Genomic DNA, 139,921 nt, shown 5'->3' on the forward strand with positions numbered 1-139,921 from the left:
ATAAAATATCTGTTAAGATTGAAAATATTCCTAGAACTCTAGCACTCCTGTTCAGGTTCAAAAATGGATTACATGTCATGACCAGTGAATGAATCTGTTGTCTAAAAACAATTTAAAAGGTGTGCAAAACAGTCTGTGTGAGAAACAATTTAAAATATAATTTAGAATATTAGTGCAAAACAAGTTTGTGTGAAAAATATTAATGGTTATGGAATCTATCACTGTTAATGTCTGCAGGAGTTGCAGAGATTTCAAAGAAATACTCTATAATTCAATATCTCGTTTTTCATGTATCATTTATATGTAAGCCAATGACCTGGAATACAGAAGTCAATAACCGAGCCACAGAATTCAGATTTTATTAAATTATTTGATTTCATGTGTTCAGCAGGGATTTACAGAGCAAATGTCTATGCTCCATGAAGGTGATGTTAACATCTCAGTTTGCATATAATTTCCAGAAAACGTGCTTTAAAACGCATTTATTTTTTAATCCTAGATATGTTGTGAAACACTCCTATGTGCAAATAAGACACAGTTTTTTTTCTAGGATAGCATCCACGACAGCCCTGCATATATATGTTTTCTGGTCTAGTTACATCCCTACAGACGGTGTATGTTTTACCTCAAGCATTTGAGCCGTGCCATGATGAAACCAACATAGTGGCTTTGCGACCAGCATGGATCCAGACCAGCCTGCGCATCCGCGCAGTCTGGTCAGGATCCATGCTGTTCGCTGACAGTCTCTCCAATTCCAATAGGCTTTAAAAGCGAACAGCATGGACTGTGCGAACTGTGCGGATGCGCAGGCTGGTCTGGATCCATGCTGGTCGCAAAGTCACTATGTTTGTTTTTCTCATGGTACGGCTCATTTCATGTTACATAACCCTTCTAAGACTTCTGTTTCATGTGTTCCTGGAACTGGGATCATACATTCATTATGTTTCTCATTCCCTAAATCATATGATTGTTAAAATTTTAGATGGAAAGGAAATAAAGCATTCTTGACGACTCTAGCAATTTTAAATCATCACAAAATCTAACAGGCAACAATCTAAGGATATTAATGATTATTCCAGTTTAGTTCTGATGATCCCACATATTTTTACAGAAACCAGAGGCAAAAGGGATCAAAAGGGATGACAACACTGTGTTTAAACTTATTTCTTTCCATATCGATCTCTTACACATTTACAGAGAATTACTGGAAAGCACTTAGAATTTCTCACCAGCTACTTGGCTGATGTAGAGAAGTCTAAAATACAGGTTCAGCGTATGTGTGTGTATGTGTGTGTGTGTGAATTCAGGTTTAGCATCCTTTTGAACAATTTCTCAGTCATATAAACAAACAACGATTTCTACTTGTCGCAGTGAGCACAATGCCCATCTTTATAGTGCTGTCTCAATGGAATTACAGAAGGCACACTAGATCAAGGTTTTTAGCCCACTACACCGCATTGGAATTTTTCTTATTAAGCAGAAGGTGAATTTGTCCGAGGCAAATGTAAAAAGAAAGTGGTTCCATGTTATTTGAGTAGTATTGTGCCAACATGGGTAAGTGTGAAAGAGGGTGTCTCTCTCCCGCAGTCCAGGATTCAGAAAAAGATAAAATAGCTCATGAAAAAGCAAATTCTAATGTGTTGTTTCTGTTTTAAAGTACTGTTAAAATCACGGTGGGGAAACCAAGAATGCAACGTCATCAAAAAGCAGCGCAAATGAGCTGGCCACACACAAATTTACGTCGATTCAGGTAAGAAAAGTCTTGTAACTTTTTTATTACTGCAGCTTTCGACTCGAGATAAAGAGCACCGTGCCCGGCCTGGAGTATACTATTCTGCGGTAGTGTTCCATGTTGTACGTATAGCTTGGTTTTTGCTCGAAAACGCGAACAGTTGTCAAAGAGGGTATGAGCTGTACCACACTTTTGTCTAAGAAAGTGAGTTTTGATCTTATTTTCGTGAAATGAGGACAGATTTGACGCTCATTTAATATCAGTGACGAGCATAATAGTCAATCATTGTTTTATTTTGCTATTTACAAGGATATCTAACGATATTTTATTCAAAACAAACAACATTATTAAAATGAGAACATCCACACTGACGACTTTGTTGGATAACATCCACACTCTTAATTACCATTATTGCAGTTATGCTTCCTAAAAGCTATGTCTTAGGCAGTCAAGCTACGTTGTTCAACAACCAGTGTTGTCTATACATACAATCAGCAGTTCTAACCATTTACCTCGAGTCTAGACCAGTTAAAATAGATCTGCCTAATCATATAGCAATGGCTGAGCACATGTTAGGCTAACATTAATCTCTGTGTATAGTGTGGCATAAGGACACGGTGTTCAGATTGGTTGCATCTTAGGAAAAAGAAACATTTTAAGATAACAAGACTAATTTGCATAAAAGTCCTGCAAACAAAGTTTAAAAGCAAATAGAGGATTGGAATAGTTATTGTATTGTTATTTTGTTTATAACTATATCCACCCCAAAGTGCATAAAACACGGATAGTTAGTACTTTAACTAAATATTATAACTAAGATATTTTAAATCTTATTTCAGCAAATGGAAGTCTCTTTCAAATATCAAATACAATCCAACCTTATACATAAAAAGGGCATTATCACTTAAGGTGATTATGCACATTTGATAAACCGGCAGAAAGACATACAATGTATTATCATTGCGAAGACTAAAGCCTGGGTTCTGCATACGGAACCGAAATTCATTTATTGAATGGCAATCCCATGACAACAATATTATATTTCTAAAGATAAAACGTGATTTTAAAATTGTTCGAACATTAAATAGTTCTAAATAGTGTCTTTAAATCAGCTTGAAATGCGCTGATCTCTTAAAATAAAGGCAACGTCTATAGCCTAGTGGTAGAGCGTCCGCTTCGCGCGCGCGAGGTCGTGGGTTCGATCCCCGGCCGCGTCATACCAAAGACGTGAAAAATGGTATCAGTAGCTTCCTTACTTGGCGCTCTGCATTAAAAGGGAAACTGGCCTCTTCTCTCATACCCTCGTGGAGATTGATCCTATCAGGAATGAGAGGTCGAGAGTGAATAATATAAGTTGTAGAACTTCCTTCACAATCGACCTAAAATGAATTCTGTATAAACCAAAATAAAGGCACACGTAAGACCGTAGCTTATATTTTCGACTGAGAAGATTCATTAAAAGCTTCATTGGGGACAATTTACTTTTGAAAAAATGGTTTCCTATAGGCACATATTACAAAAAGTTACTTAAGGTCAAAACATTTTGTTAAGCAGAAAAAATCACATGACACTATCAATTTACATTTGCCAAAAGTTGCAAGTTTATTCTATAATTTGGAAAAAATCGGAGTTTAATCGAATTTTAAATCAGTGAAGAAAAAGCAAATGGATCAGAACTTGTAGAACTACCTTAGGCAACATACGGGAAAGATTTTCATGTGACGCCTTCAACTTTCGTCAGTATTTATACATCTTTCCACACTCCTCACATCCTTGGTTTTCTCTCTCCGCAGTGACTGTCTTAAGTGATCCCACAGAGCAGGTTTTCTGGCTGAAGCTTAGCCCCTAATATCGCACTTCAATCAAATGCTGATTTATTAAAATAAATTTCCCATAATTTGAAATGTACTGCAATGCTATTGGACAAAAAATAATTTCAAACATTAAATACTGTTACAACTGTATTAATAAATTTACTAGTTGCGGACACCTTTTGATATTAGCAGATCTTAATAAGTTGAAACTACTTTATAGAGCTTGAGCCGTATTGTTCATTAATAATAGTTCAGCCAGGAAAATTGTAAGGGTGTTTAAGTATAGGTTTGTGGTTTGGCAAAAGAAATTTACATATACTTTGTTATCTCGCATATGTAATTGGTGCCAACATTATTTAAATGAAATGAGAAGATTTATTTTTTCTAATTATTGGCTACCTGTTTAGTATTTAAAATTATTTTGTGAACAAATTTATGCTCCGCATACAGTGTGTGACTTACCGGGTTGATAAACGACTGGAAGTAAATGTTGATTTACCAAAATTAATTTCCCAACGACATTTGTTGTTGAACAACGTAGCTTGACTGCCTAAGACATAGCTTTTAGGAAGCATAACTGCAATAATGGTAATTAAGAGTGTGGATGTTCTCCAACAAAGTCGTCAGTGTGGATGTTCTCATTTTAATAATGTTGTTTGTTTTGAATAAAGTATCGTCAGATATCCTTGAAAATAGCAGAATAAAACAATGATTGACTATTATGCTCGTCACTGATATTAAATGAGCGTCAAATCTGTCCTCAATTTACGAAAATACGATCAAAACTCACTTTCTTAGACAAAAGTGTGGTACAGCTCATACCCTCTTTGCCAACTGTTCGCGTTTTCGAGCAATAACCAAGCTATACGTACAACATGGAACACTACCGCAGAATAGTATAATCCAGGCCGGGCACGGTGCTCTTTATCTCGAGTCGAAAACTGCGGTAATAAAAAAGTTACAAGACTTTTCTTACCTGAATCGACGTAAATTTGTGTGTGGTCAGCTCATTTGCGCTGGGTTTTGATGACGTTGCATTCTTGGTTTCCCCACCGTGAAAATTGTTTCTGAGAAAATTAAGCAGATGCAACTGAGGAATAAGATCAACCAACTCAAATATGGCACCAAAGTTGACCGAGGCGAGTGCCTCAGTTGTCTCAATGGACATTACATCCATGCCTAACTAAAGATATCAAAGGAAAACATTTTTCTATTTTAAGTAACAGTGTCCTCGGCCTCAGTGACACCAAGTTTGGTGACAGTAAGAACCATGTTCGTTACTATCACAGTGGAAAAAAAACATTCCATTTTTATTTAATGTAAAATTGATTTTTAATCCTATGATATCTATATGGCTCCTTTTTATTAAAAAAAGAAAATGTAAAGCACAGACTAGGATTTGAACTGCTAACTATCCCTTTAACTTCATAAACAGATGCAATAAACCAACGCTTCAGCCCACAGACCAAGGTGGAATTTATTAAGCATGCATATCAATTAAGTTATGCTGACCTTGAACTTGATCCCACTGACCACATAAATTATACCAACCAGTTTGATTTAAATGCATCAGTTCAAACTTAACTTATTATGCGGAATTTTTTCCTGTTCTAGTAACAGTGACATTGACCTAGATTCCAGTGATGAAGCATGGGTCTTACAATAAGCAACTTAGACCAAGTTTCATTTAAATATCTCAACCCAAACTAAAGTTACTGAGCACAAACGCTACCTGCCTGCCCGCAACAATAATGTAGCCCATTCTAATAAACATGTTTTTAAACCTGGTTAAAAAGAAGCGTGAAACTGCTTTCTGTGTTTTATTGTTTGGTAAAAATGTATTACATTGTTTTAACATTATTGTTAATACTCTTGACCCATATTCTATTATCGAACACAAAATCTATAAGCCTCTTTACCTGAATTAAGCTTCACATAGGACATGAAAGTCTACAATTTGGTTTGTCATGTCAAAAACATGTGCATTATGCTGCTGAACTGGGAAAAGCAGTACCTGGCTTAGTTTCGATGTAAAGTAAAGTGAAATTTCTTATTGACATACATATGTTTACATTAGTAACATATTTTAATGCTTAAAACAGACTTGGAATTATTCAGTTATTTTTGAAATCTCAGTGCTACATGACTTAAAAAAACATACAAAGAAAGACAATGTCTAATTATGAATGTTAACATTTTACTGTCTTTAGAAATATACGGAATAAAATTCAGAATTCCATACAGTTTTCTTCTTTTTTTTTTTCATAAATATTTCTGACATTAAACTGTAATAAAAATTTATTGACCTTGATCAATCTATTCAAAATAAGCAATAACCAGATCTTTTCCACATCTACAGGTGCCCCCCCCCCCCCCCCCCACCCCCCGACTTCCTGTCACTGGATAACCATGTTTTACTAGTCTTGTTGGTAATTTTTACCTGCTATTTGGAATTAGGGTAGTTCTGCATGTTCAATAAAGCGGAAGTAATCGTGTGATGTCACTTATCCGGATAACGTAGAATAAAGCCTTGACTCAGCATACGGAAACAAAAAAAAAATCATTTTATGAAATAATGGCAACCTTTGAGTAATTTTATCAAAACAGCAATTATGCTATCTTTCTAGAGATAAAATATGATACCATATTAAAAAATTTGACACACGAAATGATTCCAGATAAAGTTTTAAAATCAGCTTGAAATGTGCGTATCTCTTTGATCAAGGGCAATATCTTATTAACAAGCACACAAATCTATACATTTTATTTCACCATATTAGCAAGAACTGTCCGTAAGACAGCCAATGCTCGACTATTCAAATTGTGAATATTACCCTAAATGTTAAAATATCTATCACTTCAGTATCTGCATTAGTTTTAGAGATAGTAACCTGCATGAAAAACTTTAAAACAGAAGTTTATAAGTTCAAAAATGGACATAATTTTGCAAAATACATGTCAGAGTTATGGGACTTAATGCTATCACCTAGTTTTTTTTATCTCCGGAGACACATTGTGAAGTTTCAATTCAACATCTGCATTAGTTTTGGTGATAATAACTGGCATGCAAAACTTTAACTGGGATTTTCTAAGTCAAAAGGGGGTGGGGGCATAATTTGCCCAAAATACATGCCAGAGTTATGGGATTTGATCCTGTGAGGTTGGTTGACCTAGAAAAAGAAAACATAAGTTTCAAAGCTATATACCTTTAAATAATAGCTACATTGTAGATGTACTTGCATGGAAAACTTTAACCAGGACATTATAAAGTCCAAAAGGGGACATAATTTGGCCAAAATATATGTCAGAGTTATGGGACTTGACCCAGTGAGGTTGGTAGTTGGCCTAGAAAAGGAAAAACAGTTTCAAAGTTATGTGCCTTTAAATGATAGCTATTCGTACTTGCATGCAAAACTTTAACCACGGTGTGACGCCGACGCCAGGGTGAGTAGAATGGCTCGGACTATTCGTCGAATAGTCCAGCTTAAAATCGTATGTTTATGGGAGTAATATTGCTTTGATCATTGATGTAACCGAAATTATATATGTAATTTTCACCAGGTAAATAAAACGAATTTTGACTGGCTGTCTTGGTCGAGAGGTCTAATTATTTGTTAAAAAGTGTTAATAAGTTAATAATGTTCAAACTGTCGACCTATTAATATATGGAATGGAAAATGAAGTAGTCTGATTCGTTGGCAGTTATATTTAATGTTTTCCAATACTATCACAGGAAAATAAAATTAAAATACATGTCACACATACTACATAATTATAACTGTAGCGCAAAAAAAAAAAAAAACGTTGATTTCGGGAACGTATAGGCTGCAGCTGTTAACATGCTAAACCTAACTTGGGCTAAATGTATTGTCATGTGATGATTAGCATCTGCCAGTATATTTGAGCCGTGTCATGAGAAAACCAACATAGTGGGTTTGCGACCAGCATGGATCCAGACCAGCCTGCGCATCCGCGCAGTCTGGTCAGGATCCATGCTGTTCGCTTTTAAAGCCTATTGGAATTGGAGAAACTATTAGCGAACAGCATGGATCCTGACCAGACTGCGCGGAAGCGCAGGCTGGTCTGGATCCATGCTGGTCGCAAACCCACTATGTTGGTTTTCCCATGGCACGGCTCATTACATTTTCTGTTACATCAACGTCACGTTTGTGTTTGTTGGAATTCATATTTATAAATAATCCAAGTAAATGTTTCTGATTCATTTATTTTATAATACATATACAGATATACAGCTAAACATCAAAACACAAGTATTTGCTCATTCAACTGTAGAAGTATAAGAGACATATAAAACAGTAAAAAACTATACATAATTATAAAAACAAAAATTGACTTAAAACTACAAAAATCAGTAGCGAGTGAGTTAGTGTGTGATGTGCGAGTGAATGAGTGAATATGCGTGCGTGCGTGCGTGCATGTGTGAATAAGTGAATCTGGTGAAGGTGCGTTACCAAAGAGTTTACGTGATATATAAATGTGTAAGTACTATAGTTAAGTAAGCGAGTGATTGAAGTGTCCAAATCAGTCAAATATCCTATTTATATTAATTTTACAATAATGAAACACATTACAACAGAGTATAGGTATGCATCTGCATGAAAGATTCAACGATGTATAACTTTATGTTTTCTTTTAAATCTATATGGTATCTATTGACCGAAGTATATCTTGAAGTTTTGAAAAATATATGATTTTAATCAAGTTCTACATTGTAGAAAGAAAATTTATCTGAACATACAGAACTTCGATAAGGCCATAAAACCCTCCTCTGAAAATGTCACACTTCGTCCTGTCTGTGTTCTACAAATGTCATGATATCACTACATTGTGTCACTGTGTACAAGAAAACTGACTTACAGATAACTAACAACATAATGCATTTTGTACATATGAGCCGCGCCATTAGAAAACCAACATAGTGGCTTTGCGACCAGCATGGATTCAGACCAACCTGCGCATCCGCGCAGTCTGGTCAGGATCCATGCTGTTCGCTTTCAAAGAATATTGTTATTAGAGAAACCATTCGCGAACAGCATGGATCCTGACCAGACTGCGCGGATGCGCAGGCTGGTCTGAATCCTTGCTGGTCGCAAACCCATTATGTTGGTTTTCTCATGGCACGGCTCATATATCACACTGCTTTGTACATACTTGCAGACGGATCAACAACACTTACTGCTAATTAGTCTGATCAGATGAATCACTAAGTTGCAGTAAAGGGAAACTTGAAACTATTTAAAATAAAAGGAGATATTTTGTCTCGCTTATCAGAAACCGACATACATATCAACAAGATACGAGTGTCCTAAAGTAACCAGGTAATTACAATATCTTTCTAAAAAAAAATGCTTTATAAAAGAACTTCATGTACACATCGCATACATAGTGTTCAAAAGAAACCATGTAAATGCGTCTATGTAATCAGAACTTTACTAGATATGTCCGTTAAATGAATAAGTGTTTCAACGGTAATCAACTTATCTCACTCTCCACGTCAAAACTGGTTACACTTTGTTAAATATGTCCCTTGCCTTTTGCCTAAATTCGGAGCTCAAAAGCATGTACAATATCGGTTTGATCATGCAGTTGATCATATACAATTTTTCAATCAGAAGCAAGAGTCCGTGCGATGGTGAATCTGTTGATGCCCAGTAAGCAGGTGTAGACCAGGTGATACTCCATGTACTGATGTTCACCAAAGAAATAAGAAACATCATCAAAGAGGTACAATTCATCAATTTCCGTTTCCGGTCTATGGCTATGTTTGTTGGTAACATCTTGATACAATTGATCTTCACTGACGGCATCGTTTCACGTCTTCTGAAAGTTTCCTTTCTCGACCCGGAAGGCTGAGTTATATCATGATTTTCAGTTCTGATACAGACTGCCTGGTCTTCTCTCAGTTTTTTGCCTTTACTTTCTTTTTTGATTTCAACTTGCTCAGCTGTGACATTGTTTTGTCTATTAAACCGTTGAAGCATGTTTGTGTGTGTGGCATCTGTGGTGAATTGTCTTCCAATAGTCGGAATTTCTGTCAAATTTCGTCGCCTATGTTTGTTTTCTCTAAGTGGTTGATTTCCTAGCCTTAAAGGCCATGTTGGTCGTCTTGTATTCATGGGCCTGGTATTCATTCGTATTTCATGCACTCTTCTAAGATGTCGCCGTTGCATCATCGCGATTCGTGCGTAGCAGACGATAATAACAACAAACGTAAGTACACAAAATAGTACCAAAACTGACCTGAAAATTTGTATCATTGCGTCATACTCCTCCATACGACAGTTGAGCGTGGTCGAATCCAGCGTTGTGGTTAGAAGAAAGAACAGGCTGTAGACAAAACTGGAAATCCCAACAAGTGCGAAAACTCGTTTTGCTTTTGTTGTCTCAGGTAGACGTTTGGTCAAAGTATTCCCGGTACTGGTTCTCATGTGCCGATCAAAAGCAGTTGCCGCCAAGAGAGAAGTTGCAGAGATATTTGTTAAGTATTTTGTGAAACTATGCAGACGACAGAACGTGCTGGAAGCCAAAGCTTTCCAGGCTGTTGGCTCGTAACGTAGAATATGAAATGAAGTACTTATTGACGAAGCTATCAAATCCATAGAGGCCATTGCAAGTATGTAGATATCCGTGCTAATTTTGTCATGAAGCTTTGATAAAACTGTAATAACAGCGGCATTTCCCGGGATTCCAGTAAATGCTACCAGAGCAATGAAACCTATCAATGTATATCTACTCCATTCTGGTATAATTCCTTTTTCATTCATTATCTGTTGCACAATGTTGTTTGCAAGTGTATCGTTTTCCATTTTTAAATGTTTTGTCTGCAATAACCGAAATTCAGATAGAAAATATACATCTGCTTGAAAAACTGCGGTTAAATACCTTCGCTGTGTTAAAGCTTGCTTCGCTCACCTGGATTTTTAACACACAATTATGGTACATGTATATGGCAACAGAAATTATCATTTATAAATACCGGTATATTACCATAACAGAAAGAATACATTAATTTGATGCTTTTAAAATTTCTAACATATTTTGATAGTGATAGACACGCGTACGCGTATTATTTTCAAATAGTCATTTCATATCAATTTTTGAGTGTTACAGACACGGCGTTCAGATCTCTAACGGAATAAATGAAGATTGATTCCGCTACGCACAATATAAAAATGACATTAAACAAACGAGGTGTTTGATTTAATCTCTCCATTTTTGATGATACACGTGAAAAGTTCACCTCACATCAAATAGTATGATCAGTTGACTAATATACAATTATTTTCTGGCCTAATACTAAAACGCACTTGCTGGGGTATTGGCATTGATTTCTTTCCATACCTTTTTGAGAAACATAAAATATGAAAATCGAAAGATATATATATATATATATATATATATATATATATATTGGAGGGGTGGGGGGTGGGGTGGTGTTGAACGTCGCACCGAAACTTATTTAATTGTCAGCATTACACCTACATAAAACATATGACTACCTGTAAACATCTCTAGAAACCATTACTTGATACTGGAATTCGGGATCTCCGTAATATTATATGTTTTGTTGGGTTTTTTTTTTTTTGTTTTTGTTTTGTTTTTTTTATTGGGGGAGGGGGCTGTATTTGATATCCATTCATATGACAATTAGATGATTAGGTGAGCTTGCAGGCCTCAATTTCGGACTAATACAGTCGTAGGGATTGGTTAAACTGTTAAACTGTAGGGGTTCTTGTAATGAATAAAGAAATATTCACAAAAAGATACATTTTAATTAATTTACTGTAGCAAGTAAATGTATCACATTTGGAAGTTAAGAAAGAGCAATACATAATGACTGCAAACGTGCTATGATGCTGACTTTAAAGGAGTGTATATCAAACTGCGTGTACATTAGTTCTGATACGATGCACAGGTAAAATAGACAAAATACACGCTGAGACTGTTATGCACGTTGTGGATATCATAATTATACTACTGGTCAATGTATTGGAATGTTGGTCATGGTATGAAATCAAGCTGACATATAGGTGTATACCGTTGTTCTGCTTCTCACGTTGTAGAATATTATTGAAAATGAAACTGAGTAATATTCTTCAAATACAGGCGCAAAACATCCATACAAGTAAAAACAAAAACAACATGTAACAACAATTTCCACTTACAATGGGTGTTTTCTAGTAGTCTACAAACATATTGGTAAATTGTGGCCACTTACATATGACATTCTCTGTTAATGCCTGTATTATGTAAAGTAATTCTTAGCTTACAGACCACCATGTTTTCTTATAAACTTTCATTAAATTATGGCGTGTACGGCCTTCCATAAATCAAAGCATGTAAATCTAATTGACTTAGTTCCACCAAAACAACGCACGAAAACCATATGCATTCTCTATTCGTGTATTTTTCGCTTGAAAGATAGGACAACCTGTTTGCGATAATGGCATATGGTCGAAGAAACCCGTTTCGTAAAACTTTCTTTCAATATACAAGAGATGTAGGAAATATTGTCAAAATGTATAATAAAATACAATTTATTTATCAAAACATCAATTTGATGAAAAGCACTTCTTGGGTTTGTTTACTTAACTGCCCAAACTGCATGAACAGACTATGTAGCATGGCCACCGTATAAACACGACAACACCCTGTCTATTTTTCTGCAATTTTATTTTGTAAACTTCTGTAAGGCCTAAAAATTGTTTGTTTCCGGTAACATGCTAAAAAAAGGGTAAGTAGGTCGGAATTGTTTTTCTTTTTTGATTTTTTTTATTAAAGTGGGACTTTTTGGAAATAATTTTTGTGTCAAAAAATGAATACAAATAAGGGGGTTATGGTTTAAGAGCACCAGTAAATTGATTTCTAACATCACTGACTATGCTTAAAGCATAAACTGTGCAGTTTTGCAAAAAAATTCTCCATGGCCATATAAACATTTATGGCCGGGCCAAAAATTTAGGGTGGGTCGGGATACCGGAAACAAACAATTTTTTAGGCTTAACACATATTTATCTAGTTTTCAATACGGACCACTCGAACGAAAACTAATCATCTGCCTTGTAAAGCATTTAGCCGGACCCTCATTAAAAACATTAACATTTTGATAAATGAGCCATGATTAAAGTATGCTAGATATTCTGCGTAAATGTCTATAAATAGAAACATCTGTATATAAAAGCATTCTCGAGCATAAAACACACCTGCAACTAAATATCTGCTGCGGATTTATACTTCTGCTTCATGATATGCCCCCTACTATCAGACGTGATTGGTAAACGTGACTGATGACAACTGCTTTTTCCTGTGATACATAACTGTCCAGTATTTGTGACATACGACAGAATTTCCTCTAGTAAGAACATGCCCTTCAACAAGAACAATTAAAACCATCAGAACTATAGATAAATCAACTAAACCATAAGTTATTCCACTGTATACGTTTTTTTATTCCCATGAAGTTCCCTTGTATCATTATGAATTCGTGGTCAAGAGTGCTGTCGCATCATAGCGCTTTTTCTGAAGGGCATAATAAGGTCAAAAGTCAAATCAGTAGTTTCAAGAATGAAGCAACCCCTGTTATGATCTCATTTCATTTTCGTTCAGTCCCCTAAACATTATGTCTTAATATTTAAAAGGTAATTCTTTAAAAAAAAAAAAAAAAAAAAAAAAACATTTACAAAAATGGTTTCTTTTCCTTATCGACCAATTTATTGAGGGATAATCTGTAAATGTAGCTGACATCTTTCAAACGAATCATGCAATATAATAATTTTATTATATTATAATTGAAGATTTGCCAAATTTTATTAAATATCCCTTCAAAACAATGGAATTATTGATTGTCATCGTCCCTATCAGCATTTCCCATGTTCTCCACCTCAGTTCCACTTTGTGTTACAACATTTATTTCCGGAACCGCAAGATTTGTCTCAGCATCAGTCTCTGCCTGACTATCAACTGCTTTTGCGACTTCAGTAGCTTCATCTGCCGTAGCTGTGTCGTCTACGTTAACAACAGAAGTTGCGTCAGCTGAATTTTCCGTGTCTGGATGTGGTAGGTCTTCAACTTCACCTTCACTGTCACTGTCTGTAAATCAAGAAATTTGTATAAAGATGTCCAGGACTAAGGCAAATGTACTTTAGTTTGGTACCTTAATGAATTAAACTCACAACAATGTTCCCATATACTTGTACGTTTTCAAAACATGTATTAAACGGTCATACATCAGATCCCCAGAAAATTCTTACGCGTCCCATTTGATATGTTAATAGTCAACATAAATCTTAAATTGCATATTTTCTTTAAAGTAGTATAGGCTTTCACTATTTTCGTAAGTATCTGATATAACCTTGATGAAATCTAGGCCAAGTTCGAAAATGGGTCATCTTGGGTCAAATCAAAGAAAAAGCTTGTGTATGCGATAGAGGCTGTATTTTTCAATTAATCTTCATGAATTTTGGTTAGATTGATTACCTTGATAAAATCTAGGTTATTTACATTTTTTTGCATAACTCTTCCCTAGGGAAAAATTCATACAGAAAACATTTTCTATTGGAATGCATTCCCATGGAAATCGGCCATTTCCCATGGGAAACAGAATATTATAATAGCAATATTTCTTAAAATAATAAGATTAGAATGATGAAAGTTGTTGGCTGCCAAAAGGTAGATATGGGCTATCATTCAGTACGATTTTTAAGTTCATAGCCTTTGTAGAAGTACTTGACGTTTTTGCCAATTATTGTCCGTGGCAAATTAAAATTGGCGGCCATTTTAAGTTCGAAAATGGGTCATCTGGGGTCAAAAACTAGGTCAATAGGTCAAATCAAAGAAAAACCTTGTGTATGCGATAGATGCTGTATTTTACAACTGATCTTCATGAAATTTTGTCAGAATGATAACCTTGATGAAATCTAGGCCAAGTTTGAAAATGAGTTGCCTGGGATCAAAAACTAGGTCACTAGGTCAAATCAAAGAAAAACCTTGTATATGCAAAAGAGGCTGTATTTTCAATTAATCTTCATGAATTTGGGTCAGAATGATTGCCTTGATAAAATCTAGGAAAAGTTCGAAAATGGGTCATCTGGGGTCAAAAACTTGGTCACTAGGTCAAATTAAAGAAAAAACATTGTGTATGCAATAGGCGCTGCATTTTATACCGGATCTTCATGAAATGTGACCAGAATGTTTGTCTTTATGAAATCTAGGTTTAGTTTGAATATGGGTCATCTAGATCTGTGGTCTAAAACTAGGTCACTAATCAAATCAAAGAAAAACCTTGTGTATGCGATAGAGACTGTACTTTTCAATTGATTTTCATGAAATTTGGTCAGAATGATAGCCTTGATGAAATCAAGGTCAAGTTTGAATATGGGTCATCTGGCCTCAAAACTAGGTCGCTAGGACAAATCAAAGAAAAATGTTTTGTATGTGATAGAGGCTGTATTTTTCAATTGAGGTTCATGAAATTTGATCAGAATGATTGCCTTGATCAAATCTAGGTCAAGTTCGAATGTAGGTCATCTTAGCTCAAAAACTAGGTCACTAGGTCAAATTGAAGAAAATACTTGTTTACACTTAAGAGACCACATTTTTGGTCCAATCTTAATGAAAACAGGTCAGAATATTTGTTTCCATGAAATCACTAGGTCAACAGGTTTCAATGTTATCGTGTATTTCTCAGATGAGCGACCTAGGGCTATCTTGGCCCTCTTGTTTCCTATTTCTCTTTGATATGTGACTTAAATGAAATTGCATTGGTTCGGAAATAGAAGTTTTATTCCATTCGGTTTTCATAAGGTAAAATATGTTTCCATTGCGTTCAACAGATCTCATAGCTCAAATGCATTTTTCTGAATATATACATTTTTAATGTTTTCGGGTATGAATGGTTTTTAATCCTTTCAATTTTCAATAGCAGCTTCTCGTCCCTTGCGTAAAATATCTAAAAGAAATATTTTGATGCAAAAGCCGGCGCATTGTTTGATGGTATGAGAATAATTGATACAGTTTGGGTATTTTGTTATTTTCTAAAATACTTAAGTTTTGCTCATGAATTCATAAAACGGGAGTTGTGGAATGCATTATGTAAGCAGACGAGAATAATTCTCTGGCACAGAAATTTGATACAATGCTCAAGATTTTACAGTGTCTGGATAAAAGCCAACAATATCCAAATACTACCAGCAAAAATGTTGTTTACTGAAATTCTGCTCATCAATTCAAAAAACAGTGTTACCTCCAGGGGCGGCGTATAATAATCGCCGTGGGGTATCGGCTGTTTTAGTCACATGAAATTTAAAACCTCACGAAGAGGTATTTGGTCACACAGATTATGATTTTCTTTGGTCTTATTATTTACCGTCTAACAATGATCATCAGGTTAGCCTTATGAATTTTCTGAAGTTGAAACTTTGAAAATAAGAACTTAGAGCGCATTCATTTGAAGTAGTAACTACGTTTAAAAAACTAAGAAAAAGTCATAAAACCCTTAAACTTGTGTATTCTTTACCGTCGTGGTGCATGTGACTTAGTGTTGATGGATGTCGTTTCAAACCGTGCTCTTCTTCTTTAGCACGAAGTAGTGTCATACTGTGCACGAGTTTCGCGTGCTCTATCGCCTCCATCATTTCCTGTATCATCTTTGCCTTCTCCTCACTCGGCTGTAAAACATAAAAATATCAGGTCTGATATTCTTAAAACTTTACCGTCAATTCTATAGGTTTAAAACGCCTTGCATTTTTAAAATCAGCATTCAAACATTATAACATACAGGTCGCAAATCAAATATAACATATTGAAACATCAGTATTGGCTGATAAACACTGAAACATCATTATTGGCTGTGAAACATTGTAACATCAATATTTAGTGTAAAGCATTGCGCCATCAATATCGTGTTTGAAGATTAAGATCTGCTGCACCAATATCGAATGTGAAACACTGTGACATAAATTCTGGCTGTGAAACATTGCAACTTCAATATCGGGAATGAAACCTATCAAATATTAATATTTATTATTAAATCTATATTTATAGTCCTTTCCATTGGTCTTGATGTAGTCACATGATCATTGATAAAAAGTCGTATTGACTACAAGGCGGAGCCAAAAACACATATTGACCGCCAGCTGTGACGTCATTACGGTTTGACGTCAAAACAATGCGACGTCGTACACCATTTACCGCGAAATATGACAAAAATTGTATTTAATGTTTATACTTATGAGTAGGCTGGATTTAATAATAAAGCAATTGTTGCCTTTTAAGTTTGGTCGATATGTGGATTTATCGACCTGATAAAAGCGATACCAATCTCGGGCTGCGCCCTCGGTCGATATCACTTTTATAAGGTCGATAAATCCACTTATTGCATGTGTTACTAAATATAGTAACACATTTGCACAGAATTTAAACATATATGAACAGCGTGAGGCCGATATTGGCGTTTGTGTGCGCTGGTGTGCCTGATATCGATATCAGGCACCCTTCCGGGTGTGCCAAAAATCCATATCAGGCTTACTTCCGGCTGTAAAACATCAATATTTTATACTTTCACTGGCATAATGTCAAGTATTTACAAACTAACATTTATTTTACAAAAGAACACATGGCATGAATACATAACTTCGCTAGCTTCTTCTTCTACCGTAGTTGAATAAGGCTGACACAAGAAACGTCGACACTAAGATGCATGAATTGAAAACAAAAGTTTGAAAGGAAATGACGTCAGCGCCGTCAGAAAACGTCAACGTTCCCGCGCATTACATAAACATTCAAAGACGCTGTGCAACATGATTTTTTTTCATGTCTTCTCTACTTTAACAATATAGTGGAACATATGCAATAAAAAGGTTATAAAACAGGGGTGGTATGCCTTAAGGCGATATTGGCATACTAGACCAGTATTTGCCCTCGGGCTAAAGCCCGCGGGCAAATACCTCACCTATTATGCCAATATCGCCTTAAGGCACACCAGCCCTGTATAATAACCTCTAAATATCGACCTCACCAAAAGGCAATAATTGTATAATACATCAATATCGATATTGAAACTGCATGATTTCAATATCAAATGTGAAACATTGTAACAACTATTACATAAAAAATATCAATTTTGAAATATTGTGACATCAATATTTGCGGTGAAACATTTCGGCATCAGTTTCGTCTGTGAATCTTTTTCAACATTAATAATTATCGGTTGTGAAACATTATAACACCAAAACCGCTCGGCAACCATTGTTTAATCACTATCGGCTGTGAAACACTGTGACATCAATATCAGCTGTGACATATTGTATTATAACATCGGCTGTGAAACACAGTAACATCAAAATCGGCTGTGCAATCTTTTCAACATTAATATATACAGCATCAAAATTGGTTGTGAAATATTGTGGCATCAACACCAATATCGGTTGTGAAACTTTGTAACATCAATATCGAATGTGAAACGTTTTGACACCATCACCAATATTGGCTGCAAAACATTGTAACATCAATATCGAATGTGAAACATTTTGACACCATCACCAATATCGGCTGCGAAACATTGTAACATCAATATCGAATGTGAAACATTTTGACACCATCACCTATATCGGCTGCGAAACATTGTAACATCAATATCGAATGTGAAACATTTTGACACCATCACCAATATCGGCTGCGAAACATTGTAACATCAATATCGAATGTGAAACATTTTGACACCATCACCAATATCGGCTGCGAAACATTGTAACATCAATATCGAATGTGAAACATTTTGACACCATCACCAATATCGGCTGCGAAACATTGTAACATCAATATCGAATGTGAAACAGTTTGGACATCAACAGCAATATCGGCTGTGAAACTTTGCAACATTTATATAGGCTGTGAAACATTGTAACATCAATATTGGCTATGAAACATTGCAACATCAATATTGGCTGTGAAACATTTTATATGTAGAATATCGATTTTGAAATTATCTAATTTTAATATTGGTTGTGAAACGTCTTGATATCAATATCGACTGTGAAAATTTGTTGTGAATCGTTGAAACATCAATATTTGTTGCGAGTTAAAACTTTATCATATCAATAACATCTGTTCTGTGTCTTTAAATATTATTTTAGTGTTTATGTTACAAGGCATATAATTACAATAAAAAAAATGTATAGTAACATTTACAAATGGATTGGGTTACGAGTTATACCAGCATCAGCGAACTAAGAAAGCATCTGTGGAGCAGTATCAACATCGTCTATGAAACTTGATAAAATCAGTATTGTAACAGAGGACTTTGTAATATCGACTACAAAACGTTACACGTTGGACATTATAAAATCGACTTTAAAATGTGTCATGAACATTGATATTGAATCAAAAACACTTTAACAATGAAAGCTGGGTAAATATGTTTACTGATTTTCATTATTCTAATTTTGATACTGATACCGAGCTAGTTCGTGGAATTTCAAAAGTCAGCAGTTTAACAAAATGATAAAATATTTTCATGCTTTCAGTTTGGTTTGTCCGTTTGTATAAACAACAAACCTCTGTTCCTTTCACCCTGTCTTTATAAATCTCGTGTAGCTGTCCACTGTCTTCCTCAGTACTACACTGTATAGGTTTCCTCGCCTCCATTTTCTCCTCATATTCTTTGGTAGCCTTCTCTTCCTAAAATTATGCATAGAAAATTAATTTCGCTAGATTTGTGCGCGGAAATGTGGTACATTTTAAATCATCAAGACTTCTATGCACACTTTCTTGAGGACAATTCAAATAAATGTATACGGCTAGCTAGATGGAAAAAAAATTTACGGCTAGCTAGATGGAAAAAACGATTTTGAAATATGAAACAGACAAAATACACACTATAAAGTTTAAAATTTCTTTTCCTGAAAAATGGCATAACAGAGTTTTTTATGTCTAGAAATGTACATTCTACAACTTAATGCCCAAGACATAGTGTCACGTTTCGGCCGCGCCGTTGTACCCCGTTTCTGACAACCACGTTTTGGAAATTTCAGCCGGTGCCACGATGTGCCAAGTTGCCGCCACGCGCTAGTCACGTGAACGCCACGCTGTTGCCTCGTTGTAGTCCCGTTGTGACACGACTGAGAATATCAAAGTCGTGTTATGCCACACTGCCGCCACTCTGTCGCTTCCTTGTCGCCACGTTGTTCTACGCTGTGCTTCGTTATGCATCGCTGCCGCCACGTTGCAACCACGTGCAGCTAAAACTCATCACGCACTGGCTGGCTGACTGACCTAAATTACCAACGTAGTTATTCGTGGCGGCAAAAACATGACACTATGACTGGAGCAATATCAACCGGCCGGATGCGCAATGTTAATGTTCTATTACGTTTTTGCTATCGTGTTATACTACGTTGTACTACGTTCTTGCAACGTTGTTGCCACGTTGTAGTGCGTTTTTGGAAAACGGCAGCGAATTTTTATCATGTCCGAAATTAAAAGTTCAAGTTCACGATTTGTCATGATTGATCATGTTTCAGCCACTTTGTTCTACGTTGGCTCACGTTGTAGTCACGTTTACCAACGTAGCTATTCGTGGCGGTCTAAACACTATGACTGGGGCATTAGATATAGTTTCACTACCTTGAGAAACAAGGATAGGAATAAGTTTTCTATTTGCTTGAACGTGACTCACAGACAAGTAAGAAAACATTAAATGTACATGTACCTACATTTCAAATTAAACAAATAAAAAGAATGCCAAATATCCGTATTCTATTGAAAACATCATTGCCTAAATTTGTCATCATATGTAAATAAAATCGTTGAAACTTACATTCCTTGCAACAATATTTCTGCGAATGTTATTGAAATCATTGCTTTAATATGTCCAAGTTTTTTTTTAGAAAATTAATCATAAAATTCAAATTGTTGCTTCAATATAACTACATATTTCACTGAAATCTTAAATTTACCATGCCTCCACATGTCTACGCACCCTGACTTACCGCCGTTGTCCCCATAATTCCGCGTATTTTACTTAGTACCTAGAGGATATTTGTTTGATTATCGTGAATATGGAATATATCTCACTGAGAAGTGAGAAAATTTCAAATATTTTCATGAGCGCGTAGCGCGCGTAAAAATGTGAACATTTCCTCACTTGGAGGTGATATATATTTCATATTCACGAACAACAAACAAATTTTCTTTTTATTTTATGCTCATTTACGTTGAGATTTGCATTTTGCAACAACTTTTAATCTTAGCGCGGGAAACAGGCGCGTAAACTGACATGGCGTCAGACGTGTTGTGATGTTAGAAAGACGCACACAACATGAAGTTCCATTTTATTTTATTTTTTGCTGCATAACGTTATGAAATTCTCATTTCGTAAAAAATTTTGAATCGAGAAATAAACTATAAAGAACAAAGTGCGGCTACAATTTTCATCCTGTTTTAAGCAAATAATTTAAAATTCATACACAATGTATGAGGGGGGCGAGCTATATCTCTCACAGTGTGAAAATATAGATTTCATTTTTTCACAGTGTGAGTGATGATATATGAAAATATTTAACTGATAGAATACAGTATTTCATTAGTTAGCATAAAATAAATTGTATTATACCATGATTACCTCAAAATGCTCTCGTTTCTTATTGCCTATATATACCCCCATATCTTAATGAAACCATTACTTCAATATATCCGCGTATCTTAATGTATTAAATTACCACCATTCCCTTAATATGCCCACGTATCATATTGAAATCATAAAGTAACCATTATTATAATTGTTTCAATATGTCCACGTATATTATTGATATCATGCACTTATCATCACTGACCCGCTATGTCCGAGAAAGTCCTTAATATTGATTTAGACCTAAGACTGCTTTAATATGCCCAGGTATCTAATTGAAATCATAAACTTGCCGTCATTAACCCGATATGTCCACGAAACCACTTACCAGCATTGCCTCAATGTGTCCACACACGTGAAGACAATGAATTTTCTCCTTCTCTTCGGCCATTATAAGATAAGGCAACTTCAAAACACTGAATCTGAAAACACAAAGTCTAGTTTCAAAATAATATTTATCACACCATTTCATATATACGCATACTTCAAAATTAATGAACCATCTACGTAATAAAAAACTGACAAGATTTGTGTTTTTGAAGGCAGGTCCCAGTATTCGAATTCATCGTGAGTGGAAACACAATACAGAACAGTTTATTTACATGTATAGACTTGAGCAGTTCGTCGTTAATAACAATATACATCCATGCACATAAATTTAGATTAATATAAATAAGAAAGATTCCTGGTAGATTTTGATCGTTGCGCTGTATCACTTTAGAATAAAAACTTCTGCCACACATCAAATAACTGTTACATTTGGATAATAACGACTAATTGTCAATTAACACAAAAGAAATTGTTTCATATATTTCACATTTTAAGGAAAAATTATCAATCAATGACTAAAGATATTACAACAAAGCCTATATTAAACCATTGTCTCCTTTTTGTTTATTTATGTTTTGTCTTTAACATTTGTCAATACTTTTATTCTAATACTGCGAACGTCGTATTTATAATTTCAGGTTCAAACTTAGAATAGTAATACTATGTATACTTAACAAATTGTTTCAATGTCTATCACAAAGAAATATTGAAACAAGATTTGCCACCATAGTATACCTAATCAGTCACAATTTAAAATCTTCTACAGAAAAATAATGTCTTGTGCAACAAGGGAAACTCGTGCAACAAACGCACAAGAGCAAGTAACACAGCGTGATAAAGAAGTGCGAAAACCTTGAAATGCTTCATTCAGTGCCTTTATGTTGTTAAGGTAATATATTAAAATTAAAAAAAATTCTGCATTCATGTATAATTATATCAGTGACTATTGCTTGTTTGTTTGTTTGTTTTAGGTTTAATGCCGTTTTTTAACAGTATTTCAGTTATGTAACGGCGGGCAATTAACCTAACCGGTGTTCCTGGATTCCCTGTTCTCCCATATGATTCAGAGGTGGAGGACGAATGATTTCAGACACAATTTCTCTTATCAAATCGTCATGGAGAACATACGCCCCGCCCGGGATCGAACTCGCGACCCCAAGATCCGTAGATCTGCGCTCTCACTCTTGAGCTAAGCGGACGGGCAGTTAATATTGCATTTCATTATTTCTAGGTCTTACCAACTTTTATATTCCTGTAAAGTTTCAGTAACCTTGATAAACGTCTAGCAAGCAGCACAACTGTTCAACTGTAATCCGGTATCTGTGTAACGTTGCGTTTCTAACGTCATGACGTCAGGAAAACAATAAAAGTGACGTCAGTGACGTCTTGATTTCAATCTTACTGTGTAGACGCTTGATTAAAGCACACTGGACTTAACTGGGCTAAAACTCTTCATTAAAATAGTTCATAATGGGTAAAAAAACGGATTATAGTCTAAGTAATCCAAGTTTCTTTTTTAATATTAATAAAACCTGCTGTTTACATCGTAGAATTAGAAAAAGGGATTGTTTGCAAAAAAATTGTAGTATAGTATAAGGCGATCGGAATAAAATCGCAGTAGAAAAGTAACAGAAAATGATATTCGAAAATTTCAAACATTAAAGTATTATACTTGTAAAATCAAACAGCCAACATATTCTTCAAAATTTAGATAAACTTCTACCTCCTCTCGCGGAACATGCTATTAACAACGAAGGACTTGTACAATGCTAAGATGGCAAAATATATTACGAAACGAGTTAAAGGTCTTTGATAATAACAAATATGCTGGCATTTAAAAACACTAATTTTGCCACCATATTTGCAAATAAAAAAAAAACTCTGTTTTTTTTTTAGTGTCATATAAAGATAGTCAAAGTATTTTACTATCGATGTTTCTCATTACAGAGCTGGTGCAGCCGTTCTGCGCATGCCCGGAATGATTACCCATTGGAGCGCACGGCAAAATTACGCATTTTTTGCATACCCGCACGCATTTAATGTATAATATGCACAATATATGCGCAGGCTGGTCTGGACCCATACTGGTCGCAAATGCACTATGTTGGTTTTCTCGTGGCCCGGCTCATATGTGGGCTACATGTTAAAAAGATTCATATTATTATCTACAATTATAAAAATCTCTCTTTAAGTGGTGAATGTATTTAAATGTGAGTTTTCTTCACAGTAGTGTCTTGAAATTAATATAGGTTTGTTTAATGGTTATCGTTTATTACTTTTCACTATGGTGCCATTTCATTATGACGTTCTGTCGCAGAGACACGTTTACAAACGTTGTTATAGCAACCCGCCGAATGTCGCCATGGCGCTCCGACAAATGTCGCCTGGCCGAACGTACGCGGGTCCGTCTGATTTTTTTTCTGGATTATAACTGTGCCATACATTGAGCAATCTTTTTTTATATATCAAAAATGTTTGCGTGCGTTCGCCTGATTTTTTTCCGGATTATTAGATCTACTGTGCCGTGAATCGAGCAATCATTTTATATATAGCAGAAATCCTTGCCTCAGAAAGATGGAGTGTCGTGCGAAAACCCCAATCCCTATCTCAAAGCGTGGGGAGGGTGGAGAGGGTGCTCATGGGACACTCCAGATCTAGTTCAGGCAGAAGCTTTGACATGCATGGAGAAATCTGTGATTATCTGGAGAAAATGTTTGGCTTAATAGGTCGGCTAGTGTTACGCAATGCCGATGCCCTTATCTCATAGGCACTATCATATACTGGCGGACTGACCGACGAACTGACGAACGAGGGGAAATTCATTTCCCATACCTTTGAAGAAGCTATATACGAGAATGTACACCAATACTTTGGTACCAACATTTGGCAAGGGGCTCAAACACATGGAGTTGTACGTCGACTCATTTCTAAATCGTTCAAAACGTGACGAAATTCAAAATGAGAAAGACTTATTGTGTTCATGCCCATTACAACTTGTGTCCTAAATAACATTTTAAAGAAAAAAATTATAGTTGCAAACATATCGATATCACATTAAATGAAAATAAAAGGTATTTCAAGTGCATATTTTGAAATAGATACCTGCATGTTTTATAAAAGAAATGTATTGTTTACTTGCCATGACGTAGTAAACAATTTTTCAGTCTTCCAAGGTAAGCCAATCTTAGTGATCTTTTTCTACTTCGAAGGTTTAGGGTGAATGGGAGAGATTTGGACGGATGCCCAACCTCCTTTCCTCCCATATCGACATCTATTGGTAAATGTTTAGACCAGCTGTAACATTGGATAATGGGATCGGTAAATCCCCACCCCTTAAAGACGCGCCACAAAATAACTGTATTCTTTTGTATTTCCATGATGGTAATTATACATGCTTTGCATGAAAAAAGAATGAAAGTATCTAGTGATATATACAAGTTAAAGCATAGCAAAAGTTCCTTCTAGGGCATATCTATATAAATATAAAATGATCATCTTGTAAAATTTTGGTTGCAATGTCTGTTTTATACTGCAAAAAAATTCCAAGTAGATCTAAGTATTTACGCTAGTTATTTAACATAAACTGTTAAATCCAACAACAAATTAAATCTGTTACCACTTTCAGTAGAGTAAATACGGCAATAAGACATTGACCCGGTTAACCATTTACGATTCGATGCGTTAATTTGTTGCGCATAATTAGAGGGTCGCAATGGGGTTTGTTTTCATATATTAACTATGCATTTCAAGGTAACGATAATATCTAAAGTCTATAGTTGTTTACATTTAAATTTGCTGATATATATCTATCTGGTCGACTAAATGTATGTTATGTTCCTCAAGAATGGAGGAAATAACATCCTCGGGTTTAGTAATATGTAATCCACGGAACGCGTTCAGTCAGAGAGTGTTCTCAATTAGGAAAGAATAGTCTAACGTCAGAGGTTATTTCTAAGGTCACGGAGTTTTATTGGCCAGCTTGTAATGCCAACAGCTTTCGGTATCAGTAGCTCAGTCAAGTGTGACTTATTGAACTATAATATTCCTTCTCAAGAGAAGGAATAATAAGGCAAAGACAATGTGTTTAATATCTAAATATATTATTGAATTAATGTAGTAGTATGCACAGTCTAAGATGAGTTTAGACAGTGTTTTTACAGTATAAGATAGTCATTATTCTATGTTTTTTAAATTATACTGAAAAGAGATTGACTGAATATTTTTGAAGATGAAGTTGTGAAAACACATTAATTCAGGGAGGGCCTAAATTGTCCACCTGTCATCTTGTAGAACAACTGTATTATACCAGTCTTATCAGAATTATTTGCACGATATTCGTGTGAGAGGAAAAGGTATGTCACTAGGTTGTGGTGGGTCTTTAAAAAACATAATTTAGCTATTAAAATTATTATTGTTAGCATGAATATCCAAGAGCGCGGTCGTGCAATCGGCATGATGCAAGCCGACTATTCACTCAGACACGTAAGTAAATCGGATTTTATTTATATAAAAGATATTTTGACTGCAAATATTTACAGAATGAATCTATTCAAAATAAATCATAATACGAATTACATTGATCAGTGAAATTGATATTTAGTTATTTTCTTTACAGGTTGCCCGAATCTTTGGCAGATATAAGTCCACCATAGCTAGCCTTCGGCAGAAGTTTCTGCGCACAGGCCGAGTTGATGATGAGCCTTGGAAGCCTCGCAGAAGGATGGCAATGCTTGCACAGGATGTGCTAATCGTGACAGATCATCTTCGAGATCGTTTCAAGACCGCAACATGCACTGAGAGGGCGACCAATGGAACGCGTGCTAAACCCGTAAGTCGAAAAACAGTTCCCGGGTGGCTCTGCGAACAGTGAATAAGAGCTAGTCGGCCATTCATGGGACTTATTCTGACACCATATCACCGACAACAGCAGGAGCGGTGGGCCCGCCGGTACGGGCTGAGTAGTCAAATGTCCTATTCACGGACGAGAGTCGGTTTAACTTGTACCAACGTAAGGATGCGAGTGTACAGACGTCGAGATGAAAGACTGAACGAGCCCAGCATGTCGATGGATCCGTGATGGTATGGGCCGGAGTGTCGTTACACACCAAGACAGACTTGATAGTTGTTCGCGAGAACCTTAATGCAGCTAGGTACCAGCAGGACATCTTGGTCCCTGTCGCAGGCCGGTGGACGTGGCATACAATTGCTGCGCCATACCGCTCGTACGACACAGATATTGCTGCAACAACAGATTGTGCGGCAGCTGCTTTTCCCGCAAAAGTCACCGGATCTCAATGCTATTGAGCACCTGTGGGATGAGCTGAACAGGCGAGTACGGAGTCGACCCGGAGCCCCTCGCAATCTCCGTGAACTGGAAGAGGCCCATGTGCAGGAATGGAGGAATATGTCCCCAATGGGTCATCCGGAACTGCATGCTGTCGATGAGGCAGAGGTGTGTGCATGTTGTGAGAGCCGTGGGAGGACACACGAAGTATTAATACCCGGACGTACAAACTGTTATGTGATTCAGTTACCTTTCACATTGTTAGAATTCTGCGTTATGCCATTTTGTGAATTCGGATTTTAAAGTGATATTTTTTTTTGTTAAATTTTATACCTATATGTTTATCAGTTGGGATTAAATTACGGGGAAGTAAGTCTAATGTGTTTAATTGTTTATATTCACAATTTGAACAAAATCCGTTCACAAATAATCAAACTTCATGGCATTATATAGGTGTCGAGTTAGAAATGGCCCTAAATGTACATGTCTTAAAGATCAGTGGCTCTTCCTCATCAGGATATAATATTACAGTGGTAATGATTAATACAATAATAAGACTACCTCAATTAACTAAGTAATGATTCTTTTTACAAAAACAGCTTACCTTTTCAGATTGATATTCAAATTTGACGCAAGTAAAGTTCTATAATTTTACTCATTTCTAGATTTGTTTTGCTGGGTTTAGCGTCGCACCGACACAATTATAAATAATAGGTCATATGGCGGCATTCTAGCTTTGATGGTGGAGGAAGACCCCATGTGTCCTTCCGTGTATTACATCATCACGGGCGGGCACCTGTCGCAGAGACACGTTTACAAACGTTGTTATAGCGACCCACCGAATGTCGCCATGGCGCTCCGACAAATGTCGCCTGGCCGAACGTACGCGGGTCCGTCTGATTTTTTTTCTGGATTATAACTGTGCCATACATTGAGCAATCTTTTTTCATATATCAAAAATGTTTGCGCGCGTTCGTCTGATTTTTTTCCGGATTATTAGATCTACTGTGCCATCTGGATGGCTTTCTTGCATGAAGAATTCAACGCCCCGAATGAGGATCGGACATACATCGGTGAGAGGCAAGTGATTCAAAGTCAGCGATCTTAACCACTCGGCCACGGAGGCCCCTACCCATTTATAGGCGAACATGATAGTTGTATGTGCATTTTTTCTAATCAGAGTAAACATGACATGACTATAGGATTTAATCTATCTATGTAGATCTATAACATTAGAATAATAACGTGGATAGAAGCCCTGTATGATTCTGCGCAGTAGTATGCAACATAAACTCAGATGACATAATCTCGTTCAACCACGTAATAGCTTAATAACAAATTATGTGATACTCGCCTTCTATGTTGTCCTATTTACACAAAATACATTTTCTTCTAGATCTCAATATTTCCACTTGTCTTTCAGCTTTAATATTTGAATACTGGCATATCATTCGTAAATCAGCAATAACATTTTTCAATTTAACACACTGCTTTTTATTTAGATATTCTGTCAAACAAACAAAGTGATGATCTGTTGAATATTGATAATGAAAAATGACAGAAATATAAGAACGTTTTTGGCATTTGTCGAATATTTGCATTGCCGATTTTACGTTTAGCAGTAATTCATTAGAAATGCAAGCGTGTTATTTTATTTTACCTCCATTTTATTTGTTTTGGTTGTGCAAACATAATTTATTGAAGAACCTTCAGTAATTTTGAATGTCGTTGTTCTATTCAGGTCTTTAAAATATCCCACTAGATCTATCTATCAAATAAATGTATCAAAGTGACACTTCTATTAAAATTAAGTTTATACACAACTTTTAAAATACTTCCTGTTGAAATGTGGGTTATTATTTAATATAAGACATTTAAGCAGAAACAGGTATGTTATTGAATGAACTTAAAATAAATCTCTACCAGAATGTAGGAAAAATGGAAAATGTCATAACATGTTGCTTAAATGAGATTTAACATAATTTTGTATAACATTTTGCGAGGATTCAATTGAAATAATACTTATATGGGGGGAAAAACAATAAATAATCGAAAATACGATAAAAAATGTTAAATTCTAATTTTGTATCTCTAATAACTCATGGACATGATCATGCTTTTTTTTAATGTTATGTTCCATTCATTGTCTTTCCTCTTTTAATCGTCAAACCAGGGTTCAATAATGTAAATGTAATTAGATATATCAGGAAAGAAATATCGTTCACCCCTTCTGAATAATGAGGCCTTCAAATGTTACTTGATGCATAACTAACTACCTCGCGTTTTAAATCTGCTAGGTTAAAAACAAGCCCATTAGTTCTATCCGAGTATAGCTGTGTAATAAATCATTGAGCGTTTATCACTTAGTATTTGGGTTATGTTTTCTTCAATCGTCTTTTCTTATTCCAAGGACCCTAGTGTTGTAACTAGTTTATGAGAAATCATTGGGAAAACGACAACATTGCCTTCGGATGCTTTACCATACAAGGATGTACACCAGTACTTCGGTATTCCTTTTGCTGAACCGCCAGTGGGTGGTTTTTAGAAGGAGCTGGGAGTCAGTATGACGGTAGTTACATTGCCGCGGCTGGAAACGTTATTGTTGTAACTATCAACTACAGACACGGTGTGTTCGGGTTCCTCAGCACTGGTGATTACAATGCTCCTGGAAACGTCGGCCTTTGGGATCAGCGTATGGCTTTGCAATGGGTCCGTGACCATATAAGTAGATTTGGCGGGGATAAAGATAGAGTAACTATAGCTGGTGAATCCGCTGGTGCAATGAGTGCTATTCAACATGGGCTAACAGACAAAAATCATTGACTTTTCAAGAGGATCATAGCGCAAAGTGGTAGCATGTCAATGCCGGTTCAAGAGTTAGAAAGAGACGCTTTGAATGACGCTAAAATTACGGCAAACAGTTTAGGGTGCGATACTGATGTCACTATTACTACATTGATGTACTGCTTAAGGAGCAAGTCAGTTAATGACTATTTATCAGCGATTAAAGAGTTTGGTTATATTGTATATTTCAGTCCGATCGTAGATGGTGATTTTGTTGAAATCAATCCAAAACATATCGCAAGAATGTCAGAACGTCAAAGCTTGGAAGAAGTAGAATTTTTTCGATCGATCGATATCCTGAGTGGTTTTAACGCCTATGAAGGGGTACTGTTTTTGCCTTTTGTGATACCACCGGACAAGTTAGAAGCCTTGAAGCCAACGCGTGAGAATATGACTCTAAATTATATTCCGTCTATGCTGAATTATTTATATAAAATGGATTTCAAAACTGAAGTAACAAATCTCGTCGCGGCTCAGTACACGAACTGGAAAGATCCAAGTGACAGCAACTCAATTCGCCTTCAGATAACCAAACTTTTAGGCGATGTCAGCTACGGTACACCTGCAATTGAAATGGCCCGTCTGCATAAGAAATCAAACGTTTCTCGAAATTTTATGTATCACTTCACACCAACTCCTTCGCGCCGTTGGATACCAACACCAAGTTGGATCCCAGGAGCAACCCATTCGGATGAGCTTCTGTTCATGTTTGGTGGAATTGGATATATCGGTGTAGGTGAACAAAACGCATGGGAAATAGATCTTGTCAACAAAATGGTGACATACTGGACAAATTTCATCAAGTCCGGGTGAGTCGTTTATTGCTTTAATAAAGTGTCAGACTGTCAGTATTCATGGGATAGAAGTACTGAAATGCATCCCAACAGTAGCCTGATTAAAAACAAGATACGTGATTCAAATAAAAAGTGCAAAGTACAATGTTCAACTGCTGCAGTAGATTTGTAGCGTACCGTATGCCTCTGTATAAACGCCGCCCTGTATTAAACGTCCTATTATTATAATATTATTATTCCCAGCTGTCCCCAAAACAAATATTTATTAAAATATTGGCAGGATATATATGTTCCATCACATACCTGCATATGTTGCAAAAGAAAAGACTGGACTACTTCCTGAAGAATGATATATTCGGAGAGTATACATCAGATATTTTTGTTATTCCATTTTTTTATACGCAAAACTACTCCCATAAGACGATAATACGTTGCACACAAGGCACATAAGACTCTGATCCCAAGCTTCAGGGTTATATTTAGGGGTCAAAAAAGCGTCATTTGGTACAGTATATATAAGTCTAAAGGGAAGTTATCCAAGTACTGTAACGTTGACGAAAACATAAAATATGTGGAATACCTTTGTGATAAGAATAATTTAGACAAAGTGACTGGTACACGATGGACCATAGATAAACAGTTTGTCCAGTATGCATATACTATTTCCAGAGTTGCTCGTTAGGTGAGAAATGCACGATTTAAATGGGTTAGAATATTTTTCCCTTTCATGACCATGGTTCTCTTAGTATACCTAGGGATAGGGTACAACATTTACAATGCCATTTTCGATCTGGTCTAGTTCCAGTGTTCTATGTAAAGTGTAATTAGTCTGTGAGATTTTATTGCACCGATTTTTTTTATTAATTTCACACTATGTCTATCGCTTACACACGCATACATACATACATACATTCATACATACATACACACATACACTAGTCTTAGGTTGTTTAAGAGATGGAGATGCTGCGGTCTTTTTCAGACACTTAGTTCAGATGCCAAGGTCACACTTTGGGTTCTGTCAAGATACCAATCACCATTGTGTCACTGTTACGAGGATACACAATTCTATGTCCTGATACACACAACGAAACATTCCTACAATAAGAACAGCTCTCTGGTTTGTTTACACACTTCTTTGTCCTGACATCACACAACGAAATATTCCTACAATAAGAACAGCTCTCTGGTTTGTTTACACACTTTAAAAAGCATTACGTTTTAAATTAGTAGAATAATCCTGATATTCTTATTATAATTGAGCCGCACCATGAGAAAACCAACATAGTGCATTTGCGACCAGCATGAATCCAGACCAGACTGCGCAGCCTGCGCGCAGCCTGCGCAGTCTGGTCAGGATCCATGCTGTTCGCTTTCAAAGTCTATTGCAATTAGAGAAACCATTAGCGAACATCATGGATCCTGATTAGAGAAACCATTAGCGAATATCATGGATCTTGACCAGACTGCGCGGATGCGCAGGCTGGTCTCGATCAGTGCTGGTCGCAAACGCACTGTGTTGGTTTTCACATGGTGCGGCTCAATTAATTTGCACTTATAGTGTAAAAAAGCAAAGTTCATTATGATAATTGTATTCTATTTTATTTACACAGCGATCCAAACATTCCGGTCTCTATTACTCCACGTTGGCTGGAGTACAACTTAAAATCAGGAGATTATTTGGAACTCGAGAAATTTATGTCAAACTCATCTGCTGGTCGGCTATTCTACGCTGAAGAGGCTAACTTCTGGTTGGATGTGTTTCCGGCTCTTATAGAAGCTGTACACAAGGACGGCTCGGATTGTGATGATCCTGTATATACCAGCGCCGCTGCTGAAGATCCGGTTTATTGGATGAAGTCACTGATCATGGCAATGCTTTTGCTTCAATTAATTCGTCCTTAATGATAAATATTTGCAAAAAAATATGATTATATAAACGTTTTGAATAATATTAGTATGGAATCCTGTTTTCTGAGTAATACACCTAATTCTGTGCAAGATATCCAGAGGTTAATTTTAAGTGTCATTTCGCATTCCGATAAGACTGAAGACTCGTGATAGTGATATCCTTTTGGGTTTTGGGTTTTGCGTAATAAAAGAACAGCATTAAAAATGCATTACATATAGATCAATACTAAAACGACATGTCCTCAAAATATATTCGGGAATAGTTTTTCTACTTACATCTTGTAAATATCAAGTAATTCATCCCATATACATGAAGTTGGCATGCCCCAAACTCGCTTACCAACAACTTTCCCCTTCCCCTCCCACTAAACAACCCCCAAGCAGTTCCCTTTACAAGGGTAGCTGACCTTCCAACGCATTGCTTTTTGTTTCGTCTTTTTCGTACCGTTTTATATGTAATTATGCAATGTACATTGTCTGTAAAGGGTGTATTTGTTTTGTTTGTCATTGTATTTTTGTAATTAATGAGGTTATTATGACAATTATAGATTAAAACACTGAGACGCAATTTTATTGATAGTAAAAACAGTTTGTTTCATGCGTGTGTTGTATTAAGTGTGAACAATTCATACATCTGCCTGCATTTTCTGTTTGTTTGTTTGTTTGTTTGTTTTTGGGTTTAACGCCTTTTATAACATTATTTCAGTTATGTAACGACGAGCTTTTAACTTAACCAGTGTTTCTGGATTCTGTACCAGTATAAACCTGTAACTCCGCAAGTAACTGCAAACTTCCCCACATGAATCAGAGGTAGAAGGCGAATGATTTCAGACACAATGTGTCTGTATTTGTATATATGAGCCATGAGAAAACCAACATAGTGGGTTTGCGACCAGCATGAACCAAGACCAGCCTGCGCATCCGCGCAGTCTGGTCAGGATCCATGTTGTTCGCTTTTAAAGCCTACTGCAATCAGAGAAACCGTTAGCGAACAGCATGGATCCTGACCAGACTGCGCGGATGCGCAAGCTGGTCTGGATCCATGCTGGTCGCAAAGCCACTATGTTGGGTTTCCCATGGCACGGCTCATTAATTATACATTCTACTTTTAAGTGTTCAGTGTATAGAATATATGTTGCAGATTTGAGCAAAATATTTTTGTTATTTTACTACTATCATTATCATGAGAAATTGTCAAATATCTTTAGCATATATACTTCTGATACATGTAGTCGTATTACATAGCATACACAATGTAGTTCATAGTTTATTTTCAATACCAATGACCCATAAGAATATACAATACAAGAATATGACAAGACAGTATACAATATATACATAGAAAATCTAAATTGAAGTGCGCAGAAGGTTTAAAATGCATTGCATGTTAACTGATATCCTAATGCACGATAGTACCAATTGACATCAAAGTAAACAGTATTGAATAACAAAGTCGTGCATTATATTGTAAGGCAAACTTTTACGAAAAGTGTGCCGTTGAAAATACTTTGGCTCTAAACCAAATTTATGTAATAAGAGTAATAAACGATTACCATATTTAATTTGACTTTATCAGCAACGTAATTCATATATTGTTTGCATTGTCGCGTGTGTGTCAGACCTTCCTCAGCCATCCTCACTTTTACCCCTCATAATTATATAATTGTAATATATCCCGTTTTACTCGCATCCTTTCCCCTAAATATTTCATATCGTTTTAATACATCTAAAATGAATATTGTGGATGGATATTAGAAGAACTATGTCTAGATAAACTATGTTCTGTTGTTTTATGTTTGTGGGTGGAAGGTTTTGTGGTGTGTGGCTCTGGTTGTGTTTCCCGTTCCGTTACTTCCGGGGCTCCGGTTGTGTTTTCCGTTCCGTTTACTTCCAGGGCTCTGGTTGTGTTTCCCGTTCCGTTTATTTCCGCGGCTCTGGTTGTGTTTCCCGTGCCGTTTTCCGGTGCTCTGGTTGTGTTTCCCGTTCCGTTTACTTCCTGGGCTCTGGTTGTGTTGCCCGTTCCGTTTACTTCCGGGACTCTGGTTGTGTTTCCCGTTCCGTTTACTTCCAGGACTCTGGTTTTGTTTTCCGTTCCGTTTACTTCCAGTGCTCTGGTTGTGATGCCCGTTCCGTTACTTCCAGGGCTCCGGTTGTGTTTTCCGTTCCGTTTACTTCCAGGGCTCTGGTTGTGTTTCCCGTTCCGTTTATTTCCGCAACTCTAGTTGTGTTTCCCGTGCCGTTTTTACTTCCGTTGCTCTGGTTGTGTTTTCGTTCCGTTTACTTCCGGTGCTCTGGTTGTGATGCTCGTTCCGTTATTTCCGGGGCTCCGGTTGTGTTTTCCGTTCCGTTTACTTCCAGGGCTCTGGTTGTGTTTCCCGTTCCGTTTATTTTCGCGGCTCTGGTTGTGTTTCCCGTGCCGTTTACTTCCGGGGCTCTGGATGTGTTTTCCGTTCCGTTTACTTCCAGTGCTCTGGTTGTGATGCCCGTTCCGTTACTTCCGGGACTCCGGTTGTGTTTTCCGTTCCGTTTACTTCCAGGGCTCTTGTTGTGTTTCCCGTTCCGTTTATTTTCGCGGCTCTGGTTGTGTTTCCCGTGCCGTTTTCCGCTGCTCTGGTTGTGTTTCCCGTTCCGTTTACTTCCTGGGCTCTGGTTGTGTTGCCCGTTCCGTTTACTTTCTGGGCTCTGGTTGTGTTTCCCGTGCCGTTTACTTCCGGGGCTCTGGTTGTGTTGCCCGTTCCGTTTACTTCCAGGGCTCTGGTTGTGTTTCCCGTTCCGTTAACTTTTTTGGGCTCTGGTTGTGTTGCCCGTTCCGTTTACTTCTGGGGCTCTGGTTGTGTTTCCCGTTCCGTTTACTTCCGGGGCTCTGGTTGTGTTTCCCGTTCCGTTAACTTCCAGGGCTCTGGTTGTGTTTCTCGTTCCGTTTACTTCCGCGGCTCTGGTAATGTTCCCGTTCCGTTGACTTCCGGGGCTCTGGTTGTGTTTCCCGTTCCGTTGACTTCCGGGGCTCTGGTTGTGTTTCCCGTTCCGTTTACTTCCGGTGCTCTGGTTGTGTTTCCCGTTCCGTTAACTTCCGGGGCTCTGGTTGTGCTTTCCGTTCCGTTTACTTCCAGGGCTCTGGTTGTGTTTTCCGTTCCGTTTACTTCCACGGCTCTGGTTGTGTTTCCCGTTCCGTTGAATTCCGGGGCTCTGGTTGTGTTCCCCGTTCCGTTTACTTCCGGGGCTCTGGTTGTGTTGCCCGTTCCGTTTACTTCCGGGGTTTTTAACCTTGCTCTTAACTTTGGATAGTAATACTGACTGTTACCTAACAGCAATGCCATATTGCTTCAATATTATTATGTCGGAGAGCTCTTTTTAAGAAATTCTAAACGGAAAGTAGAAATTAGAAGCTTTTTAAACAAGAGGATCAAAATGTACCTAGATTGCTCAACGAGTTGACCAGCTCAAAGAGGTGTAAAACGCATGTAGAAATTGGCCTCGACCACCAGTAGCCATTTTGTAGACTGGAACATTTTTTGTAATGGATTACCCGTGGAAACGATACCTTATTAATGCCTTAGATGTTTTTGAAATTAAACCAGCTGATCTAGAGAAGATTTTCAAATTTTCCGTAATACACATATTTGAAACAATGCGGCATGTTTATGGCGACAGTATTTTATGACGTTATTTTCCCAAGGAATGAAATGAAATCTGCTTGCCGATTTTCATATTTTGACCAGTCGTGAAAAAAGGTTTACAGTACCTCTAAAAGAAATATCTAGTTCTTGTTTCTAAATGGGCATGAAAAATATTGGAATATTTTCGTTAAATGACTTCTGTTCAGAATAATTTAAATTTCCCACTAACAGGAATAATGACTATGTCCTTGTTGCCTTGGTGGCCAAGTGGAAAAAACTTAAAAAAATTGTAGAGGTTCACCAGAGGATAATTTTCTTGTGTACTCATCTCTTCCAACAGTTTCTTTCTTACTGAAATGAAACTTGGTATACATCATTAACATGAAGTGAACTTGTTCATAGTTTTGAGAGTAATGTCCGTTTTTTTTTCTCTCTTTTGAGTTATGGCCTCTTTGAACTTTAAAATATTCGGTAAAACTTCATCAGAACATTGTGTACTCAACTCCTCTACAATTTCCATCTAACTTGATGTACATAACCAGTATGAAGCGGGTATGCGCATATTATCGGGCCTTACATGTCGAATTATTTTTTCTAGAGTTACCGCCCTTTTCTACTTTGAAATATTACTGCAACAGAACATTTTGTACTCATAACATCCTACAGTTTTCATTGAAATGAAGCATCGTATAAATTATAAACAAGTGGACGCGCATGTCCGATCATAGTTTGTTTTTTTAAGTTAAACCCCGCCTTGAATATTGAAATATATAGCAGCTACTTCAGAATCCTACAGTTTCCTTCCAGAAGAAGTGAAACTTGATTATCTCTGATGAACAGACTCAATCAAACCGACTGCACGGATGTGCAGGCTGATCAAGATCTACACTGGTCGCAAAGGCAGAATCAATCCAAGGGTTAAGCAATTAAGCGGAAATGAAACGGTACGAAGCACGAGATTAGGTCTATCGTCAATTAAGGTCTAATAGCATTCAACACAATAGCATAATCACATGAATAAAGGTGTTTCGTTTTTATATTGTTATATGTAAGTGGTTTTTTCCGTCATATGCATCGACTGATTTCAAAGGAATAATTAATGTATCATGTTGTGTATCTAATTGTGAACATCTGCATCACAAGGACTGAAACAATGTCATATTTCCTAATGTAAGTATCTAAGTCGGCGAAGAGATATTGAAAGTAGATACACATATTGTTGTTATTATAACTAAATTCAACAGTTAAAGCTACTCGTCCACAGTCTGGGTGAAATTTTTCAACATGTTCATTTCCACAAAGTTTGGCATAGAATGTATATATGACACTGAAAAATGATAAAGTGGGTGAAAATATAAGTTAGATATTGGTAAAAATGCAAGAAGAATGTAAATTTTCTGCATTATTTCAAAAGCGTTGCAACGGTTTACTACCTTCTGCACAATATTTTTGGTTATTTATAAGAATATTTTGCAAAAATCTTATGACAATACGTTTGTACCACTAATAACTTTCAGAGTACTTGGTTTTTATGGACTTTTGAGAGAAATTATTTTTCGCCTAAAATATGTGGGTTACTAATAATAATAGTCCCTTTAATATCAGCTTAATTAGTTTGAAACGCCTACATCCTTATAGTATATACTACATACACTTACGTGGTTTTGATTGATTTCATAGGTCCAACAGTATGTTGAAATTTGTTTCACAGGACTTAATCATAGTAGTTACAAAATAATCCACGGGTGAATGTAAAATTCAGAAAGCTTAATTAATTAAGTTTGCAATTTTCTTTACACAGATTCGCCCTGTACCAACGATTTCAGTAGCCTATATATGCATAACAGATATTTTGTGCGGTACTGAATCAACAGCTTTATCTTTCTTGGTCTTATGTGAACTAATATAGTACCTACCAACTTCTTTAATGACAATGACTTTCCGGAAGTTGAGAATGTGTCACTTATCTCGTTGCGCGTTTATTTTCATGACAATAAAATTTCCAGTAAAATGTAAAATAAAAGACATGCTCTAACAGATGGTAACCATTAATTCTTGTGATGTTAAATTCTTTACGCTCCATTTTTTTTGTAAATAAAGAAATATATTAATTTCAAAACGATTATGTCAACAAACAAGAGCGACGTTTATTCAGACAGCGCCTTGAACGAGAGCCTGAAGAACACCGGATGGAAAGCACGTGGAGGAGCAGACGACACCGCAGCCGACACAAAGAAGACAACAGAACATGCTAACTCGGTGTCGGTTGTTCAGATGGACGATACTCCGGATGAAGCCGATGGAGACGGTGCTTTAAAGGTACTAAGTCGCTCTGTATTAATTACATATTTTCTACATTTATTTTTTCGTTGAAGTTGAAGTTGGTCGCATATGATACCCTGGGATCCCGAAAATAAGCCAATATTTCACTACAGGCAAAAAGGGCTCATAGAATTAGCCGCACTCAAAAATAAGCCGGCCGATATTTTTTGTATTAATAAAAGTATCAATGACTTTGTTAGGACACCATATAAGATAGCAAAAGTTACCAACGTGTATAGCAGATTTATTTCCAAATGTAATAGCAATAAAACATACTTTGGAATAAAAACACTTAAAACAATGCGAGTTGTGCTGATTTTTAAAACCCTGGACAAATTAAAACTTTAAAAGCAATCAAATTCCTGTCTCAAACACTTCTTGTCACGTCAGTTCTATTAATTAAAATGACCGGTCTTTATAACACAATGCAGTGTTTATCACGTATTGTGTAAGTTATTCATATTTGTTGGGCGATTAAATCCTTTGTTTGTTAGAACTGACAAAACATTTTAATGGGTAATTATCTGTTAGCATCGGAAATTGTAACAAATTGTAACAAAACAATATGTCAGAAGTATAAGTATTTACCGACGTCGATGTTTTTACTAAAAAGCAAAAATATGGCATCCGTATCTTTAGTATTTCGGTACTCGAAAATACGCTGGTTACTGAATATATGTATTCAAAAGTTCGCGGGACTAAAAAATAAGCCGACCTCGATAATAAGTCACCAAATCCTTACGAAAATTTAAAATAAGCCGCGGCTTATTTTCGGGATTTCAGAGTATTACCTGATATACATAATTTCATAAATGCCAAAATTTACATGAAATACTTTTTCAAAAATTTTATTTCTGAGAAAATTTCTCATGTAATATATTAAAACTGTTACAAAATTTGCACATAACCCGCCCCCCCCCCCCACCCCCTACACACACACACACATACACACACACACACTACGGACAATGTTTTGTTTCTTTTGTTATTATTTCGTTTATATAATACACAACAGAATAAAAACATGAAATTAATGGTTATCCGTCAGTTATTTAGATAAAATACTCGGATTTAACTGATTTCTTAAAAAAATAACCTATTTCTAGATATAAATATTTCAACTATATTTTTTATTTTGCTTATTTCTGATAGCAGGAGCCTATATCGTTAAATTTGATTTCTAATACACATATTAACAATACAGATATAGACTGTAACTCTAACAACTCTTGCAAAAAACTAAACGCTAACAACTAAATACTGCATTTCCATTACTTTTCAGTCTTCTAACTTGTAAAAAGACATATCTGTTTTCAAGGCATTTGTTTTTCCATTATATACAAACCGACAGTTTACAGTTTTTATCTGCTGAAACATTTTCATTCAATTAACTAGAATTGTCCAATACCGTTCGCAATTATTCTACTTCTTATTTAACCCAAAATGAGAAAGCCCGCCCGCTTAGCTCAATAGGGAGAGCGTTGGTCTACGGATCTCGGGGTCGTGAGTTTGATCCTCGGGCGGGGCGTATGTTCTCCGTGACGATTTGAGAAAAGACATTGTGTCTGAAATCATTCGTCCTCCATCTCTGATTCATGTAGAGAAGTTGGCAGTTACTTGCGAAGAACAGGTTTGTACTGGTATAAAATCCAGGAACACTGGTTTGGTTAACTGCCCGTCGTTACATGACTGAAATACTGTTGAACCCAAAAACCAAAACCAAAAGGAGAATCAGTAAGTAGCAGATCAGCAACTGCGCAAAAGTTTTAGAACAATGTACTTCTTCCACGCATAATGTAAATGCTTAAAATCAATGCATTTTTGTATAAAACGTCATTGCTTTAAGAATTAGTCATTTGTCTATTTATTTAGTCGAAACAATGAAGTTTATTACAATTATGTTTACAGTTTTTATATACTAAGGACAATATTCAATTCCATTAATTTACTTTTTTTTATTTTCAGGTACAACACACAGACAAGGTACCTAACGCTTACGTCGGCAAACGTAACTTCATTCACAAGCTGATGGACGTCGCTCTCATAATGGCTAACGTGTCTCAACTTAAAGCTCTTCTTGCCTCGGAGAATGAATATTTCTACCTTCTTCTAACATTCATCTGTATGTCTATTGGTTTACAGGTTGTGTTTACAATTTGTATGGTGGTAATTAACTCTATAGAAAATACTCTTGAAGAACACAACAAGCAAGATTCGTTACCGCAAGAACATTGTCCAAAGATTAAAAGAATGACGGGACTTGCCACTTGGCTGGACAGAGCCGGGAGCATTATTGTTCTCTTTGTAATTGTGTCTAATGTTTTAATAGCAGGGTTCGGTGTAGAGGGTAATATGAAACACACTGGTAGCCAATCGTAAATGGAATCATTTACGTCGATCATTTACATTTATCAGGAAACGTCTTTATTTAAGGATTAAGTTTAAGGATTGCGTAAATGAAAAGATCTTTTATCACTTGTTTAACCTTTAGCCTGCTGCCAGCAAGTGATTCTGCCTTTGCGACCAGTGCAGACCAAGATCAGCCTGCACATCCGTGAAGGCTGATCATGGTCTGCACTGTTCGCTATTCAGTCAGTAAATTTTCAGTGAACACCCCTTCGAATAATAAATGGCATTGCCCAAATGGAATGATGGACCAGTTCATTTTAGAGATTTAGCAGGGTAAGGGTTAATTTACTCCATTTGACTGTTAAGGTAATGGGATTACATTAAGATGGAGGAACTCCGTAAGTGACAATCGAAGCGTAATTTCAGGAATAAGATTGGAACAATTGACTGCCATCAGGCTAATTGGACGACTTTCTCACGTGAAAATTCAGCACATACGAGACTCAAAGCGATGTTCATCGTCCGAATATGGGGTACTGTTAATAGACAATGACGCTAGGTGCACATGCACCTGAATATATGTATTTGTATTTTGTATGTATAGAGTATACATCATGATTGTATATTTTCATATTTGCTGTGATATTATAGACTTTAAATTATTTATCAAGAAAAAACGAACTATTTGCATCCCTTTGTTTGCGGATTGTTTTTCTTATATTTCCAGCATTTGTTCAAAATAAAATACTAGTTAAAAATTACTCCAAATTTTGAGTTTGTCTATATTAATTTTCATAGATAATATCTTTTCTTCAGTCTACGTCCCGATAACGTTTTCGGATTTAACGAGACCACACACTTTTAGCCCGAATTTAGCGCTGGAACGCACTGTTTGACGTTCTGGTACCTCGTAGGAAGATTAACGGGGGGAGATATGAATATTTGGACTCAGAAAAGAACGCCAGAAACCAATATACGAAATTGTACGTGTATGACGTATTTACTTTTTCCAAAAAGATATTTCAATATAATTCGAAGTATAAACCTTCTACCCTACCCTCTTGTGTATTTGATTACTTGAAAAAGGCCTATTTCTATACTGGCGTTGTACATTTAATTTAACAAACCTTAAAAATATGAATGATGAAATGTAAAATCTCACAAAAAAAAAAAACAAACTAACACCTGTTGTCATTGCATATAAAACATTTTTTTTAAAATTAACAATACCATGAAGTCTCTAAAATACAGCGTCTTAAGATTTTTTTAATGTATCGAGTGGTTTAAGTTTGTGTTATTCTAAAGGCAGTTCATTCCACAGTTTTGGACCAATAGCACAGAAACTTCTATCGTTAAATGTTTTGCACTTGTTGTATGGAACAACATAACGACTTTCAGAATTTTCTGACGATATCAAACCTTGTCTACTAGGAACATATACTCTGTAAGCAATTCTGTTAAATACATAGGTGCTCTGACAATGTGACAGCTGTACATGAAAGAAAGTATCAATACAACAAATTAAGTCAAATTTCCTCCTGTTAAGGACATGTTTTGCACACATGTTTTGAATACGATGCATCTTACGCACCCTACCGTTAGCTTGGTTGCAGTAATCCAGATGTGAAATAACTAGAGACAAAATTAAAATTTCAGTGGCTGATTTTGTTAAATATTTTCGGATTTCTTAATTCGTAGGCAATTCAACATGGCTGTACGACATTTGCGATTTATATTATCTTTAAAGTTCAAGGTTTCGTCAAGAAATGCCTCAAAATATCTAATTGAAATCATCACCAGCAATGTTAAACGAATTTGTAAAACGTTTGTTCAATTGAGGTCTGCTACCACCAAACATTTTGAAGTGTTCATTTTCAGTTTGTTTCTATTAATACAGTCATTGATTATAACTGCGCACCGTTCGAGGTCTCCGACCGCTTGTGATTCTACGGAAGCAGATGTGGGACGAAAGCTTTTATTTGCTATATGGTCATCAGCAAAACCGTAGACTGATATGGATTTGGGAATGACATCAAAAAGAGTTCCAACATAGGTGAGTTCCAGCATAGGTGAGATACAGCCGCGGACCAAGGCAACTGCCTTAGGGCACACTACATTCAAGATGGCGGTCTGATGAATATGCATTATTGATATTAACCTTACAAGTACGAGGCCTTAAGTAGGAGTCTACCCATGGAAGAACTGTTTCACAGACACCATACTGTGCTTTTAGGACATCTAGCAGAATGTCGTGGTCAACAGTGTCAAATGCCGCACTTAGAAGATCATTAACCAACCGAAGTAGCGCAGATTCACAGGAGTGATATTTCCTATATGCAGACTGGTTCTTATGCAAAAGACTGTTTTGATTTACATGTTTGTTTAATCTGTAAAGAACAGCTTTCTCAAAAACTTTGACAGAAACGATAAATTACTCACAGGACGATAATTGGAAAGTTCTAGTTCAAGACCTGCTTTTTTAGCAAAGGTCTAACAACTGCTTGTTTGTATTTCTCAGGAAAACACCTTGTTGTAATGAGAGATTCGCCAATTTAGTGATACTAGGGAGAAGGTGTTGGTAAAATATCTAGCTCTGAAGACGTAGTGTTCAATTCACTGGAGTGTTTTTCACTTCATCTTGAGTCAGTTCAGTAAATTTGTCTAAATTTTGTACATCCCTTACCTGAGGTTCAAAGTTTTGGTATTCACGGAAGGATTGACGTATTTTTGAGATTTTTGCCATGAGAAAGTCAGCAAATTTTTCGGCCAATCAATTATTAGACTCTCCTTGAAGCAGTGGGTTTTCACCCATGGTTTGGGTGCTCTCTGAATTATAGTTTTCTCTTTTAGAGGAGCGTGCTTATTCAGGACATCCTCTATTTCCGAGTCAAACTCATTCACAAAGTTGTTGATATTCTGTGAATCAACCTTTATTGCACTTACATCACCGGAAAATTCTGATTCGTTTAAATTTTTTAAGTTTCCAAATGATATAATAAATAAACGTTATATATCGCCTGAAAGAACAAAAACGTATTTAAGTTTTACATACAGACAACAGCTGCAGAGTAATAATAGTATTAATACTTGTCTGTAGTCTTATTGCTCCTGTGAATCAACAGTCGTAGAGTTCCTTGCCAAACACTTGTCACAGAGAAACGCAAACCATGGTTAGTTATATACTGTACGAAGTTGTGTAATACATATATCTTTTAACCCCTACTTCGACCAGGGACTTAATTTCGGGAAAAAAAATAACCCCAAAAAATGCAAAATATCTTTCATTTCTAAATTGTATTGGAAATACTAGAAAATAACAATCGCTGTTCATACATATATTAAAATGCAAAATAATTATAATCTTGATTACAGTCATTTCTTCCACATACCGTGAAGATTTTTCTGGTCACGTTTCTACTGTAGGAGTTATTATTCTTGAAAAATATCTTGAGGTCTTCTATTGACAAACGCTTTTTAGGTAACATTCATCTATGACCTTGTCCACAAAATTTCTTAATCTGAACCAGTAGTTCTCATTGTCGGTATAATACGTAAACAGCGGCATTGTCCACGATTTATTGGCCATGTTCCGGTTCAAGGTAATTATTCCTTATTTGTTGGTAGATCTTTCGGGCGGGGGTCCATAATGAACAATTTCTTGAATCATTCTGAATTCATTCACAGCAGCTGTTTTCTTCGAAAAGGTTTTTGTCTTTATATACAATGATTTTATCACATTTTCCATAAGAATCTGTATCAGCAAGAAGTATCTTCGTAATTGTTCATAACAGGTCATGCCGGGCACCAAACATGAAATATTTGGTCCGGAAGCGATCGCAATGCCGAGATGATTCCTCGCAGTTTCTAGTTGAAGTAAGCAGGGTTTTCATGCAACAAAGTTTGACTAAATTGTTGTTACATTCATTTCGGAAATAATTTATAGATTACAGTTCAATGTACGTTTTAACGCTTCAAACATTTAGATGGTTAACAAATCTGTATCTGTCATACATAACGTTTGTGAATATTACAATATCATTTTAAATAAATAGTTAAGTATAACATTAAATATTTATAAATAAAGCCAGTTGTCACACATGCTAGGGCGTTTCCTTGGCCCTTTAGCAGCACGTGGTCTAACTCTTCTGTCACGTGTATCCAGTGTAGAAGTAACCATGCCGCAATATCCGCTTGATCGCATTGAAACGTGTTCTGCATTGACAGGCCTTCCTTCTATAACATCAGCTATGTCCCTGTCTAGCACTTTCAGTTGTCCGACATTTGAATCCGACTGGAAGACTCTTAGCCTCGACTTGTTGAAGATATTAACTGGAACGTTGTCATCGCTCTCGGGAGCAGTATGTCGGCTCCATGTGTTTATAACTCCCCAATTGTAGGTAGATTTAAAAGGCGGCGGTCCAGGATGAACCACACAGGGAATCATTCTGGTTTCACTCTTGAGCTCAAATTCAGAACCAGACTGACCAGCTTGTCTTGACACCCCAGCAGAGTCTTTTGGTGTGGCATTCTTCATTTTCTCTTTAACATATACAGATTTTGTATCATTGGCTACAAGTAATTGTATCTTCTTGTTAAAATTAACAAGAGATTTTCTTTCAGGAATCTGCTCATCACAGGACATGGTTGGTACCCATCCCTTCACTAGGAACATAGAAGATTTGTCCCGAAAGAAATAGTATACACGCTCATAATACAGACCTGGCTGCTCGCAGTTTTGACCGGATGTGATGTATTTGTATAGAAACATATACTGGCTTACCGTGAGAAAAGCGCCATCTTCCGGCTTGATTTCTTTGAATCTATCGAAGTCTTTACGTGGAACAACGAACTGGAATTCATCCTGGTAAAGTTTGCCAAGTTGTCTGTTTGCTTCCGCGTTCTTATTCAGTCTTGGGAAACAGTTCCGTAACAAATTCATAAGAAATTCAGGCATTTTTGTCCCTTTTAAAAAAAACAAAAAACAAAAACAACTTCTTTGCGAAATACAGAACGATCTGGTTACACGTTCTGTTTACAGTTTGCTAATTAGCAACGACGTCAGTTTTTACGACGTTGACAACGTTGCGTCATGTCATTAGTAAACTCGGAATTTTTTTTGACGGAATGATTTTAAGTTGGAATTTATTGTTTACTCGTCCTAATATTCATTAACTTGATAACCTCATAAATAGTAAAGATAATAGTTTTCTTGTTAAATTAGCACTGTTTTGTAAAATTTTAATGTCAAATTTTAAATAGCTCATTCTCCAGATTCAATATTGTTTTCTAGTATTTATGATTCGAGCAACTACTTTACTTGTAAACACGTACGGATGGTATTAACATGCTTCAGTTTTGGGTATAAAGTTGTATGTTACGATTATGTAGAAATTAATTATAACATATCGTTGTTTTTTCTATCTCTGGTGTAACATGTAAATATTTTGGACCCCCCATTATTGAGGTTTATATGCAGTATAAGGGAGAACATTAAGTATTCAGGTCAATTAATAGACAATATTTGGGGAAATATACTCTGTCATTATTTCTGCATAAGTAGTTTTTGAGTTGTCTCCCTTTCATCTTTGGTTTTTTAGTGTGGTTGGTCCAATTAATTTTTTCTTAGTCAAGACATTGTACCGCATTTTGTACAACAATTTGCACAATATTTTGTACAGTATGGATTTATGACTGTTTCATTATTTCACTTTGTTTTATCCACATGCATATTATATGCCATGGATTATAAACAAATCTGAAATCTGAGACATTTAATCTTTTTGTAGTAGTTAGAACGTTTCCTTAATAATATTAATCATTTTTCTCTGTTATTATATTGTTTTTACAGTTTGTTTCAACCTTTTAGACAAATGAGCCACGCCATGAGAAAAGCAACATAGTGGCTTTGCGACCAGCATGGATCCAGACCAGCCTGCGCATCCGCGCAGTCTGGTCAGGATCCATGATGTTCGCTTTCAAAGACTATTGCAATTAGAGAAACCGTTAGCAAACAGCATGGACTCTGACCAGACTGCGCAGATGCGCAGGCTGGTCTGGATCCATGCTGGTCGTAAAGCTACTATGTTGCTTTTCTCATGGCGCAGCTCAAATGGATTTTATAAGAGTGTTATCTGAATGTTTGCCTTGTCATTGTCGGTAAAAAACAGTATCTTTTTGTATTCCTGCGATATTTAATAGAGCGCTTATCTTACTTTGAATGTCCACTGATAATTTTTCATAACTATTATAAGATAAATATATTGTTAATTTTGTGTGATATATGGATATTTTGTTTGTTTGTTTGTTTTGGGTTTAACGCCGTTTTTCAACAGTATTTCAGTCATGTAAAGGCGGGCAGTTAACCTAACCAGTGTTCCTGGATTCTGTACCAGTACAAACCTGTTCTCCGCAAGTAACTGCCAACTTCCCCACATGAACCAAGATGGAGGACTAATGATTTCAGACACAATGTCGTTTATCAAATAATCATGGAGAACATACGCCCCACCCGAGGATCGAACTCGCGACCCCGCGATCCGTAGACCAACGCTCTTACCTACTGAGCTAAGCGGGCGGGCTCATGGATATTTTGAGAATTATTTTACAGCCGCTTAATTAAGATACAAGTTACGTGTAAAGACGACACTACTGGACACTAATAGGTGACACAACCAATAGTGTCGTCTTTACACGTAACTTGTATCTTAAGCGGCTGTAAGGCTATACTGACAGTAAACAGGGTCAAAGATTGATAACCGCGATTCGTCACGCATGGGTGGCGCGCAACAATTTTTGATGGCGCCCGAACTGCAAAAAAATAAATTTACATTGTCTTATTCACTGTGACTATCCTCTCCTGTAGTTCTGCAATGCACTTCCCTTAGCTACATGTTGACAGTATATAACCGGTCCGTGCCTTTCTGTCACTTTTTGGCGGTTGAATAACATTATTGTCTGCTCTGTGGATTTCTTCAAAACAGGAAACATTTTTGAATATAAATTTAAAAAAAAAAATATCAAACCAAATCGAAAGTTTTTCACTAAGTTCTGTAACATTTTATTTATTTTTATAACGGAAAATAAATAGCCTACCCATGCAGTCATTAATAGCCTCGCAAGTTCCTTAGACAAAACTTACTTTTGAACAACCTTTGTATCTATAGGTATGTAACCATCAAAAAGGCTGAACAAGGTATTTAGAGTGAAACTATGGCGACGAGTAAAGTATCGGTTTGAAGACGACATATGAGCCGCGCCATGAGAAAACCAACATAGTACGTTTGCGACCAGCATGGATCCAGACTAGCCTGTGCAGATCTGGATCCATGCTGTTCGCTAACAGTTTCTCTAATTCCAATAGGCCTTCGGAAAACGAAAAGCATGGATCTTGCCCAGACTGCGTGTATGCACTGGTTGCTCTGGATCCATGCTGGTCGCAAACGCACTATGTTGGTTTTCTCATGGCGCGCCTCAATTATGCATCGGTTTGTACATTTATAACGGTTAAAGATAAATTTTCAGCTTTTACAAATTGTTGAGAAGGAAGAAAATGATGGTCATAAGCTACATTTAATTATGCATTTCACAAATAATTTTGGAATAGCTAAATCGGCAACTTATTAACATTGCTTAAAAGGAGTAAATGACGGTCATAGACTACGTGTAGTTCTAAACCTTTAAATCATTTTTGTTAAACAGTCAACAAAACCATCTAACTCAAGCTGTCCTTCCAAAGTATATTTTATATTCCACATATTACGCCATCAATGAATTTAAAAATCCTTAAAGGGATTTAGGAGATACAGTGGACAGAGAATGTAAGGCTCAAACCTTTGACCTCGAGCTGTGACCTTGACCTTGAGCCAACATGACTGACTCATGAGTTCTGCACATAGTCTTGATGAGGTGATCATTTGACCAAAGTTTCATGAAAATCCTTCCAGGTGTTTACGAGATACAGAGCTCAAACTTTTGACCTTAAGCCGACATGGCTGACTCACGAGTTCTGCACATTGCCTTGGCGAGATGATCATTTGACCAAAGTTTCATGAAAATCCTTCAAGGGGTTAAGGAGATACAGAGCGGACACAAAATGGAAGGCTCAAACCTTTGACATTGAGTTGTGACCTTGATCTTGAGCCGATATATGAATTCTGCACATTGTCTTGACGAGGTGATTAATTGACCAAAGTTTCATGAAAATCCTTCAAGGGGTTTAGTAGATACAGAGCGGACACAAAATGGAAGGCTCAAACCTTTGACCTAGAGTTGTGACTTTGACCTTCAAAAACAGAAAGGTCAGTAGGTCAAGATTAAGACTATCCAAGATGAGTATTGAAATCTGTATCAAAAATTATACAGGTGGTCCAAATTTCTATGCTGTATCTTCAAAATCAAGAAAGGTCAGTAGGTCACAATTATGACTATACAAGTATTGAAATCTGTACCAAACATTCTACATGTGGTCTAAATCTCTTTGCTGTAACTTCAAAAACAAGGAAGTAGGTCATGATTAAGACTGTTAATGATAAGTATTGAAGTATTGAAATCTGAATCAAAAATTATACATGTGGTCCAAATTTCTATGCTGTAACTTCAAAAACGAAAACATATCAGTAGGTCATGATTAAGACTATTCAAGACGAGTATTGAAATCTGTATCAAACATCATATTTGTGGTCCAAATTTCTTTGCCATTGCTTCAAAAACATATGTCTATGTAAAACAAGGGCCCACACCGACACAATTTAGGTCATGTGGTAACTTTCCCAGCTTTATATGGTGAAGGAAGATCCCAGGTGCCCCTCTGGGCATTAATTAATCATAGGCAAGCACTTGGGTAGAACCACTGACCTTCCATAAGCCAGCTGGATAGCTTCCTCACATGAATAATTTTACACCCCAAGCGAGATCTCAAACCCACAACAGTGAGGGCCGATACAAAGTCAGTAAACTTAACCACTCTGCCACATAAGAATAAAGGAAGAAAAAAACGTGTGTGTATTCAAATTTAATACTTCAAGATTGACAATAGCTCTTATACCATTCTTAAACGTTTGCATTACTCCATAACAATACACAGACACTCCTATGTTGCAAGTCCTACATGATATGGTGAACAAAGATACCATTCCCTATCAATATCTAAACTTGACATAACGTACATGTTAACATTCATAAAATGCGATTTTCCATCAGTTCTGTCAGCTGTTTTCCCTTAAATGTAACTTCTACACTTGTTACTGTTCGAATCCAAGTTACCAAGAACTGATGCTTGGTGGCAAAATCCCATCTGAGACTCGGTGCATTTGACATACATTTACATGTATGTACCTTCTTGTACAACATTTAATACAATTATCGAATCATTTCAAGACTTCACGCGTGTTTCACTTTGTTACAAAGTTCACATTTGTGTTAGCCTCACTTAGGGATAGACAGGGGGTAGAATTTTTTGTTTGTTTTTGTTTTACAACATGTTAGATACAAAATGAACGTCTGAAATGGAAAACAATACTACTGAAAAACCAACATAAAACATTTGCAAAAACAAATGCAGGATGCTTAGTTTGTACATAATTTCATCAATGTCTCACATAATTTATTTCTTATGAACTATTGTTTTCACACAGATTCATTTTCAATTTTCACGTCAGTATGTTTAAAGCAAAGTCCGCTTTTGAAGTTTTTTAATAAGACTTAATCTTTACCCATAAAACATGAATGGCCCCTATAAAGCACAAGTCATGACAAATAATGAAAATATGAACACATCTGAATCCTGATCATCACGTCCCCTCGTCTGTTTGTTTGTCTGACTCATCATCTTTGTCTCGCTTCGATCGTTTAGATTTCTTGTGTTTGGACGAGGATGAGGACTTATAATAATCTGAATCATCGGGTTCATCTTTAACTTTTCTGAAATAACAGATAATCATTGCATTGACTTTCAAAATTTAACTTTTCTAATATCACAGAAAATTATTGCACTCAAAATGTTGGACAGCATAAGAATAAGGCCTAAAAAAATGATTGTTTGTTTCCGGTAACATGCTAAAAAAAATTAGGGTTGGTAGATTAATGTATTTTTTTTGGGGGGGGGGGGGGGGGGATTTTCTTTTTATTAAGTGAGACTTTTCAGAAATTATTTTTTGTCAAAAAATGGACAAAAATAAGGGAGTTATGCCTTTAGAGCATCAGTAGGTTGATTTCTAGCATCTCTGACCATGTTTAAAGCATAAAAACTGCAGTTTTGCAAAAAGTTGAAAAATAAATTTCTCCGAGGCCATAAAAACATTAAGGGTCGGGCCAAAAATTTAGGGTAGGTCGGGATACCAGAAACAATTATGTTTAGGCCTAACTCAATCAATTTTGTAAATATTCTACAGAACCTCCCATTATCAATCCTGTCTGGCAAGAAACTACATTATTTCTACTTATTTGCTTTACTTTATAACTTTATCATTATTGTAACTGAATTATATACATATTTTCTACAGTTTAAAATAAGGATGGAAGATCTGCAATTTCTATTCTTAAGAAAAGTATATATCTGTTAGTTCTGAAAGGAGATGATTTTTTTTTTAATTATGAAACCTTTTAGACTTTTTATCATCCCTGTCTCTATCTCTGTCTCTATGTCTCCTGCTGTCCCGTTCACGTGACCTTGACCTGTCTCTATCTGACCTTGACCTTTCTGAATCACGACTCCTGTAGTAATCCCTACAATACAACATTAAGATACAAATAAAGATTTTAAACATGAACCCTGTATGAAAATAGTTTCAAACAAACAAGCTGTATATAGGTCTTAAAAAAAACAAGTTAAAAATAGTTTAAAACAAGCAGGTTCCTACTATCACAAACAACATGAGATGCGATTCTAGGAAAGCCGTGTTTATCAGTGTTATTTGCTCACCCTTTTCAGCAGTTATGATAGTGACATGATCGGACCTGTTGCTGCTAGGCACAGTTTCCATGTTGATATACATGTAGGTTCAAATCCTGACTCTTTTTTAAGAAATTTATCTCAAAACTTTTAACACTTTTTGCAAAAATATTCATATGCCTAAACAAAATCTTAAGATGAAACTTGCAAACTAAACATAGTCAATTTAACGATACTAGATGAGGAAAATATTCTTCAACCTGCATGAGCACAATGTCAAGTTTTCACCAATTACTTCTTATCAACCTTTAGCTTGCTGGCGGTGACTTATTCTCCCTTTGCGATCTTTGCAGACCAAGATTAGCCTGCACATGCAGACTAATCTTGGTCTGCACTGTTCGCTATTCAGTCAATAAATTTTCAGTGAACACCCCTTTGAATAATAAGTGGTATTGCCAAAACTGATTGATGGAACAGGCCATTTTAAAAATTCAACAGGGTGAAGGTTAATAATTACTTACCTATCATAGTCTCTACCGTAATCCTTTGAAGATCTTGAATATCTGTAATCATCACTTCCATCACTGAAAATATTAATTTTCTACTTAAATGGCAGGAAACTGGTGATTAGAAATTAGTTTTATAAACATTTGGTAAGCTTGAACTATAAATGAATGTGATTAATAGGAAATGAAATGAGCCGCGCCATGAGAAAACCAACATAGTGGGTATGCGACCAGCATGGATCCAGACCAGCCTGCGCATCCGCGCAGTCTGGTCAGGCTCCATGCTGTTCGCTTTTAAAGCCTATTGGAATTGGAGAAACTATTAGCGAACAGCATGGATCCTGACCAGACTGCGCGGATGCGCAGGCTGGTCTGGATCCATGCTGGTCGCATACCCACTATGTTGGTTTTCCCATGGCACGGCTCAAATTACTAACAGAAACACCTACAAACACAGAAATATGACCTATACCTCCCTCTGGGCTTATAGAAATCAAGTGGCAGGTTAGGGAGACTACCTTTTCCTTTATCATCAGTAAAGCTCTCCCTCTGGAGTAATCTTTTGATGAATTTCTACAAAATGTATTTAGTTAATTGGTACACAGTAAATTTAGGCCTGATATATTTCATGTAAGAGGGTTTTTAATCCATTTCTTTTTCAAATCTTCAATGTATAGTGAAAGCTAGAAAATACATTCTGCATGCCCACGGGCTGAATGTCGAGCCCGCCAGCTGTCTATAAAGTCACATTTATTTTACTATTTGGCGGTGTTAGAACTGATTTACACTAGCACCTGTATATCCTTACAAGGTAGAGATAGGTCAAAATACACCGAAAAATTGGATGCAACATGAATGTTGTACCACAGAAAAGTGGTTTTAATTTTTCCCCACGTCCAGTAATAAAAAAAGTTACAATATAAGCTATAGTAAAAACAAAGGGAAGTAATTCTAAAAATAAGACTGCCTCATGGTGTTGAACATATGTGCCAAGTTACATCAAAACCCCCTTCTGCATTAATACGACATGCTCCAGACTATGTAATTCTTGTATCTGACCTTTGGTCTCTGAGGGTGACCTTGACCTTTGACCCAGGAACCTGGTTCTTGCACATGACACTCCGTCTCATAAAGGTGAACATTCATGCCAATTACATCAAAAATCCCACCATGTATGAAGAAGAAATGCTCCAGACAAGCATCAATTTGACCTTTGACCTCCAACTGTGACCTTGACCTTGTCATAGGAACATGGGGTTTGCACATGACACTCCTTCTCATTGAGGTAAATATTCATGCCCAATATAAACAAATTTGGTCCATGCATGTCAAAGTTATGGTCCAGACAAACTGTAATTTGACCTTTGACCTCCAACTGTGACCTTGACCTTTGAGATAGGAACATGAAGTTTGTGCATGACAAACCATCTCATTGAGGTAAACATTCATGCCAAATATAAACAAGATTGGTCCATGCATGTCAGTTATGGTCCGAACAAAATCAGACGGACGCAAGGACGAACGCACACACACACACATACACTGACCCGCCAAAAGTGACCACTATATCGAGCTCACTGCAAGCGAGCTCGATAAACAAGAGCTGTCAGTGGACAGTGCGCTCAACTATTCTCAGTGCTTGATAGTATAATATAAGCAATGAGCAAAACTTTAACATTACAATAAGCATATTCTAAGTCGAAAAGGGGCCATAATTCAGTCAAAATGCTTGATAGAGTTGCCTCCTCCTTTTTACAGACTGGGGTCATGATGGTAAACAAGTATGCAAAATATGAAAGCAATATCTCAATGGACTTTGAAAATATTTGGGGTGGTAAGCAAACTTTAACATTTATTCTAAGTCGAAAAGGGGCCATAATTCAGTCAAAATGCTTGATAGAGTTGCCTCCTCCATTTTACAGACTGGGCTCATGATGGTAAACAAGTATGCAAAATATGAAAGCAATATCTCAATGGACTTTGAAAATATTTGGGGTGGTACACAAACTTTAACATTTATTCTAAGTCGAAAAGGGGCTATAATTCAGTCAAAATGCTTGATAGAGTTGCCGTCTCCTTTTTACAGACTGGGGTCATGATGGTAAACAAGTATGCAAAGTATGAAAGCAATATTTCAATGGACTTTGAAAATATTTGGGGTGGTAAGCAAACTTTTAACATTTATTCTAAGTCGAAAAGGGGCCATAATTCAGTCAAAATGCTTGATAGAGTTGCCTCCTCCTTTTTACAGACTGGGGTCATGATGGTAAACAAGTATGCAAAATATGAAAGCAATATCTTAATGGACTTTGAAAATATTTGGGGTGGTACGCAAACTTTAACATTTGTGTGACGCTCATGCTCACGCTAACGCTCACGCCGACGCGAGTAGGATAGCTCCCCTTTTCTTCGAATAGTCGAGCTAAAAACACTTCATGATAATATTAAATTTATACATCAATCTAAAACAGTTAAAAGAGTGGTAACAGGAGAAAATTGATTTCAAATATCTTAATTTGTGATCTAAGTTTTTGTAAGATGTAATTCCCAGTGTAAATTTCGACAATTTTTCAATTAAAAACTGACAGTATTTAAATTTTGAAAGTAAAACTACAGGCAAATAAATCAGGAGAGCAGTGACAAGTACCTGCTGTAGCCTGATCTTGGACCCTTATCACGTTTATAATCATACCTGTCTCTATCTCTATCACGATCACGGTCCCTGTAGGAATCACGGTCTCTGTCTCTATCCCTGTAAACAATCACGAAACAAATAAAAGTCCTAGCTTAAACAATAGAATAATCCTTTCATGTTCTTAAAAGTCAGTGAGTTATGACATTTTCTGTTCAGCCAGTGACATAGAAGTATTGATAAGTAATAGTAGACAAAACATGTATCTACAGACAAATTGCTTTCACTCATGAAACAGACTGCAGAGGAAACACTTGACTTTTCTGCACGTTTGGATCGAAATTTTTTCTACTATGTAGAATTTGATTAAAACTCTTGATTTTTCAAAACTTTAGAATATACTTAAACAAGAGCTGTCCGTAAGACAGCCAAGCTCGACTATTCGAAATATTGTCACATAAGCAGGAAATTATTACCCAAAATGTTAAATATCATAAGAGTTTTAAGTTCGAAACGGGACATAATTTGACCAAAATGCATATCAGAGTTATGGGACTTGATGCTATCAACTAGTTTTATAACCCCATAGAAACATGTTAAGTTTCAATTCCATATCTGCATTAGTTTTGGAGACAGTAACTTGCATGAAAAACTTTAACCAGAATTTTCTAAGTCCAAAAGGGGGCATAATTTGCTCAAAATACATGTTAAGAGTTATGGAACTTGACCCAGTGAGGTTGGTAACTGACCTAGAAAAAGAACAAAGAAGTTTCAAAGCTATATGCCTTTTAGTAATAGCTGTATGTACTTGCACGCAAAACTTTAACCAGGATTTTCTAAGTCCAAAAGGGGGCATAATTTGCCCGAAATACATGTCATAGTTATGGGACTTGATTCTATCAACTAGTTTTACAACCCCGAAGACACATGTGAAGTTTCAATTTAATATCTGCATTAGTTTTGGAGATAGTAACTTGCATGTAAAACTTTAACCAGGATTTTCTAAGTCCAAAAGGGGGCATAATTTGCTCAAAATACATGTCAGAGTTATGGGACTTCACCCAGTGAGGTAGGTAATTGATCTAGAAAAAGAACTTCGAATAGTCGAGCTAAAAATTCAGCCAATAAAAAAGATAGGGTCGTGTGCTTGATTTTTTGCTAGACTGATTTGAAAAACTTGGACCTCATGCATTTTTTCATAATGGGAGTTTATGGGAAAATCACAACTTTCATAACATTTTCACCAATAGAAATTTTTCTATAATGTAGATTTTAATGAAACTTCTCAAAGTCGTAAAAAAACACATGGCCTATAATATTGTGAAATAAAATGTATAGGTCCATGTGCTTATTTCTGAGATATTTGACCATGATTAAAGTGAACAGCACATTTCAAGCTATTTTGAAGACATTATTTTGAATTGATTTTTTCTTGTTGGTTGGGTTTAACGTCGCACCGACACAATTATAGGTCATATGGCGACTTTCCAGCTTTGATGGTGGAGGAAGACCCCAGGTGCCCCTCCGTGCATTATTTCATCAAGAGCGGGCACCTGGGTAGAACCACCGACCTTCCGTAAGCCAGCTGGATGGCTTCCTCACATGAAAAATTCAACGCCCTGAGTGGGCTCGAACCCACATCGATGAGGGGCAAGTGATTTGAAGTCAGCGACCTTAACCACTCGGCCACGGAGGCCCCATTTTGAATTATTTAACGTGTCAGATGTTTTAATATAATATTTTAACTTTACAAACATTGTTACAGTGCCATTTTAATAAATTTACTCATAGGTTGCCATTAATTCATAAAATGATTTTCAAACGTGCAGAACTACCTTAATACCAAAATGTGTCCACAATGATAATGTTTTTGCGAGATTATACAATCAAACAAGAGCACCGCCTTGCGGGTGCTGACGCTCATCTGATTTTTTTTTTGTGTAATAGAACTATTGTCCTACCCATGATTTTCTAAGTCTAAAAAGGGGCATCATTCTTGCAAAAAGCAGGATAGAGTTATGTTTCTTGATGTTCAGTGTCCACTTATGATGGTGAAAAACTGTTGCAAGTTTTAAAGCAATAGCTTTGATAGTTTATGAGAAAAGTTGACTTAAACATAATACTCAACCAAGAAAATGATTTTCTAAGTCCAAAAGGGGCAATAATTATTGCAAAAAGCAGGATGGAGTTATGTTGCTTGTTGTACAGGGTCAGCTTATGATGGTGAACAAGTGTTGCAAGTTTCAAAGCAATAGCTTTGATAGTTTAAGAGAAAAAGTTGACCTAAACATAAAACTTAACCAAGAAATCTGATATTTTCTAAGTCCAAAAGGGGCCATAAATCTTGCAAAAAGCAGGATGGAGTTATGTTTCTTGCTGTACAGGGTCAACTTATGATGGTGAACAAATGTTGCAAGTTTTAAAGCAATAGCTTTGACAGTTTAGGAAAAAAGCTGACCTAAACATAAAACTTAACCAAGAAAACTGATTTTCTAAGTCCAAAAGGGGCAATAATTCTTGCAAAAAGCAAGATGGAGTTATGTTTCTTGATGTACAGGGTCTGCTTATGATGGTGAACAAGTATTCCAAGTTTCAAAGCAATAGCTTTGATAGTTTAGGAGAAAAGTTGACCTAAACATAAAACTTAACCAAGAAATCTGATATTTTCTAAGTACAAAAGGGGCCATAAATCTTGCAAAAATCAAGATGGAGTTATGTTTCTTGCTATACAGAGTCAGCTTATGATGGTGAACAAGTATTCCAAGTTTCAAAGCAATAGCTTTGATAGTTTAGGAGAAAAGCTGACCTAAACATAAAACTTAACCAGGCAACGCCGTCGCAGACGCCGACGCCGACAACCGCTCAAGTGATGACAATAACTCATCATTTTTTTTCAAAAAATCAGATGAGGTAAAAAGAAAAACAAAGATAAATCTTGTTTGTAATTTTAACTGCATAATATATGTTGCCTTTTTTATTTTTAAGATGGTTGCCAAGCACAGATTTTTTTTATTCTTATTACACACAGAAACAGGAGTGCAGATCTGATGATATTCTTAAAAAGTTTATTTTCACTTTATTGTTTGTTCTTTATCAAATGGTGAAATTAAAGTGATATGAAAAACTGCAAAGTCTACAGCATTTTTCTCATATTGCAGCATACCTATCCCAGCTGGATTTAGAATCTGAATAGCCTGATGCTGGTGGTGTAGCGTCGTAGCTGTATGTCGGCCGATCTGGGTTTGGGTATTGTGTAGAACTTGGGGGCGGTACATGATGGGGAGGGAAAAATGCTGAAATATACGGTACGTACGAAATGAAAAACTGATAACAAGAGGACCATGATGGTCCTGAATCGCTCACCTATCCCCACATGACCCAGTGTTCAACTGAGTATGACGTCGTTATTTCTATTATTTGACATAGTGACCTAGTTTTTGAGCACATGTGACCTAGATATCATCAAGATAAAAACTCTGACCAATTTTCATGAAGATCCATTGAAAAATATGGCCTCTAGAGAGGTCACAAGGTTTTTCTATTATTTGACCTAATGACCTAGTTTTTGAAGGCACGTGACCCACTTTTAAACTTGACCTAGATATCATCAAGGTGAACATTCTCACCAATTTTCATGAAGATCTCGTGAAAAATATGCCCTCTAGAGAGGTCACAAGGTTTTTCTATTTTTCGACCTACTGACCTAGTTTTTGACCGCACATGACCCAGTTACGAACCTGACCTAGATATCATCAAGTTGAACATTCTCACTAATTTTCATGAAGATCCATTTAGAAATATGGCCTCTAGAGAGGTCACAAGGTTTTTTCTATTTTTAGACCTACTGACCTAGTTTTTGACCCCACATGACCCAGTTTCGAATTTGACTTAGATATCATCAAGATGAACATTCTGACCAATATTCATGAAGATCTCATGAAAAATTTGGCCTCTAGAGAGGTCACAAGGTTTTTCTATTTTTAGATCTACTGACCTAGTTTTTAACCCCACGTGACCCAGTTTCGAACTTGACCTAGATATCTTCAAGGTAAACATACTGACTAATTTTCATGAAGATCCATTGAAAAATATCGCCTCTAGAGAGGTCACAAGGTTTTCCTATTTTTAGACCTACTGACCTAGTTTTTGACTGCACGTGACCCAGTTTCGAACTTGACCTAGATATCATCAAGGTGAACATTCTCACCAATTTTCATGAAGATCCATTGAGAAATATGGCCTCTAGAGAGGTCACAAGGTTTTTCTATTTTTAGATCTAATGACCTAGATTTTGACCCCACATGACCCAGTTTCGAACTTGACCTAGATAACATCAAGGTGAACATTCTGACCAATATTCATGAAGATCTCATGAAAAATATGGCCTCTAGAGAGGTCACAAGGTTTTTCTATTTTTAGATCTACTGACCTAGTTTTTAACCCCATGTGACCCAGTTTCAAACCTGACCTAGATATCATCAAGATAAACATTCTGACCAATTTTCATGAAGATCCATTGAGAAATATGGCCTCTAGAGAGGTCACAAGGTTTTTCTATTTTTAGACCTAATGACCTAGTTTTTGACCCCATGTGACCCAATTTCAAACTTGACCTAGATATCATCAAGATAAACATTCTGACCAATATTCATGAAGATCTCATGAAAAATATGGCCTCTAGAGAGGTCACAAGGTTTTTCTATTTTAGATCTACTGACCTAGTTTTTAACCCCACGTGACCCAGTTTCGAACTTGACCTAGATATCATCAAGATGAACATTCTGACCAATTTTCATGAAAATCCATTGAGAAATATGGTCTCTAGAGAGGTCACAAGGTTTTTCTATTTTTAGACCTACTGACCTAGTTTTTGACCCCATGTGACCCAGTTTCGAACTTGACCTAGATATCATCAAGGTGAACATTCTAACCAATTTTCATGAAGATCTTATGAAAAATATGGCCTCTAGAGAGGTCACAAGGTTTTTCTATTTTTAGACCTACTGACCTAGATTTTGACGGCACGTGACCCAGTTTCGAACTTGACCTAGATATCATCAAGATGAACATTCTGACCAACTTTCATAAAAATCCCATGAAAAATGTGACCTCTAGAGTGGTCACAAGCAAAAGTTTACGGACGGACGCACGCACGCACGGACGACGGACACCGCGCGATCACAAAAGCTCACCTTGTCACTTTGTGACAGGTGAGCTAAAAAAGAGCAGGGTTAGAATTTATCAGTTTTTTGCACTTGCGAGTACAAAAAATTTTAACTTGCAAGTTATCAACTTTGGTTGCATTTTCGTTCAACTGTTCTTGGAAGAAACAAGGCTCTATCTGCCATAACACTACTGGCAAGCGTGTGTAGTACAAAACATGATACTAGTAGTTACTGTGTTGTGTAATCAAAATCTACTAAAAGTCTACACACTATGTGAAAACGTCATCAATCGGTTCGTACTCTGTGAAACATCATAATTAAATGCGTATTTACAGCAGATTGAAACTTAAGAGTTAAGAAATAAAAACCTTTGTCATTTCTACTCGAGATATTGCACTCACAAAATTTTGCAAGTTTCGGCAAAAGTCACTCGCATTTTGCAAGTATGCGAGCTTAAATTTGAACCCTGAATAGTGTGTGGATACTGGAAACGCTACACAGGAAGCCGTGTTGAATGCAACTACTTTCTGTTAAAATTAATATGAATATAAAATAATTAAACAAAAAACGCGGCAATGCCACGAAACCAGGTTTTCAACACTTTTCATAAGAATAAACAAGAGTGCCAGAATGTCACAATATACGCCCGTCACAGCAAATTTCTTTACTCTAGCACCTGTATTTGCAGATGTAATTTTAATTTTGTGGTTGTTTAGTAATCATTATAATTCTTTTGTTTTTCTAAGTCCACAAAAAAACTCCTTACCAGGTAGAGATACCTTAAAATACACCTAAAATTAGAAAGTAACAACTATGTTGTACCACAGAAAAGTGGTCTTGGTTTTTCCCTACGGTCAGTTATAAAAAAAGTTACAATATAAGTTATTTATAGTAACAACTAAGAGAAGTTAATCTTAAAAAAAAAAAAAAAAAAAAAAAAAAAATACAATTTTTTTTTTTAAGTCCACACAGAAATCCTTACCAGGTAGAGATTGGTCAAAATACACCTCAAAATTGGATGTAACATGCATGTTGTACTACAGAAAAGTGGTCTCGATTTTTCCCTACGTCTAGTAATGAAAAAGTTACAATATAAGCTATTTATAGTAACAACAAAGGGAAGTAATTCTAAAGAAGGGAACTGCGCAAGACACTTCGTCTCATGATGGTGTATAATTGTGCCAAGTTACATCAAAATCCCTCTATGCATGAAGAAGATATGCTCCGGACAAAGTTTTCATTCTTGTATCCTTTGACCTCTAAGTGTGACCTTGACCTTAGACCTAGGGACCTGGTTTTTGCGCATGACACTCCGTCTCATGATGGTGAACAATTGTGCCAACTTTCATCAAAATCCCTCCATGCATGTAGAAGATATGTTAACCCTAACCCTAACCTAACCCTAACCGTATTTTTAGTAACAATGACCTTGACCTTGATCCCAGAAACCCCAAAATTAATCCCAAGCTACAACTTTATATAAGTTTTCTATACACCAAGTTTCATCATGATAGCTCATTCCTAAGTTAAGTTATTGACCAGAAACCCTTTTTCTATTTTAAGTAACAGTGACCTTGACCTTGACCCCAGAAACCCCAAAATCAATCCCAGCCTTTGTCTTGATATAAGCTACATACATACCAAGTTTTATTCAAATATCTTTACCGAAACAAAATTTATTGACCGGAAACACGAGTTTGACGCCGACGCCGCCGCCGCCCGCCCGCCCGACCGACATCTACCCCAATCTAATAACTCAGGTTTTCGTTGAAAACCTGGTTAAATATTTAGTCAATTATGCAATCATTCCTTGTTTAAGCACAGCTGAACAAGTTCACTGAAAATTGCTTTTTAGTAGTAAGAACTGTCTTCAAAAGGACAATATATATTTTGTACTGGCATATTCTTTTAAGTAGAAGATACAAAATTAAGACAGTTTTGCCTATAAAAAATCCTAGGTGGTAGGTGATCAAATTCAAGTCATGCTAGATTATATATAGCTGAAATGTCAGTGTCCATCTTACTTCTGATCAATGATGTTCTACAGTTTTCAGCTATATTTTTAGTATTTTGATATTATCAGCAACATACATGTAATTTATACCCAGATAAAATTAGCAAAAGATAGCTGTAACATAAACTTACGAGGTGGTACTGGTGGAGGATGGCCATACATGTTTGGAGGAGGTACATTCATCCCTGGGGGCGGTACAGCTGAAACATCATACAGAAAACTTCATATATATAAACAAAAGTTTATCTTGTTGTAACATTATATTATATATTACACTTTTAAAGAGATATATCTTAATAAGATAATTTAAAAGACTACCAAAACAAACCTCTTTCAACATAATAGAGGGCACATCCATTCGGCAAACTCCTTTTATACTGTAATTTTATGGTATTTTCTGAACCGTTCCCCACTCCCCCTCCCACCACCCCAAAGCCAGATGAAACTACTTTAGAAATGTAAATCCAATGAAGAGTTTATGAATGTTGTGTGGTTCTCTCCACAAATAAACGACAACTTTTCTAATTGAAACAAAGCTGGGAAAATCACTTTAATAAGATAATATACCGGTATCTTCAGACAAACTTATCATGGAGAAAATATGCCTGTTCTGGTATAAAATACTTTAAATGGTGATCTGAAGCTAAACTTTACATCTATTCATTTGGCGCAATCATACGTCATAATCCTGTTTATAGACCTTGTTATTGTAACAAAACTAAGCCTGTACAATAATTGGTTATTGGTATGCCACATACCATTCCAATAACCAACAGACAGCAAAATTACAGTCCTTTGTGTGTATATGATCATCATTTTAACTTGATCAGTGTTATCTTGATTTTATTATTTACTTTGATCTTACCTTGGTAACAAAAATTGGTGTCATTTTAGTATTTCACATTAATAATTTAGTGACATACCTGGAGAGAATCCTGGGGGCATGGGTGGCATGCCTGGGGGAGGTACACTATAGTCTGGGGGTGGCAGTCCTACAGGCGGTAATGTGGGAGGTACACTCGATTTGTTTCTGAAAGATTTTAACAGATAGTTTTAACTTAATGCAAACACATTCATTAAACAAAGTACCTGAGTGTATCTTACTTAATGGAAAATATCTGTGAATGCTTGAAATTGGGCAAGCAGTCCCAGACAGGAACAAGTTTTGACTTTTTACTTACCAGAACCACAATACACATATACCAAATTATGTAACAAATTAATAAGAACAAACTTGGTATATGGTCACCAGAAGAACATTCTATTGATTTGTCTGGCGGCCTTGTTTTCTGACAAATCAAACAAATTTGAACAGTCTTGGAAGAGTATCTCTCAAGGAACATTTCTGTAAAATTAATTAACAAGAGCACTGCCTTGCGGGTGCTGACGCTCATCTGATTTTTTTTGTATAATAGAAATATTGTCCTACCCATGATTTTCTAAGTCTAAAAAGGGCCATCACTCTTGCAAAAAGCAGGATTGAGTTATGTTTCTTGATGTACAGTGTCCACTTATGATGGTGAAAAACTGTTGCAAGTTTTAAAGCAATAGCTTTGATAGTTTATGAGAAAAGTTGACTTAAACATAATATTCAACCAAGAAAATGATTTTTCTAAGTCCAAAAGGGGCAATAATTATTGCAAAAAGCAGGATGGAGTTATGTTGCTTGCTGTACAGGGTCAGCTTATGATGGTGAAAAAGAGTTGCAAGTTTTAAAGCAATAGCTTTGATAGTTTAAGAGAAAAAGTTGACCTAAACATAAAACTTAACCAAGAAATCTGATATTTTCTAAGTCCAAAAGGGGCCATAAATCTTGCAAAAAGCAGGATGGAGTTATGTTTCTTGCTGTACAGGGTCAGCTTATGATGGTGAACAAGTGTTGCAAGTTTTAAAGGAATAGCTTTGATAGTTTAGGATAAAAGCTGACCTAAACATAAAACTTAACCAAGAAAACTGATTTTCTAAGTCCAAAAGGGGCAATAATTCTTGCAAAAAGCAAGATGGAGTTATGTTTCTTGATGTACAGGGTCTGCTTATGATGGTGAACAAGTATTCCAAGTTTCAAAGCAAAAGCTTTGATAGTTTAGGAGAAAAGTTGACCTAAACATAAAACTTAACCAAGAAATCTGATATTTTCTAAGTACAAAAGGGGCCATAAATCTTGCAAAAAGCAAGATGGAGTTATGTTTCTTGCTATACAGGGTCAGCGTATGATGGTGAACAAGTATTCCAAGTTTCAAAGCAATAGCTTTGATAGTTTAGGAGAAAAGCTGACCTAAACATAAAACTTAACCAGGCAACGCCGACGCAGACGCCGACGCCGACAACCGCTCAAGTGATGACAATAACTCATCATTTTTTTTTCAAAAAATCAGATGAGCTAAAAATTGATCCAGTGCTTCAGAAGAACAGGTCACTTGAAGATATTTCTATTCATAAGTTTTAATTATGGTCATGCTTTTTGGGAAATCAGAAAAGTTCAAATTCTATTGGTATGGGATTCTCCAAGGAACATTGTCTGTGGATTTATTTATTTATTTTCTTTTGATGGGTTTAACATCATACCAACACAGCTTTTCATGGGGGAGGAAGACTCCCAAATGCTCGTCTGAACATTATTTCAGACACTGGCAGGTACCTGGAGAGAAGCACTCACCTTCAGAAACCAAGCTGGATGGATTCCTCAAAATTTATATTAACAACAACTTTCCAACAGTCATTTCACATTAAGGTAAACTCACGTATCTGAACTGAGAGTTCCGATCTGTTGTACATCGTCCATAGTTTCCTCAATAGGCCGACGAGATGCTGTTGTTGAACCAAGTACTGCTATTGCTGTTGGCTGCTGAGATGCTGGTGTATACGTTTTTGTAAAATGTGATGGACCTGTTGGAAAAGGTGAAAAGAAAACAAAAACTTTAAACTCAAGGAACACACATTCAGAGATTGACAACATGTTTGAAATTCATACATTATGAATTGTGTTAACTATGTATCAGATCTTCCTTCACAGGATATTACGTGTAGGTGGCCCGGTGGTCAAGTGGTAACATGCTTGACAGTCAATCCATAAGTCCTGATTTCGAATCCCGGTCCAGGCTCTGGAAATTTCTGAGATGCTCTCGAATGTCTCCCACCTAAGAGACTAGTACTGGATCTTCCTTGGAAAGAACACTTTGCGTGTATCGGTGCTATACACTAGGCACATTATAGAACCAGACTGTTTTTTCACAAACAGGTAGCCGGATAGGTATCTAAAAGGATTTCTCTCTGTTCTGGGGGCTTTCTCTTGCTCTACCCCTATGATCAGAGTTTGTACCAGCAGAGGATGAATTTGGCACCCCGAGTGGCTGCATTTGTAAAGCGCCTTTGAACATTATCATGAAAAGGCGCTAAGTATAATATATATATGATTTTTTTCAATATAAAATATTTAACAGTCTTTTGTTTTGATGTAACAGTATCAAATGAAAGGAACTATTCGTTAAAGTTATTAAAGTTTCTTTTCACCAATATAAAATACCAACCTGAATGGTGTTCAGATGATTCCACTTTGACAGTTGTTCCATACCCAACACTGCCCTACAATATATGTGGAGATAGATATACATTTTTATTACACTATGTTTTCGTTTTGTTTGGGCTTTAGCACCATTTTTTTCCCCACTAGTTTCAGCAGTATATCAGTTATAAACTTGGGTCAGGTAACTTAACCCAATAGCATAAGATGTGTCCTCTGCAGTCAATTATCAAGGAAAACATACCCCTTGTCAGGAATTTTTACAATTTTTAACGAAGACTTCTGCATTGGAAATCTAGTGCTTTCTCTATTTAGATACGTTAATCAGGTAAAACAACTTTGTTTCAATGAAACACCTCTATCTAAACACAGGGCCTCAGATAAACACAGACAGGATTGTTCAGTTTAGCTACTATGTTGTTAAATAATCTGGTTTGGACTTTCCAAAAAGCCAAACATCTACGCTCTAGGACTTGTGGGTTTAGAACAAGATTGACTGCAAGCCCAAGGACAGGGCTAATTTTGACTCAAGAGCTATGATTTGAACAAATTTGGTAGAGGATCACTACACAATGCTAAAGCTCAAGTTCTAGCAGCTCTGGACAAAGAGATACTGGACAAGTTTTTCAAGTTCTTGTAAACAAGTGACCCAAGGCAGGAACACGTTTTCCATAAATGGCATATTTTGACCAAACCTGGACCACTACACAATGTCACATGCCAAATATCTAAGCTCTGGACCTTGAGCTTTTAGACAAAAAGATTTTTATTTTTTCTACCCAAGTCAATGTAAACAAGAGCTCGTCGAACACGAAATGCCCCCCTTGATGCATTCAGTAATTGCACAAGGAACAGAAATTATATGCTCACTGTAAACAAAAGTTCTACCATTCTGGTTTAATCTGACCTTGACCTTTAACCTATTAACCTAACAAGAGATTGGCACCATCCACTGAGCCATTTTTGAATGTTTCAAATTTCAAGACTAGCTCAAGGTCAAAATCAGTGTCAAATTTCATTTCAGTACAAAACAATGTGTATGTGGTCCAAATAAAGCTGTAGCTACAGAAATGTGAAAGTAGGTCACTAGGTCAAAATCAAGGTCAAATTTTATTTTGGAACAAAAAACTATGCATGTGGTCCAAATTTGAAGCCAGTACCTTCAAAAATTTGAAAGTAGATCACGAGGTCAATAACAAGGTCAAAGTTTTTTTCGGTACACAAACCTATGCAATTGGTCCAAATTTGAAGGCTGTAGCTACAGAAATGTGAAAGTAGGTCACTTGGTCAAGATCAAGGTCAACTCATGGCAAGGTTCATCTTGCCACTCAAAACTATACATGTGGTCCAAATTTGAATGATGTAAGTTATAGACATGAAGGTTATAAGTTTTTCCCTATATAAGTCTATATGAACAATATGACCCCTGGGGCGGGGCCATATTTGACCCTAGAGGGATAATTTGAACAAACTTGGTAGAGAACCACTAAATGATGCTACATTACAAAATATCAAAGCCATAGACTTTGTGGTTTGGACAAGAAGATTTTCCCTATATAAGTCTATGTAAACCATGTGACCCCCAGGGCTATATTTGACCCTAGGGGAATAATTTGAACAATCTTTGTAGAGGACCACTAGATGATGTCATATACAAAATATCAAAGCCCTAGGCCCTGTGGTTTTGGACGTGAGGTTTTTCAAATTTTTTCCTATATATATAAGTCTATATAAACCATGTGACCCCCCGGGTGGGGCCATATTTGACCCCAGGGAAATAATCTGAACAATCTTGGTAAAGGACCACTAGATTTTACTACATACCAAATATCAAAGCCCTAGGCCCTACAGTTTTGGACAAGAAGATCAGAAACTGTTTTAACTGTTCCTGGCCAATGTGACCTTGACCTTTGACCTCAAAATCAATAGGGGTCATCTGCTGGTCATGGCCAACCTAACTATCAATTTTCCTGAAACTAGGCCCAAGCCTTCTAGAGTTATTGCCTGGATACCATTTTACTGTTCCTGGTCACTGTGACCTTGACCTTTGACATACTGACCTCAAAATCAATAGGGGTCATCTGCTGGTCATGATCAACCTCCCTATCAACTTTTGTGACCCTAGGCATAAGCGTTCTTGAGTTATCACACGGAAACTGTTTTACTGTTAAGGGTCACTGTGACCTTGACCTTTAACATACTGATCTCAAAGTCAATAGGGGTCATCTGCTGGTCATTTCCAACCTCCCTATCAACTTTCATGATCCTAGGCCCAAGTGTTCTTGAGTTATCATCCGGAAACCGTTTTACTATTCAGGGTCACTGTGACCTTGACCTTTGACATACAGACCTCAAAATCAATACAGGTCATCTACTGGTGATGACCTACCTCCCTATCAACTATCATGATCCTAGGCCAGAGTGTTCTTGAGTTATCATCCAGAAACGGATTGGTCTACATTCCGACCGACCGACCGACCTACCGACCGACATCTGCAAAACAATATACCCCTCCTTCTTCGAAGGGGGGCATAAAAAGTGAACCCCATGGCGGGTCGAATTCTGACTCCAAAGGTATGACCTGAACAAGTTTGGTGGAGGACCATTAGATGATGCCACAAACCAAATATATAAGCTCTAGGTCTTGTGACTTTGGACAAGATGATTTTTAAAGTTTTTACTATTTTTGGCTCTGGCAGCCATGTTGTTAAGTCAAGTGGATCCATTTTCATAAAATTATGAGAACCCAATGGCTAAGTTTGGTGAGGTTGCATCAAGTGGTTCATGAGAAGAAGCTGTTTAATGAAAACTGGATGACAGACAGACTGACATCAGACATCCAGCAATCCTAATGGCTCTACAATCAACATGATCACTACATGTTCTAGTAAGTTAAAAAGACATTTCAGAATCAAAATTATACAACTGAATGATGTCACAATTAAGGTACACACTTTTAACTAATTTTCAGGTGCTCAGAATGATTCAGTATCACTCCTTAATTATTTCATAGGATTTGTAACCTTTTCACAATATCTCAGTACTATTGGAACAGGGTCACGCTGACTTACTATTTGATAATAAGAAATAGTGCTTGCCAATTTAATCCACTTTTACACACAAAGACATACTATAGTTGAAATACTATATTTATAATAGAACCATGCTTCAATACATTTTAACACCCCAAATTGTTTAAACGCCACTCAGGCTATGTCCTCATCAAATTATTCCAAAGGTGTATAACCTCTTTGTCATGTTTAAATATTATTAAAACATGTTTTTGCAGTATATCATTTTTCAAATCCAGTAACATTACTAAATCTTAATAACTGAGCCATACCATGAGAAAACCAACATACAACTGTAGTGCGTTTGTGACCAGCATGGATTCAGACAAGCCTGTGCATCCGTGCCAGGGCTTCGGAAATTTGCCGGTTTGTCGGTTTTGGACCGATTTTTGACTTTTCAGACCGATTCGTGAAGTGAAAAAACGAAAAAAATCGGTCCAGTAAAATTGGAGAAAAGTATGAATTTCGGTCTGATATCTCAAAACACGATCACCTGCCAAGCAGGAAATTGTTGGTCGCACCCTCAGATAATCAATAAACGTATCAAACGGTCTGATTGTCACTTTGATAATCGGTCCGTAATTAGCGCGTGACGCAATCAGTGCTCGCGCGGCACATCCTTTAATGTTTACAGACAGCCGACTGCAATGTATTAAACATTTTTGACTGGTTTCCAAATGTTTCTGACTGGATCCAAATCATTTCCACTTCATTTATTTAGAATCCGACGGATGGCTTATTTCAAAAGGCTATATTTGATCACGGGTAAAAAACAAATGTTCACTGCATTTAATCAACGAGCTACAATTGTACATTATAGGTCTTTGATTTAATGAGACATCACACGGAAAACCGATAAAAATAATTTCTATAATTACTTGATTAGAAAAAATTACATGATTCATTTTTTGGGGCCCAGTTGAAACAAGTGCAGAAAATCGTCTTTGCAACCCGGCCGTACAAAAAAGAAAAAGAAAAAAAATGGACTGGCAAACACGAATGGTAAAGAAAACCGGGGTGGCGCTGTTTATCAAATCGGTCTTTTAAAAAACGTTTCAAAATGAAATTTTGTAAAAAATTTAGTTGCTTACTGAAGTACAACGTAAGTGAAATGAAATAACCGTGGCCAACCTACGTGATCTTTTGGTACTAGTACATGCGGGAAATTCGATCTCAGCGTTCACATAACGGACACATTCGGTCCGCGGCAGAGTATTCTTAAAATACTGAGGCTGTTTAGCAGAGAATATATGTCGTGTAATTCACTTTGACGCATTGTATTTTATGGAATTCCGTCAAAGAATGAGGAAACATCACAAAGTATCTGCCGTGTATACGGTACCGAAGTCACGTGCGTTGGCTTTTAGACTAGTTACGTGCGCGGTGTCAATGCCTCGGCAATTTTATCCTTGCAAGTATTTTCTCGGAAAAACATCAAAATTTAAACAAAGTAACGATCACTCATTACACTGAATAACTGTCTTCATTGTATGGTAACTCGCGGTGACCGGTAACTCATATTTAATGAATGACATGCTTATTTCTTTACTCTATCACGTTTTACAAAATGTGTAATATTGAGAATGCGGTGGGTGGGGTAGTGCCGATATCAGGATTTTCGTTTCGGACCGATTGAGTTACCAAAATTTCCGGAGCCCTGATCCGTGCAGTCTGGTCAGGAACCATGCGGTTCGCTAATGGTTTCTTTAATTAAAATAGACTTTGAAAGCAAACAGCATGGATTCTGACCAGACTGCACAGATATGCAAGCTGGTCTGGATCCATGCTGGTCGCAAACGCACTATGTTGGTTTTCTAATGGTGCGGCTCTCAGCAAACTTACAAATGCCTTTGGAATAGTAACACCATTCTCAGCTCTTATCCTGTTCTGTTTCTGACAATACTTCCTCCATGTTTCCTCATTAAATCCATAATTAAAATAGTCTGTTATATCAGCACCTGGTAAATGAAAAATAAATCTTTTATAACACCATATGTGCTCTCATAAGATGCCTCCGATTGGATAAATAACTTTAAAGAAAGAATATTCATTGCATATTTCAAAATTGTCCCATTTTAATATCCCCTGAATAAAGTAATAAGAAAAGGTATCACAACAACATTTATATCAATTTAGCTGTGTGTTGAAAAGAGGAAAGTGTCCAAACAATAAACTAACTGCATGTTCCTTAAGGAAATTTTAAACAGAATATTAGATTAAAGCTCAAGTTGGTTTCTCCAAGATTTATCAGCAGTAAACTCATTTAAAACTTGTGTAACTGAATCCTGTTCTCTATTCCCTCTACATACCTGGTTTTCTCCAAGGTTTATCCTCATCTCTCAGTGTATCAAGACTAAACTCGTAAAGTGGTATCCCATTCACTGTGCCTTCCCCGTCAACATCAACTCCTTTAGTTGCCTGAGTAGTAACTGCTCCTTTTTGTGCTGAACCTGTTATCCCGAGAAACAGATTTAGGTTTTTTCAACATTTCCTTTGAAATTGAATATTGTATTTTCACATGCTACTCAAAGTAACTGTAACAGAAATGGTAAATATTTGTAATGAAAATTTTACATAAACCAGAAAAAAATCAACTAACATTTCATATTCCAATTTCTCAATTCTTAATATTTTTAAGCAAAATAGCATCTTAAGCTGCTTTTCTGCAGTTGAAAAAGTTTAAACAGTAGAGACTTGAAGCTTTGGCATGTGTACAATTACTGGTACAGAGACAGATCTCCAATATGTTGTAACAATTAGTGTGTCCTTAACATTTTATATAACTCAATCAAATTTATAATTACATTTTAACATACAAACTTTAACATCTTTATATGAGCCTCGCCATGAGAAAACTAACATAGTGGGTTTGCGACCAGCATGGATTCAGACCAGCCTGCGCATCCGCGCAGTCTGGTCAGGATCCATGCTGTTCACTAACAGTTTCTCCAATTCCAATAGGTTTCAAAAGCGAACAGCATGGAGCCTGACCAGACTGCCCGGATGCGCAAGGCTGGTTTGGATCCATGCTGGTCGCAAACCCACTATGTTGGTTTTCTCATGGCACGGCTCATATATATGGTTCTTGTTCTTTTTACTTTTTGCTATATTGTACTTTTGTACTACTAGTCATGTTTTACCTGCTGTGACTGGTTGTTTCTGGTATGTACTAGTTGGTTTAAAAAGATTACTTCCTGTGCTGAAATACAAACCATTGTACACTGAAATCATTTTCAGTAAAAGGTTGCCAGAAATATATCAAACACCACATTCATATACATATGTATATGTATACAGGAAAAGCTCTATCAAGCACAATTTATTTTCTTATAATCAGAAAAAAGCGTGCTTTAACCCTCAAATGAAACAATCACAGTGCAAATCAAAGTAAAGAAGGATGATAATTTATATTTAATTCATCCAAAAAATCCCTAACTTGGTTATGAAAGTAACAGGACACCATGTATGAAATTTAAATCCAATACATACAGTGGTTAACTACAGCTACTACTTGTTGATTAATGTACTCCCCGGACGCACTCAGACATAGTAGCTGCACACAAGATCGCATAATTACGTGGACTATATGTATAAAGTAAAGCAACAAAAAAAAAAAACAAAAAAAAACAAAGTCCCCTAACTCTGCAAATTATTTTTCTGAAAGAACCAAACATGCACCATGCACAATGTCATGTAAGGTTGGTCCTGATCACTTGCCATTAAATCGTGTGCATTGGTTCAGGAGATTAGGCCAGCACAAGATTACATATGCAGACTACATATATAGTATAGTATCAAAAAACAATAGTCCTGTAACTCTGCTAATTTTTGTTCTGAAAGAACCTAACATGCACAACTACCGTTGTTACTGATCACATTTGTGAAGTGTCAAAGGGATAAGGAGAGTTGGTGTGCACAAGATTGTGTCTACGAACAGACAGACAGACTGACAACCTGAAACCAGTAAACACCCCTTACAACTTCGCTGTCAGGGGTTACTATGAGATATCACCATACACACAAAATTTCAACAAAGGCATGACACCAACATTCAAATAAGTAAAATAATACCTCCTATTCTCTTAATGCTTAAAAGGTCTATCAAAGCCTATCATGAAAAACAGGGTTTCATTCAGACTGTTATGCATATCAATATCACCTGAAAATAAGAACCACTCCAAAATGTCTACCCACTTAATATCTAACGTTTAACTACCACCCAGGATAATAAACAAACACCTCAGGCTTCCTGCTGTTTACCATGTTTGTTACTATATTTATGTTGACCCCTTAGCCTGCTGACAGCAAGTAATTCTGCCTTTGTGACCAGTGCAGACCAAGATCAGCCTGCATTGTCTGCACTGTTCGCTACTCAGTCAGTAAATTTCAGTGAACATCCCTTCGAATACTAAGTAATGCTGCCTATATTGAATAATGCACCAGTCCATTTTGGAAATTTAGGGTTAATCTCAGTGACTGCCTATTCTAATAATATCACAGACAAGCATAAAGAAGCAGGACACACCTTGCTACAGGGAATGCTGTGATGTCACCAATAGTGACCTGTACATTATCTTCATCATCAGAATCATCATCATCATCATTGTTGGTCTCTGTCTGTGGCTGACTGTTCTCTGTCTGTAACAATCGGCAAAGAAAAACAGAATTGGTATCAAATATCTTACTTCCTCATTGATAGTATTTAATACAAAAAGTACCTTGGTAAACTAACTACCAATTTATTGATACATTAATGATAATGTCATAGCTTCACCTGATCATGCACATGTAGTTTTAACAAACTGGTCAGTAGTAATCATTCATCTGTTAGTTGTAAATAACTTTAAAAAGTTATATATTTTCTATCATACCAAATCTTTTCATGATAAACACATTTAAAAGTGCTTTACATATGAAGACAGCCACTCAGGGCACAAAATTCATCCTCTACCAGTACAGACACCAGGCAATCTGATCAGGGGTAATGAGTGAGAAAAAGCTCCCCCTCCCCTCCCCATGAACTGAGAGAGGGGAATCTTTTAGATACAGGCACATCCTGCTGACCAAGCATAGCTTTTTTTTTTAACTGATACCCCTGCTTCTTTAATGTACTTGGTGTATTGTACTGATACAAGAAGATTGCAAAAAAAACAGACAATAATACATATGAGCCGTGCCATGAGAAAACCAACATAGTGGGTGTGCGACCAGCATGGATCCAGACCAGCCTGCGCATCCGCGCAGTCTGGTCAGGATTCATGCTGTTCGCTAACAGTTTCTCCAATTCCAATAGGTTTTAAAAGCGAACAGCATGGAGCCTGACCAGACTGCGCGGATGCGCAGGCTGGTCTGGATCCATGCTGGTCGCAAACCCACTATGTTGGTTTTCCCCTGGCACGGCTCATAAATTCCTTTAAGGAAGCAAATTACTAAAAATATACATACATTTTCTACATCTTCCTTAAGTGGCGGCAATTTCTCTTCTGGTCTGCAATGGAAAAAAAAACCAATATACAAAATATTTCAGCCCTACGGTTATAAAGTACAAACATTCTAATCCCTTTATAAAAGGAATTTAATATTTCAACATCAGTATTGTAAATCATATACCTACTATCTTAGCCATTCCAAATCATGCAGCTTTTCAATATGATATGTATCAAAAATAAATAAAATCTTTAAGCATCAAATCCGAATCTGTGCATGCTATAGTAGTTTTAAGTAGACATGTTTTCCTTTGTGACTTAAAAATTACTGTAACTGTCACTGGTATAAAAAGAGCATAAAAAACTTTGTTACATTTGCCCTATGTATACATAGACATTTGTTTTCCTTTGTGACTTGAAAATTTTAACTGGTGTAAATGAGACAGTATAAAAAAACCAACTTTGTTACGTTTGCCCTATACCTGTCTATCATGCTATTTGATTTTAAGCTATTTGCTGTGCAAAGAAGTATGAAAATAATTTATTTTTATAGCTCTTTGATTTATGTCAGTATTTTGATCTTGTATGTAAATAAATTTGAATTTGAACTGAATCAAGAGGTATAAAGTAGAAAAAATTTACAAAGATTCAGCTGACTCAAATGTATGACTTGGTACCTTATGAGTAAATAAATTTTCCGACAGTTAAGAAATGTCAAGCTGAACATTTTATAGCCAATATCCCCAATCACATTGTTTGGTGCTGTGTGTAGTAAAAGCATGATTGTGTATACATACATACGTACTTCATAAATGTATGGTTTTCACAAAAACGTAAACGTCAAATAATGTATATAGTATTACCCTGTGCCTGGAGCTGCAGGCTCCTTGTTACCACCAGAGTCTGAAAAGGAGAAAAGTGTATATACATGACTTGTATCCTATACAGAATACTGAACAAAACCAGCTTAACCTGTCACTAAAACCAATTTTCATTGATTACTACTACTTTGTTTCTAAATTTTTTTTTTAAATTTCACACTAATGTCTGCAGAGGACATAAACCTAGGCTTATGATTACAAGGAATATCTTTAATCAGAGTTTATCATTATGAATTCAATATCTTAGTAAGACATCAAAATATTTTTGTCAGTCTGTACCAAAACCTACCTGCCTAAATGATTGAACAAGTGTTTTTTGTCAGATCAGTAGCTACAACCAAAAATTAAAATACTGTTGAACCATTTCTAAGAACCAGAAATATTACATGTAGGTGTCATTAAAATAGAATAGCCAGGTCTTTTTTATTGAATTTCTCCTTTGCCCAAATATTGAGCTATTTTTCCCCAAATCACTAGCCTGGTCCCCTTCCCCTCCAGGTAAAAAAAGAAACCTGCAGAAAATGTGGCCTCTAGAGTGTTTTTGACCTCAGTTAATCCAGTTTTTAACTTAACATATATCTTTTAAAGAAAAACACTATGACAGTGTTTCAAGTTCTAAGATCAAACAGAAAATGTGGCCTCTAGAATGTTAACAAGTTTTTTCTAAGATTTTATACTGTCCTAGTGTTTTACTTCTGGTAACCCAGTTTTGAAATTGACCTGTATTTCACAGAGATAACATTTTTAGAAAGTTTTAAAAAGATCAAACAGAAAATATGCTCTTCCTAATTTCCTAGTTTTTGACACCAGATGACCCCGTAACAAACTCGTCCAAGATTTTATTGAAGAAAATATTATGACAGAGTTTTATTAAGATTGGGCTAAAACTGTGACCACTACCGAGTTAACAGTCAAACTGCTGATGACACATGACTCACATCACATGACGACAGAGATTTACAGTCAACTAGTCCCCTAGTCAACTCTTCCCCATTTTGGTCATTTTGTCCCCCTTGACGATTTCAAATTGGTCATTTCCTCTTCCATTTTTCCGCCCCTCTTTTTATACTTATTTTTGTTTGCTAAAACATGATTAATATAATTATGATGTAAAATAAGGGTTCCGTAAAATACGTTCTGCATAACATTATGAAACTTTACTTTTAAAACTGCATTTTTTGTTTGCTTTGTAAGTGCCTAGTTGATAATTATGAGCCGTGCCATGGGAAAACCAACATAGTGGGTTTGCGACCAGCATGGATCCAGACCAGCCTGCGCATCCACGCAGTCTGGTCAGGATCCATGCTGTTCGCTGTCAAAGCCTATTGCAATTAGAGAAACTGTTAGCGAACAGCATGGATCCTGACCAGACTGCGCGGATGTGCAGGCTGGTCTGGATCCTTGCTGGTCGCAAAGCCACTATGTTGGTTTTCCCATGGCGCGGCTCATTATGATTTGTAGAGCGCATGCTTCTTAGCTAAAAGTGTTTACAAAGCTTGCTGGAATGTTAAAAATTGTTATTATTCTAATCATGATTGTTTGGAAATACAAGACTTAGTATTTAACACGTTTTGAAAAAAAAAAAACGAGTTTTTTCTCTTTTTACTTAAACATGTCCGACTTTCCGTGAAATAACAAGATGTGTAAGCTTAATGTTTTGTCTTTACAGGTGTATTCTCCTCCATTAAACAACTGATCTACTTGTTATAAATAAGTTCTTTCTAGTATGTATCTACATGTATTTTCATTTTCATAAACCTTGAAAAGATAATTAATACATATCTGTTTTATTATAGTCGATCATTCCCTCAATCTAACATGATAAAACGCTACTAACACCTTTCAACCAGTCTGAGCATCGACTGTTTACGAGTGATTAATAATCATTTACACCTTTTCAAATACTCCTTGTATAACTGAATTAGTGTTGAAGCTGCATGTTATCATGACTGACAGGTAGATATTTTGCAATTTTCAAGGATATTATAATTAAAGAAAGAATCTTTTAATTGATTAACATTTAATATGCTGTTTTGTAACACTTCTTTCATTTAATTCTGTAGGACACCTGTTAATGAAATTGGCCTATGATTTACTGGATTTGACCTATCACCTTTCTTAACAAGAGCTCCGCCAAGCGGGGCAATATATGCCTGAAGGGTTACATCATAGGATGCGAGCAAAATTTAAAGAACTTGACTGTTGTAGCCCAAAGGACTGGAACAACAAAAGGAAAACTTTAAAAAAACAAATCTAAGTCCACCAAAAAAAAATCCTTATCAGGTAAAGGTATGTAAAAATACACCTAAAAATTGGAGGTACCATCCACATTGTACCGTGCAGAAAAGTGGTCTCGGTTTTTCCCTACAGCCAATAATAAAAAAGCAGGGATCAGCCTACAAGGCGATTTGAGCGATATCGTCGCTTTAAAGTCGGCCACTTCGCTTAATTATCGCCTCCGGGCGAAATCCAAATCGCCGAGTTTTTCAGCGAGTTATTATCTGTTTACTTAAGTTGCAAAACTTGATGCATATTCTAGATTAAATTATCGATAAATCCATAGTCAACCCCGCCTACTCGCCTGTCAAACTTCAGCCAATCGTAGCGTTAATATCTAACAGTGTCAATCAATAATATTGTAAGCCGCCGCCATTTTGAAAATTTTCAATCGGCGTGTAAAAAGCCGATAAACTTAACGAGAGCATGATTTTATGCAACAATTGTATATTATTCTTTCATTTTATTAAAGATTACTTCAAAAATTATTTCAATTACCATAATTACGGTCAATTTCTGTAAATGAACGGCTCGGGTACTGTGGATAAAAAATGATTTCGCGGACGTCAGAACTGCCGTACAAAATATTGTAAAAAGATCGCCATTAACTACGAGTTTGGTATTATTTTCGAAAAAAAATAATAAATGAATAAATTAAATGTATAAATCTGAACAAATTGGTGCAAAAATCGGGCATTATAAAAGTACGAGAATCGAAACATTAATGAAAATTTTCACGCCGTTTTGATCGTGCACCTGTTAAATTTACTAATTTCGGACATGTAAATTTCGGATAAAAATTTAAAGGCGACTTTTTCATAGCTAAGTTTATACTTTATTTAGAAATTCATGAAAATGATAATGCAAGAATCAATTTCCTTAAATATTTACTGTTTATAAGTTACAGCTAGACCCACAGAAAGTGGATATATATGGGCAAGAAACTGAATGCTATGCCGATTCTTCTCCTTAAATTTCTCAACTTCTCCCTAAATTCTGTGGAGGGAGAAGTCACTTCTCCCTAAAATTTTGACCTAGGCTGATCCCTGAAAAAGTTTCAAAATAAGCTATTTATAGTAACATAAAAGGGAAGTAATTAAAAAAAAAGTATTGTAAGGGAACAAAAAAGAGATCTGCCAAATAAAAACAAGAGCGCTGCAATGCAGAGCAATATACAAAAAGCAAAGTCATATAAAAAATGTATGACCTTTGACCCTTAAGTGTGACCTTGAACTTGAAGTGAGTCATCCGGAACATGTGCTCTGCACGTCGTTTTGGTGTGGTGAACATTTGTGTCAAGTTTCAAGAGTAACAGAGAGGACACGAAATTGCTAACGGACAGACACCAGCAACATAACATAATATGCCCCTTCGGGCGTATAAAAAATGGGAGCAATATATGCGGATTTCCACTGGGATGGAAGTCATCCTTCTAGGGATTTCTGAAATATGACCTCAAGAATGGGGGATAGCTCTATAGAGAGTGTTTTAAGTATTATAGCAGGGCTCCAGATAATTTTTTTGGCCTATGAGTATTTACTCATCATAATTTTTGTGAATGAGTAAAATGGTAAAATCTGAAATTTACTAGGAGTAATTTTACTCCTGAAAATTTCTAAATGTGAAAAAAAAGAAAACATATTTATTAATTTGGTGTAACACCCATGAATTTGTTTGCAGTTCAGTTTCAATTCAGCATTCAAGTTTTTGCTTTTTGTTCTCCCTTGGCTTACTTTGGCTTAAAACACCGCTACTGAATCCAACAGAATACTCAATATAGCTATAAATATGTTTTAATGATCGTTCTTGTTGGTTTAAAGATGCGTAGTGTTTGTTCACTTCTTACAATCTTAGAAAGAGACATTTTGTTGTTTACTCTACACCGAAGGTTGATATTTTAAATCGACACCGCTTTAAAATACACTATCGTACCATCAATATTGTTTCCCAACTATTTGATTTACGAATCCACTCAGGGGAATATAATATAGTTTAACTTATAAAGTACCATTCAATGCCTGTGTACGTTCTGTGTGGGAGAATTAATGCTGACCGTGCTTTGTTAGGTAAAGCCTTTAGATGATTCTGATTTTGTTTATGCTAGTAAAAAGTCATTGCAGGAATTTCTGTAATTTCTTGTACGTTTTTATACGCTTAAAAATGATTGCACATGCGTATATGCATTATTTCAAAGCGTAATTTACGCTAATTCGCATCTTATCTGGAGCCCTGATTATAGGCTTGATAATTTGTCAGGACCACTGGCCATATGGAGGTTTAGGCTGCTGAGAAGTTTCTCAATACCACTGGTGCCTATCCTAATATCTAGCATAGTAGGGGCTAGGGACTGATTTACCATCTGAAGTTAATTTCATTTTGCTGAGTGAGGCAAGGTTTAGTAGCAATTTGGGGCTAAAAACAGATTGAAACTAATTGTTCAGTACTGTTGCCTTAGCTTGATCATCCTGGTGGAGTTTATTTTCATACTTTAGGGGTGGGATAGAGGAAGATTCCTGCCTTGAGTGTTTGATAAGTGAGTACAGTTTCTTAGTAATTGGTTTAGTTGGGAGTGAGGCACCAGTGTTGTTCAAGTTTAGGATGTGCTCAAGATACTGGTTATGAACCTCTTTGACCTTTTTCCACACTAGATGCTTTAAGTCTAGGAATTTCTTACGATCAGAAGATGAGCTAGTTTTCTTAACCTTTTTAAAAGCTCTGTTCCTCTTTCTGATTTTAACTACCACTAACAATATAGTCTGTATCCTGGCTCTGTGTAGTAAATTTGACTGCGCAACATCAAGCTGGGATCTATTCTCCTATTCCTTGGACAAGAAAATCGTGTTTACACTGCGAAGTAAGTTATCTTGTGCTTTTTTGAGCATTGATAGAATATGGGAATTTTTTATACATGTTGAAATGGTAACAGAAGTCCTTGGATGATAAAGACATGTGCTCAGGTTGTTTTAAAAATCGGAAATATATTGACTGAGGGTTGTCACGGGCAGCCTGGGAGGGGGAAGGGTGCTAACCCCCAAGTGTTTTTAACTGTATACTATAGGTCCTTTACATTTTTGACTTTGCACGTAACATTTTTTACTAAGACACTGTTTCCCGTCAGCGCCTGCCAGTCATAACTAGACGATTGTTTGGCTGTAGACAATTGACATAAACCAAAGGGGTACGGCACATGAGTGGATTAAGTTTAATGACTTATTTTTGAATCCTAGAGTCATAACTATGAAAAAATCATACTAATATAACTACTCCATAGACAAGGGTTTTTACCCCGCAGAAGCTATGTTTTCAACTACTTTCTTTACATGGCCAGGAAAAAAATATAATCAGCTATTTTCCCATTCAAACATTGCATTCAGTTATTCAAATGAATCAACTTTTAAAATTACCTCAACATATTTTCATATATTTATCTGTTTTTCGACAATTCGACATCATACCGAACAATACACAGAGCGAATCCGAAGTCTAACAACATCGCGTAACAACATATCAAGCTATACGCAGTCAGTAAAGACATCATTCTAGACCTTCCGCGGACAAAGCAACCATTGCAATACAAATAATGAATATAAACAATAATCTAACCAGCAAAATTCAATTCCTGTAAAGCCAAGGTTGTCTCCAACACCTTATTATTTTTATTTGATCAAAGTAGCTGTCAAATTACAAATCACGCGACTCTGGAAAAACCAGTAATACAATTAGTCGCCGACTGGACAGGTAAAAATAGTGAGCCAATCAGAGCGCATATGTGCAAACATATGACGTACGAAGCAAAATGGTAGCAGTTAGATATTTTAGAAAGAAAAAAGTTTGAAACAAGGATTATGGCCGATGTTGGTGCTATGTAAATACAACTTTGGCGGTTAGTTTGTAGTTAATAGTTAAAACTCATATTGCAATGGTTGTTTTGTTCGCGAATGGTCAAGAACGTTGATTTTACTGACTGTTTATATCTTTATTCGTTGTTACGCAATGTTGTTAGACTTCGGATTTGCACTGTGTATTTTTCGGTATGATGTTGAATTGTCGAAAAACAGATAAATATATGAAAATATGTTGAGGTAATTTCAAAAGTCGATTCATTTGAATAACTGAATGCAATGTTTGAATGGGAAAATAGCTGATTATATTTTTTTCCTGGCCATGTGAAGAAAGTGGTTGAAAACATAGCTTCTGCGGGGTAAAAACCCTTGTCTATGGAGTAGTTATATTAGTATGGTTTTTTTCATAATTGTGACTCTAGGATTCAAAAATAAGTCATTAAACTTAATCCACTCATGTGCCGGACCCCTTTGACATAAACTAGGTCGGTAGCGAAAACATGTGATAAAAATAAATTACTGAAAACAGAATTCAAGTGTGCTCAGAGGTTTAACTAAATCTGTATTTAACTTATAACATGTACACAATTCTACATTATTCAATTGGTATCTAGCATCTCCTAACCCCCATATAGCCACTCTTCGTCGTCTTCAGTGACGCCGGGAGGTTTGGCGACTACAGTCGCCATCTTGAAAACGTGCCGCATATTCGGAAGCTTAGATGTCAGAGGTTTTGATATCTGATGTTATAATCAAATGTAAAAAAAAAAAAGATGTTAATGAATAGTTAATATGCAAATTTAAAAGAGAAAAATGGTAGATCTAAAGAAAACTAATTCGAAACTACCACTAGCAGTTTCAAAATGTCAGCGCCCAGTGCACGAATCTGACCCCAAACCTGACCAAGGACATTACGAGCATTTTGTCGCAAATTTCTCCTTTCTACTCAGCAAAAAACTTAGTGGTACGAATTCTATATCGTTGAATTTGTCCAGACAGCTTGAAATAGAAGTCAAAACAACTTTCAAATGACAAAATTTTGCCTTCACAGGTCCCAGAAAAGTCACAAACACTGGCACTAGAACCGCAAATTTAGCTCTGAGTGGCTTATTTTCATAAATATAAGACTGCAAACATTTGAATTATTGCCCCATATTTGTGACAAATGTACCAGTGGGGGGCACACCCTGTGTCCTAAGACACATTCTAGTTTATTCTATTTTCAGAATGTTTGTAAGGTATTTCCACAAATTGAAATTAGAAATCCATGTGAAAAATCAGAACCCTCGAAACAGCTTTCGAAATGCAAGGATACAAAAAATATATGATAAAAATTGAAAAGATATATCTGTAGGTAAACTTGCGAGCATGAAAGCTACGCTGAACCCTATCTCCACAGTGCTTTGGAAGAAAATGAGTGAACATTTTTGGTGCAAAATTTCGGTATCGTATGCAACCTAAATTGTTATAAAACATTTATTTTCAAATCAAAGAAATGCCAAAACAGTGCATATGAGCGTTACTTTTTCAAGAAAATGTCGTTAAACATTCTAATGCGCAAAACATGTGCACAGTTTTTCTAAAATATTTCGCCGCCATGTTTATTTCAAGGAATAAAATATATGATTGTTCTTTTACCTGAGATTCCTTACTGAAATATGTATGTCTCCTTATTCATGGTTAGAGATATCCATTTAGTATAGTTTTTCACTGTCCGATCTTCTTAATCTGTTACCGATCCTTCACATAAAATTTAAAGAATAAACGTAATGTGTAATGATAGTTTTTTGCTTTACACACCTACCTTGGACAAGAAAGCCATTTCACTTAAAATTTGTAAGCATCCGCTGACAGAATATTACTGAAAGATCGAAACTTTTTCTAAAATAAAGTTGAATTTCAATCATTTTCAAAAACTGGAAATATTACACATTGTGTTGAATTTATAAATAAAACAAAAATCTCCAAAATAAACCATTTTAGATATTTTCCGGGAACTACCGGTATATGTTTCAGCCGAACAACGCATTTCAAGATGACACAAAACTGATTTCTCTTCGTAAACAATGTCAAAGTTCACCTGAGGAACATTGCTGAAAAAGTAAAAGTGCTTAATTGTTTCAGTTAAAAATTACGTCCTGTAGAAAACAATCAACTTTCAACTTTAAATGCATAGATGTTCTATAATTATTCCAATATAAAAAACCGTCCGATCTTTTCCGTGAGAAGTAAAACGAAGCAAATTTAACTATTTGTTTACACTTCAACCATGTGAAATTAAAGGCATGTATTATCACGAGACTCCCGTGCATTTTGAACCTCGTGGTGAATAAACTGAATTTACTTTAAAGTATGGTGTCTCAGTTGAGCCAGTTATTTGTTATTTCAGAGAACATTCATTAAAGAAGTGTTTATGAGATTATGCATGTGTACGAATATATATTAACGACGATAGAAAACAAGTGTGCACTCGGCAAATAGCAAGTCTGTCATTTTCAGGTGTATACTGAACACTGATCCCATTGTTCGTAATTTTCAGATAAAGAACTCGTTACTTGGTTTCGTAGACAGTCTTAGTACTGGACCACTGTTTCTGCTGTCAACACCGCAGTAATGTAAAGTCAATGTCCATTTCTATGCCAGAATTTCAATGCACATTTATTATCAGTTTAAATCTATGAAAATGTGAAAAAATATCATTGTTTAACGAAGAACCAAGATGCAGAAAAGTTACTTTTGAGATATTGCTGATTTTAATCATCAGTTTTTCGCGCGAGAAGTTCAACTGATTGCATTTTGTAAAATGTTTCGTAGTTATCTACAACTGTATACAAATTGTATTACCTCTTAACATATTTGGCTGTACATTTTTTCTGCAATTTATTCTCACTGTGTTTTCAAAAACATGCTGCATTATTCTCATATTGTTTAAAAAGTCGATAGATCAAAATTGGTTAGTTTACGATGCATGAAACATCTAATAAGGAATCACTATACACATCGAACTTGTCCCGGACCAGTATGCAGAAATATTGTGGCCTAATGTTTCAAGATTGTCTAAAAATATTTGCATATATCGTGATAAAGCAAATATTTCGATTGTTTTTATAATTTATAAATATACAATCACGTATGAGTGAGAAAGTTACGTTAAGTAATTTGGGTAGTTACCGCAGGAAGTGTCGAAAATTCCATTTCCACCAAATTTTCCGTGAGATAAGCAGCGCGTAAGTACATAAATTGCACTATAATAAATGAAACCTTTCTTATACTTGACAATCCTTGAAAAGAATTTCAGACCGTTGCCAAATCTTGTTCACATTAAGTCTGAGACTTGTCTTACAATTTTAGGCAGTTTGGTACACCATACGTATAAAAATCATTGTCCGCACATTGCACTACTTTTATGTATGCTGAAAATAGCAGTATGTACAGATTTGTTTTAGTTTTAATACATGAGGTGGTCAGGTTTGAAAACAGATTTTGTAATAAGTTTAGTTCTATTCAGTAAGACAAAATTTTCTCCTATGCACTAATTGAAACTTTGAACTAACTTTTGCCATTCATGAATTTTTAATAAAGTATTTTGAAAGGATTTATAAATCTAACCAAAAATTTGGAAAAATACAGGTAAAATATCTTCTTTGTTTATTTCAAAATTTTAGTTATACTTTTTTACAGCTACTTTTAGTTCAGGTCTTGAAAACTGAGCTGTTTTTGTATTCTGGAACAGCTGCATTTGAAAGCTTTTGTTCACTATATTTTCACACTTCAAATGAAGGTCACTCTAAATTCAAGATGGCGGAAGTACCTTAATATGAAGTCTTGGATGATTTCAAATCTGGATCACGTGTAGATCTATACATAGAGCTCTGAATTCGGCTACCCATATCAGGCCTCAGCCAAACGGCAGCATGCCAATACATGCGATCAGCTGTTTAGACGGCATAGAGGCTATGGCTAGGTCACGTGGGGTCAAAACTAGGTCATTAGGTAAAATCAAAGGAAAAGCTTGTATACACTCTAGAGGCCACTTTTTTGCTCCAATCATACATGTCAAGTTCCGTGGACAATTTTCCAGGAGATTTCAGTTGAAAATCCAGGAGATATTTTTGACGAGCATTTTTTGTAGGAAATTTTTGGTTGATTCTATAAAACTGTATAACAGATAAGATCTGATCAATGTTTTTAGGTGCTTAAGTTGCATTTTAAAACATTTTAATCTTAATCCTGTTGAATACGATTGATTCTGCCTTTGCGACGAGTGTAAATTGTCCATGCAGTCTGATCATGATCTGCACTGTTTGCCATATATCGATCAGTATCTTTTTTGTAAGCACCCTTAGCTTTTATTAGTTACTGGTACTGTCCAAAAGGAAAGATTGGCAAAGTTCATTTTAGAAATTCTGCAATGTGAACAAAACATTATATATGGATTTATGGTAACTTTATTCAGTTATTACAGTATGGTTTGAGCAGAGGAATTGGAATTTGGATGAAATTTATACTGGCGAGTTTCTTTAATGTGAATAATCTGCAGGGTTTTTTTTACATTCTTAGATTTTTTTGCAAATGAACAGAAGCTAACATTGATTGGAAAAAATCTGTTTCACATTTTTGAATCTATACTGAAAAATACTTTTTACTCATCAAAATGAAATTGAAAATCATAGCTGTTGAAAGAATGTTATAACCTATCTCTAGTTGTTTTCTCCATCAGTGGAAATGATTGCCATCAATCCAATAAAGGTTGGCTCTTTAATCTACTCAAATGTATCCTCAAAATATCTCTTTTCACACTTAAAATCTTCAATAAACATGTTCCTGTCTTATCATCATATTATGTCAGTATCAGCACTCGCCAATGGGTCGGGGTAATCACCCCGGGACACCACGGGACACCCCGGGATACCTTTATTTTACATAGAAAGTTTTGAATTTAACTTTTTGTTGCATGTTTTCCATGTTTAGCGATAATTTGAGCATTTATATAGGTGTATCCTAAGTAGCAGACTCATAACACGAACACCGGGCGCCTGATTCATCCGAGAATTGCATACTGCATAACAGTGATGAAACAGGCATCCCGGGGTATGCATTATGAGCAGTATAGCCTACTTAGAATATTCTTAAATTTATGCTTTATTTATTTAAGAAATAAGTACATATTCATAACAAAATAAGTATTTGCAAGCTTTCTTAAGGTGTCCCAGTGTATGCAGTTTATCACTGTAATTGCGAAGAAGAATCGGGCGTCCCTGGTTTCGTGTTATGAGTTTTCTACTTATGATATATACAGCTATATACATACTCAGTCTATTGCTTAATATGATAAAGCTGCAATAAAAACAATTAAATTCAAAGCTTTCTATAAGATAAAGGTATCCCGGGGTGTCCCGTGGTATCCCTGGGTGTCCCGGGGTGTTTACACCGACCGCTCGCCAATTAACACAATCTAAAAATAGCACAGGACACACCTGTTTGCAGAATGTCATCAGTGGGTGACCTTGTTAAACTCTTATCAATATACCAGTAGAATGATACATGTAAGTAATAGAAAGAGCATTGAAACTCGAGGGTAAACAATTTGTACGAGGGGGCATAGCCCCCGAGTATAAATCGTTTACCCGAGAGTTTTAATGTTCTTTCTGTTTTGTATCATAGCCATCCATATATGGTAGTTGTAGGCGTTCCACACTGCCATATACAGCAGTTCAGTGAGTACTTAAAATCCTTGCTTTACAAATGGGTAAAGCCCAGGTAAAATAAACCAATGCTAGAGCAGAAAATCAATAAAATACAGTTCCAGACACGCTGGCATACTTTCATATCCAACAGTGCGGTAACTAGCGTGCGGGTATTAAATACCTGCACACTTTTAGTTACCACACTCTGTACTCGAGAGTATACGAATTACCTGCACCAAATTTGTTATGAAAAAACACTGAGCTGTGATACAAATTATGTCAGGCACAGTGTGTAATTAGGGATTAAGTTTGATATAGGAAACCATTAGCTTGGAATTTTGGATTTCCGGGAGAAATAAGTGATTTCCGTATGTCCGGGAAATGGACAAAAAATCCGTGAGACTCCTGGATGATCCGGGAAACTTGACATGTATGTCCAATCTTCCCGGAACTTTGTCAAAATGTTTGTTTTCATGAAATTTTGGACAAGTTTGAATCTTGGTCATGTTGGGTTAAAAACTAGGTCACTATATCATATCAAAGAAAATGTTTGTTTACTCTCAAGAGGCCATGTTTTTAGTCCGATCTTAATGAAAAGTGGTCAGAATATTTATCTCCATGAAAGTACTAGGTAATACATGTTAACACTTATGATGTGTTACTCAGGTGAGCAACCTAGGGCCATCTTGGCCCTCTTGTTAAAAAGTATCTGTATTTTCCTATTTTCCCCAAAAATTGTTATATTTTCCCTTTATGTAGACCAGTTGGTTTCCGGATGATAATTCAAGAACGCTTGGGCCTAGGATCATGAAAAATGATAGGGAGATTGGTCATGACCAGCAAGTGACCCCTAAAGATTTCAAGTTCAGTAGGACATAGGTCAAGGTCACAGTGACCTGGAACAGCTAAAAAGTTTCCAGATGATAACAAGGATCATGGAACTTGATAGGTAGGTTGGTCATGACTAGCAGATGACCCCTATTGATTTTTAGGTCAGTAGGTCAAGGTCAAAGTGACCCGGAACAGTTAAACTGTTTCTGGACAATAACTTGAGAATGCTGGGGCATAGGACCACAAAACTTGATAGGGAGGACCAGCAGATGACCCATATTGATTTTGGGGTCACTTGATCAAAGGTCAAAGTCAAAGTGACTCAGAACAGTTAAACCGTTTCAGGACAACAACTTGAGAACGAATGGGCTTAGGATCAGGAAACTAAATAGGGAGATTGATCATGACCAGCAGATGATCCCTGTTGAGTTTGAGGTCAGTAGGTCAAAGGTCAAGGTCACATTGACCCAGAATAGAAGAACTTTTGTGTACAGTGACCAAATAATTTCTGTTCCTTGTGCAATTACTGAATGCATCAAGGGGGGCATTTAGTGTTCTACAAGTTCTTGTTCAGTTGATAATAACGTCACAAGTACTAACTGTAAGGATATTGGCATCAGTTTTTGTAAACTGGTACAGTAACTGTGCCTGTTATCATGAAAATTCAAATCTGGATTTTCTCCTTTTTGCCATTTATTGTGCTATGTTTTCCCCTTCAGAAATCCTCTGAGGTTGTTTTGAAAAAAAAAAACTGCAGATAGTAACACTGTGGTACCCAATACTTTAAAAGGGATATTAAGATAAATTGAAAATATTCAGCATAGAATTACTAATTGTCTGTTTCGGATGCCAAGTGAAAGTAACTTCACATATATAACTTCTTCATGATAAAACAGACTGTATGACAAATGTTATTTTAATATTTTTTTTGGCTGTTTAATCAAGTACTGCCTTTTTTTTGTTCTATGAAATTTTTAATTTATTATTTTTTTATTTTTTTTAAAAATTGAGAAATTGTTTGTCCTCTGCCTCTGATTCATGTGGTGGAAGTTGGCAGTTACTTTTGGAGAACAGGTTTGTACTGGTACAGAATCCAGGAACATTGGTTAGGTTAACTGCTCGCCATTACATAACTGAAATACTGTTGAAAAATAGCATTAAACCCAAATCAAATGAACAAATTATTTATTTACTTTTCAGATTTAGACAGAAAAAAAAAAACAAGAATGGCATGGTGCATTGCTAGATGTAACAGCGTACTACAGAAGAATGTAAGAAATGGAATCGTCTGCTTCAGAAAGTATTCAGTAACTCTCAATGCAGCAGCAAGACTTTCCCATAGGACACTGATCAGTCATTTAGAAGATAACAGGTTAAAAATAAATCATTCAGGAAGCATAAGAACTTTTCGTTCTTCCATTGCACTTTTGAAGAGGTTCAAGGAGTCAGACTATGAAACAGTGAGAGTCATAGATCCCAGCGGACAGTTTCTATGTAATGCTGAAATGTTAGTCCTTGAAAAGTTTTGCCATCGTTTTCATCGTTTCACTTTTCAAGAGTTTAAACCCGATAATAAAGATTATTCAGAAAATGCCGTTGGTGATGGAAGTCTACGGGTCTTTCAATTAATGGACAAGAGGAAGGAGAAGTCGCAGGAAAATAAACAAACCAAGACAAAAGTCATAAAATTTCATAAAAATCCAGCTGCCGAGGAAAAGATGTCAAAAGTTTGGGAAATACTGGTTGATAAAGGAAAAGTTGACATTACATTTGATGAAAAGGTAATTTATAAACATGATTAAACCATTTTTTATTTTAGTGAATTATACTAATTCATTTTAGCTCAATTGTGATGAAAGTTTGGAGGTTATTTGAATCACTCTCAAGTCCTCTTCCTGGAAAAAAACAGTACTTGTGTGATATGAGAAGGCATGGTCATGATCCTAGTGGGGCTTGAACCAACAACCTCCTGGCTTAGGGGCCGACACCTTAACTCCTCTTAGACGTTTTAGCTTGGCTGCTAAAAAGATAGTGAGAGCTATTCTACTCATCCAGTCATTGGCATTGCCGTATGTCACACTCTTAATTTAAGAAACAGACTTTTTCTCAGCTCTCTATTGTAAGTTAGTTAACTCTCAGCCACCCTTAAGGTATAAATTATCAAGCTGTCTGCATCTCAGTAATCTGTACAGGATTTTATTATGTCTCCCCACTCTGGGGGAGACATATTGTTTTTGCCCTGTCCGTCCGTCTGTATGTCACACTTCATTTCCGATCAATAACTGGAGAACCATTTGACCTAGAACCTTCAAACGTCATAGGGTGGCAGGGCTTATGGAGTAGACAATCCCTATTGTTTTTGGGGTCACCCCATCAAAGGTCAAGGTCACAGGGGCCTGAACTTGGAAAACCATTTCCGATCAATAACTTGAGAACCACTTGACCCAGAATGTTGAAACTTCATAGGATGATTGGTTATGCAGAGTAGATGACTCCTGTTGATTTTGGGGTCACTCTATTAAAGGTCAAGGTCACAGGTGCCTGAACATGGAAAACCATTTCCGATCAGTAGCTTGAGAACCACTTGACCCAGAATGTTGAAATTTCATACGATGATTGGCCATGCAGAGTAGATGACCCCTATTGATTTTGGTGTCACTCTGTTAAAGGTCAAGGTCACAGGGGCCTGAACATGGATAACCATTTCCGATCAATAACTTGAGAACCACTTGACCCATAATGTTGAAACTTTATAGGATGATTGAACATGCTGAGTAGATGACCCCTATTGTTTTTTGGGTCACTCCATGAAAGGTCAAGGTCTCAGGGGCCTGAACTTGGAAAACCATTTCCGATCAATAACTTGGGAACCACTTGACCCAGAATCGTGAAACTTCATAGGATGATAGGTCATGCAGAGTAGATGACCCCTATAGATTTTGGGATCACTCTAGTAAAGGTCAAGGTCACAGGGGCCTGAACATGGAAAGCCATTTCCAATCAATAACTTGAGAACCACTTGAACCAGAATGTTGAAACTTCATAGGATGACTGGACATGCAGAGTAGATGACCCCTATTGATTTTGGGATCACTCTATTAAAGGTCAAGGTCGCAGCAAACAGAACATGGAAATCCATTTCTGGTCAGTAGCTTGAAAACCACTTGACCCAGAATGTTTAAACTTCATAGGTTGATAGGACTTACAGAGTAGATGACCCCTATTGTTTTTGGGGTTACTCTGTAAAAACCTGCCCGCTTAGCTCAGTAGGGAGAGCATTGGCTACAGATCGCGGGGTCGCCGGGTGGGGCGTATGTTCTCCGTGACGATTTGATAAAAGACATTGTGTCTGAAATCATTTGTCCTCCACCTCTGATAATTCATGTGGGGAAGTTCACACTGGCCATAGCTTTATCAGATCAAGTGGTTCCAACGTTGTTTGAGCGGTGAATTTTACGCCGATCAGATGGAGAAATATGGCCGATACTACAAATATCCGGAATTTAAGTACGAGTTAAAGGAATTTCTACCCGTTAAATAACGAGTCAAATGAAACCGATGGGTGCACCTGGAGCGCAAATGTGTCTATATTTTAGCACGTGTGTCTATTTAGCTGAGATTTGTGCCGTTTATTCAAACACTTCTGTACAGTCCGGCGGGGGAAGGAGATTTTTGACAGTTTTTGACAATATCGCCTCAAATTTAGTGTTTATCGGGAGCAAGTAACTGTTAAAACACTTTTTATGTAAAGGGCTACCTCTTAAAACAAAGCGTGTGTATTTTCATAGAATTATTCAGGGTTGTTTCTGAACAATCGGCCGAAAACCTAATACAACGCCGTTTCGAGTGGGTCGCTATGCAACGCAATCAAGTGGATACCGTTCTGTGTCTTACTTGCGAAGTGTTATCCGTCTTAAAACAGTCATTAAAGCCTAACAATGAATAAATTTAGTGAGTTTTATATCATTATAATGATCCCACCATTTCTAATATCTTGTACTAAATATATATAATACATTTTTATGCTCGCTTAACATTTAACATATTTTTGCATTGTCAAAAACATCAACAAAAAAAACATAAAGCAAGGATGAACATCGAACAATATCATTAAGTAAATGATAGTAATAGTTTGTAAAAACAAGAACCAGTTCAAGGACATTTATCTCCTCCACGAATGGTATACTGAACAGCATGCCAAAAGCGGGTTGACTCTTTATGAGGATTGTTCAAATATGAATGCATCTGAGCACATAAAAATGTATCCTTGATAGATTTCAATGAAAATTTTATTTGGTCCCCTCGAAGTATTCACCTCCAACAGATTTGCAAAATTTCAGTCTTCTAATCCAATCCTTGAAGCCTTTCTCGTAGTATTTTCTAGGTATACTATGAAGACACTGGAATATTGCAGAACCGAGGTATTTGCGCTGCACAAAGTTTCGACCAGAAAGGTATTCTTGAGCCTAAGGAACAAAAAGAAGCCACACGGGGCAAGGTCAGGCGAATAAGGAGGGTGATGAAGGGAGCACAACAACCTTTTCCTGCTTCCGAAAGTCTTGTACAATAGACGCCTTGTGTGATGACGCATTTTCATGTAGCAATCTGACATTGGCCAAACCAGTTGCGGGTCTTCGAGTTTTGAAATATTTCTTCAGTTTTCGAAAAACTTTAGTCTGGTTAAACTTCGAATTTACGGATTTGCCTTTAGGAACAGCAACCTGAATGGCAGGACCCAGTGTTGTGAAGAATATGGCATACATTACCTTCTTGACACTCATGGTCCGCTTTGCAATGCATGGTCTTTTGCTAGACTTTGCTGCCCATATTTTTTGTTCTGAATCTTTCGTTTGGGCTGGAAAAAGTGAACTCATGTCTCGTCACCAGTGACGACATTTGCGAAAGATCGTGCATTGTAATTTGGAAACTATTTAAGCAACAAGTTTGCGCATTGCACGCGTGCCTTTTTCTGCTTATCTGTCAACAGATGGGGAATCTTCCTCATTTTCAAATTACGTTTCAGAATTGTATGAGCTGCTGCTATGAGATGCCAATCATACTAGCTATTTGCCTAGCGGAGTATCTTGCATCAGTAGCAACTATTTCTTTCACTCTAGCAACCATCTTGGCAAACGTTGCTGTTTTCGGCCGACGGCCATGTGGTTCATCTTTTGTTGAAACTAACCCACATTTGAATTTCTTAAACCAACGTATAACTGTCGAAAAAGATATTTCATTATGCCCATAAACAGAACATATATCATCAAAAATGTCTTTACACCCTATGCCAAGAGTACAACGATTCTTAATATAGGACCGTACTTCAACGACGTACGCTGACCTTCTTCCAACCATTTTTGTATTAGTATACACGAGTAGCGAGGGATAGACACAGCTAAAGTGAACGGTTTTTAATGGGTGTGGTATCAATGTTTCTTGCATACCAGACGGGGATTTCCGGTATCTTTACCGGTGCTGGAAAAATCCATCTTACACCCCGGGGTGTAAGATGACTCTCGTGCTGTAAATGACGTATAACGAACTACATATATGTAGGAAATTTATGTAGTAATTTATATTTTATTTAAAAAACGGAATAAAAATTCAATACCTTGACAGTTCCAATTGGTTCCTGATAGTATATTTCTCGATTCAAATCACGTTATTTTATCAAAAATTTATAACGTTACGCTGCAACTGATAAAACAAAACCGGAACTAGACATTGTTGTTTGTTTTGAAACGTTATGACGTCTTTCCTGTTCACGGACGTTGGTTTCCCGCGCTTTGTTTAAATACACTGCCATAAGAAATAGTTCTAAAAAGAAAGCCGTTCGATTGATTTTATTTTTATTATTATTTCTTGATATCGGTATGCAAGAAAAAGATTCTGTCACTGGTTATAGGTTCAGATGGAAATATCCGGCTCTCAGGTAGCTGTTTATGCGGTAACTCGGCAGGGAGCCTCGTTACCGCCTAAACAGTTACCCTCGAGGCCGGATATTCCCATCTGCACCTACAACCAGTGAAAGAATCTTATAATAAATGTACAAATGAAATACAGACACCAATGAAAGAAAATAAACGGACTAGCAATACTAAGAGAGACGTGTTACAGTTGTACTATTTAACTGTCTCCAACAAAACTTTTTTTTTCATTGGTGTCTGTATTTCATTTGTATTTTCATTTTTAAAGGGCGGCCATAGAGTTTTATTACATCGTTTCTGTTTTCTGGAGGACAAATAAAATCTTGCCTTTTCCCTGGCCAATTTTAACGGTCTCTGTGATTTATCTCTCTGAAAATAAATGAACGTTTCACCAGGAATATGAATGAAAATATATACAAACAACTGATCAATACTTTTATCATGGACCAAACTTTATTTATTTTGTATGAACAGCTTAAATGCACAACAAATCAGTAATGAAATCACAATGTATTGGTTTTAAGGGATTAAAAGTGACCAACTGTTACTATACTGATTTAAAGAGTCAACCCGATTTCGGCATGCTGTTCAGTTCCATTCGTGTAGGAGAAAAATATCCGTGAACTGGTTCTTGTTTTAACGAACTAATACTATTATTTACTTAATGATATTGTTCGATGTTCATCCTTGCTTTATGTCTATAAATGTGTTGATGTTTTTTGACAATGTCCGCAAAAATATGTGAAATGTTAAGTGAGCATAAAAATGTAAAAGTACAATATATTAGAAATGGCGGGATCATTATGATGATATAAAACTCTCCAAATTAATTTATTCATTGTTAGACTTTGAAAATAATGACTGTTTTTAAGACGAATAAGACTTCGCAAGTAAGACACAGAACGGTATCCACTTGATTGCGTTGCATAGCGACCCACTCGAAACGGCGTTGTATTAGGTTTTCGGCCGATTGTTCAGAAACAACCCTGAATAATTCTATGAAAATACACACGCTTTGTTTTAAGAGGTAGCCCTTTACATAAAAAGTGTTTTAACAGTTACTTGCTCCCGAAAAACACTAAATTTGAGGCGATATTGTCAAAAACTGTCAAAAATCTCCTTCCCCCGCCGGACTGTACATAAGTGTTTAAATAAACGGCACAAATCTCAGCTAAATAGACACATGTGCTAAAATATAGACACATTTGCGCTCCAGGTGCACCCATCGTTTTCATTTGATTCGTTATCTAACGGGTAGAAATTCCTTTAACTCGTACTTACAATTCCGGATATTTGTAGTATCGGCCATATTTCTCCATCTGATCGGCGTAAAATTCACCGCTCAAACAACGTTGGAACCACTTGATCTGATAAAGCTATGGCCAGTGTGAAGTTGGCACTTACTTACGAAGAACGGGTTTGTACTGGTACAGAATCCAGGAACACTGGTTAGGTTAACTGCCCACTGTTACATGTCTGAAATACTGTTGAAAAATGGCGTTAAACCCAAAACAAACAAACAAACAAATACTCTATAAAAGGTCAAGGCGCAACGAACAGAACAACGAAATCCATTTCCAGTCAATAACTTGAGGACCATTTGACCTAGAACCGTCAAATTTCATAGGGTGACAGGAATTACAGAGTAGATGACCCCTGTTGTTTTGGGGGTCACACCATCAGAATTCAAGGTCACATGGGACTGAACATAGAAAACTCTTTTCAATCAATAACTTGAGAACCACTTGACCGAGAATGAACAAACTATGTAAGATGATTGGACATGCAGGGTGGATGACCCCTTCTGATTTTGGGGTGACTCGATCAAATGTCAAGGTCACAGGGGCCTGAACATGGAAAAGTTTCCAGTTCATAACTTGAGAACCACTAAGCCCAGAATGTTGAAACTTTGTGGAATGATTGGACATGCCAAGTAGATGATTCCCATTGCAGCCAACCATCAGTGTCGCTTTGACTTATGCTGCTGTCCCCTTTTGACTTCCTGCCTATATGACTATGCATTGGGGGAGACGTGCGCTTTTCTACAAAAGCATCTTCTAGTTGGACAGGGCTTCATGATTCAAGTTTTGCATGCAACTACTGTGAAATCATTAATTTTCGTGGGGGACAAATTTTTGTGGATTTCGTGTTTGAGTCAATCCACGAAATTTAATCCCAAAGAGCAAGTAAAATTCCCATTCAATTTATGTTCAAAAGTTGAAATCCACGAATTCATAACCCCACGAAATTGCCGTTTTGACCAATACCACGAAATTTCATGCCCACAAAATTAAATGGTTTTACGGTAACTCTCAAACTTGATTAACCTTTACCCTGCTAAATTTCCAAAATGGACCAGTTCATCATTCAGTTTGGGCAGTACCACTTATTATTCAAAGGGTGTTCACTGAAAATTTACTGACAGTAGCAAATAGTGCTGGCTGATCTTGGTCTGCACTGGTCGCAAAGACAAAATCACTTGCTGCCAGCAGGCTAAAGATTGAAACTAATCACACACAGCTTCCTAGTCGTCAGACCTAGTAGTCTAGTAGAAATTACACTGAAACTTGAATATATACAAGGTATTTTTGTAGTTTCATGCTCTAAAGGATTCAATTATTAAAATAAGAATCTATAATAATTATGGCACCTTGTCATTATTAGAAAAAAATTAGTAGCTAAATTGAGCACAAAGAGCTCATAGTGAGTTTTTAGGATTGGTAGACATCTACACATTTATTTGTAATATCACCAACGCTTAGTTACCTTTGGTAAATATAATTATGGTCTTTTCAGAAAACCTCTTCCAAGTAAAGCATCTAAATCTAAAGCCCGCCCTCTTAGTTCAGCAGGGAGAGCACAGATATCTAGTTCGATTCCCAGGTGAGGCATATGTTGTCTGTGATGAATTGGTGAAAATATTATTTGATCTATGTATTGGATTATAAATAGCATTGTGATGTTTGCTTTAGCCTTTAGCCTCCTGGCAGGAAGTGATTCTGCCATTGTGACCAGTGTAGACCAAGATCAGCATGTTCATCCGTGCAGCTTGATCTTGGTCTGCAATGTCTGCTATTCAGTCAGTAAATTTTCAGTGAACATTCTTTTGAATATTGAGTGGTACTGCCCAAATTGAATGATAAACCAGCCCATTTCAGAAATTTAGCAGCATAAAAGGTTAAACATCAAAAGTCCAGGAGCCATTTGGAACTACTGGCAAATGTACCAGTAGTCTTTGTTTAATTGAATTTTCTTTCTTTCTTTCAGGAGAACCATGTTACAGGAGATGTTATGAAAATGCTGCAAGTGTCCAAAAATATAAAAGTGATTCCGTCACCAGACAAGACAGTTTATTTAGCATATTTAAGTGATATAGACTTTGACCTATTGCAGAGCCTGTTTGAAGGTGTACAAAAACAGGAAGCAGATCACATTGCCAAAGTTAAAGAAATGTTGAAAACCATGGATGGTCAATAAATAGGAAAAGACCTTGATGTTACACTTGTCATCTTCTTTGGATCAGTATAGCTGCTGCTGTCATGGCCACCACTATTGGAATTTTTAAAATTCACTATAATTTTACTGCCTTTTTCACTAGAATTCTACACACAAATAAAATTATAGTTTTATGAAAGTACATTCTAATTTCAGTTTTTCCATTTTTAGCTGAAAGTAGCACAAAGTACTCTGGGTGAGCTTTTATAATCACTTACTGTCTAAGTATCCATACGTAGTTCGTATGTGTTATACCTTATATACAAACAGCATATCCTTCTAAAAGACTCGGGCAGTTTCCAACAAAACCCTAGAGGCCTTTGTTGCCATTAATTTCAAATAAGTTCCGACTCACTGATGTTAACTCAAAACCTTTTTATTTGGCTTAGAATTCTGCTATGTGAAAAAGCCATTAAGCTGGTCTGATGCAGGTCAATGGTTCTACCCAGGTACTATTGCTCAAAGGGTCGCCTAAGGTCTGTTTGCCTCCACTATGGAGAAATGAAAGGAAAATCATTTAGACACTCATGTATTCTTGTCGGAAACAATGCCAAGATACCAAAATAATTTCACAGAATAGTTTGTTGAATGACCCTCTGACAATAGTGTTGAAATTATTGTCAAAAACTATGGCCACTTTAAGGGGGAGTCTAACTCTTCATAACTTGAATTAAGTCATTGGCATCATAACATGACCATTTTTGAACCAAGTTCCATATTTCAGAATTTCAGTTACAGAATTATTACCCTTTTTCAAGTTTGGTAAAGCTTTTGTATGTAAGCTATTGTTATGCAGAAAGGTTTACAATCACTGAAGCACTGCCACTAGACTGTAGTTTTTTGTATATTTACTATTTAACAACAGGTAAAGCAATTTAAACTATTTAGTTGTTCTCAGTATTCTAAACTGATGACACTCTATATTTTAGATATGAATAAATCTACATAATTATAAATTTTACATTATATGTACTGAGGAGTGCAGACTTTATTAGAATAAACTATTTGAATTAAATTGATGAAAATTATTCTTCCCCTCGCCTCACTCAGTGCGATGAATTCTTCATGTGAGGAAGCCATCCAGCTAGCTTTACGGAAGGTCAGTGTTTCTACCAAGGTGCCGGCGCGTGATGAAATAATGCACAGTAGGGCGCATGGGGTCTTTCTCCACCATGAAAACTGGAAAGTCGCCATATGACCCTTTAATTGTGTTAATGCAATGTTAAACCAAACAAATTAAATAATACGAAGTACACAAGGTGAGCTATTATGAGCATCATGCAGCATAAACAGTTTTACTGGTTACCCTCGAGAGGTCTTAATTTTGGCCAAACTTTAAGTAAACTTCAGTAAACTTTGTCAGAATGTTTGTCTTTATGAAATTTAGGTCAGTTTTGAAAGTGGGTTACCCAAGTTCTTGAACTAGGTCACTAGGTCAAATCATAGAAAACTCTTGTTAACTTTTTAGAGGCCACATTTTCAACTTGATCTTCATAAAACTTTGTCATAATGTTTCTATGAAATTAAGGCTTAATTAAAAACTGGATTGCCTGACATCTTACACTAGGTCAAATCATAGAACAAGCTTGTTAACACTGTAGAGACAATATTTTTGACTTGATCTTCATAAAACTTTGTCAGTTTATCCATTTTCATTAAATCTATATAATATAATATAATGGGTCTACCTGAGGTCAGAGACTAGGTAACTAAGTCAAATGAGCCTCGGTAGCCTAGTGGTAGAGTGCTCGCTTGGAGTGTGGGAGGTTGTGGGTTCAATCCTTGGCATTGTCGTATTTAAGACTTAAAAATGGTCAGGTATGCAAATTTTGATTCCAAAATGGGTCAAAGGTCATATGGGTGTGTTTCATTTGTTTGTTTTGGGTTTAACGCCGTTTTTCAACAGTATTTCGGTCATGTAACGGGGACAGTTAACCTAACCAGTGTTCCTGGATTCTGTACCAGTACAAACCTGTTCCCCGCAAGTAACTGCCAACTTCACCACATAAATCAGAGGTGGAGGACTAATGACTTCAGACACGATGTCGTTTATCAAATAGTCACGGAGAACATACGCTCCGCACGAGGATCGAACTCACGACCACGCGATCCGTAGACCAACGCTCTACCTACTGAGCTAAGTGGGCGTGTCGGCTCTGTAACTCTTGAACTGCCTGAAGGATTTCAAAGACACTTGGCACAAATGTACACCAAATCAAGACGACATGCAGAGCGCATGTTCTGGACGTCTTGCTTCAAGGTCAAGGTCACACTTAGGGCCGGGTCAATAGTCAAATAAGCGTGTTTTGTGTCCCTGCAGTAACTCTTGAATTGCTTGTAGGATTGGAAAGAAACTTTGCACAAATGTTCACCACATCAAGACAACGTGCACAGCGCATGTTCTAGATGCCACGCTTCAAGGTCAAGGTCATACCTTTGGGCGTATATTGCTCCGCATTGTGGTGTTCTTTGTCTCTTTGATTTGTTGGCAATTACTTGCGCATTTGAAGGAAAGAAATATATCTTGGCGTACCAATCTATCTGTCTTTATTAATATGCTATCTATCATATTTAGGTGCAATTTTGTTGTTTTGGCATGTTTAAGCAACAAGCACATCGGTAAGATAAAAAAGTTGATGTTGTCATGACAGGTTAATTTGTCATTCTGGCATGTTGGCACTTTTCAAACATTCCAAAGTGCAAAAACCACAAATAAGCGCACCGACACAACAGATACGGTCTCTGTCATACTGGTGCAGTGGTTTGGCATTTTGGTGTAATGGTGATCTTCATACATGCCAGCCCCATGTGGTTCTGGGACGATCTGTGTATGAAAAGAATTGGAACCACTGCCTTACCCTTGCATGATCGTAAGAGGCGTCTAAAAGGGTCATAACACTTGGTTTTGCAGTAACTCTGTGATTCCAGCAGGTATGCAAATTTTGATTCCATACCTCATGTTGTTATTTCGATGTAAATGAGATGTAGAACCAAAATTTGTAGTCCTGTTTGGTGCCATATAACCTATACTGTGTTGGTGCGCCGTAAAACCCAAATAAAAAAATAAATCATACATGCCTACACATCAGAATGAAATGGTAAAAATCAGTCTTCTTACGAAGGAGATATTAAGAGCTTCTTGAAATTTTTAGTTCAAACCCAGACCTTTGGATTGGCAGTCAAGCTGGCTACCACTACTAGCTTGAATTTGTTATGCTCACCTTCGAAGAAAGGTGGGCGGGGTATAAGATCAAGCTTTGTGTATGTATGTCTAGATGTCCTGCATGCATGCTTTTATGAGTGAAGACTTATAAAGTCCACAGCAATAATTGCTTAATCAGAAGCACATTCCTGCTTGATTAATTGTCTGACCTTACCAAACATCTAACTTACACATCACATACATATTCAAATGTTGTCATGTTGGCATAACTCTAGATAAAACTGTCTGATCTGTACATGATATAATCTGTAGGAGAAGTATTTGAAAAGACTGTCTGTCCAACACACTTTTTGTGCTCAGCCTCTCAACTCCTTATGATTCCATCCGTTTGAAATGAAACTTCGTATACATCATTAGTGTGATGTGGACATGCGCATGTTGTTAGTACTTTTGCGTCAACTAAAGTGCGTAAGGTGAGCGTTTATAATCAACCAGGGTCAGTTGTCCTTTGTGTAAAACTCTAGAGGTCACAATTTTAGCCCAGTCCTAATGAAACTTGGTCAGAATGTTACCCTCAATAAAATCGAGTATAATCTCGTTAATGTGCATATAGGGTCAAGAAGTAGGTCACTAGGTCAGTGCAATTGGAAACTCTTAGCACTAGAGGTGGCATTTTGTACTTTGTCTGAATGTTTTTTCTAATTTAGGGCATATTCAAAACTGGGTTACATTAGGTCAAAAATTAGGTTACTAGGTCAAATCATGCAAAAACCTTGTTTATAGAGGCCACATTTCATTTTAGACTATTTAAAACTTACTCTGTGAAATATTGACCAATATTTTTTTTTTCGTGATTGTATTTTTTTTCTTTGAACTTATCATGGTGAATTAAAACTGGGATACAAGTCAAAAACTAGGACACGATGTTAAATGAAAGAAAAGACATTGTTAACATTCTAGAGGCCACATTTTCTGTTATTTCTGACCTTGAAACTTTGTCAGAATTTTTGTGTCTATGAAATGTAGGTCAGGCTGAAAACTGGATTACCTGAATTCAAGAACGAGTTCACAAGGTCAGATCATGGAAAACCCTGTTAACACTCTGAATGCCAAATTTTCTGTTTGATCTTCTTAAAACTTTGTCAGAATGATTGTCTCTATAAAGTTTAGGTAAAGTTTAAAACTGGATTACATGTGGTCAGAAACTAGGTCACTAGCTTAAATCATGGAAAGACAATGTTAACACACTAGAGGTCACAATTCTACTGGAATGCTTTGTGTTTTTTTTTCACTGTAAAATTTATAACAACCTTAAAAATTTGGGCATCTAAGGTCCTAAACTAGGTCAGTAGGTCAAGTAACAGAAAAAACGTTTCACACTATGGAGGCCAATTTTTCCACTTGATATATAAAACTTTATCAGAATATGTGTCTCTTTGAAATATGGGTCAAGTTTAATTTTGGATTATCGAGGTCAAACATAAGGTCACTAGCTCAAATAGAAAGGCTGTTAACAGCAAAAGACTACATTTTCTACCTGATGTGATCTGCATGAGACTTGGTATTAAGAATGATTGTCTGTCTAAAATTTAGGACTAATTTGTAACTGGGTCATTTGGGGGGAAAACTATGTTATTAGGTCATATCAAAAAAAAACTTTGTTAACACTTCAGAGGCCAGTTTTTCAACTTGATCATCGTAAACTTTAATCAGAATGTTTCTCCGTATAAAATCTAAGTCAAGTTTAGAATTGGGATACCCAAGGTATAAAATTGTGTCACTAGTTCAAAATATTGAAACACTTAATTAGTGATCTACCTGATTTACATAAAACCTGGTCAAAATTGAACATGTCTCATCATAATACTATGACCGGGGGGGGTGGGGGGGGGGTCACTTTTTCTATAGAATAATGACTGGGGGTCATTATTCTATGGGGGTCGAAATACTTCATTACACCGGCACGCAAGAACGAAATGGCAGAAATTTGCCGCCATACATATGAACTACGTTTGAAACAGACTAGTAGTTGGTCAAATTGAAAGACACCATGCAGGAACCTACGCCACAAGGAGTCGTGACTTTGAACCCTGCTCCTTGTAATATTACTTATATTCGTTAGTGCATATGTGGCCCGGGTTAGCACTTGGCACGTTGAAGAACTAGATAAAATTATGTTAAAGCGCCTCCTGTTTCTTGCGCCTAGACTTCGGACTTGAATACATGTACAGAAAATGGCAATATAATTTATACCATTTAATGTAATTATTTGTATGTCTGCAAATATGCACACGGTGAAGCGGAGTATACAAGGAGCATGTTTATAAATTTGTTCTTTATTAAAGCATCATCCATACAAGTCTACATGAATATAGACATACATTATACACAAGGAAGACAACTCCTCGACACATACTTTGCTATTCAGATTATGTAATATTTGCTTGTCAGTTTATTTACACAAAGTGCACACATCCGGTAACATTTAAAATTTCTGCAAGATCTGTATATAAAACGCATTGCTAGTGATAAAAAGTTAATAAATGATCAACTATGATGAAAGAAAACAGGCGATTGTTAGGTTTACGACACGTTGGCCTACTTTGAAGAAGCAAATTGTGTACAGTTGTATGTTGAAGAAGATGAAATTATCCCGAGAGCTCGAAATCTTACATCAAACGCATGAACTTATATTTCGATCGCACGATATTTCATATCTTGAGCGCATGATATCTTATCTCGAGCACACGGTATGTTAAGTGGAGCGCACGAGATAATTTAATCTTAAACAAATAGGTATAATTATGTCCTAAACATAGTATATGTCCTAAACATACCACTGTACATTTGACAAATAATAATAAATTACAGTTTTACTCCCATTAATTGAGAAAAGAGAAGTTGTGCCCCTTTACATATTTCAAGTGACAGAAAACAAATGGTGGATATATCATAATTTATGATAGTATTGCAATGCTGCCGAGAAACACTTCTATAATCTAATGTTTACAAGAACCGCAGAAAAGAGAAATGCGTTCATTATGAAGAAAGAGTTCTTCGCAAAAAAAATAATAGTATTAGCATATTTCCAATAAACATACAAAGTAATGAATATAACATGCATGCAAGATGGCAGACATGAAAATATAAATTTCACAATTTAATAAAAAAAAAATAATTGTGTGAAACTCTTTTGTATTAGACTATATACGGTAGTCGGGTTTCATCAGCCGTACTGTGCATTCAATGGAAAAAGTCTTCGTTTGTTGTACGATAAAAGTATACATGGCTACTGAATAAAAATTCAGGCGAATTGCGACGCTCTTTTAAATACTTTCTTACAAAATTACACATTTTTTGTCAGGATTACTGTGAAATTCTTTCCTGAATTTAGTAAATTGTACATTGCTAAGTTCATGCAACGTCGTCTCCAGCTCTTCTTGCTTCATCTTCAAAATCCCCTGGAATGAGACTCCTCTCGGGGAGATGGAAACATCACCAATATAGTCTTTGCTGAAACTGTCTTCGGTGCCCAGCTTTTTAAAGTCTGGAGTCAATATGTGAACGATGGCCGAGTCGCATTCAGAAACAAGCAGATTCTTGTCGTGAACACATATGTGCAACGGCTTTTTTATATCCCTACAGACTCCTTGAACACATCCGATTAAGTTCATTTTTGCTACTGAATTCGTCACCGGGTCGGTTACAAAAATATTCTTGTCTTCATCCACAGCGACATAAGCGGGTTCCTTAAGCTGCACAGTTGTTGTATTCAAAGGAATGTCTTTGATCACCTCTCCGATACCACTTAAAATTTTTATTCCTGCAGGATTTGAGAATGTCACCGCTAACTTATCATTTACTGCTGCTATGCCCCTACAGTTGCCTGGTGCTGATATCTGACTGACGTCTTGAATCCTGTTGTCAACATACAAAAACTTAATTTTCTTCTCGTGTGGCAGTGTGACTGCCACGACATTTTCACTGGTTCTCGTCATATCCCATGGGCCCGTAGAAACTTTTAGATGTCCTTTTTTAGTGAAGTTACAGTCATAGAGGACTACCAGACACCGTTGATAATCGGTCGCAACGACGTCTGTGGATTGCATTTCTATGAGTGTTGAAATACCGACTTGTTCATAGCTGCTTTTTGAGTCGGCCTGCATATTGTTCTCAAATTCGCAGATCTCAAGTTGGCCCAAAGAATCTTCTCTGACCGCAAGAGAATTTGATAGCGTATTTGGAAACAGCTGAAATTGTCTTATTTTCGTGTCTGCCTTTATTGTCAGAAGAGCTGATTTCATTTCTCTTATCTTCACAGCAGTTTTCACTGTCGCTATGAACAACTGTTTTTGTTGCTTGGTCTCTTCAAGAAGGTCAAGGTCTGACTTTATCTCTTCAAGTGCATCAAGTTTAGCAGTGCATGAGTCATATAGTTGTTTCATTTTTAAAGTATCTTCCCTAGACATTTTTGCTGATTCTTTCTCAATGTTTTGTTCCAGTTTGTCAAACTGTTTGTTTATAATCACCCTACGTTGCCTCATCTGTGTCAAGGCGGTTGCATTGCAGCGTCTGCTTAACTGATCTTTTTCTTGGATTCTGTTTTTCTGTGCTTTAAACATTTGCGCCATTTCTTTCACTTCCTTTTTTACTTCATTATATAACGGAGCTTTATCTATATCTTTCGTAAAATCTGTTATTGCTTGCAGAGAAGTACATGTGCGATGCACGGTTGCGATACAGGTATGACAACCCAAAGCCTTGTGACCTTTACAGTAAAATTTTATCGTCTCACCTTTGTGTTTTGCACAATCTTCTGAGAGAGAGGTTGAAGCTTTTCTTCCTGGCATCTCATGCTGTAGTAACACTTTGTGATGTTTCGTCGGCTTCGGGACACAGTGGTAACTGGAACAGTCAAAACACAGGTAGTCCTGACAATCAACGCAGAACGCGGTGGCAGGTTTTTGTATTCCATCTACTTCGCAAGCTTCACATTTTAGATTTTTATCTACGTGTTCATTTGCCTTTTTAACATCTTTCGTACTCTCCATATTTTGCTAGTCTTATTCAACTTTGTTTATTCCAAAACTAGTTTTATCATTTCCTCTTCATACTAACGAACGTTTGTGTTTTGTGTTCAAGTGAGCAAAGCGAAATGAGATATTTTTCCGCCGCTTGAAAATCGCACGCAAATTTTAACGGTTATTATCGCATTGCGCATTAAGGTAGCAGAGAACCATGCATTATTTTAGCAATGTTCGACAACGGAATTGATACTTTTAAGATATTCATATTAATGTCATTTATAAATACAAAACTGTTATATCCAGAAAAAATCTTCCAAAGTTGATAACCTTGAAAATATACATTAAGCATTTTTCTGTAACGTGTTACTATATACGATGGCCCTATGGTCTAGTGGTAACATTTAATGGTATCAATTAATCTTGTGGTCTGGGGTTAGATTCCCGATCCGGACACCGGAAATTCCTGAGACGTTCTTGTTTGTCTTTCACCCAATCAACATGCCAGTACTGGCTCTTTACAGGAGAGAGGGATTCGCGCGCATCTTTGCTTTTAAATTAAAACACCAAGCATCTTAAAGAAGCAATGCAGAAGGGTTAACATTTTTGGTTAACTCAATTCGTCCGTATCTTGCATATTGACCTAGAACAAAGGTATAGTAAGATCAAAGAATGTAAATGCACCACTTCATATCAACTTATTTTATTTTTTGTAGTTCAAAGAATGTACAAGAAATGTATGACCTTAGTAACCAGTATAATACATAGAGAAGGACATATGTTTTGAAAAGTAACTGGAAAGTATTGAAATACATGTATAAGTAATATTTTCTTCTCTGTTGCTTTTAACATCACACTGGCACAATGATGGGTCATACGGCGACTTTCCAGCTTTTGATAGTATCGAAAGAGCATTATTTTAGCCACGGGTGGGCAAGCCAGCTGGATAGCTTCCTCACATGAAATAATTCTACACACAAGCGAGGTTTTGGACCAACAGCGTTGAGAGGCAAGTGACTTTAACCACTCGACTACTGAGGCCTGAGGCCCATTAACATGATAAGAGCGTATGCATTCACGAGAGGATAAATTTATCACAGCAACAAAATATGCATCGCCAGGCTTTTGTTTACTCTAAACAAGTAATCAGAGGATTTCATATACCTTAATTATTATAGACGCATTTCAAATTACATCCTGTTGGGATCGTTTTACAGTTTTCATTGGTAAACACGTGACGCCCTTTTATCAGCTAAAATACATTGCTGTTTGGTTTCGAGGTCAGGGATGTTTTTTGTAGAACAGAACAGAATATATATTTAGATTGAGCATCTGTCTCCATAGCATATTAACAAATGGCATGCAAAATGAATGGCAAGTACAAATATATACACATATACATACAAATATATATGTATACATATACATGATAGTGTAAACAAATTGTTACGTCATTTATACAAGAACATTTATAGTTGAAATGCCTAAATAATATAATTTGATAGTCGATGTAACACTACTTTATTATTACTATTTATCGAGTTTATGAACTTGAACAAACACTAATTGTAAAATCATGATGGTTCCCCTAATCGACAGACGAGTCTATGAATTGAATTGGCAGCCTGGATAACCTGGGATGGTCTCGTTGGCTGGGATGGGATTGGCTCAAGGTCACTAGGAATCAGACGACAAACATTCATCATAAAAATACAAACATTTTCGAAAAACTAAATGGCTTATGCACAAACTGTAAATCTACGAAATGTAAATGTTTATTAGTTTAGGCTATATAAAGATCCTTGTTCACTTTATAAAAATACCGATAGATGTGTTATACCGTGTTCACACTACTGATCGGTTTTATTTGTTCAGGCAATTAATTGGCTATAATTGGTATTTGACATTTAAACCCCTCAATAAATCTAGTTTGCGTCACACAGGGGAAAAATGTGGTTTAAAATACATGCAAGTTGAAAGTAAACAATAGTATGCAAAAGCAAAAATGGTTACAAAGGAAGGAGGCTAACAGAAACAAGAAGGAGCACAATGTTTAAACTCTGTGTTTTCTAGAATTTCTGTCATTTCCCTCTATAGTCCATTTGAGCACAGCAGACTCATATCGCAATTTAAGTTTTGTTTCACAACACCCAACTATTTTGCCAGCCATAGTATCAATGTTGATACTAGAAAACATGGTATTCTCCGCCAAAAGGTACGATCGTGGATTTGGGATTGTAAAACCCGTTAACTACATTTGCGTTCCACTGTAAACTATGTGTATTATTTTTATGTAGTATTAAACCACCCCGAGGTAGTTTATGCTACATTACAGAAACCACTTGACCTTACATATTCACGTTAAACCACATATAGTGGGGCGCAAACGGTTTAAAAAAGACCTGGTGGCCTGAATCGTCACCCCCCAAGACCCGTTTTGGTATGACGCATTTTTTTTGACATAGGCCAGTTTTGAGCTAGTGCCGTTTTTGATTGACCTAGATATTTTTCAAATAAAATTCTGACCATTTTCATGAAAATCATTTGAAAATGTGGTCTTACAAGGTCACAAGTTTTTCTATTATTTGACCTATTGACCTAGTTTTTCGAAGTAGGTGACCCTGTTTTGACTTTACCTAGATTTAAACAAATGAACTTCTCACTAATTTTCATGAGATCTCATGAAAAATTGGCCTTAGGAGGTCAAAGGTTTTTTTTTTTTAAACTACTGCCAGGGGCCTAGTTTTTTGGGGCCGCACTGACCCAAAGTTTCGAAACTGACCCTTTGATATCATCAAGATGAACATTCAGAAAATTATAATTTTCATGAAGAGCCATTGAAAAATATGGCCTCTAGAGAGGTCAAAAGATTTTTCTAATTTTAGACCTACTGACCTAGTTTTTGACCGCAGTTGACCCAGTTTCAAACCTGACCTAGATATCATCAAGATGAACATTCAGACCAACTTCCATACAGATCCCATGGAAAGTATGGCCTCTAGAGAGGTCACAAGGTTTTTCTTATTATTTGACCTACTGACCTAGTTTTTTAGGGCACGTAAACCAGTTTCAAAACTGACCTAGATATCATCAAGGTAAACATTCTGACAAATTTTCATGAAGATCCATTCAAGGGTATGTCCTCTAGAGAGGTCACAAGGTTTTTCTATTTCAAAACCTACTGACCTAGTTTTTGAATGCAGTTGACCCAGTTTCGAACTTGACCTAGATATCATCAAGATAAACATTCAGACCAACTTTCATACAGATCCCATGAAAAATATGGCCTTTAGAGAGGTCACAAGGTTTTGCTATTATTTGACCTACTGACCTAGTTTTTGAGGGCACGTGAACCCAGTTTCAAACTTGATCTAGATATCATCAAGATGAACATTTAGACCAACTTTCAAGAAGATCCCATGAAAATTATGGCCTCTAAAGAGGTCACAAGGTTTTTCTATTATTTGACCTACTGACCTAGTTTTTTAGGGCACGTGACCCACTTTCAAACTTGACCTAGATATCATCAAGATGAACATTCTGATTAATCTTCATGAAGATCTCATGAAATATATGGCCTCTAGAGAGGTCACAAGGTTTTTCTATTTTTAGACCTACTGACCTAGTTTTTGACCGCACGTGACCCAGTTTCGAACCTGACCTAGATATCATCAAGATGCACATTCAGACCAACTTTCATACAGATGCCATGAAAAATATGGCCTTTAGAGAGGTCACAAGGTTTTTCTAGTATCTGACCTACTGACGTAGTTTTTGATGGCACGTGACCCAGTTTCGAACTTGATCTAGATATCATCAAGGTGAACGTTCTGACCAATTTTCATGAAGATCTTTGAAATGTATGGCCTCTAGAGAGGTCACAAGGTTTTTCTATTTTTAGACCTACTGACCTAGTTTTGGACCGGCCGTGACTCAGTTTCAAATCTGACCTAGATATCATCAAGATAAACATTCTGACCAATTTTCATGAAGATCTTATGAAATATATGGCCTCTAGAGAGGTCACAAGGTTTTTCTATTTTTAGACCTACTGACCTAGTTTTTGAAGGCACGTGACCCAGTTTCGAACTTGACCTAGATATCATCAAGATGAACATTCTGACCAACTTTCATAAAGATCCCACAAAAAATGTGACCTCTAGAGCGGTCACAAGCAAAAGTTTACGGACGCACGAACGGACGAGGGACACCGCGCGATCACAAAAGCTCACCTTGTCACTTTGTGACAGGTGAGCTAAAAATAAACCCAAGTTAATATAGGATTAAAAACGTAGTCTGAACACGGTATAATTCGCTCGAGCGTTAACAACAAAAACACATTTTCAATTAGATCTGTTCAAATATTGCAGCTATATATAAACTTATACAATTTATTTGCATAGATAGAATATAAGTAATGCGTGTACATGTATTACTTTGAAACGGCATGCTACAAAACATGGAGTGGAGTCGTGGAGTGGAGTCATCAGTGGAGTCGTGGAGTGGAGTCAAATTTGGAGTGGAGTCATGGAGTGGAGTCAAATTTTGGAGTGGAGTCAAATTTGGAGTGGAGTCATTGCGTCAAATTTTTGAAATGTTGTATTAAAACAACATATTGATTTATTGCCCTTTAAAGAAAGCTGTTGAAAGATCTTCCCATTTATTGATAGTAACTAAATATCTTTGTCTAACTCTTTCGAAGGGAAGTCAAATTGAGAAATTATTCAGTTATACATAATATTAAGATAATTCATGACTCAGATTCTGGCAAATTTTCATGATGATTGTGTACAACACTTTTCAAAAGATTGTTTTCTATTATTGTTCTATTATTTTACATGGTGACTAAGTTTCGGACCCTATGTGACATACAAATAATCAGAAAAGAATCTAACCAATTTTATGATGATTGTATTTAGAGCCCAGATATTCATGTTTCATACCTGGAGATCTTCAAGGCGAACATTTTGACATTTAGTTATAAAAATATAAATAGATAGATATTATAGATAAAACAAATTTGACTCCACTCCACGACTCCACTCCAAATTTGACTCCACTCCACGACTCCACTCCAATTTTGACTCCACTCCACTCCAAATTTGACTCCACTCCATGACTCCACTCCACGACTCCACTCCAATTTTGACTCCATTCCACTCCAAATTTGACTCCACTCCATGACTCCACTCCAATTTTGAGTCCACTCCATGACTCCACTCCACGACTCCACTCCATGTTTTGTAGTATGCCCTTTGAAACGTGCGAGTATTTCTGAAAGCCTAAGAACTAATATCAGCCTGGACGACCTTCCACGATCCCCATCATTTATCGATAGGTATTGTATTGGATGCAACACGAACTGCAATTGAACAAAAGTAAAAGGTTTGCGCATATCTACCCCCCCCCCCCCCCCCCCCCCCCCGTCGAAGAAAATTGGGTATATTGTTTGCAGATGTTGGCTGGTTGGCATGTCGGTGGGACCGTAAGTTAACTCAAGAACGCTTCGGCCAAGGATCATGAAAATTGATAGGGAGGTTGGTCAAAAGTCAAGGTCGACAGTGACCAGGAACAGTTAAACGGTTTCCGGACGATAACCCAAGAACGCTTAGGCCTAGGATCATGAAAGCTGTAAGAGAAAACGGTCAGGACCAGCAAATGACCCCTACTGAATTTTAGATCAGTAGTTCAAAGGTCAAGGACACAGTGACCTGGAACAATTAAACAGTTTTCGGACAATATCTTGCGAATACTTGGGCATATGATCACGAAACTTAATAGGAATGTTGATCATGACCAGTAGATGACCCCCATTGATTTTGAGGTCAAAGGTCAAGGTGACAGTGACCCGGAACATTTAAATTTTTGGATGATAACTCAAGAACACTTGGCCTAGGATTTTGAAAGTTGACAGGAAAGTTGGTCATGATCGACCAGCCGATGATCCCTATTGATTTTGAGGTCAGTTGATCAAAGGTCAAGATCACACTGACCCAGAACAGTAAACTTGTTTTGCCAAATAACTGCCCTGTAAATATGAAGTCACTGAGCCAACAACGGAAAACCGTCAAAGGATAATCGTTGTTGGGCCACTGTTGATTAATAAGTATTGTAAATACGTACAGCTGTTGGTTTAACGTTGAACCAACTTTAAATTTGAATCAGAATTATCTCTGCGTTGGCCCAATATTGTTTTTCAGGGAAAGACGTACACAAAGAAAACATCGTTGGCCCAACGTTTGCCCGTTTGAACTAATAATATAATAATTATCTATTATAATACAGGTTACTGTTTTATCTACTACCTGAAGAATCTAATTTGTGGAAAAAAATATTGAAGAAAAAACTGCTATATTTAATTTTATACAGTCATAAAATGCTTACAATAAACCTGTTGAATGAACTCTCGTAAACCCGAGTTATGTAAGCTAAGAAATCCCAGAAAATGTGGTTAATTTTACTCTCTGGGCGAGATTTCTAGCTGTATAGACATGTAAAGCAAACGAAACAGATCTAGCAGGTGTATTAGCTATAAACTGTAAGTAGAAGTTTTTGAATATATTTTGAAAATGTTGATCTTATAGAGAATTTCTTTTTATAGCCTGTATGCATGTAGTATCCATGCATGTGACTTGAACATATGCTGGGTATTTTTATCAAAAACGGTGGATGGCACACATAATATTAGTGTATTGAGTATTTAATTATGTAAATTAAATAACTCATATTCTCGTTAATTTTAACATATTTTTCATGGTTAAATAAGACAAAAATAAATATCATACATTTCATGCAAGTTCAGAGGTTTATGTGCACCTATATAGTTATTGTTATCAATTTGGCGTGATGGTTTAATCTACATGATTTTCGTTTTTTACAGGGTGCTGTTCAAGTGAGTAACAAGTCAAATGGTTTATCGCGGCCAGAAATTTGTACAAACCGGACAGAAGTTGCGAAATTGTCATTTGTGCTGGAAAGAAGCGTTTACCATAATGTCCAGTACTGGACAGGTGTAGTGACCATGCACGGACACAGCCAATTTTTTCAGAGGGGGTCCGATCCCCTGCCCCCCCCCCCCCCCCCTGGAAATTTTGAAATTTAGCACTTCATTTTTTGCATTCTGGAACAGTTTTTTGGACTAACCTGTTAAATTTGGGAAAATGATAAAATCAAGCTTTCTTGAAGGTTAAATTCTTAGTTTCTTTTAGATAAATAATATGAATTATGTCGGGGTCGTATGTAGCAGCAGCCGCATATACTTTATATGCAGTCCTAATGTTGCCTTTTTCGAAAAACATTTTCTTTCCTTCTTGTCTTCTTTCCTTTTTAGCTCACCTGTCACAAAGTGACAAGGTGAGCTTTTGTGATCGCGCGGTGTCCGTCGTCCGTGCGTCCGTAAACTTTTGCTTGTGACAACTCTAGAGGTCACATTTTTCATGGGATCTTTATGAAATTTGGTCAGAATGTTCACTTTGATGATATCTAGGTCAAGTTCGAAACTGGGTCACGTGCCGTCAAAAACTAGGTCAGTAGGTCTAAAAATAGAAAAACATTGTGACCTCTCTAGAGGCCATATTTTTCACAAGATCTTCATGAAAATTGGTCAGAATGTTCACCTTGATGATATCTAAGGCAAGTTCGAAACTGGGTCAAGTGCCTTCAAAAACTAGATCAGTAGGTCTTAAAATAGAAAAACCTTGTGACCTCTCTAGAGGCCATATATTTCATGAAATCTTCATGAAAATTGGTCAGAATGTTCACCTTGATGATATCTAGATCAAGTTCGAAAGTGGGTCATTTGCATTTAAAAACTAGGTCAGTAGGTCAAATAATAGAAAAACCTTGTGACCTCTCTAGAGGCCATATTTTCCATGGGATCTGTATGAAAGTTGGTCTGAATGTTCATCTTGATGATATCTAGGTCAAGTTCGAAAGTGGGTCACATGCGGTCAAAAACTAGGTCAGTAGGTCAAATAATAGAAAAACCTTGTGACCTCTCTAAAGGCCATATTTTTCAATGGATCTGTATGAAAGTTGGTCTGAATGTTCATCTTGATGATATCTCGGTCAAGTTTGAAACAGGGTCATGTGCGTTCAAAAACTAGGTCAGTAGGTCTAAAAATAGAAAAACCTTGTGACCTCTCTAGAGGCCATACTTGTGAATGGATCTCCATAAAAATTGTCAGAATGTTCATCTTGATGATATCTAGGTCAAGTTCGAAACTTGGTCACGTACCTTCAAAAAATAGGTCAGTAGGTCAAATAATGAGAAAACGTTGTGACCTCTCTAGAAGCTATATTTTTCATGGGATCTGTATGAAAGTTGGTCTGAATGTTTATCTTGATGATATCTAGATCAGGTTTGAAACTGGGTCAACTGCGATCAAAAACTAGGTCAGTAGGTCTTGAAATAGAAAAACCTTGTGACCTGTCTAGAGGCCATACCCTTGAATGGATCTTCATGAAAATTGGTCAGAATGTTCACCTTGATGATATCTAGTTCAAGTCTGAAACTGGGTCACGTGCCTTAAAAACTAGGTCAATAGGTCAAATAATAGAAAAACCTTGTGACCTCTCTAGAGACCATATTTTTCAATGGATCTTCATGAAAATTGGTCAGAATTTTTATCTTGATAATATCTAGGTCAAGTTCAAAACTGGGTCACATGAGCTCAAAAACTAGGTCACTATGTCAAATAATAGAAAAACGACGTAATACTCAAAACTGGATCATGTGGGAAGAGGTGAGCGATTCAGGACCATCATGGTCCTCTTGTTTAAAGATTTTCCAGAGGGGGTCCTGACCCCCGGTCCCGTGACATATCATGCTTTCTGTTTATGCAGGTAAACTTGTGTTTGGTTAAATTGTCTGAACAGTGTACAAACTCATTACTGTTTTTTCAGGCAAGGGTGGAAAAAAAGTGGTAGACAATGAAAGCAGTAACATTTTTATTTAAAAAAAAATAAACAATGAGACAAACATTTCCAGCATCTTTGGACGGTTCAAAAATACCATGTTAAACATACGATAAAGCCCGAAACGCGTGAATATGTTCCGAATGTAAATCGGGTGAAGTAAGCGCTCTATATATAACAGTTAGATTATGCGTCTAGATTGATTAAGCTGGGCGAGTCTACTTACTTATTACTTGAGGATGAAAAAAAAAAACGTGTTTTTAAATGTTGCTCTTAAACAAGGGTGGCGGTTAAACTACTTAAAGTACAACAACAGTTAATTCACAACAAATCGTACGGTATGTTTTATAATCAGTAGAAGCTAGTCGTATTTACGTATATGAGACCTCACACTGGCCATAGCTTTATCAGATCAAGTGGTTCCAACGTTGTTTGAGCGGTGAATTTTACGCCGATCAGATGGAGAAATATGGCCGATACTACAAATATCCGAATTTAAGTACGAGTTAAAGGAATTTCTACCCGTTAAATAACGAGTCAAAATGAAACCGATGGGTGCACCTGGAGCGCAAAATGTTCTATATTTTAGCACGTGTGTCTATTTAGCTGAGATTTGTGCCGTTTATTCTCAACACTTCTGTACAGTCCGGCGGGGGAAGGAGATTTTTGACAGTTTTTGACAATACGCCTCAAATTAGTGTTTATCGGGAGCAAGTAACTGTTAAAAACACTTTTTATGTAAAGGGCTACCTCTTAAAAACAAAGCGTGTGTATTTTCATAGAATTATTCAGGTTGTTTCTGAACAATCGGCCGAAAACCTAATACAACGCCGTTTCGAGTGGGTCGCTATGCAACGCAATCAAGTGGATACCGTTCTGTGTCTTACTTGCGAAGTGTTATCCGTCTTAAAACAGTCATTAAAGCCTAACAATGAATAAATTTAGTGAGTTTTATATCATTATAATGATCCCACCATTTCTAATATCTTGTACTAAATATATATAATACATTTTTATGCTCGCTTAACATTTAACATATTTTGCATTGTCAAAAACATCAACAAAAAAACATAAAGCAAGGATGAACATCGAACAATATCATTAAGTAAATGATAGTAATAGTTTGTACAAAACAAGAACCAGTTCAAGGACATTTATCTCCTCCACGAATGGTATACTGACAGCATGCCACAAGCGGGTTGACTCTTTATGAGGATTGTTCAAATATGAATGCATCTGAGCACATAAAAATGTATCCTTGATAGATTCAATGAAAATTTTATTTGGTCCCCTCGAAGTATTCACCTCCAACAATTTGCAAAATTTCAGTCTTCTAATCCAATCCTTGAAGCCTTTCTCGTAGTATTTTCTAGGTATACTATGAAGACACTGGAATATTGCAGAACCGAGGTATTTGCGCTGCACAAAGTTTCGACCAGAAAGGTATTCTTGGAGCCTAAGGAACAAAAAGAAGCCACACGGGGCAAGGTCAGGCGAATAAGGAGGGTGATGAAGGGAGCACAACAACCTTTTCCTGCTTCCGAAAGTCTTGTACAATAGCGCCTTGTGTGATGACGCATTTTCATGTAGCAATCTGACATTGGCCAAAACCAGTTGCGGGTCTTCGAGTTTTGAAATATTTCTTCAGTTTTCGAAAAACTTTAGTCTGGTTAAACTTCGAATTTACGGATTTGCCTTTAGGAACAGCAACCTGAATGGCAGGACCCAGTGTTGTGAAGAATATGGCATACATTACCTTCTTGACCTCATGTCCGCTTTGCAATGCATGGTCTTTTGCTAGACTTTGCTGCCCATATTTTTTTGTTCTGAATCTTTCGTTTGGGCTCGAAAAAGTGAACTCATGTCTCGTCACCAGTGACGACATTTGCGAAAGATCGTGCATTGTAATTTGGAAACTATTTAAGCAACAAGTTTGCGCATTGCACGCGTGCCTTTTTCTGCTTATCTGTCAACAGATGGGGAATCTTCCTCATTTTCAAATTACGTTTCAGAATTGTATGAGCTGCTGCTATGAGATGCCAATCATACTAGCTATTTGCCTAGCGGAGTATCTTGCATCAGTAGCACTATTTCTTTCACTCTAGCAACCATCTTGGCAAACGTTGCTGTTTTCGGCCGACGGCCATGTGGTTCATCTTTTGTTGAAACTAACCCACATTTGAATTTCTTAAACCAACGTATAACTGTCGAAAAAGATATTTCTTATGCCCATAAACAGAACATATATCATCAAAAATGTCTTTACACCCTATGCCAAGAGTACAACGATTCTTAATATAGGACCGTACTTCAACGACGTACGCTGACCTTCTTCCAACCATTTTTGTATTAGTATACACGAGTAGCGAGGGATAGACACAGCTAAAGTGAACGGTTTTTAATGGGTGTGGTATCAATGTTTCTTGCATACCAGACGGGGATTTCCGGTATCTTTACCGGTGCTGGAAAAATCCATCTTACACCCCGGGGTGTAAGATGATCTCGTGCTGTAAATGACGTATAACGAACTACATATATGTAGGAAATTTATGTAGTAATTTATATTTATTTAAAAAACGGAATAAAATTCAATACCTTGACAGTTCCAATTGGTTCCTGATAGTATATTTCTCGATTCAAATCACGTTATTTTATCAAAAATTTATAACGTTACGCTGCAACTGATAAAACAAAACCGAACTAGACATTGTTGTTTGTTTTGAAACGTTATGACGTCTTTCCTGTTCACGGACGTTGGTTTCCCGCGCTTTGTTTAAATACACTGCCATAAGAAATAGTTTCTAAAAAGAAAGCCGTTCGATTGATTTTATTTTTATTATTATTTCTTGATATCGGTATGCAAGAAAAGATTCTGTCACTGGTTATAGGTTCAGATGGAAATATCCGGCTCTCAGGTAGCTGTTATGCGGTAACTCGGCAGGAGCCTCGTTACCGCCTAAACAGTTACCCTCGAGGCCGGATATTCCCATCTGCACCTACAACCAGTGAAAGAATCTTATAATAAATGTACAAATGAAATACAGACACCACTGAAAGAAAATAAACGGACTAGCAATACTAAGAGAGACGTGTTACAGTTGTACTATTTAACTGTCTCCAACAAACTTTTTTTTTCATTGGTGTCTGTATTTCTTTGTATTTTCATTTTTAAAGGGCGGCCCATAGAGTTTTATTACATCGTTTCTGTTTTCTGGAGGACAAATAAAATCTTGCCTTTCCCTGGCCAATTTAACGGTCTCTGTGATATATCTCTCTGAAAATAAATGAACGTTTCACCAGGAATATGAATGAAAATATATACAAACAACTGATCAATACTTTTATCATGGACCAAACTTTATTTATTTTGTATGAACGCTTAAATGCACAACAAATCAGTAATGAAATCACAATGTATTGGTTTTAAGGGATTAAAAGTGACCAACTGTTACTATACTGATTTAAAGAGTCACCCGATTTCGGCATGCTGGTTCAGTTCCATTCGTGTAGGAAAAAATATCCGTGAACTGGTTCTTGTTTAACGAACTAATACTATTATTTACTTAATGATATTGTTCGATGTCATCCTTGCTTTATGTCTATAAAGTGTTGATGTTTTTTGACAATGTCCGCAAAATATGTGAAATGTTAAGTGAGCATAAAATGTAAAAGTACAATATATTAGAAATGGCGGGATCATTATGATGATATAAAAACTCTCCAAATTAATTTATTCATGTTAGACTTTGAATAATGACTGTTTTTAAGACGAATAAGACTTCGCAAGTAAGACACAGAACGGTATCCACTGATTGCGTTGCATAGCGACCCACTCGAAACGGCGTTGTAATTAGGTTTTCGGCCGATTGTTCAGAAACAACCCTGAATAAATTCTATGAAAATACACACGCTTTGTTTTAAGAGGTAGCCCTTTACATAAAAGTGTTTTAACAGTTACTTGCTCCCGAAAAACACTAAATTTGAGGCGATATTGTCAAAAACTGTCAAAAATCTCCTTCCCCCGCCGGACTGTACATAAGTGTTTAAATAAACGGCACAAATCTCAGCTAAATAGACACATGTGCTAAAATATAGACACATTTGCGCTCCAGGTGCACCCATCGTTTTCATTTGATTCGTTATCTAACGGGTAGAAATTCCTTTAACTCGTACTTACAATTCCGGATATTTGTAGTATCGGCCATATTTCTCCATCTGATCGGCGTAAAATTCACCGCTCAAACAACGTTGGAACCACTTGATCTGATAAAGCTATGGCCAGTGTGGACCTGTTTCACCCACAAGTAAAGAATTGACAGGTCCATCGTGAAATATTTTCCCCAGCGTGCAAATAACTGTTCTATTCAATATGATGGCCTCGATCAATAATGGAGCGCCTAGCACGTACGTATACTGTGGTGCACAGGAAAGAAAAAAGAAAAGAAAGAAAGCTGCAACTTCAGTGAAAGACAGAACTTGGATATATAATGAGTTAGAATACAGACAGTATTTCATTTTAATAGGATTTAATCAGTGACTGTAAAAAAAAACAGATTTATGAAAGGCTGGAATCAATATTTGACATGTTGTAGTGATGGAATATTCGGTTATATTTCTTCAGGAAACTTACAAACAAACTTTAAATAAATGTTAGATTTCTTCTTGTTAAATGTTAAACAAAATCACAGTTATTTGAAATTAAAATGTGTACTAAATAATACTAGTTTTATTATGTTTTTTTTTCAAATTAGTAATCGTTGGGATAGCGTTGGTATCCAAGAATTAGAGTTGGCCCACCGTTGGACCAACCGTGATAGACGGAAAAATGATGTTGGCCCTGTGGAGGGCCAACGGTAAATGTGGGATACCAATTGTTGGCCCAACGATAAGTGTTGGATACCAGTCGATGGGCCAACGGTGTACCATCCATTGGACAAACTTTGCGCCAATTAGCAAAATGGCGTTAGGCCAACGTTGGCAATCTTCGTTGGGCCATTACGAAGAGTCTGCTATATGGGTGGAGAATACTTTGGTTTAAGATCTCATTTGATACAGAATTTACTCATGATTGGTAAATGGCTCATAACTTTTTATTAGAGGTCAGTACGTCAAACACCCACTGCACTGTGACCAAATAATTTCTGTTGGGGGGGGGGGGGGGGGGGGGGGGGGGATTGCATTTCGTGTTCTACGAGCTCTTGTTAACTTAAATATTCAACATAATCTTAATGCGCGATGAATAAAAATTTCATTTAATGCAATCTTTACATATTGATATTATTGGATTATGCGAAACATTTTAACACAAGAAGTACACGATAATGAATTATAGTAATCTCGGGCTATAATTTTGAGAGAAAAGGTCGTATTTGTAATCGAGTTGGCGGCATAATTGTATATATATATCAGATTAAATATCATATATAAGGCGCTATGATTTAGAATTAGACAAGTTATAATCAGTTTGTACGGTGTTCCGTTTGGACAATCGTGACTTTTTAGCTGGCCTGAGCACGAAGTGCTCAAGGTGAGCTTTTGTGATCACCCTGTGTCCGTCGTCCGTCGGCGTCAACAATTTGACTGTTAACACTCTAGAGGTCACAATTTTGGCCCAATCTTAATGAAGGTTGGTCAGAATGTTACCCTCAATAAAATCTTGGACAAGATCGATATTGGGTCATCTGGGGTCAAAAACTAGGTCACCAGGTCAAATCAAAGGAAAAGCTTGTTAACACCCTGGAGGTCACAATTTTGGCCCAATCTTAATGAAACTTGGTCAGAATGTTACCCTCAATAAAATCTTGGACGAGTTTGATATTGGGTTATCTGGGGTCAAAAACTAGGTCACCAGGTCAAACCAAAGGAAAAGCTTGTTAACACTCTAGAGGTCACAATTTTGGCCCAATCTTAATGAAACTTGGTCAAAATATTACCCTCAATAAAATCTTGGATGAGTTTGATATTGGGTCATCTGGGATCAAAAACTAGGTCACCAGGTCAAATCAAAGGAAAAGCTTGTTAACACTGCAGAGACCACATTTATGAAGTATCGTCATGAGACATAGTCAGAATGTTAACCTTGATGATCTTTAGGTCCAGTTTGAATCTGGGTCATATAGGATCAAAAACTAGGTCACCAGGTTAAATCAAAGGAAAAGCTAGTTAACACTCTAGAGGTCACATTTATGACCATATCTTAATAAAACTTGGTCAGAATGTTAATCTTGATGATCTTTAGGTCAAGATCAAATCTGAGTCAGGTGGGGTCAAAAACTAGGTCACTTGGTCAAATCAAAGGAAAAGCTTGTTAACATTCTAGAGGCCACATTTATGACTTTATTTTCATGAAACTTAGTCAGAATGTTAATCTTGATGATCTTTAGGTCAAGTTTGAATCTGGGTCTTAAATTGTGGGGTCAAAAACTAGATCACCGGGTCAAATCAAGGTAAAAGTTAGTGAGCATTTTAGATGCCATATTTATGACTGTATCTTAATGAAACTTGGTCAGCTTGTTAATCTTGATGATCTTTAGGCCCACTTTAAATCTGGGTCAGATGGGGTCAAAAACTAGGTCACCAGGTCAAATCAAAGGAAAAGCTAGTTAACACTGTATAAGCCATATTTATGATCATATCTTAATGAAACTTGGTCAGAATGTTAATGTTGATGATCTTTAGGTCAAGTTTAAATCTGGGTCAGGTGGGGTCAAAAATTAGGTCACCAGATCAAATCAAAGAAAAAGCTTTTTCACACGCTAGAGGCCATATTTAAGACTATATCTTCATGAAACTTGGTCAGAATGTTAACATTGATAATCTTTAGGTCAAGTTCGAATCTGGGTTATGTGGGATCAAAAACTAGGTCACCAGGTCAAATCAAAGGAAAAGCTAGTTAACACCCTAGAGGCCACATTTATGACCTTATCTTAATGGAACTTGGTCAGAATGTTAATCTTGATGATCTTTAGGTCAATAGGTCAGGTGAGCGATACAGGGCCTTCATGGCCCTCTTGTTATTTAATACTAAACCGCGATGCACGATGGTACGATGACGGAAACGCGATGGCACGATGATGAAACAACGATGGTACGTACGATGGTGAAAACGCGATGGCACGATGATGAAATCGCGATGGTGCGACGGTACGATGGTGAAATATCTATGTAATATTGCGTTTTCATCATCGTACCATTGCGTTTTCACCATCGTATCATCGTACCATCGTGTTTTCATCATCGTACCATCGCGTATTCACCATCGTGTCATCGCGTTTTCATCATCGTACCGTCGCATTTTCACCATCGTAAAACATTTTGCAAAACAGCAGAATCTAAATGGTAAATTTCTTCTCACAAAAATACATTGAGATACATTCATCTATTGTTGACAAAAATACGAATGTACAGGACTACGCATTTCTTACCGGAAGGCGATGGTACGATGGTGAAAACGCGACGGTACGATGTCGAAACCACGATGGTACGATGATGAAACGCGATGGCACGATGATGAAAACGCGATGGTACGATGGTGAAAACGCGATGGTACGATGGTGAAACCACGATGGTACGATGATGAAAACGCGATGGCACGATGGTGAAAATGCGATGGTACGATGGTGAAAACGCGATGGCACGATGGTACGATGATGAAAACGCGATGGCACGATGGTGCGATGGTGAAAAACGCGATGGTACGATGATGAAAACGCGATATTTCATCGACATTCCACTATCGTACCATCGCGATTCATCATCGTGCCATCGTGGGGAGGGGGGCGTAGGTTCAAGCCCCACTTGTTTGTTTGTTTTGGGTTTAACGCCGTTTTTCAACAGTATTTCAGTTATGTAACGGCGGGCGGTTAACCTAACCAGTGTTCCTGGATTCTGTACCAGTACAAACCTGTTCTCCGCAAGTAACTGCCAACTTCCCCACATGAATCAGAGGTGGAGGACTAATGATTTCAGACACAATGTCGTTTATCAAATAGTCACGGAGAACACACGCCCAGCCCGAGGATCGAACTCGCGACCCCGCGATCCGTAGACCGACGCTCTACCTACTGAGTCAAGCCCCACTGGGACCAAATTTGTTTTCTCCATGTTTTCCTTTTTTTCTAGTAAGTTTTAACTTCTTTCAAGACTTATTATGGACGTATTGTACAACAAGAGCACCGCCTTGCGGGTGCTGACGCTCATCTGATTTTTTTTGTATAATAGAAATATTGTCCTACCCATGATTTTCTAAGTCTAAAAAGGGCCATCATTCTTGCAAAAAGCAGGATAGAGTTATGTTTCTTGATGTACAGTGTCCACTTATGATGGTGAAAAACTGTTGCAAGTTTTAAAGCAATAGCTTTGATAGTTTATGAGAAAAGTTGACTTAAACATAATATTCAACCAAGAAAATGATTTTTCTAAGTCCAAAAGGGGCAATAATTATTGCAAAAAGCAGGATGGAGTTATGTTGCTTGCTTTACAGGGTCAGCTTATGATGGTGAACAACAGTTGCAAGTTTTAAAGCAATAGCTTTGATGGTTTAAGAGAAAAAGTTGACCTAAACATAAAACTTAACCAAGAAATCTGATATTTTCTAAGTCCAAAAGGGGCCATCATTCTTGCAAAAAGCAGGATGGAGTTATGTTTCTTGCTGTACAGGGTCCACTTATGATGGTGAAAAACTGGTGCAAGTTTTAAAGCAATAGCTTTGATAGTTTAGGATAAAAGTTGACCTAAACATAAAATTTAACCAAGAAAACTGATTTTCTAAGTCCAAAAGGGGCAATAATTCTTGCAAAAAGCAAGATGGAGTTATGTTTCTTGATGTACAGGGTCTGCTTATGATGGTGAACAAGTATTCCAAGTTTCAAAGCAATAGCTTTGATAGTTTAGGAGAAAAGTTGACCTAAACATAAAACTTAACCAAGAAATCTGATATTTTCTAAGTACAAAAGGGGCCATAAATCTTGCAAAATAAAAGATGGAGTTATGTTTCTTGCTATACAGGGTCAGCTTATGATGGTGAACAAGTATTCCAAGTTTCAAAGCAATAGCTTTGATAGTTTAGGAGAAAAGCTGACCTAAACATAAAACTTAACCAAGCAACGCCGACGCAGACGCCGACGCCGACAACCGCTCAAGTGATGACAATAACTCATCATTTTTTTTTCAAAAAATCAGATGAGCTAAAAATGGAAAATTTTCATTTTATAAGCGATTTCTTGCTGTTCAAAGTGAATTTACCTCTGAATCAGAAGGGGTAGAGTTAGACATCTTTAAAAGTACTGAGTTACGTACGGTAAAAGTTCTCTGTTTTGCCTTCATTCTTTAGATTACATACAGTGAAACACCGCTCGCTCGAGCATCGATGACTCGAGCACCCGGGCTCGCTCGAGCAATTAATGTGGTCCCGGCCGATTTCCTTCTATTTTCTATGTGAAATTACCATGGCTAGGTCGAGCATCGATAACTCGATCGCTCGAGCATGACACCTGGTCCCTGTGTATTGATTTACTCTTTGTTGCTTATGGCAAACTCGAGCAGAGGTGTCAAAATTTTTCACATCTTCGGCGGTCAGGGTGTATCGGTTAATTAAAAATTTTCGCACGCCGTGAGAATTGCATGGTCTATTCCCCAACTATCTTAAATGTTAGTTTGTCGGTATATTTGATCTGATAATGAGATTAATCATTTGTGAAAGAAAAATTTTATTGATCAAAATTGTTATTAATTACTACTTTTTCTGCGGGATCGAGAAGATAATTATGAGATCTTAATATTTTAATCAACAGTTGTTTGCATGCAAATAAAGGAAATAAGATAGCCTTTTCATAAAATTGAGACGATAATTATGAGATCTTAATTTGGAGAAGAAAATCGTGAATTCGATTACAGTATTTCAAATAAAAAAATATAAAAAAATAAAATGTCTTAGCTGTTTCTTCACATGTGCCAATTACGATCTATCATAAATAACGTTTGTAAAACGTTTTTTGAAAATGTCACGAGTGTGTTATTATTACGCATCACCGTTTCCTCTGCAAATGGTCTCGATGACAATTGGTAAAACAAACTTCAATTTTCTTCATATGTTGGTCAATGTTGGGTCGCTCGAAACCATGGATAACTCGAGCATTTTGCTTATCCCCTTGCGGCCTCGAGCGAGCGGTGTTTCACTGTATTGTGAAAAAAATGCAGGTAGGTTTTACTTCTGCCCCAAGGTTATTTTTGAATCAAGTGAGCAAAATTCAAAACAAAATTCGACCTTAATTTTTCAATGTTGGAGTTAAAATTCTGTCTCAACAAATCCGTTCACTTGAGGCACCCTAGAAAAATGATATTTACAGTTTTAGTTTGATTAATAATTGTTTGACAATAGTTTGATGTTTCTTTTATCAAAATTAATGCTGTAATGAATTTTATGCAAACGTTTTAGATAGTGGCCATCACATTGAAATTTGTCTCTACTTGAGCTTGAGGAAATACCATAAATTATACAAAATTTACCAAAAACGGCACGGTAAAAGTTGTTTAAAATTTGCAAAAGTTGTTTAGAATTTGCAACACAGTGCGAAACATGGTCAACTTTATGCATATACCAAGCAAATCAAATTTGGAATCAAATTAGTTTAACCAGAAGTCAACATTTCCGTCTTAACTTCCTATATAGACCCCCTGACTCTAAGGATAAAGTCAAGGATAGATTTATATGACAGTCAGTTCAGTAAATAAGAGTATCATGATCATGAAATACATGTTCTGGGTGATTTAAATATGAATTATTTCCCACATGTAGAAAATGATAAATTCAAAAACTAAGGTGGCCTATTTCTGCATACGATAACCAGATAAGTTTCGAGAAAATGTACCGTGGCCAATAAACTAAACTAAACAAAAGCTGTCTCCATAGGATGACATATGCCCCCGATGGCACTTTGAATGAGTAGTTATGGCCGATGTTAGAGTTTAGGACCTTTGACCTACGGAGCTGGGTCTTGCGCGCGACACGTCGTCTTACTGTGCCACACATTCATGCGTAGTTATTTTAAAATCCATGCATGAATGACAAAGATATGGACCGGACACGCCCATCAATGCACTATCATGAAAAATGACCTTTAACGTCTAAGTGTGACCTTGACCTTTGAGCTACGGACCTGGGTCTTGCACGCGACACATCGTCTTACTGTGGTACACATTCATGCCAAGTTATTTGAAAATCCATCCATGGTTGACAAAGATATGGACCGGACACGCCCATCAATGCACAATCCTTTAATGTCTAAGTGTGACCTTGACCTTTGAGCTACGGACCTGGGTCTTGCGCGCGACACGTCGTCTTACTGTGGTACACATTCATGCCAAGTTATTTGAAAATCCATCCATCGATGACAAAGATATGGACCGGACACGCCCATCAATGCACTATCCTTTGTCTAAGTGTGACCTTGACCTTTGAGCTACGGACCTGGGTCTTGCGCGCGACACGTCGTCTTACTGTGGTACACATTCATGCCAAGTTATTTGAAAATCCATCCATCGATGACAAAGATATGGACCGGACACGCCCATCAATGCACTCTCCTTTAATGTCTAAGTGTGACCTTGACCTTTGAGCTACGGACCTGGGTCTTGCGCGCGACATGTCGTCTTACTGTGGTACACATTCATGCCAAGTTATTTGAAAATCCATCCATCGATGACAAAGATATGGACCGGACACGAAAATTGCGGACAGACTGACAGACTGACAGACGGTTCAAAAACTATATGCCTCCCTTCGGGGGCATAAAAATTGCACTACTTAGAAAAGTTGATTTTTTCTTAACAGACGAGATGCAACTGATATATTACAATGCATTTGAGCCGCACCATGAGAAAACCAACATAGTGGGTTTGCGACCAGCATGGATCCAGACCAGCCTGCGCATCCGCAGAGTCTGGTCAGGATCCATGCTGTTCGCTTTCAAAGTCTATTGCAATTACAGACACTTTTAGCGAACAGCATGGATCCTGACCAGACCGTGCGAATGCACAGGCTGGTCTGGATCCATGCTGGTCGCAAACCCACTCTGGGGACTTTGTCATAAATCGGACACTGATAAAATTATATCTTTGCAAAGACGCGCTATAAAAATAATTACAAATTCAAGCCTATCTACTATGATGATGTACGAGTGTGGGATTAAAAGTAATGCAACTAATGCTTTTAAATGACAACTAAAGGCTACGTGACGGAAATCTTTATTTCAAACCTTTAAAGTACTCTCCTTTTACAGATACACAAAGTCTCAATCTTTTAATTCAATTCTTGAAAGCTTTCTCATAGTCCTTTTCATGTATATCTCTAAGGAGGTTAAATATGGCGGCTCCTAACTTTTGGCGGGATGTATATTTTCTACCTGCAAGCGTTTTCTTGAGACGAGGGAGCAGGAAAATGTCACAGGGGGGCTAGATCGGTAGAATAGGGCGGGTGTTCTAGAGCATAGAACCCCTGTTCATTCAGAAACGATGTCACAGTTCCAGCCTTGTGACTGGACGCGTTGTCATGTAACAATACATGTCTCGGATAGCTGTCTTTGGTCGACCTTTCTGGAAGAATTTGACAAGCTTTCTAAGAACTTTTTTCTTATAAAACCTTGCATTCATTGACTTGCCTTTGAGTACAGGGACCTAGGTTGCTAGTCGTTTAGTAGTGAAATTTATGGCATACATAACCCTTTTTTCACACTTGCAATCCTTTTGACAATACAGGGCCTTCTGACATCTTTGGTGAGCCATACTCGGTTACTAATTTTTCTGTGCGGTTCGAAGAAATGTATCCAAGACTCATCACCTGTCACTACATTCATATTTTTTTTTCTGATCGTATCTTGGAAACTTTTTAACACGTGCGTTTTTGTTCCTCAGTGAGCAAATACGGGACCCATCTAACACTTTTCTTCTTCAAGTTCAAAATATTTCTCAGAATGCGCAATACAGATGCTTTTGAAATTCCAACTATGTCTGCAATCTGCTGAGAAGTATAACTTGCGTCAGATTTTGCTATTTGTTGGATTGTTTTCAACAACCCTTGGACTACTTGCAGACTTTGGTCGACCAGATTTAGGCGCATTTTTAACAGACTCCACGCCTGTACTAAATTTCCTAACCCATTAGCAAACTGTGGAAGAAGTCATTTGATTACTACCATAAACAGCACATATGTCAGCATAAATATCCTTTGAACCTCTGCCGAGTGAAGCGCGAGTCTTTAAGTAAACCCTGATTTCGTTTTTTTCCCAACAATTTTGCCTTACCGCCTACGAATAGGGTTTGTGCAAATGTAAATTTTGAGCGCGATATTGTATACTGGTTGGGAACCATTTTCCGGACACATTTTCATATTTCGGCTCCATTATTCCCCCCAAAAAATATTTGACATAAATGAAGCCCACACTGCACAAACTTCAGCTCCTTCCACATCCGATGTTGTAATAAGCATCGCGTTGTGGCGTAAAATATGGGTTCCATGGGGCCTCCCATGGGGTCACTAAAATAAGTTATTTTTCCCGTCAGGTAAACCAGTATCCGGACAAATATTTTGACGGTGTTCTGTTGTTATTTGATATCAAAATAAGTAATTAAACTATTTCTACACATTTCTTTATCATTCATCTCTTCAAAATTGCACATGAAACATAACCCGACGTTCAATAGCAGCTACGAAAGCAAACCGAGGTTGACTATAAAAAAAACTCGAATTTCGTCTTATACGAATTTTTGATAATTCCAGTAGATATAGAATAAAATTAGTGCAAAAATCGACAGCCCTGCATCTTACGTAACTTTTAGCGTGAAATTAAAAGTAGACCATGTTATCAGCAGACAATCATTATGTAGTTTGATTATTTCTTCCCCACTTGATACCTCGGCATGTGTATACTACTGCGCATGCACAATGCTATCTTCATGCCCCGTTAAGACAGAAAGTTGTTTTGTAAACGCAGGTGAGTTATCATCAAAAACCCAAACATTATACAGCCTTATAAAATAGTGGTTTGGTGTAGACATGAAGAACAAACATCTAAATGATCAAGATGAAACAATTACTTGAAAAACAACGAAATAAAGCGGATATTACATGTGTCCAGAAACTGGTCCTGTCCGGAAAATGACTCCCAACCAGTATACATGTATAGTTTATATATCGATTGAAAGCTATAACAATGGGCGGTAATTTTGTACTCGCGCTAATAATAGCGGTGAACAATAGCTGGTTGCATTACTTTTTGATCCCACCATCGTATTAAGAAATTCAAAACTTCTATCTTTTGAAAACAGATGCAAATATCATATTTCATTACTAGTGTACAAACGTAAACAAGAGGGCCAAGATGGCCCTAGGTCGCTCACCTAAGAAACACACCATAACAGTGTAAAACATGTTTGACCTAGTGATTTCATGGAAACAAATATTCTGACCAATTTTCATTAAGATTGGACCAAAAAATTAGTCTCTTGCGATAAAACAAGCATTTTCTTAGATATGACCTAGTTTTTGAACCCAGATGACCCATGTTCAAACTCGACCTAGACTTTATCAAGGCAATTATTCTGACCAAAATTCATGAAGATCAATTGAAAAATACATCCTCTATTGCATACACAATGTTTTTCTTCGATTTGACCTAGTGACCTAGTTTTTGACCCCAGATGACCCATTTTCGAACACGGCCTAGATTTCATCAAGGTTATCATTCTGACCAATATTCATGAAGAAAAATTGAAAAATACAGCCTCTATCGCATACACAAGGTTTTTCTTTGATTTGACCTAGTGACCTAGTTTTTGACCCCAGATGACCCATTTTCGAACTTGGTCTAAATTTCATCAAGGTAATCATTCTGACCAAAATTCATGAAGATCAATTGAAAAATACAGCCTCTATCGCATACACAAGGTTTTTCCTTGATTTGACCTAGCGACCTAGTTTTTGACCCCAGATGACCCATTTTCGAACTCGGCCTCATTCTGACCAAAATTCATGAAGATCAATTGAAAACTACCGCCTCTCGCATACACAGGGCTTTTCTTTGACTTGACCTAGTGACCTAGTTTTTGACCCGAGATGACCCATTTTCGAACTCGGCCTAGATTTCATCAAGGTTATCATTCTGACCAATATTCATGAAGAATAATTGAAAAATACAGCCTCTATTGCATACACAAGTTTTTTCTTTGATTTGACCTAGTGGCCTAGTGGCCTAGTTTTTAATCCCAGATGACCCATTTTCGAACTCAGCCTAGATTTTATCAAGGCAATCATTCTGACCAAAATTCATGAAGATCAATTGAAAAATACAGCCTCTATCGCATACACATGGTTTTTCTTTGATTTGACATAGTGACCTAGTTTTTGACCCGAGATGACCCATTTTCCAACTCGGCCTAGATTTCATCAAGGTTATCATTCTGACCAAGATTCATGAAGATTAATTGAAAAATACAGCCTCTATCGCATACTCAAGGTTTTTCTTTGATTTGACCTAGTGACCTAGTTTTTGACCCGAGATGACCCATTTTCAAACTCGGCCTAGATTTCATCAAGGTTATCATTCTGACCAACATTCATGAAGATTAATTGAAAAATACAGCCTCTATCGCATACACAAGCTAAATGTTGACAGACGACAGACGCCGGACATTGAGCGATCAGAAAAACTCACCTGAGCATTGCTCAGGTGAGCTAAAAAGGAGATTGTCCTATATACATTTCAGATTTACTACATTTTGCTCATAACTGTCTGCGTTCTACTACTGTTAAACCTAAAACGAACTACCTGAAACAAACTTTTAGTTACAAAGCTGGACACAAATGGAATTCACTTCCTTCTTACATAAAACTTCATAATAATATATCTGCGTTCAAGCGTGAAGTTGGCAGTACAGCAGTTAACTGCTGCTACTGCCAGCAGTTACAGCCGTTAACTGCTCCTACTGCCAGAAGTTACAGCAGTTAAATGCTGCTACTGGCAGCAGTAACAACAGTTAACTGTTCCTACTGCAAGCAGTTACAACAGTTTATTGTGTGTCGCAATTAACTATCAGCAGTGACAGCAAACCATCGTGTGTACTAACACCAGTTAACTGCTACCACTGCGTTAATAAAGCTGTTTTACCAGTTAGATGATGAGAATGGCATAAGCTATTTATTTTGTCTGTGTCCTACGTAAACGTTTAGTACTTCCAGCAGTTAAATCAGTTTTTCCAGTTTCCAGGTGTGTAACAGGCCGTCAAACCTACCCTTCTCGCTTATAAATACATTTGTCCGTATCGTATACTGAAGCTTTCTTAATCTATTTCTATCTTTAAACGTGTAAACGAAGTCTTGTTCTTATTACATTTAATGTTATTGGATCGCGCACGTGCAACGTCCAAGGATATTCACTTTTTTGTTACAAAATAACTCAATGGTCATTTCTTTTTCGGACATTGCCAAAACTTGTTATGTTCTGTTGCCATATTTTATTTGCAATGACTACATCTGTGCTTCTCCCAAGATAATGAGGCGGGAAAAGTGCCGAGTCGGGATTCGAACACTCCTCAGTCCGTTACAGATGTTATCGCCAGCAGGTAAATGATGTTTCTACGATATGCTTTGTCATTTCTTTGTGTATATCACTGCCAGCAGTTACATATTGTCACTTACTGCAGTTTCAGCTGTTTTCTCTGGGCATGATGTAACTGTTGAAATACGAATTTTTGAGTTTTCTATATTTCCTTATGATACTGATAGCAGTTAAATGACGATATCTGGTATCAGTGTCAGATAGATGCTACTGTCAACAGTAAAAAGCTGTTTCTACGATTACTTTCATCAATTTCCTGTATATATTACTACAGGTAGTTAAATGATGTTTCTAAGAGCAGGATATGCAACCTCCAGCAATAAAACGATATATTACTAAGAACAGTTTCGTCATTTTTCTTACTATTTTACTGTCAGCAGTTAAATGGCTTATAAGAACGTTTATCAGTATGGTTTATGTGATATTGCTAGCAGTTAACTGGTATATACGAGCAGTTTAAAATTTTCATATAAATTATATAAGACCAGAAGTTAAATGGTTTAAAAGTCTCAATTATGTTTGTGCCAGCAGTTAAGTGGTCTGTGGACGCAGTTTACCAGACTTCTGTTACTTCTAGCAGTGAAATGACCAATGAAAGCAGTTTCCGAGTTTTCTTTGCGTTATGTCAACAGTCAAATGGTTATAGGAGCAGTATACATGTACCAGTTTTCTACGCGTATTAACTACTAGCGGTTAAATGTTTTATGAAAGCGATTTACCAGGTTCTTGTTACTGCTAGCAGTAAAATGGTTTATGACAGCAATTAACAAGGTTCTTGTTACAGCCAACAAGAGGTAGGGGTGTATTTACTGTTGAAAGAAAGCCACTCCAGCTGCATTCAGCCCCGTGTTCCCCAAAACAGGAGTTTTCCCGGCAAACACCGTCCGACCTCACCCTGGGTTCCTCCCAAACAAGAGTTTTCCCGGAATGGCGGTCCCCGTGTTGGGTGTGGGACAATCCCCTTTACAACGGCCACCCGGTCCGATCCAAAAGTAAAGGTCTGGGGCGGAGCTGGTGGTGCCCAAACTGAAAAATGTGAAAATTTCCAAAAACGGCCTCGGACCAAACTAGAGACCCGCTCACAAGTAAACAAGAGTTTTCGCGGGGTAGCTCCTATGCTGCCCCCATAGACTGTCACCCTCTACAACGACCACTCGGTCCCGTCCCATAGTCAAGGTCCTATTAACCGCTGTAAGCATTTTAGGCAGCCCCCGCCTCGCACCTCACCCAAGGTTCCTCCCAAACAAGAGTTTTCCCGGAATGACAGCCATCCGTGCCGGGTGTGGGACAACCCTTCTACAACGGTCACCCGGTCCGATCCAAAAGTCAAGGTCTGGGGCGGAGCTGGTGCTGCCAAAACTAAAAAATGTGAAAATTTACAAAAACGGCTTCGGACCAAGTTCGAGACCCGCTCACAAGTAAACAAGAGTTTTCCAGGGGTAGCCGCTATGCTGGCCACAAAGACCGTCACTTCCTACAACGGCCACCCAGTCCCAAAATCAAGGTTCCGTAGGGTCATCCTATTAACAGCTGTAGGCATTTTAAGACGACCCCGCCTGGCATCTCACCCGGGTTCCTCCCAAACAAGTTTTCCCGGAATGGCGACTACCCTTGCCAGGTGAGGGATAACCCTTTCTACAACGGCCACCTGGTCCGATCCAAAAGTCAAGGTATAGGGTTTAAGATTTGAGTTTAGACCTAATTTTAGTGCTCAGGGCGGAAAGATGAAGAGTTATCGCGCACGAGTACGTACGTACGTTAGACGGGCGCGCGCGTTCCCACCAGCCATTAACCCCTGCTGCGGCCAACCGAAGCGTTTATACCTAACTTTAGTGCTTAGTGCAGAAAGATGAGAAACTTTATACCTCACTTAAAGTTTAAGTTTTAGATTTGAGCTGAGGCCTTACTTAAGGTTTACTTTTAGATTTGAGTTTAGACCTAATGTTATTTTAGGTGAGGATTTGAGTTTATAACTAACTTTAGTGCTTAGTGCAGACATAATGAGGGAAAGAGGGCCAAGTTGCGCACCTCCAACCTCAGATCTGTACCACAATGACCTAAATGTATTGTATATTTCTGTAGCAATTGTGGCAAGAACAGTATCTGGTAATAATTTACATGTACTAAGATGAATCTGGACTGATGCGTGCCCTTTTACCGACTTTTGATCAATACCTTAGGTTAGTCTGTTACACTGATCTGTCTTTGCGAATACAGATAATATGTAGTATTAAACGCGCCGAAGAGTCCATACCTTACGTAAGTTTTAGACCCGACCGTCTTTAGGGCTCTATAATATTCAGTTACATTGTACTTTTTCGCGGAAATTCTTAGTTTAATAAACATCATAAATAACTTATTGAATATATATGCGTTTAAAATACAACCGCACGTTTTATTTAAAAAACGTACCCGGGCCAAATACGAAACTCCCCCACAACTCTAAAAAGGGGCATAACTTTATAGATGATGGAAAATACCCATTCAATGTCAGATCAACACAATGAACGATACTTGTCGGTTTTAACGTCACACATGCTCATGGTAAACTAGTTCATGATAGAGGAAGAATCCAGATGCCCCTGATTACTGATGATGACAAGAAACAACTACTTTTAATTACAACCATATATCCCTTAAGTTATAAAAGAGACGAAGTGAATGTGCATCAACATTTCAATCTGAAAATCTGGCATAATTCCGATGGAAATTGATTTCTGATATCACGAAATAAAGTATTGACTTTCAAACCAAGTGTATAATATTCTATGACTTCGTTATAATCACTTTTTAGACTAGCCACTGTTAAAATGTCGTCTAATTTGTTATGTACTTGTTTGTTACCACATAATTTTATACCTGTATATGAATAGAAAACAAAACAAGAAGCTGCGTTCAATAAACACTTGATGCCCCCGGTGGCATCCTTGTCGATACAATGCAACCTAAGTCCAAAACGAGATCAAGTTCAAAGTCAAGGTCAAACTTAGGTCAGGTGATGTCTGAAGATGAGGAATGGTCACAGGTTACATCTGCATTAGTATCAAGTCATTCTAGTAAGGGATATTGATGCTAGACGAAACGGTCCCATTTGGTTAACCTCGTACGGACGGACGGACGAACGGACGGACAGAATAATCACTATATGCCTCCCGCATCAGTAGATGCAGGGGGCATAAAAAAGAAAATAGAATATGTGGAACTGCGACTCACAACTGAAATTTACTTCTTGTCAAAACGGTTTATACAACAGTACAGGCACTAGAGCGCAAAAAAGAATTAAGATACAATAACCACTGAATAATTTATACTCCAGTACACGGAAAAAAACTTGACTGTTTGCCATATTGTAAGGGCCTGTACTTTGTGTTATAGAAGATTTATCAGCTTAGTGTGATTTACATAGAGGATATTACACGAGTGTCTTTTCATATACTGAATCTGTTAACAAGCGGAATAAAAGTATAAAATGCGATTCTCTGTTGAGCATTTTATCTGTTTTATTCGACGAGTGTAATAAATTCGATGTGGAAAGGCAAAAAAATATTATTATTATTATTATTATTATTATTATCATTATATAATAATGATTATTTTTTTATTATTACCAGATTGATATAGCACCCTTTTTATGATAATTACGTTCAGACGCGCTTTACATACATAGCAAACGCAGCCACACAGGGCGCCAAATTCATCGTCTACTAGTACAGACACAGAGCGATCTGACCAGCTATCTTTTTTAGATACAGGCCTTTCCGGCTAACGTTAGCCCAGCTCTTCGGTTTTTTTAACGTGCCCGGTGTATAGCCAGATACACGCGAAGCCATCTTTCCCGGGAAGAACCAGTACAGGCCTCTTAATAAGGGTTTGGGAGAGACAACAAGAGCATTAAAAAAAATTTCCCCAGGGTCTGGACCGGAATTCGAACCCCAGCCCTCTTGACGAAAGACAAGCGTTTTTTACCCCCCCAAGACCCCCGGTCCACTGAAAAAATGATTTGTTTTTATCCATTTTTAGTTTTTCCTGCTAAAAATCAAAAAATTTTTTTTTCTGTACCTGATTAGATAACCCCCAATTCGCCCAAAGTTTACCGGGTTACACTGGGTTTTAAAAAAAGAAAATTATAAAATATTTTTATTTCACCCCTCGACCCCAAAAATTTTTTTTAAAAAATTTTGTTTTTAATTTTTTTCAATTTTACATGTCTCCTCGGCACGGGGCGAATTTTTTAACTTTCACTAAAATTTTTCATCGGGTCAAATCTAATTTTGGGAAGGGCAAGACAGTACTGTCGGAAATTTGGGAAATCAGGTGCAATAAACCAAGACAAACAGTTTTATTATCGGTTGTTGACATTGATGCGAAATTTTAAATAACGTTTTTCTTAGATACAAAAAGTCATCATCTTTGTTACCGCACATTTTCTTTTTTTATTTATTTTTCGAATTCCATGCCAAAAATTTTAATGGTATAGTTCTTTAAAGTAAAATTAAGGACATTAAGCATTGCAGGGTTTTTTTTCGGGTGCTTTGTTTATTTGGTTTTTTAATGCCCTTTAAAAAAAACAAGGCGTCCGTAAGCCCAGCGCGCTCCACTATTGGGCGTTTTGGACAGAAAAAATGAATAGTCTCAAAAGAGACCTTATTTTAAAAAGGAAAGTTTTACCCCAAAGAAAAAAAAGGGAATGAATGTCTATTTTTTTTTACACACTTGAAAAACCCCCAAACCGAAGTAACTATCCGATAAGGGCCCGGGCCCGGGAAGGCCCCCGTTATCGTGATATGTGTACGAGGGTTCGGGGTTTTTAAAAGTGTTTTTAAAACAAAAAAAAAATATATGACTTTTAAATTACTACTGTTTTTTTTTATAGTCATTGTTTATAAGTAAATCATTCTAAGTACTGGAAAATTTAAAAAACCAAAAGCCCCCCGCCTTGGGGGGCTGCGCTCATTGGATTTGTTTTTTTTTTAAAAAAAAATAGAAAAATTGTCCTCCCCATGATTTTGTAAGTCCAAAAGGGGCCCCAAATTCTTCCCAAAAAGCAGGATGGGTTATGTGTTTTGTTTGTACTTTGTCAGTTATGAGGGTTTAAAACCAAAACTGTTGCAAGTTTCAAAAGAAATAGTTGAATGTTTGGGGAAAAAAAAGTTTGACCAAAACATAAAAACTTAACCAATAAATCTTTTTGGGGGGCCAAAAGGGGCCAAATTCGGGAAAAAAAGCAGGAGGGATTTTATGTTTTTTGGGCCTTACAGGGTCAGTTTTATGTGGTAAAACAAGGTTGCAAGTTTCGGGGGGAAAAGCTTTGAAGTTTGGGAAAAAAGGGCTGGCCTAAAAAAAATTTAAACCCAGGAAAACCCCGGACGCCGACGCAGAGCCAAACCCCGGATCAAGTGATGACAAAACTAACTTTTTTTTTCTCAAAAAATCGGGATGAGTGAAAAGGGGAAAAAATTTGCCCAAAAATGGGGAGCAGCAAAAAAAGTTATCCAAAGGAATTTGTTTTTATACATTTGAAAAATATTCTGTAGCCAATAAAATTAAAGGGTTTAAACGGCCCAAAAAACCAGAAAAAAAAAAAAAGATAAAAAACCCCCTATTACTTAGGGGGTTTAAAGGGTTTAAAAGTAGGGAAAAGGGGGTACTGAAATTCAAATTTGGATGGAATTAAATTATTTTTTTATTTTTTAAAGTCCCAAAGGGAAATTTTTAAAAAACGAAGCTTTAAAAAAAAATTTAACATGAAAAATATTTCCAACCCCAATTTTTTTTCCCTTTGGGCCTTAGTTTTAAGGGGCAAACCCCTCCCACACATTTTTGTGTTTACGTGGAAAATTTTTATGAAGATTTACTTTAAGTTTATAAGCAATAGTAACATAGAAGGGTTTCCCAAAAAATTTTTTTACCGGGAAAAAAAAAACCAAAGGTAACACCTTGGTGATTTTTGGCCCGGGGGTTTTAATTTGGAAACCCGGGCCCCCTTTGCCCACATTTTGTTTGTATGGGGGACAATTTTTTGTGAACTTACAGAAAGATATAAGCAAGTAAAAAAGAAGGACAAAAAAAAGGGTTGCCCAAAAAACCTTTAACATTACAAAAAAACCTAGCATAACCCCCTTGGTGATTTTGACCTTGGGTTTTAAAGGGGCCCTCCCCCCCTGCAAATTTTTTTTGCATGGTGAAACAATGTTAATGTGAATTTTAAAGTCAGATTAAGCAATAGTAACAAAGCAAAAAAAAAAGGTTGCCAAAAAAAATTTAACCAAAAAAGCTCACGCCGACCCCGGGACGCCGGGGTTTAATAAAATTTAGCCCCCTAGTCTCCAAATAGGGGGAAAGTAAAATTTTCCCAAAAAAAAAAATTTCTTTCTTTTGACTAAAAAAAAGGGCCAAATTTGACAAAATGCAATGCCAGATTTTTTGGGGTTTTGGGTAAAACGGACTCGCCAAATGCCCGGAAAAATACCCGGCCAAAGTTTAAAAGTATTTCTTTTATATTATTCGGGGAATGTGAACCTAAACAAGTTTTTTAACAAAAAAAAAAAAAAAAAAAACAACATTTTTAAGTAAAAAAAAGGGGACATGGGATCTGCGGGACGGGAAAAGAGTTTTTTTCTTGCCCTTTCCCTTTGCCCATTTATTATGAAAAAAAGTGCGAAAATTTTTTAAAAAATTTTAAAGCTCATAAAATTTTATGAGAAAAAGTAAAATTAAGCAAAAATCTAAACCCCGCCCAACCCGCGATCAAATAACGAAAAACACCCTCATATTTTTTTTTTTAAAAACCCAGACGGGGCAAAACAATTTTTCAAATGAAGATACTTTTTCTCACTACGAAAAAATTGTTTAAAATGAATAAAAGGATGTTAAAAAAAAAAACGGGATTGGACGAGAATCTGAGCCAATTTTAATTCCCAAAATGTTAAAAATTTTGGGGAAATTTTTTGGGGTTTAAGAAAAGGAAAAACCCAAAAAAACAATTTTTGGGAGCCCCCACATGTTTTTTTGCAAAATAAGCAAAAACCCCTTTTTTTTAGTTTTAAAAAGTTTGTATTTACTTTAAAAATTTCAAAAAAAATCAAAAAAAGGGATCACCTTTTTCCCGGTTTAACAAAAAGGTTCAGTGAAATACAAAATTTTAGGGTTTTGCATTTTTAGTTGTTTGGGTTATTTGCACGAAAATTTTAATAAAATCCTTTAAGTCAAAAAAAAGGGGCTAAAAATTGATTTTTGAATTTAGAAAAGGGGTAAAGCTAATTTTGAAAATTTTGATTTTGAAATGTTTCAAGGCACCCCCGGGGGTCCCAAATCGCTCGTTTTGCAAGTGCTGGTCAGTTGTAAAAAAAATTAAAGGTTTTAGTTCAAAATTTTAAAGTAAAAAAACGGGCCAAAATTTTGACAAAATGAGGTTAGGTTATGATTTTTGGGCCTATATACCCCACCTAATTTTTGATTAAAAAAGTGGGGCCAAAGTTTCAAAGCTGTAGTTTTTAAATTTTTTTGAGAAAAGTTGGACCTAAAAAAAACAAAAAAAAAACGACGAGGTCAAATTTTCTAAAAACCCCAAAAAAAAGGGGCCCTTAAATTTAGTAAAAAGGCCCGATTAAGGGACTTTTTATTTTAAGTCAGCGGACGGCAGTAATATAATGGGAATGTTTTAACGGTCATTTTTAACTATTCCCCCGAGGTTGGGATTAAAAGGGACCAGTTTTTTATTAAAATTTTGGGACTGTACCCCAAAAAAATTTTTGATGCTGAATTGAACCGATATGTCCCTAATTTTGGACCGTTTGAAATCATACACAGTTTTTAAAATCTTTTGCGTTTCAGTAATTGTTTTGTCTACGCATCGCGGGAAAACCTTGGGGTAAATTTCCATTTTAAAAATTTATACCATACAAAATTGTTTTTGGAAAAAGTAGAAAATATTTTCCTATAGCAGTCATCTTGTGGGTTAAATTTGTTTTTTTTTCTTAAAAACCCCTGTACTTAAGGTTCACATTTATTTTGTAGAAGATTTTGTATATTTAAAAAGGAATACAAAAGACGGTTTTAAAAATTTGAACATTTTTTCCCCTGTCTAAAAGGCCCCGGGGGTTGAATTTTGTCAGTAGAAGCATTTCAAAGTTTTAAACAGCCCTTTAAAATTTGACAAAGCCTTTTTAACAAAATTTTTTTTAACCAAGTTTTAAAGAAATAAACCCTATAACGTACCTGTTTCCGTGAAACTGTCCCTTCGGGGCCGTGCCCGGCTTTTCTTCTCTTTATTTCTTTTCCCTTATGATTTTTTTCCCTTTCCCCACCCTTTAAACTAAAGTCCTTTGATTGTTCATAGATTCAAAATAGCCGTGCAGCTTTGAGGGGTTTATGAAAAAAGGGTTTGTTTTGGGGAAATTCAATGGATTTATTTAACCCCCTGGGCTTTTCTTTATTTTGCAATAAAAGGGAAATTTAATTTTAAAGTGCGCATTCACGTCAACAAAACCCCAAAAATTTAAAAAAATACTTTTCCCCAACGAAAGGGGATGTTTAAAACTAATTTAAATAGTTTGAAATGAAGCATGGGAAAAATTCAGCATTTTTTTTTAATTCTTGTAAAATTTGGGCAAAAAAGTAAATATTTTTTTTAGTTTTAAAAGGATTTTATTTTTAAAACAATAGTATGAACGCATATATGAAAAGTTTTAAAAATTTTCTTTCATACCAAAGTTTACAAAATTTGATTAGCGGTAAATTTATTTCCCGATCTTTTGCCCTTGTAGGTTCAAAAAAAAGACGGGCCGTTAGTTTTTTTTTTTTTTGTTGGTTAAAAAAAGATTCATTTATTTTCATTATGACATTAAAAGGGTAGAGAAAAAAATCTGACCCGATATGGCAGATGAGAAAAAATTTTTTGATAAATTAATTTAAAAAAAATGTAGCATACTAATTTTAAAAGAAAAAAATGGAAAACCCCCACAGGTTTGCTCAACACGCCCAAAAAAGAAAAAGTTGCAGGGAGGGTTTGATTGAGTCTGTTAGGAACATTTTAAGAAAAATTTTAAAAAGAAACTGTGGACGAATTTTCCCCTTTCGGGTTTTTTAGAGGCCATGTTTAAGCCTGACTGTTAAAATGCCAAAAGTGTAACCCTTGCATCACCCAGGGTTTTGACTAATAAAAAAGAAAAGGGATGCTTTTTTGTTGGAAATATGGGCGTAAAACTTGCATTTAGTTCGAAAATTTCATGAAAAATCTATTTTCAGCTGCCCCGCTGACAAAAAACAAGACTTTGATATAGAAAAAAAAAAGACAAAATGTGGAAGGAAACCCGTGGATCTATGTTACCTTCGTTTTCAGGCTTACTGCAAATTTCATGATAAAAAATTGGGAACAAGGTCAAGCCAAAATTAAATTACATGGTT

General features: G+C 36.7%; 7 protein-coding genes and 1 long non-coding RNA gene across 8 annotated transcripts; 3 read left to right on the plus strand and 5 right to left on the minus strand.

The window, feature by feature from the left end:
• Nucleotides 1–9,071: 9,071 nt before the first annotated feature.
• LOC128557309 (uncharacterized) lies at nucleotides 9,072–10,373 on the minus strand. Its single transcript, XM_053544572.1, has one exon. The coding sequence runs from the start codon at nucleotides 10,371–10,373 to the stop codon at nucleotides 9,072–9,074; it is 1,302 nt and encodes a 433-aa protein (XP_053400547.1).
• Nucleotides 10,374–13,326: 2,953 nt separating this feature from the next.
• Nucleotides 13,327–22,906, minus strand: LOC123558948 (uncharacterized). The gene is made up of 5 exons (XM_045350781.2): nucleotides 22,759–22,906; nucleotides 21,519–21,612; nucleotides 19,120–19,242; nucleotides 16,082–16,232; nucleotides 13,327–13,656 (listed from the first exon to the last, which is right to left on the minus strand). Exons 2-5 carry the CDS (start codon nucleotides 21,579–21,581, stop codon nucleotides 13,403–13,405), a joined length of 591 nt encoding a protein of 196 aa, XP_045206716.2. The 5' UTR covers nucleotides 21,582–21,612; nucleotides 22,759–22,906; the 3' UTR covers nucleotides 13,327–13,402.
• A 6,233-nt stretch (nucleotides 22,907–29,139) lies between these two features.
• On the plus strand, nucleotides 29,140–33,270 carry LOC123558949 (acetylcholinesterase-like). The gene is made up of 2 exons (XM_045350783.2): nucleotides 29,140–30,457; nucleotides 32,056–33,270. The coding sequence occupies exons 1-2, from the start codon at nucleotides 29,661–29,663 to the stop codon at nucleotides 32,345–32,347; spliced, it is 1,089 nt and encodes a 362-aa protein (XP_045206718.2). The 5' UTR covers nucleotides 29,140–29,660; the 3' UTR covers nucleotides 32,348–33,270.
• A 4,549-nt stretch (nucleotides 33,271–37,819) lies between these two features.
• LOC123558950 (ninjurin-1-like) lies at nucleotides 37,820–41,396 on the plus strand. Its single transcript, XM_045350784.2, has 2 exons — nucleotides 37,820–38,289; nucleotides 40,258–41,396. The coding sequence occupies exons 1-2, from the start codon at nucleotides 38,095–38,097 to the stop codon at nucleotides 40,669–40,671; spliced, it is 609 nt and encodes a 202-aa protein (XP_045206719.2). The 5' UTR covers nucleotides 37,820–38,094; the 3' UTR covers nucleotides 40,672–41,396.
• An 8,242-nt stretch (nucleotides 41,397–49,638) lies between these two features.
• On the minus strand, nucleotides 49,639–81,585 carry LOC123557054 (pre-mRNA 3'-end-processing factor FIP1-like). Its single transcript, XM_045348252.2, has 16 exons — nucleotides 81,489–81,585; nucleotides 74,727–74,766; nucleotides 73,883–73,925; nucleotides 72,963–73,075; nucleotides 71,578–71,636; nucleotides 70,747–70,887; nucleotides 70,280–70,395; nucleotides 65,374–65,428; nucleotides 64,588–64,732; nucleotides 62,770–62,876; nucleotides 61,978–62,046; nucleotides 57,831–57,960; nucleotides 54,728–54,787; nucleotides 52,051–52,113; nucleotides 51,238–51,363; nucleotides 49,639–50,559 (listed from the first exon to the last, which is right to left on the minus strand). The coding sequence occupies exons 1-16, from the start codon at nucleotides 81,568–81,570 to the stop codon at nucleotides 50,430–50,432; spliced, it is 1,479 nt and encodes a 492-aa protein (XP_045204187.2). The 5' UTR covers nucleotides 81,571–81,585; the 3' UTR covers nucleotides 49,639–50,429.
• Nucleotides 81,586–81,661: 76 nt separating this feature from the next.
• On the plus strand, nucleotides 81,662–96,947 carry LOC123557055 (uncharacterized). The gene is made up of 3 exons (XM_045348254.2): nucleotides 81,662–81,827; nucleotides 88,582–89,162; nucleotides 96,576–96,947. The coding sequence occupies exons 1-3, from the start codon at nucleotides 81,677–81,679 to the stop codon at nucleotides 96,783–96,785; spliced, it is 942 nt and encodes a 313-aa protein (XP_045204189.2). The 5' UTR covers nucleotides 81,662–81,676; the 3' UTR covers nucleotides 96,786–96,947.
• A 6,357-nt stretch (nucleotides 96,948–103,304) lies between these two features.
• LOC128557310 (uncharacterized) lies at nucleotides 103,305–105,017 on the minus strand. The gene has a single exon (XM_053544573.1). The coding sequence runs from the start codon at nucleotides 105,015–105,017 to the stop codon at nucleotides 103,305–103,307; it is 1,713 nt and encodes a 570-aa protein (XP_053400548.1).
• Nucleotides 105,018–113,946: 8,929 nt separating this feature from the next.
• Nucleotides 113,947–118,448, minus strand: LOC128557477 (uncharacterized). The gene is made up of 2 exons (XR_008371179.1): nucleotides 118,196–118,448; nucleotides 113,947–114,292 (listed from the first exon to the last, which is right to left on the minus strand). It is a non-coding gene; the product is annotated as an uncharacterized LOC128557477 (long non-coding RNA).
• Nucleotides 118,449–139,921: the final 21,473 nt, after the last annotated feature.

Source organism: Mercenaria mercenaria, chromosome 5 (genome assembly GCF_021730395.1).
Source record: "Mercenaria mercenaria strain notata chromosome 5, MADL_Memer_1, whole genome shotgun sequence".
NCBI classification, from domain to species: Eukaryota; Metazoa; Mollusca; class Bivalvia; order Venerida; family Veneridae; genus Mercenaria; species Mercenaria mercenaria.

Excerpts from the sequence above, each read along its gene's own strand:
- LOC128557310 (XM_053544573.1), bottom strand. The coding sequence starts at position 105,017 with ATGGAGAGTACGAAAGATGTTAAAAAGGCAAATGAACACGTAGATAAA.
- LOC123557055 (XM_045348254.2), top strand. The coding sequence starts at position 81,677 with ATGGTAGATCTAAAGAAAACTAATTCGAAACTACCACTAGCAGTTTCA. Across the intron at positions 81,828-88,581 it reads ACTCAGCAAAAAACTTAGTG|ATTTAGACAGAAAAAAAAAA; the intron begins GTACGAATTCTA and ends TTTACTTTTCAG. Across the intron at positions 89,163-96,575 it reads ACATTACATTTGATGAAAAG|GAGAACCATGTTACAGGAGA; the intron begins GTAATTTATAAA and ends TCTTTCTTTCAG.
- LOC123558948 (XM_045350781.2), bottom strand. The coding sequence starts at position 21,581 with ATGGCCGAAGAGAAGGAGAAAATTCATTGTCTTCACGTGTGTGGACAC. Across the intron at positions 16,233-19,119 it reads ACAGGGTGAAAGGAACAGAG|CCGAGTGAGGAGAAGGCAAA; the intron begins GTTTGTTGTTTA and ends TATGTTTTACAG. Across the intron at positions 13,657-16,081 it reads AAGTCACATGCACCACGACG|ACAGTGACAGTGAAGGTGAA; the intron begins GTAAAGAATACA and ends CTTGATTTACAG.
- LOC123558950 (XM_045350784.2), top strand. The coding sequence starts at position 38,095 with ATGTCAACAAACAAGAGCGACGTTTATTCAGACAGCGCCTTGAACGAG. Across the intron at positions 38,290-40,257 it reads ATGGAGACGGTGCTTTAAAG|GTACAACACACAGACAAGGT; the intron begins GTACTAAGTCGC and ends TTTTATTTTCAG.
- LOC128557309 (XM_053544572.1), bottom strand. The coding sequence starts at position 10,373 with ATGGAAAACGATACACTTGCAAACAACATTGTGCAACAGATAATGAAT.
- LOC123558949 (XM_045350783.2), top strand. The coding sequence starts at position 29,661 with ATGTCAATGCCGGTTCAAGAGTTAGAAAGAGACGCTTTGAATGACGCT. Across the intron at positions 30,458-32,055 it reads ACAAATTTCATCAAGTCCGG|CGATCCAAACATTCCGGTCT; the intron begins GTGAGTCGTTTA and ends TTATTTACACAG.
- LOC123557054 (XM_045348252.2), bottom strand. The coding sequence starts at position 81,570 with ATGCGGCACGTTTTCAAGATGGCGACTGTAGTCGCCAAACCTCCCGGC. Across the intron at positions 74,767-81,488 it reads CGAAGAGTGGCTATATGGGG|ACTCTGGTGGTAACAAGGAG; the intron begins GTTAGGAGATGC and ends TCTCCTTTTCAG. Across the intron at positions 65,429-70,279 it reads TTACTATTCCAAAGGCATTT|GGCAGTGTTGGGTATGGAAC; the intron begins GTAAGTTTGCTG and ends CATATATTGTAG.